Below are 110,133 nucleotides of genomic sequence, written 5' to 3'. Positions count from 1 at the left end.
CAGATTAATCAAAAAAATTAGAATTATTATTTTTTACTTATTTTTTTATAATAAAATGTTTTCCAACGCAAAAACACATGATACATTAAAAAAAAAAAGACTATAAGAACGTATTCCAAAAGAAAAGTGTAAAGTATTCCAAACTGAAAGAATAATTCAAATAAATTTTTTTTAAAAAAAGCTAAGAAGAATTTTTGTTTTCTTTTTTTAAATAAGATAATAATTCAATAGAATTTCGATTTGAATCTTCATAAATGTTTACTATATTCCTTTACATCCGTGCACATACTGATAATAGTAGATGAGATGCCTGGAGCTGAAATTTCAGATATTGGCATTGTACCTAATTCAGGCAAGAATTTCTGAAACGATTCAGATAAATTAATTTGCAAGAAAAGAAGCAAATTTAAACAATTGGTGTTAAGTATAATTATTTGTTCCATGAGAATATTAAAATAAAATAATTTTAAAAAAATTTCTCCAAAATGGAAAAACAAAAACAAAAAACAATAATGAAATGGAAAAGAAAGAGAAGAATTAATTGCCGAATAACAATTTGTGCTCCTAGCATTTTGAAAAGAAAAGAAAAATGTTTTAGAAATAGTTGGAAGGCAAACAGTAAAACGTCTGCTCTAATAGATTATGCACGATTTATCAAATTCTGTAAAATTTGCTTTTCAACAAGGACATTTTAATAGTAAGAAAGCAATATGAATAGGAGCAGTAACTGGAGAAGCAATCATGACTAAGACTGAGAAGGAAGTAATAAACCATTCAAACTAAAAATCAATTGAATATGTTAAAATCAGTTAAGTACTTTCTGACAAATGTAGCCGATTTCGTTTATTTATTATTCATCGTCATCGAGTTAGGTTGCATTCATTGGCGAATTTCCGGCTACGCAATCTAGTAGCACAGGGCCGCTAGAGGTGACGAGGGATAGTATACAGATCGCTTAAAACTTGTAATTAGCTTAATTTCTAAGAAAATAATTTTTATAATCAAAATTCCTTGAATTATAAAATATTAGGATAATACTATCACTTCGTCAAGTGTAATTAGTGAGGCTCCTAGGATGCAAGAAGAATATAATATACAGGATGCAAGAAGAAAAAATATTAATAATCGGATAAATCAACAATTCGATCAAAAAAAGAAAGAACAGCAAGATTAACATAAACACAAAACATAAAGGAAAAAAGAAAAATTAATTGTACAGAATGCTGTAGTTATATAATAAAAATAATCTACGCCTGTCGTTTTATGAATCAGATGCATGGAAACTGTTTTTTTTATCTTTTTTCCCATTCAAATGATGTAACTTGTTATTCAATAAGATGAATTTTTTTTCGCCTTATCTCACCAGACTAAACGTTTCATAAAATAGTAAGATACATAGATAATCATATTTATAATGCGCAATACATTGATAAGAATATCAAATAAAACTGGTATACTTGTAACAAATATTCTTTATCGATTGGTAGTTATTTTAAAAAAAAAACTTTTATTTGTTTAATATTTTTCGAATTCTTCTGTTTCAATTTTTAATTCTTTCTGATACTTATTTACATTTCAAAATGAAAGAAGTTACATTTATTGTGTCATTAGGCTTTTACTTGCTCGAAATAATATCTACAAGATATTTTTTTGTTTGTTTGTTTCATTTCAACTATTACAAATTGGGAGTAAATTTTAAAGTAAGGTCATTCGTTTTTTTTTTTTTTTTTTTTTTTTCAGTTTCGTATTTTTTTCCTTATGACTCTATTTCTTTTAATTTCAAATTTTTCACTGACTAAACCTTACAAATATGTGCAAAGGTACACGTTGCGTTTCCTGGGAAGTTGAATAAGTCATCTTTTCACACTGGAAATTAGGAGGAAAAAAAATTAATCGTTTTAACTTTCTCGTTTCCGGAATATGCAGAAAAAGGTTTGTAATCCTTAAAAAAATGTGACCTCCAATTTTTGATGAATATTCACGTGTTAGATTTCCTAGATTTCTGGTGAAAAGAACCTTTTGGTATGTTCATGTGTTTGTGTAAACAATAAGTTAAAAACACAACAGAAGAGACAGACGATTTTAAAGATAAAATTGAAGAACTCTATAAAATTCTAAGTAAAATCCGCTTATAAGACGTCCGCCAGTCTAGTTTTTCGAGAGTATTCAGTGTCAGTCTGATCTTTTATTAAAACGTAACAAACTATTTAAGGGGTACGTACACACTAGAAGATTTTTTTTTAAATTTTAACTTTAAAAATCCAGTTTTTTTACAGTATGTTTAAATTTATTTCAGCAAGAAAAAACCATATTATACTAATTATTAATTAATTAAATAATATTTAATGAGCTAATTAGCCTATTCTCTGAAACATGATATCTTAAATTCTAATTTGTACAGACGCATAATTCTAGTTGGAAATGATGCCTAATATTAGTCTTCATGTTGTTTGCTACAATCAAATTATAAAAATATATAATTTTTTTTAATAATTTTTTCATCAACGATGAGTAGAAAAAGCGAGATTTTTTCTGTCATTTTAACATTTAAATAGCTATTAAAAATTTATTTCTATAAATATAACTTTAATCGAGGCACAAAACATCTACTGTTTCATACAGATTATTTTGATATATAAATAATGGTATTTGGTTCATTTCTTGTTGATTTATGATTGTTTGAATGAAGCATCATAGTGCAAAAATATCATTCTTCAGAAAATGAGTTTAAAAAAAACCGTAACTATAGTTTTTAATGAAAACACCTCAAGAAAAATAATTATAACTCGAGAAATATTTCGAATATTGACAACATCTTGGTATCGTTTGAAAGCTAAAGGATCAGAGAACTTTATTGAGCAATAAAAAAAATATTCAATATTTTGAGTAATTTCCGAAGTTTCAAGTGTGTACGTACACCTTAAATAAAATTAAGCAGCAATTTTATCATCCGAGTTGCAGATTTTTATTATTTCGAGTTATTTTTAGAAAAGTCAATCTCAACCTGCAGGTATGGTCTTTCCAAAACTCTCGCATATTCTCTAATTTAAGTTATCTCAGAGAGTCCCTTACATGGCATTGCCGTATAATAGTTACGAAATATTAACATTTATAAATATAACGATTTTAGCATTACATTAGCATTATCGTACCATTCTTGGCGACTTTTTTGGCGATAAATCCCTGGCATGCGGTTAATAGTACTCGACAATCGAACTTGTGTTTTAGACGCATTCTTCTCAAACGATCGAAACAAAAATTTGACACAGAGTTATTGTAGTCACAAAAACACGTACTAAACAATATATGTTTAAGTCATTGCGTTTTTGATTTATCGCGTTTATATGTTTCTGAAAGTATAAATGGATAGACGGTTAGCCCGTCATTAGATTTGGCTCAAAAATTTGAGTTTTCAGCTAAATATGTGTACTGAATTTTATCTATTTACCTGTCTTTGTTTTCAAGTTATCGTGTTAACTTATATTGGAACAGTCGGACAGACTCACTTTGTCCGAGCGGATTTCGCTGAAAATTTGATAGAAATCGCCAGAAATGATGTAAAGACCATATACGAAATTTCATCTGTCTAGCTCTAAACGTTTTTGAGTTATCTTTATAACAGATAGACGGACAATTTTTAAACTGTTGATTTCGAGCTCAGGGAGATTTAAAACATAGAAATTAGAGATTGCAATACCGGTATACCGGGATACCGAATACCGGTATTTTGAGCCATTTGTACAATTTTGTAATACCGGTATTCAAAAGTTTAAATACCGGTTTTTCGGTATTTACTAGAAAATTTTAAAATTGTCTCCACTATATGTTCAGGGATCGCGAACATAGCAAAATAGTATACGTTTTTGTTTTTATGTCTCCCTAACGGGTGAAATTAATTAACTAATTAATGGCTTAAATCTAAATTAGCGAAAAAAGGATTATCCTTGAAAGAAGAAATTATATCCATAATGACTGATGGAGCAATAGTTTTGAAAAAAGTTGGAAAGTTGAGTGATGCAAATCAGCAATTGTGCTATGCTCATGGAATTCAGTTAAGAGTAACAGATGCATTATACCAAAAAAATAAAGAACAGAAGAATCCAAATACTGTGGATATAGAAACTTCGGATTCCAACTTTGAAGAGAGTAAGAGTGAGAGTGATATTGACAATGAAGATAATGACAATTTAATTGTTGAAGAAGATATTGCTAATGAGGATGAAATATTAACCCATCAAGAATTGCTTCCTATAATTTATAAAGTTCGAAAAATTGTTAAGATATTTAAACGTTCCCCTATAAAAGATGACATATTACTAAAATACATACTAACTGAAAATAAAACAGAATATATGTTAATATTAGATTTTAAAACGCGTTGGAACCGTTTACTCCTAACAGCACACACCACTATCTGAAGATTATATATTACATTGAAAAAATCGCACAGAAGAAAGGCATAACGAAATAGAAAATGTCTTATGGCATTTATATAGTTATAATGATTTTAAAAATGAAAAAGAAGAAAAGAAAATAACCAATTCAAATCTTATTAAGTTTATAGTAAATTTTCTTAAACTTTTTTACCCGCAAACCTATCCACATTCAAAAGAATTCGGTTCAGTTATCGAAGATTATGATGACACTAATGTCGATAGTGAAAAGGAATTGTCTCTTGAACAAAAATTAGAATTAGCGATAAATAAGAAAATTTCAACGAACCAAAATACAATACAGAAATCAACTATATCCAAAACCATCCAATAAGAAATCGATTTATTTGAAAATGAGGGATTTAGAGGTAAATACTCGGAAAAAGTATATCGCGCATTGCTAACAGTGCCACTAACTATCGTAGATGCCGAAAGAGCGCTTTCGACAGCTAGTAATTTTGGCTCAAAATTACTTTTCAGGCTTAATGACAGTACAATTGATGCATTATGTTTTTTAGGATCACATTTCAAAAATTTGTATTAGTATTTACAATTTTTTGTGATTTAAATAAATAAGTTGCTCCTTTACTTTTTTGTGATTCTTTATATACTGTTATAATTTATAAGTTACAAATTATTTTTTGTGATATTTACCCTTTCTAACAAAACTAGCAAATAAAAGAAAGAAACGCCTGTGTTTTCTTTCTTTTTCTAAAATTTCTAATACCGGTATTAAAACCGGTATCCCGGTATTAAGATCTAAAAAATACCGAATACCGGTATTGAAATTTTGGTCCGGTATTGCAATCCCTAATAGAAATTGATCAAAATGTGAAGTTCGGATTATTTTGACGTTACAATGTACTTTCTTTATACTTCGCATACAAGAAAGTAAAAAAATGAATAACTATTTGAATATATATATATATATATATATATATATATATATATATATATATATATATATATATATATATATATATATATAACTATATAACTATTTGAATGTGTGCAAATGGGATATAACTTCAGCATTCAACAAACTAGACTTACTAACATTAATATATTTTATTCAACCAATATTATAAATCTATTTCCACAGCGCGCTAGAAAATTGAAATTTGTTAGACAGTGAATATTGCACATTTCTGCAATCTTTTGGCGAAATCCATTAACGTTTAATTTATCTTTCTGTAGGCTCGTTAGCATGTGAATACCTATAACACAAAAAACGTAATAAGCTAGATAGATGAGATTTAATTAGAAAAATCATTAATAAATATTATATAAATATATATATATATATATATATATATATATATGCGTGCGTGCGTGCGTTTGTGTGTGTGTGAAGCGGAGTCTAATCTAGAGAAGTAATCGAGTGAATTTTCTGTTTGGAGTGTTGATCTCCAGTGAGTTCTTTCTGCACTTTTCGTGCTGTTATAATTATTTGATAAGTATTTACCTCTTATTAATTTCTCAAATGTTTTTTACTTCGCATTTCATCTGTATTTTGTTACTTGTATTTCGCGCTTTCTTATAAGAAAAACCTTTTCATACGTTACTTAGCCATTTGAACTTTTCACCACACATCCCCGAATGGATTTTCCGTAATATAATTCTGCCATCTCATTTATAAGCAAACAGTTAAAAGAATAAATGTTTACCTTTTGTCGCAATTTAGTAAATAGTAGAAATATTCGCTTTTCCCTTTTCTTGTATATTTCCAAAATACAATGCATCTTGTGTTTAGCTTCGTCCTTCGATTAAGAAAGTCGAGTAAGCATTGTAGACTTCTTAAGGTCCTCACCTGTTTTTGAATCTGAATTCTCTATGTTCTGGTCAGAATGAGGCAATCCGATAATATGACTAAATAAGCCCAAATAGGCTGGGAATTAATATGAAAAATAAAATGCAAATGGAGCCAGTTATTTTCGTTCCATATTTGTGTCATTAATATGGAAACATTCAACCAGTTTTGATAAACTATATTTTATACGATATTAAACTAAAATAAACTATATTTTATACGATATTAAACTAAAATAAACTATATTTTATACGATATTAAACTAACTTAAACTATATTTTATACCACACCATACGATAATACTAACTTAAATTACGCTTGCAAAAGAAACAAAATCATGATTATTGGCTAGAAATTTATGTAAAATGGTGAAAATAATTAGCGAAATTTGTTTGTCGAGCTGCTGAGACTGGAATTTTTATCACGGTTGTATTTTGCTATATTTCTCGAAAATGTTTGTTGGAGAAAATTAGGCCATTATTGGAACCACTAGGTGTCATAAGATTTTATATGAAATAAAAATTGCGAAATCAGTTCAACGGTTGTGGCTGGGTAATTCTTTCTTGGGTTTTCACCCATAGAGAATAAGCAGTGATGTAAAGTTTTTAAGACTTCTCTCGACAATGGAAAATGTTGAAGCACAGGTGACCACTGATGACATATGATCATGATCTTTCATAATAAAAAAAATGCAGAAATTTGACCAATGGTTGGGGCTGGAGTATTGGTTCTTTGGTTTTCCTAACTATTTTAAATATAATAATCTAAGTTTATTTATTTATGCAACAAATTAGCTTATAAAATCTAGAGTTCTTAAATTTTATAGAAACTTACATATATTGTAGAAGTTGGTGAAGTGCATTTTTCAATGCAAGTTTTAAGTTTCTAAATTGAAGTGTGTGTTTTTTTAATGAGCTACAACGAAATTTTTTTCAGCATTGCACGGATCAGTCGTTTTTAATCAACCAATAATTTTTTGCCTTCTCAGAAATTATGCAATTAGCGAGAAAAAGTTAAATCTTAACTTCCTTCATTTCAAACCTTTTTTTAAAAAAAGCAGAAAACTTTCAGGTTATTCCAACAAGGTTATCATTTTTATTTGCAAAAGCTATATTAGAATGCAGGCATTCTGGTTTTTGTTTTAGAATCACTTCAAGTTTAAATATAAATTATTTCAATGCATTCATTTTTCAATATAACATCAAATTTTTTTGCATAATATAATTATATAAAATATCCTCATATAATAAAATATAAGTGATCCTATTTTTTTCACTTCATAGATCTAAAGAATTATTGAATATTCTCTGCAAATTCAACAGCATTGATAACTTTTTTTATTTTTATAAATCTTTGGAAAGTAAAAATACTAAAGTTTGCATTTAAAAAATGGCATTACAATTAATTGTAAAATATTCCATTCACCAAAATGACAGTTATTCTTAAACTAACCACTTTTGGCGACAAACCTGCTTGCCAGGAAAGTTGGTTGTATTTAATTTCAATTAAATTTTATATGCATTATTGATCATGATTCTTTCAACAAAGTAATTTTAAGCATCAAATTGTAACAGGCATAATAATCATGTTATTTTAATAGCCTTACACCTGTTCTGTTTATTGTGTAGATGAACCTTCTTAAAGGAATCATATTCCATGGCAACATAGCGCCATAAAAAGTTAAATGTCTAATTAATCGATTTTCGATTGCATGCTGTTTCTTGAAGTAACAAAATGTCATTTCCCAACTCCACAATCAAATTGTGCAGGAAATAAGCAGAATCTTTTTTGCTTTAGCTTTCAACCATGCAAAAAAATCACGCGATTAAATATTTGGTGAAAAAATAAAAACGAGTGACTTTTTTGAAACAATGAAATAAATTGTTAAAAATTATGAAAAAAAAATTAATTCCAAAATTCAGGAAAAATATTGCGCAACTAAATTTTATTATTAATTCCTTAATTGTCGTACCTGTGTGTAAGGTGGACATAAAATATTCACTTCTCAGACTTAAAATTGAAATTAAATTATTAATGGATGATATAAATTGATACTAAAACCAAGTATTATCCACAAACATTTCAAATACTTCATAGATTTTTAACTGATTCAATAAGACAGCAATTTTCTAAAACGAAAAGGTTCATCTGATTCAATTCTGAAAAAAGCAAAACTGGTAAGTCATAATTTCATATCTCATGAAATAAAAGGATGTAATAATTAGATTTATTTACTTATAAAAATTTTAAAAGTACAATATTTTTAATAATTTTTATTTATCATTAATTACTTATAATTAATAATTTTTTATTAATCATTATTATTATTATTTATCTTTAAATCTCATGATTTCGAAAAAATTTCTCCAATGATATTTAAAAAAAATCACTTCTGTCGTCTCTAAACGGATTTTCGAAAAAGCATAATCTTTTGCTTCGTTACAGCACAAAGAACATGCTTTATTAGTGCGCATGCGTAGCAGGAGTATTCGGTATTGCTCGGAATTATAACATTTTCTTCACTCTTCCAACAGAAATTTATTCTGAAGGTTTAAATCTCTAAAAGGAATGATATAAGATTGCTGTTGCACGTAGATATCACTTGAAACGAGTGGGAGTGATCTTGCAGAAAAAGTGATAATGTTCATATATTCACCCCCTCCCCTCTCAGCATAAAAACTATGGACCTTGAGCAAGTCTGTTAACGTCACGAGTGCTCAGACTTTTGATTTCTGAGTTCCATGTATGAGTGTTGTGCTTTGCAATATACTGAAAAACAAACAAACGATTTTGTATTTTTGGGTGCATTTTGTCGGCCGATTCAAATTAAAATTTGGCAAATAAATATAAATCACAAGAACAATTAGTAACAAGATTATTCACAAAATTTCGTTTATCTAAATAATTGCACTGTTGTCACATTTACATGTATGCGATTGCACAAGCCGGTAAATGGTCAACTCATACATGAGTTTGATTCCAAATTTGATAAGGTGCTACACTAGATGTTATACCAAATATTATTCATCTAGCTCTTTACGTTTTATAGTTATCCAAATTGCTTTCATTCGAACAGAGAGACAGACAAACTTCTCTATAGTGGATTTCGCTCAAAATTTCATAGAAATCTACAAACTTGGTACAAAAATCGTATGCAAAATTCCATCAATTTAGCTCCATTCTTATTGGAATTATCGGGTCCTAATACAGACATAATTCCAAAAATGTATTTCCCGGATTCAAATACGTCTGAAACGTAAAGATTCATAACAAAATCTCGAGATCGAATTTTTTGAAGATTACACAAATTGCACATAAAATCAATGATTTGAATATAAAATCAATGATAAATTTTTATCTTTACAAAGAATTTTTATCTTTACAAGAAACAAGTCAAGTTAAACAAAAGTGAACAAAAATAGAAATATTTGTACTTTTGGTTAGAAGTGTATAAAAATTGAAGTATTTTGCTCGAGCTCTGCTTACAGCAAATTTTAAAATTCTTTCATCAGGTATTGAATATAAAATAAATGATAAATTTTTATCTTAAAAAACAAGAAACAAGTCAAATTAAGTAAAAGTGCATAAGAATTGAAACATTTTGCTCGAGTTCCGTTGCATATAAGATTTTAAAATTCTTTCATAGAGGAATTTAATATAAAACCAATATTAAATTTTTATCTTTAAAACCAAGAAATAAGTCAATTAAAGTAAAGGTGTATAAAAATTGAAGCACTTTTCATATATATATGAAAGTTTCATATATATATATACTACTTTTAGTTGTATGCCCAAAGAAAAAGGATTTGAATTGCGAAACAAGTGCAGTATTAGATAGAAATCCCGAAATAAATAAATCAACAAATAAAAAAACTGGTTGGCATAAATTACAGTCTATTATGAATTTTGATAGCCATATATTTTGGTTATGAACTTGCTTTCATGTTTTATAGATCCGAGAATTTTTTAAAATCCATCTCAAAAAGAAATGTCTTATGCTGTAGTAACTATCAAATGCATCGAATGAAAATTATCAATTCATTGACCCATGTCAAAAATATCATCACGACGTCTCCGTTTGCCCAATTCTATTGTATTTCGGATTCAAAAAAGATTATTTAATCATAATCCAACTCAATTGATATAAGAAAGCAAATTTTTAAATCCGTTCAGAACCTTTCTCAGATGGGTAATACGATATTTTTCATATCCTCAATTTGAAGCAAATTTCTTATAACCGTTGCAGCGATATTTTTTTTTTTTTTTTTTTTTTTTGAAGAAAACAGTCGTTGTACAACTTTTCTCTAATGTTTTTTTTTTTTTTTTTTTTTACAATGATTTCATAATTTTGATTTCATAAGATAAAAGAAAACTATAAATTTATATTTTTTGCTATTTTGGTTGGTAATATTAAAATCTTTCAAATGCAGTAGATATTTTCAAAGTAAAAGCGGTTTCTAATACATTTCATTTCAATTGACATAGACATGACGAATTTTAAGGAATTTAAGTAAATTTAATGAAAATTCGAATCTCTAGTCTGAAACATATAGCGTGATAACGGTTAAGGCTGAAATCAACAAACTTTATATTGCTTTTTAAAAATTATTCTTAATTATACAACAGCAATAATGTGGAAAAATACACTTAATATAGTTACGAGTTTGTAATAGTACTTTCCTGCGTAGTTAGTTTCATGGTAAGTTTAAACGGATGTCAAGTTGCTCACCCCCCCCCAGTGACGAATTCAGAGATTTTGGCGGTAAAAATAAAAATTCCAGATATTACTGGAATTTTGACAATATATCCATTAGAAACGAAGATACGATATCCATCTTGAAGCTTCTCCACTCAGGGAAACTATAAAAAACCTAAACAGCAGCAGTGAGTCGTTGAGTTGAGTTCAAGTAAATAGTCAAGTGGATTTGGAATTTTGGACAGTCGATCTCTTTGTAGGTTTATGGTTGTTATTATCGATTTGTTTCTGATTACTGCAAATGCTGATTTGGGTATACTTCGTCTACGTTTTCTCTAGTGTATAATCATGTAGAATAAAACAACATTATCCTTTTTTAAGCCTACTGGACTTTTTCACCCTATATCTTTCGGGTGCAATTTTCCGTAACAGTACCGTCAATGTTACACGTGCATAAATGTAGTAGCTTAAACACTAAATAGCACTTTTGTAAATTATATAAAAACATTTGATAAAAAGCTTTTTAGAAATGAGATTTTTAAAATAAGTTTTTTTGGACATAAAATTGGCAACACTGAAAATATAGTTCTTTTAAATTCCAAATTGGTTTAAAAATGCTCCGATTTTATTGAAGGAAAATTTTAAAATTTTTGTTAATTTTAAATTAATTAAAAAGTTTGAAAATTCCTTTTCTAGCGAACATCTACTATCCAAGAAATAGCAGAATTTAATAGCATTAAATTCAATGGTCTATCCTGTACAGAATGTGTAACTATTTTTGCATCGTAATATTCACAGATATCCAGTCTATAAACATTAAATTAATACTGAGCTCTAAGCTTATTTTTCAGATTCCCAATTGAGAAGTATTCTTCAATTAATTTCATTCTTCAATAAAGTCGTTCAATAATTAAAAATTCTTCTTGACTAAAACGATTCCAGTTACTTTCAGATTTTCGAATTCATAAAATTCGATCATTGTTCAGAAAATATTAAATAAATTTGTCTTTCTCCCTCTCTTTATTTAAATTCTTTTTTAGAAAAATATGCTTACATTCTTGAAAAGAAAAATTAGTTTAAAAGATTGAGAAATATATCGTTTGGTGTAAGAGAATTCTTTTCTCACGTAAATAGTGAACGAATTATTGTTTGGAACTTAATTATGACGACAAGCCGTAACGCCGTAATTTAATTACAGAGGAAAATTTAGTGGCGAAATAAATGCAGCCAATTGAGTCAACGGAAAAATGTCATGGAAAAAAATTATGGCATTCAGTCACATCGTTGAACAGGAGCGGTTACAGTTCGTAAAATTTCGAAGGTGAATGACTCGTAGAAATTTTAATAGCGGTTTCGGGGTTTGAATTTAATCTTTTTTGTTTCTGTAGAAAATTGTTGGCAGTAGAAAGTATTGATAGAAATGTTGGTTCTAATTTTTTTTATAGTGAAATCATGCATGATGCAAGAACTATTTGTAAATATTTTTTTTTATGGAATAGTTTAAGCTCAAAAGGAATAGGTTAAAAATCGACTTTTATAATTACATATTTTTTTTAAAGTTTTAAATTTCTCAATCGTGTTCTTTATGGTCTTATTTAATTTTAATTTTTTTGCAATTCAAAACGTGAGGCGAAAGGAAAAGTTTATACTCTTTACAATTTTGAAAGCAGTCTAATGAAATATACTTAGTCAAAAAAAAAAAAAAATGGATATCTATAATACTACCAAGAAAGAAATTTAATTATAAAAAATTGGATATATTTCAGTATATGTTATAAAACCCGTATAAAAATTTCTATCAAAAAATAAAGATATAATGAATTATTTACAGTAAAATTAAAATATAACGAAAATAATGCGAAAAAAATTGATAAAATCTCTCATTTGCTGGATACACATGTGCATTGATTGCAATTATGTACAAGAAGTGGATTTAGGCACTATACTTTTGAAATATTAAAAGGGAATTCGAATTTATAGTCTGAAACATTATAAAATGCTTGTAGCATAGCAACAATGTTTCAGGTTTGAACTTTAGAAGTTTAATCTGATTTAACTAGTTAACTGCGTCTGATGTGTATATACGTCAATCAAAATTTTTATTCTGATGCGGTCGATGTGTTATTTTTTTATCTAATAAAAATAAAATCTCATTCGCTTTATTTTTATTTTATTGATTTATTTTGCAAAATTTACTTTGTAACCATTTGTATTTCGTTCAACATGTATATTTTTCATCGCTTGCCTTAAAAAAAAAAAGAATTTGAAGGGTTTTGAAAATAAATTCCTTAATTAATTGTACACATAAACGCAATTACTAAAACAATAAAATGTATTCAATAAAATTGGATAAATAATTGCACAGAAATAAAAATTAACATCATTAAAAACTTTTTAGTTAACTTTAAGTAACTAATAAGTAATTTTTATGCAATAATACTCTCTTATATATTGAAATGAATTTATTTACATTTTTAATCAAAAATTAATCGAAAGTTCTAAAAACCATTTCTTATTGTGCATCTATGTCTCAAGATATAACGATGTGCTACATTTAGTAGCCATATATCCACCTGTAAGGCATTTTTAATTATTTTTATATCATGTTCATCGCTATTTAAAGAGAATATGCAGCCTATTAGCAGTACGTTAAAATACTGCACCTGTTTCGAAGTGTTATTAGGACCACCAGTGTTACAAGTATGAAATCGAAGTGTTACCTGTTTTGTTTTTTTTATCATTAAAACTTTATTTCAAGCGATAAAAGGAATGAATTATTGAAAATTGCGCCAAGAATATTTTTAAAGTAGCGTCTTTAACTTGCTGATTCGACGAAAAATTACTTAATTATAAATTTTAATAGTTATGTAGAAGGTAAAAAAACAATTTAAAATATAATTTCTTTCTGAAAAATAATACTTCTTTTACACTTTCAAATGGAGTCAATTCACATCGTAGTTCAACTATATGAAAGATGAAAATGCATATGTCATCCGAATGCTAATTATTTTATTCTCCGCTTTGGATACCTGTTTTCCTTGCAATTGCAAAGGATTCCGAAATTAATGCGGCGCTTTTCATCTGATGCATATCACATGGAATGATTCGATTCATATTAATTTCGAAATAAACAAAAACTATTTATGTTTGAAAAATATTTTATTATTTTTCTTTACAAGCATTATGTACAAATAGACAATTTACATAAAATAAATGCACAATATCAACACGATTTGGTCTAAGAAGATCAATATAAATCTTATTTATATACTTCAAACTTATATACATGAACACACACACACATAGGAACTCTCATTTGTCAAATAGCAGTTCACAAAATCTGATACAAAACACTGCACTTAAAAGTTTCATTTTAGCTAAAAAAAATACAAAGATATTTTAAATCGAAGCTAAAACTACTAAAACAATTCGAAATATTCCAAAAAAATCTAGAACATTTGTGGCAGAAATCACAATGCATAAAGGTAGAAAAATAACTTATGGTCATAGCTACCGAAATGACAAAGTAAAAAAAAAGACTTCCAAAACAATACAAACACCAAAAAATAGCAAACAAGGAAATAATGCTCCACATAATTCTTATTTTCAAGTTGATGTTTTGATTATCAGAAGGTGAAATATAAAACTTGAAAATTTTTGATTCACGGATTAATAAATAGTTCAATGATATGACTGATAAATTAAAAATATTTTCAGCAGATTGCATTATTTTCTTAAGTATTAAGCCGCATATAAAAATTTCGATTATAAAATGGCAATAACAAAAAATGATTTATTCGTGCTGTTCTAATTCTTCACTCGCATTACAAACAGCCGTGTTATAGTAAAAGCAAAATATAAAGAACTTAAATATCTGTGTCAGTTTCAATTATCATCTGAACTCCTGCAATCCAAAATTACATTTCAGAGACAACAAAACATAATTTTCTTTAATAGTAATGTTTTCATCAATAAAAATATATATAAATAACCGTTTTTTTTGTTATTAAATTGGATCAAAATGATTGATGAGTTTTTTTTATAAAGTATGCATGTCTTCATCAAAAAAAATTAGTGTTATAGTGGTTACATAACTCTACCTTCTCTTTTGATACAACAGATGGCGTTACTTTATTAACTTTAAAGTATATTTCCCATGATCCTTCTTGGCGGTCATTATTAGATTGTATTCTAAGTGAGTGTCCCGTTTGTTTTGCCTTGTGAAATGTGAAACTTAGAAAATAATTAAATAACTGTTCCTGAAACTCGTCTATTCTTTTCATCTACCTTATAATGAAGTTATAAAAAGTCTTGTCCCTTTATTATTAGGAGAAGAAAGTAAATCGAATTTTTACAATTTATCATTGATCCAATTATTGAAAAATCAATGTCTGCATATAGAATTATTAATAATTAATACATTATTGAAATAATTAAGACACTTGTTCTTAAGACACTTGAAATAACTGACTTGACTGTTTATAATATCAACATATATTAATATTTCTTAGCATGCATATTTTTTTGTAAAATGCAGATATAGATTTAAATGCATCTAAAAAAACGTTCTTTTGATCGCTCACTATAACAAAGCTATAATGTAATCATTATCAATACATTTGTTAATAAATAATTATAATTTATGATCAATTAGAACCATTATGTTAAATTATTATAATTGAGTCAGATGAAATTCAATTTTCTTTCTAAATGTTTTTTAAAAAAATTTCAACAATTTAGAATCTGACGATTTCAATTTGAATTTCTTTAATTTCCAAGAGTAAACATTTGAACTCTAAACGAACAGCATACTCGTAATAAGGAACACAAATTATTTTAAATATATAAAAGAAAGTACTTTAGCATTTTCCTTCTAAAAGATCTTTCAAGTTGGAAAGTAGTGATGCAAACAAGAAAGTACCTTAAGAGATTCGATCCACTAAGAGCAAAAGACTCCATAAATAATCATACACATTCTAGAATTAATATGATATAATTCGTTCATTTAATCAGCTGCACAAAGCAGTATCGTGAGCAAAACTAATTCTTTAAAACTGAAATATCAGTTGACATCAAAATACGGTTGCTAGGTAACCAGTTTGAATAGAAGAGCTAGTTAAGTAGGATAAAAAATTTCAAAAAATCAACAATTACAAATAAATTTGTAGCTCAAAGTCATAAATACTATTTTGAAATATAATAAATTATATTTTCTTTAAAAGGTAAATAATTTTTTAAATTAACAATATATTAAACATAAAAAAATTGTAATTGAATATTTTACAAAAAAAAATCAAATATTAAAATTCAGACATTAAAAATGGGCATCTAAAATGATATACATAATACTATATGTAATAATTAAAACAATTTTTTTAAAAAGAATCTATGTATTGTTTCATCCAATGATAACAAATAAGTTTTATAATTTAAGTTTTTGACTGTATTTTATCACACATGATAAATAACACCAAATACATATGTTTTCATGCTTATAATTAAAATTGGAGCAGAATTTTTTTACAGCTTTTTAAAAGAAACCTAGCAACCTTTAAAAAGTCTTACATTCACAATTCCAAACACAGCAGGCTTGCATTACAATGGCTTTTACCAAAGGTTACAGGGACTGATAGATTAAAATTGTGATTATGAAATGACCTACATGTTAATAATGTACATTCATATAATACAAATGTACATTCAGTTAAAATCCAATGTAAAAATGTGTCCCACCTCCTTACATTTTTAGATCAAAATAAATTTCTGGCAGAAATTTCGTTTTCTTGACCATAATTACAGGTTTGCACAAATAAAAAAAAAGTAAAATTTGCTATATATAATTATAAATTAACATTCTTTTTAATATAATATTAAATTATAGATAAATCTTGCTTCTAAAAGTGGCAATTTTAATCAAATAGTTTATATGAAGATGATTTTATTATCATTATTTTCTAGAATAGGACTATCTGGTAGCAGCATATGATGTCAAAGTTTCTGTGATCCCAGTTTTAATGTTTAAGAACAGTTTATGCTGATTAATGCACTTATTGATCGTTATACTGAGTGACTGCTATATCGAGGTCCAAAGTAAAACAAGCCTACTGATATGGAAACAACAATGATCGATGACATTGAAATTCAGTCCGGAAGATATGTAACAGCACCATTCAAGTTGTTCGAAGCTTCGAACGGAATCTCCCTGATAAAAGATTGCAAACCCCTTTCGGATAAAAAGGGGGTTGGAAAGGGGTTGTCACATGACTCGTCGATCTAATCGGAGTAGATCGCACGGCTGCGCCTCACAGGTAACGGAATTTTCCAGAAAGTTCCATTGAATCATTGTCCTTATCACATGATGATACATGATTTGTGCTGATGATGCGTCCGCAGGTGTTTTTTAAGATGGGGCGCGTGACGTCGGACGAGGCTGGCGAATCGGGATTTCCCTAGGGCGGCCAGGGCGCACAATTCGAAAGCATCCGTCACGCCCTCTTCAGTTTTGGCGGAAGTCTCCACGTAGCCAGTGGCGTTCATCTGCCTAGAAATGGACGTCGCCTGCAACAGAACAATCAATAAGATTACGCAGCTGCAAAATACCAGCACGCCAATTTCATGCAATAAAAATAGCTTTCTGGGAAAAGCCGTTGAGTAAATGGTATACATAAAGTTGATATTAAACAATTATGTTGCACACTGAGTAAACAATTTGCATCGGGAAACACAAAGGTAACAAGCATATAATGCGTTTTTACATATCCGAAAAATGAATAGTTTTATATCCTAGGTATAATGCTTTCATTTGAGATTTTGTTCTTTTCAACAAAACATGATTCATTTCAGCAGATGTTCCTTCTAGTTCGTACACAACACGAGCTGTTAGTAGAAGCAAAACAACAGCTCACTGAAAATCTGCTTTCACCAGTCTCATTTGTTAGGATTTATTATTATAGTTATTTTTAAAAACAAACGATTTTTTTTTCATTAATGATACGTTGACAGTAGCCGTATGCAGATCGCATTATGAGTTTTCCCTTCTAATAATAAATTGGTTAATTTAGTTTTACATCTTTAAAATAATATGTTATTTATTTTGGATTAATTTTTAATTTTAGAAATTTTATGAGAATACCCAAACATGTTTCAATTTATTTTCTATATTAATAATTATTATGTAAATAATATCCACGTTATCCATATGTACACTATTATTTAAGCGTTTATAAATCGTTTATTGTTATTAATCGTTATATATTAAGCGTTTATAAATATATTATTAAGCGTTATTAACACTTAATTATAAATTAAGTGTTAAAAAATACCATAACAATTAAGTGAATGTAACGAAATAGATACAAAATTGATCATTTATATTTGACAAAGTTTATATTACCCTAATATTTAACAATTCAAATAACTGATATCTTTTACAAATATTTTTATTTTACAATTAGACTAATAACGCCTTTTTGATATACCTTCTTGCGGCATCCCTTCAGGCCAGAAGGCAGGCCAAACCAACTGCTAAGTCAGAAATTCAGCACTGGCGTATGACGTAACAGTGTAGTATGTAATTTATTACATTTTCATAATCCCCCCATATATTGTGGGCCTAACATTCTTACGTAAGTATTAAAAATAATGCGGGTTCAGACATTACTATCCTCATCCAGTGGCGTAGTTAAGTGGCGTACATAATATTGTTTGTTTTTTCCCAAACCATTCTATTCGGTGTTATAAATTAAAATTAATGCACTGCATTTATGTTTTCAGGAAACAATCTAAGGATATCGTAGGACATTTAGATCTTCTTGTCCCCTTAAGCCATTCTAATGCCCTTATCGCCATCTGATCTAAGAATAATAGAAATTCATTTTCATTAATTTTGTGCTTGTTTCCATTGGTACATTAGTACAATATATCAATCAAATGACAACTGTATTTGATGAAAGGTCTTCATCTAGCATTAATTTATCAAGAAGTTGTTTTTTGTTATCACTCGCTGACAAATTGCGGCACGCACAAATACATCGATTTCAACAATCACCTTGGCATTACTCCCCATCAAACCCAGTTCGTTTAATGGACAGATTTAACTGCGACTGCAAACTTTTCCAATTTAACCACTCAAAAGAATACACGCGATTAGAATTTGTAATGAAACATCAAATAGAAGATATACTAGCTAAGCTTTAACATCAATCATATAAATCTACATTACAGCCATCAATTAATCTCACTTAGAAATTTGAAGTAGATAGGAAGGCTTCAAGCTTTAATACATTTAGGTCAATTGCACAAAGTCAGCCCTCCCTTCTACCGCCAACAGACGATAAATTAGAGAATAAGAAGGGAGGTGCTAACATTCCGCCTCTACTAAAAGCCGAGAGGGGCTTAACCAGGAAACCCATTAAAATTCATCAGCTCTAACCTGTTACTAGATTACCCTTGTGCGTGGCTGAGAGTCATTCCCGTGACGGGCCCGTTTCCTGCAGTTTCGGCCACCAGCCAGCTGACCCCCCCTTTTCCCCCAAGTTGAAACAAAAATATGGCATTGGGCTCTTCCGGCTAAAATTTCCCACGAGACACCACATGCAGGGAATGGGAGAGATGTCGCAAGTCTGGTGGTGACGTTTAGGTCAGTGGTTTCTGAGATTCTGGCAACCCCCCGTAGAACCACAAGTAATTGAGAGACGGTAAATGGAGGTAAATTTTGAAGTAGAGCAAGCTCAATAAACTTTGTGAGATGAATGGATTGGTCGGTAATAACAATCAACAAAAACTCATGTAATAAAAAGCATATAAAAATTATTTTTAAAAAGTATTTTGGCAATATTGTTGATAAATGACATAATATCGATTTAATATTTCCAAAAAAAACTTTATGTAGCGATGAAAACTATGATTATAAATCATATGATGTCAATCTTAATCAGTTGACTCTGTGATATTTTTTATTTATTTAGATATTCTTGTTTTTTTTTTAAATTTATTTTTTACAGAATACCCAATAATCAATAAAAGATCTAGCGCTACTCCTACTTGCGTAGGCACATCGAAAAACAGTGTCTTAAAACGCAGTTTTATTTCAAAACAGAATATTTTACTGTTGCCACAACCGATCTGATAAAATATTACAGCCAAAAAATAAAACAAATGTAACTCAAATCGTCTGCAAGGAAAAAGCTACTCGCTTCAATAAAATTGTCTGTAATTAATTATCCACTACATATTCATAATTTTCAACAAATATAAGATACAGACGAACTTCTATATCGAACTAACACATTCAAAGAAACATTCGACACGCATATTTCGATATTGCATAGATATATACACAATTTTTTTTTTTTTTTTCATTATTTCGCAACTAAAAACAATTATTCATGATTAATTTATTAGAACTGAAAAAGATATAAAAATTTAAGCTATCAAAGTATTTTTTCAAAATATAAATGTGTATATAATCAGAAAAGTTGTTTAAAGAAAACACATGTTCGTAAGCAAAAACAAAATTAAAATTTTATGTATTTTTAGCCATATTTGTTTACATTTATTAAACTAAACATCTTTTTTTATATTTAAAAGATTTGGATTATTTTTTCATTATTTCGTAATTAAAAACATTTATGTATGATTAATTTAGATTAAAGTTGAAAAAAATTAAGAGTTAAAAAAATTAAGTTATCAAAGCATTTTTAAAAACAAAACATTGATGTGTATATAACCAGCAAATTTGTTTACAAAATAATGAAAATGCATGTTCGTATACAAAAAATACATAAATTATTTTTGATTATATTTTTTACATTTATTAGGCTAAGCTTCTTTTCTACACTGAAAGATTTCCATTTAAGGGCCATGTTCACTATAAGAAATCTAAATCTAAACTGAATTTAAAGCAAAAATGTCACTTCACGTTTGGAAAGGGATTCATAGATAGAAGCTAAGAATAACAAATGTTTCACCCATAACTATTTATAATTATTTTGTAAACAATTTTCCAATCTCTTTCATTTTTTATTCTAAGAATCAATGAAACATTTTTTCCCCCCTTATTTAGCTTATATTTTTTCCTTATGAACAGAATTCATAAGCCTCTTTCTGACAATGATATATATTATGTGAATATCTTTATATGATTAAAATGATCAATTACACGAAAACCTTTGTGAGATATAGAATTTTTTTCTCGATATATCGCAACAATATGCTGATAAACAGTTGAGATTTTCAGTAGTGTAGATTTTCGATATATGGAGTTCATTATATGTAGGTTTGAATTCACATATAAAAATTCTGCACTATTTGAAAGTAGGTAAATTTAAAAATTCTCATTTTAATTTTCATCTTTAGAAAGAAAGTGATCCATATTCTTTAAAAATATCAGATAACAAAATATTAATGGGATTCGATCTGCTTTCAACAATCGCATTGTCAATATATGTTTAAGAAATGTCCACTGTTAAAAAATTGAAGGTCTTCATAGGATTAGTATTACTTTTATTAAAAGTAATACTAATCCTATGAAGACTTCAATATAAAGATTATTTTTAGAATCAAAATTTTATTTTATGCTTTAAATAAAATATCAATAAATATAATATTTAATCTTAAGATATCAATAATATAATCTCTTTGATTTAAAATTTTTTTGAATGGGTACTGTACGTCAATACAAAGAGAGAAAAATAAAATTAAAAAAAAATGCATTAAAATTATGACGTTGAAACAATGTTTTCGAACGAACGTACGAATATGTTCACAAGTCTATAGCAAACAAAATAGAGCGATAACAAAAATAAATTCAAAATGTCAGAACGAAGAAAAGTGTTTGAACCATTTTATTGTCAAGATTCAATTCCGATCTGACGAGCGAAATTGCTTTCCATAAAGTTCAAAACATAGAATAGGCAACAAAATAAGAGGATTATGACATCGAACAATCTGCAATAATATTTACACCGCTTTTCGCTCTACTAAGCAGTTTTTGTGGATGAAAGGGGAAAGATCAAGTGATATTTTCAAAACAGACATAACGTCATTTCTCTTCTCTTATATAATAATGGCAGTATACATTTTAAAAACACTGGATAATAAAAAAGAAACCATTCAAGCAACATTTGTTAATCATTTACACAATATGGTCACATTTTTTTCCTTCATTGATTAGAATAATTTTGCTTAAATTTAGATAATTCCAGTGTGTTTTTAAAATTTTCTTACTTCTTGCTTGAGTTTTAATTATTCAATGATTATAATGATTAGCAATTCTTTGTTTTACGGTTCTGAACTAATAAATAAATAACACAATTTAATTCAACAGTCGTTTCGTCCAATTTTCTTGTTTTCATGGTAGATTAAACGAAAATAGAGATATTGTTTACTTCACACGTGAACGGTTTTTCATTGGGAAGTAAAATTATGTAATAGCGACAAATTTTCAGTTTATTTATTTATTTAGTGAAACTGATAACGCTACAAGTAAAAGACTAAACAAATTAATCCTTCACGAAAAGAAAATTGATGAAATTTGTGTTTACTATCCTATTCAGCCATAACTGAAAATGATGCGAAAAACTCAATCATAAAATAGAAATGATTTCTAAAATAGAGCTAATACTATTAAAGTTTTTCTAAAAACAATAAAACAAAACGACTTTCAAGATTGTATCATTTGAATAAAATACAAATATAATCCTTACTTTCAAATAAAGTAAAAGAAATAAATTTATTTCCATACTTCAAGATATAAAACTTATTTCACATTTGTTGACAAGCACTAAAAAATCAAAACAGATTTTATTTCAGTATAAAAATTTTATTTGATATTCATGATAACAGTATTTAAAAATATCACACTAACTTATCTTTTGCATTCTGAGAAATGCATTTTTATAAGCAGATTATAATCGATTTTTTTTACCGTTTTCTTTCTAATACATCAAACAGCTTTTCTGTTGAGTTTATGTTCATCTAAAATAGTTTAAATTGATGTAAGAGTTCCTAATGTTATTCGTAACAGTCTTGGGCAGTTAAGTAAATGTGTTACGCACATATTAAGCAATATAAAGGGCCGGGATAGCCTGATTGGTAGGGTGTTGGATTCGTGTCCCTTGAGTTGCGCGTTCGAACTCCGCCGGCTGAAGACTCCCCGCGTGTGTGGTGGCTGGCGCACGTATAAATCTATCGTGACACAAAGTCCTCGATTTCGAGAGTAATACCACTGGGGGTACTGGATCAGGGTTGAACGTTCTCTGATTCAATTATAAATTACGATCTGTGGATGAGTGAATGAAATGCATGAATGAAGTCCGCCCCCTAAAAAGGGTTGTGACGCGTGTGTAGCTAAGTCGTACTCTTGACCCTAGATGGCGCAATTGAAAAAACAAGATACGCCCCTTGGCTTAAAATCATTGACTTCTAAAGTCAGTGGGCTTGTCTATGTATGACAATTGTCATTAGAAACAACAACAACAAGCAATATAAATTCACCAATGATAAAATGACAATTACTATAAGAAAAAAAAAATATGGGCAGAGAGCATTGTTTAATTTACTACAATTAACGACTTCTTTTAAAGTTACACGAACAGTAACTGTTTTTTCCAAAGATGCTACAGGCGCTCACTTCGTGCCTCAAAATCCAGCACGAAGAGGAAGGAAGTGTCGGATTGTAACTGATGCATACTGAAGTGCTAAATTGACTTATAATTTATGATAATGGATAGAGGATGGTGATTAAATCAATTAGTGTCCATGGCTTCATATTATCCAAATCCGCCACAAAGGTTATTTTGGAAATGACAGAATTAATTTGAACCAGAGTCAGACGAAATGGATAACATTTTAGCTAACACAACATCTACGGACTATGACGAGATCAGGGCATTTGAATCCCGAAAGATTTAGTGTACAATAGGTCAATTTACAAGGCAGATCTTCAGTAAAATCGAGTCTCGAACCCGTGACCTTTTAATACCGAAATCACAGACATGTGACCATGATATAGTGGAATCCTTTGATTACAAGAAGAATTGAATTACTATACATGAAAGGATAATTCCGCGACCTTCTATTGGAACAATCAAGAATATTCTAGAAATTCATTATCTGGCTTTAGAAGAAGGCGGCTTGGAAGTTAAAAATCAAGGGGATAATAGACGATATTTAATAAGCTAAGATACGTCAAAAGAGTATTTTATTATAATGCTGCTCTTTCTCCGCAACTTGCTGTTTCCTGCTTTCCCACCATTTCGACAAATGCACTCGTTCCGTCTGTGACTGGAAGTCAATTGCTAACTCATGAAAACCAGGGAATATAATGCAACAAAAATAAATACAATTTTTTTGTTTGTAATTTTATACAAAAGATTTTGTATAATAGCCAGCAGCTTTGAACTTTAGCTATGTAACAGAATGGAACACTATTCAGATTTCTTGAAATTTTCTTTTCAAATATTGTACATATAATCTTAAAATATGTGACTTTTTCAATAAATCTCTCTCTTTTTTTTAAAAAAAAAAATTAATTAAATATTACTAATTTTGAATATCCGGTTTAATTCCTTGCATCACATTTCATCATGCTGCGAGCTTAACTTTGCTACGAATTATAAATTAGACTAGTTTTTTATTTTATTTTAAATTGTTCGTATGAAAATTTAAAATACTTATATCTTTTTTATTGAAACCAAACCACATTTACAGAACAGAAAAAGTTTAAAATCTGCAAGTTCGCATAAGCTATTCTAATCACAGAATTACAATTTAAGTACAATTTAATATATAAATGAAGTGTTTAATAATGTTTTAGGACAATATTCTGTCTTTAAAATATTCCTGTCTACTTTATTCGAAGACAAAAGCGCAGTTAAAATTTTTATTTAAATTCTGCATTAATTTATAATTAACGTAAATAAGAATCATTTCGAATAATTTCCATCTACAAAATACGTGATTCAAACACTAAACCTATGAAAAACTGCGATTCCTTTACATAAGGCAGACCATTCTATTTTAAGTAATCGACGGAATTTACTCAGTGTATTTAAATATATCATTTTTTATATAATACAAAGCTATGAATAAAATCTTTATCCCAGCTGATAAAACAAGGTTCAAAACAGAGCTACAGCTTAAATGTATCACTGAAAGATACCAAGGATTTGCATATATTTAACATATGACATTGAAAATCAATTTTTCTTCGGTTTGGTAATAAAAGTTTGTGCAATAGATAAACGTATTGTGCAATGTTGCAAACGATAACACTTTTATTAGAGAAGCATAACAAAAAATTCGAAGATTCCGGCAGCTGATTTCGAAGGGCAAATATAAAATATTCAGCCATGTAGTATCTAAAACAACAGAATAAAAGAGGCTTTGATTCGCTTCGTAAAGACAAGACCGTAATCCCGATCTATAGTAGTTGTTTTTTAAATTTTTTTCTAATATTTTGGAATCTAGGCAAAAGTTAAGTAAGCATATTTACTTGACAGATTAAAGCACAAATTAAGGCTAAGAGATTATTTTTTTTACTCATGAAAGAATATGAATTAATGCGCCGTGAAAGTCGTAATATGTTTAATTCTGATTTTTAAAAGATTTTTTGAGAACTAACATGCTACTTACATTATTCTTTTTGAATGAACTTTTAAAAAGTAAATTTTATTAAAAATGCGTATAAGTATGTATATGAAACATAAATAATAAATAATAGGAAAGCAACGGTATGGAATATTTTTTAAATGTGAATATTAAAGCTGTTTATTGCTACAAAGAAATACACGAAAGATCCATCAAAAATTCAAGTAACATTTCATACGGTAAAAAACAAAAATGTGTCAAATCATTTTAGAATACTAAACATGACTTTCTGCCTTCTAAAATAGTGTGGAAATTGTTTTTGTCTGATAATTTCTTCCATATATTAATGAAGAATGAAGTACAATTGCGTAAAAAAGTAAAAAAAAATTTAGTTAAGTTTTAATTAATTTTTTTAAAAATATTTATAAAACGGCCTTAAGTTTCATAGGAAATATGCGACAAATTTATCACTTTAAATCTCTTGTCTTGTAGAATAGCAACAAAGTCATTTCATATTTTCTTCACAACAGATTTACATAAATTAAGCATTATCAAAACACTGAAAAATGAAAATAATTAAACAAAAATGAATTCTGATGTCAAAGAATAAAAAGAAATTCTTTCATATTAAAGTGAAAGGAAATCTCTTGAAATTTGCCATTTTTGCGAGAACAATAAAAACAAATATTATATATTTTCTTGTGAAACAATCATTAAAAATGTCATGTTTTTCTTTTCTCTTTGTTCGGATTGTATTTTCTCGGAGACCAAAATTCAAATAATTATCCAGAAGATCACAAATAACGAAAATTGAAATGTTATGAAACAAGGTGAGCGAATTTAGCCTTGATTTAGCTGTTAATAATCGTTTGGTATCTTTCGGCAATCGATTTTAGCGTGATTAGTCATCACGTTAGCTGGCCAGAAGGTCGGAGCAATTTGCGACACTAAATAATAAAAGTCTATTTTGTAGGAAAAGAAATCAGAGCTTAGGATAGTTTACGCAAAGCTCAAATTCCAACTCCCAGATGTTCTGTGAACCGTTTAGACAACTGATTTAGAAAATGCAAGGAAAATTACAGAAGCGTTAAAAAACATGGCAAATCTAAATGACCATTTGGTATCTCACCTGTTCATATGTAACAGGATGTTTAACTTCATCACGAGTGTCGCTTTGACAACCACATAAAATGATTGGTGCTTCGCTGTGGCCTCGGATTTCTTGCAACCACTGAAAAAAAAAATAGATTTATATATTTATCCGTGCATTACATATAAAGAAGGAAAGTTATGCAATGATATATGTAGATAGTAATTAAGTAAATAGAAATCATTTAGAATTTTAAAAAATCGTGATGCAACATTATAAAATACAATCTAGAAAAGCATAGCATAATTTATAAAAAGAAATTATTTCTGATAAAAAAAAAACAGAATATATTCACAAAGTATTTAGCATTTTCATTATTTTGAAGTATATTTAATATTAATATTAAACTGACAAAGAATAATTCTTGATCTAAAATGATAAGATTCTATTTTACTGATAAGATCCTATAAAACTGGGTTAAATTCGATATATTTCCACGAACATTACGTCACCAAACGATTTCACAATTTTAAATTGCTTATTTCTTCAAAACAATTTTTCAACGTTAAAATTCATCCAGGGAAATCAATCATGTGATGTCATTACAAGCTAGTCTTTAACATTTAAATGTATATTTGTCACGTTTTGATTTTTTTTTTTTTTTTTTTTTCCTTCTGTTAAAAATCACATTGGATTTCGTCTGATGTGTATCTCGCGGACCAGAAGAAACTTCACCCATTTATTGAATTTTAGCTAAAAATTGTTAAGATTCAAAAAATTAAATAAAATTTTGGAGTTCCGAAATTGAGTTTTATTTTATTTTTTCATTAAAATGCAACTCAGCGTATTTTAAAGAAAACATCACCATGAAAATGTCAGTTACGGATATAATTGAACTTATATGATTTAATTCTTTGTTATTAATCCTGAATAAATTTAATCTTTTAATAAAAGCTATTGATTTCAACATAAAAGAAATAGCATTTCATTCAAATTGCAAAAGAACTTTATATAAAATCAGTGAAAACTAGAATCAGTTGAAAGAAAAGCAAAAACATTTAAATTTATCCAATTAAAGAACACGTAAAAGAATTTTTTTTTTTTTTTTTTAATATTGAAACCTTGTTCTATGAAAATTTTAAGAACAACACAATAATTAATACAATCTATGAAGTCCACTACAGTTATATTTGTCTCAAGATCCTTAATATCATTTCAATCATAAAGAAGTTCCATTAATATAAACCACTTATTATGCTTGAAAGTAGCATTCTTTTTTTAAAAAAATCAGTTATCCTAAAATAGAAGAGGACACTATGTTATATTCTGATCCAAAAATAGGAACCATTTTTTTACCAAAAGAGACATGGGAAAAATTGTTCCATTTGACGTTAATTATTTATATTTTCTAAAGCAATATTTAATTTCAGAAAAATGATACGCCAAACGATATTCTATAGTGGTAAAAGTGAAATGGTAAGTGTGCCTAATTTTATAAATATTCAAAATTATTTTAAACTTCCAGAGACAGACAGCTCTAACTATGAAACAGTAGTATTCGATTTTTCTCATTTTGACAAACGCTAACAAAATGGAAAACTAGTTCACTATTGTTTGAAGCAGTTTTGAATGGTTGAAAAATATAGAAAAGTTGACAGGAAGTAGTAGTATCAAGCATATCAAATGAAACTATTTTTCATTTCAATATATTCTGTTTTTTCAGAGAGACATTGTAATTCGAGTAGTTGCCAGAACAATGCCCAGAGATAAAAAGAGTTTTGAATAACCTATATAATTCGTTATGTTCAGGAAATAGAATATGTTAACATTTTGAAAGAAGAATGAGATAATTGCTTTTCACCTGTCATACGTAACTTAATTATTGTTTTTTTTAATTAATTTTTAATATTGTACTTGTTTTTTGATGCAAACTGTTAAAAGTTTTCCTTTCATTATGCCTTCAACACTTTAGAAAGCATTTCCGTCATTTCTTCATTTTTTTTTCTTCATTTTATTGAATACAATATCACAGCTGTCTAAAGCTTTAGATTTATCATATTCTTCTTTTCCCAAGCTAGAAAGTAAGACAGAATTATTTATTAATTTTTGAAGTTGATGAATTGTAACAGAATCCGTCCAATCACACGCGCCAATTTAAGCATTGAATCATTCCATATATTACAAGAAGAAAAAGGACTTGACTTCACATCTTCCGTAAGATGACGTGTTAAAATATTACAGGCTGTTATGTTTATCATATGAATTAACTCCCATTTTTCAGAATGGGCACAGCCCGGACAATGGCGTAACAAGGGAAAATAAATCTAAGGACAGAACTTCTTTCCACTCCTCTTTATATTTGACTAATATAAACGGAAATAAATGTAGAACTATTTTATTTTTAAGAATATTAATGTAAAAATGGTTTGTACCTGTCAAAACTAGATCCCATAACATCAACACTCCACTAAATCCAAAAAAAAAAAGAATTTAGATAATTTTTATTATTTAAGGTTTCTTGCAGATTTCTAAGGTAAGAATTAATAAGATTGGTGAGTAAACAGATTTTATTAGAGAATATTAGTTTTCAAATTTAAATGTAAAATTACAGTAATTTTAATATTTTAATAGAATAAGGTTTAACTGGCAAAAGTCTTATTAAGATTAATTTATTTCAATTTCGCCAGGGTAACTTTCAGTATTTCGACTCAAAAAGGAATCTACAAAAATTTGGACAATCAAAAGGTTATTATCGTATATCTTAGCTTATTAAGCTTATGGTAAACTTAAAATACCTTTTAAATAATCCTTCAGTTCTAGTTAAAGTAAACAAACAAACAAAAAAAACCCAGTAATTAATGAAATCAAATTACAGGATGTCTACACTAAGGGAATAGTCAATAACACAACTCAGCTGGTAGCTGACATAAACAGTTACGGTTAACATGCGACTCTGAAATCACGTGAGTTGATTCTATTGCACGATAAATGCACTAAATTTGTTTAAAAAAATATTTTTAGTTAAAATGACTCACTCCATGCTTGTAAAGATAGATATTTTAGTTTACACGATGATAAAATAGTATTTGACTGTTCAATATTTTCTGGATAATTATTAGTTAATTAAATAATTAACTAATAATTAAATGTTATGTAATGAAATTAAATTATGAGTTAATACAAGTAGCACTACTTGAAGTGAAACGTATTTTTTGAACACGGGGTGACCTGAAACGTGGAAATTTCTCAAAATCTCAAATTCGAAGTTTTTTTAACAATTACAGTATTTTCTTTTAACACAATTTGTTTACAAGAAGAAAAAAAAAAGACATTAACAAAAATTATTCTTAAAGAATTTTTTTTTCCCAATCTGACTCATTATGTTAAATCATTAAAAAAAAAAAAAACTGTTTACGTATCCAGGGAGAATACTGTTGATCCTTTAGAGCTAGTTAATGAAGGTAGACGCTAAATTAACCAGTTTTTATCTTTTTAGAATGTAAATATAGATTGGAGTGAGTAATACCAGGAGCCCACACTTCGAGTTCACTGTCCTGCGCAGTCATTTAAGGAGGAGTGGTCACGTTTCTCTATTCAAATTAGACGCATATTTTTAAAAACTGACAGGCAACCTACGTTTTTCGGACATTCACATTTAATCAACGATTCAATAATTACGGCGATAAGATTCTTGGTTTATCTTTAGGAATGCTCTGTTTATTGATCTTGTGAATGAATGAATACGCCACAGATATGTAAAAAGATATTTTATGAATAACAGTTCAGTAATTCAATAACACCTCAACCGAAATGAACTTGCAATAAATAAAATTTACTGGAACTGTTTATATTAGTTTTGTTTCAACAACTAATCGTCTTATTGTAAACTAACTGATAAAACACAGAGCAGTTGCACTTTATACAAAATTGATTCTGACGAATGGAATCTATATTGTTGCCTGCCGTTTCTGGTTCAAACAATATGGAAGAATTATTGTTCGATATTGTCCGCAGATAATGCTATAATTCCTTTTGCAATTACCATAGATTTTATTCCCTGATGAACAATTAATATGTTGATCGCCTTTTTTACCATCTGTTTTATATCTTACTTCTATCTATTACTGATTTATGATTTATTTCTGCGACGTTCTTTAATTGCAGTTTGTTTGTTTTTTAGTATTCGTATTGCATGTGTTTTATATTTACTCCGGTTTTTATTTGTATTTTAGGCAACTTTTTTTTTAAAAAGTTATTATCGATTCTCGCTTTGTTTTATTCTTGTTATATACTTACCTAGATTTTTTCTTCTTTTATTTGCATATCAACTTCTATAATAATAATTATTATTACTATTTCAAATTAACTATGCTCTAAATAATCGCTCGAACTCTGACTTCATTGTAACTTTTTACTTCGAAGACGCGGATTTTTAATTTTCTCACTGAATCAGAATGCTGCGGTTTATTCATTCTTTCTAAAATCATGCAAGATTGAAATTTTTTCTCGCATTCTCTCATTCTTTCCTTCTGATTATTTTAGATATTCGACCTTTAACGCCCAGACAAAAGCTAAAATTTGGACTAAATCCATGAAATTCGAAAGAATAAAAAGCGTTAAAACCTCACTGACTGCTTCTTCAATCCAAGTTATCTAGAAAAAAATATCTTGGAAAATATAAAATAACGAAATTAAAATCAGAAAATCTGTTTACATCAGAACTTTCACCTAACACATAAAAAGGTATGATTCTTCGTATTATCGTCTTTTTTTGTCTTTCAGTGATGTAACTCTTATTTCTTCATATAGTATTTCTATGACAATTTGATTCGCAATGATCTTGTGGTGGATTGACGATGAGCAAGGATAGAACCTGGGACCTTGTGGTTCGCAGTCCAGTAACATGGCCATGATACAAAAGCAATTACTCGTTTCCGGGTCACCAATGTGGTGGATTGGCGATGAGCGAGGATAGAACCTGTGACCTTGTTGCTCGCAGTCCAGTAACATGACCATGATACAAAAGCAATTGCTCGGGTAGCGTAGCTGTTAACTGGCTTATAAGTTATTCACTATAATCTATCCATTATACTCCTTTCCTTTTCCTTTCTTTATACAGTGTTCTCTGTTTTGTATATCCGTTTCATTCTCATGCGCATGCATCTATTATAAAGTTTCCAGTAAGACATCTTTATTTTTTTATACAGTTTGCACAATTTTTTTTTTTTTTTTTTTTTTTTTTTTTTTTTTTGCGGTCCACATGGATTTTACTCCTGATAAGCAACTGATCCGTTGACTGCCTTGTTTGATTTTTATTATACTAATAGTATTGTAAGATGGATTTCACACATATTTAAGACTTCATTAAAAAAGCAAAAGTTATTGGATTTTATTTGAAAAAATTTAACAAAGATATACATACTGGAAAAATATTCATCATTAACAATTACGATTTCTTTTCTTCAATTAGAAATACAATAAAGCAACGTTTTATACGTTACCAAAGAGACTGACTAAAAACGAATATACATATGACGTGTAATCAAAGACGTATAATCAAAATTTTAATAAGCAACTTTGATTATTACAAATTTAATGTTGCTAATGCCAATTTATGCAAAAGTAACTATATTTAAGTTGTTTTTAAGATATATATGATAACAGTAATTAAATCTTAAAACTAAACATCTATCATAAAAATGATAAAAAAAAAAAACCCGATGGAATTATTGTATTTTTATCCAATTATTCACTTCATTACTGCATAGAATGTTATTTCATTATCTGCTTGTAGGTAGGTTTTAATTTTTTTTTAAAATCTTTAATCGTCGTCTGGCGTTCTGATTCACATGGAGCATTAAGCGTAGCATTATAAATCACATTAAATTTTTAGAATGTTATTTCACTAATGCTTAGGCAAATACAATAAGTCTGAAGCTTTTCAAGCATTCATTGCGTCTTTAAAGGATAAAGGAATAACTTTTTTATTTTTTCCCATCTTCGCGTAATTTATTAAACAGTTTATCAACTAATAATTCAATTCGTAATCTCCCCCTAATTTAAAGCTTGCTTGTAAAGTCTTCTAATAAGAGAACAGCGCTGGCGGTGAAAAGGGTCAGAAATTCGATACAATGACAAGATAATACTTGTTCTTTGATTCTCAATCGTGTATCTTTATACGAATATTTAACAGCATGAATTAAGCATTTCACGATGCCTATAATTCTGCTGTTGATATTGATATAAATAAATCTTCCTTCGCTTACCTTTTTTAATGTATTGTGAAGGGACATTTGAGAGGAGAGGTCGAAACACACAAGGAAAGCTCGGGCATCTTTGTAACATAAAGGCCTAACTGTGTCATATGCTGCAGCACCTGAAGATTAAGAAAAATAAGATATAATCATTTGTAATTTAATTATTATTCATAACACCTGCAAAAAAAATTTATAAATAGAAATGATTCTTATCACTATAAGCAAACCAAAATTACAATTCATTCAAGATTTTTAAATATTTTAAATACAGGATGTTTATAAATGAAACATCCAACTTTGAAAGTCACTTAAAAGAAAACAAAACAAAGTATAGTCTTGTTGTTCACTGAAAATAATAGTTGGAAATTTTAATTTAACATAATTACTAAGATCTGCATATCTGTACGCTTTTTAAAGCGGCACATCAGAGATGCTGACAAAACATATGATGAGCTATCGTTCGTATTTTTTAGAGGGGCCTACAATGAAATCTATAACTGTGTTGGATTTAAATTTTCAACCGTTATTTGTAATTTTCGACGAACAACAAAGTTGTACTTTGTCTTGTTTTTCTTTTAACTGACTTGCAAAGTTGGGATATTCATTTTATAAACACCCTGCAGAATATATGAGTTGTTCCTTCATAAATATAAAAGAAAGGAGTTACATTTGAATCACATTTTTCTTGAAGATTCACTAGAGTGTTCATTTTTAGCAGCTTTTAAAATTTTTTCGTCCGATCCATGAACAAGAACATTAGTGATAGACTCATTAAGGATAAACGAAAGATATTTAAAAAAAAAAAAAAGAAAAAAAAAGGAGGATTTTGTGAAAGATTCAGAGCATGCATATACCGTGCAAAAGGGGATTTTACATAAGTTTAGATGAGCAAGTATTTATTTTAACCGCGTGGTTTTTGTTTGATACTATAGCTTCACATTGAATAACTGAAGTTGCAGAAATTAGACCCAGAGAAACGTAGAACCCCACGCAATTCACATTAAATAGAAATAATTAATTTTTAAATAATTTATTTAAATTAAATATTAAATGTATTTTATTTGTATTTATTTTAAATTATATATTAATTATATATTAAAATTAAATATTAAAATAATTACTTTTTAGATTACGGATAAAATTAGCTTATTACAAGCACATAGAAACTAATTTTTAATGAAAAAGCCAGCGCTCTATCCGATGAACAAAATGGAGTGATAGTGATTCTTTTTCTGTTGTTTTCAAGAATGCATGTGCTAAATTTCAATAAAATAAGTTTAATATAAGTTTTTGTTTTATTTTAAAATTTACATTAGAAACATATACATTGCTTTAGATATATATAGATTAAGAAATAAGCACAAAATACTAATAAACACCTACATTAAATGTAAATTCTGCAATTCAAATCGGTATTCTTTAAAAAATAACGGCTTCGAATTAAAAAAAAAAACTGTACAAAACAACGAAATGTGACAAATATAAACACCGAAATGTAAAATAAATATGATTAATTGAACAATAATAGGAATAATTTCATACAAAAAGATTAAGGATATTAAAAATATTGTTAAATTATCGCATAAAAGAAAATTAATCGATCTCAAAAATGATAAAATCCAATTCTCTGAAAACAATGAAAACCATACTTCCGCGGAAAAGTGCCATTTTTAAACAGCAGCTGCACAAGATAAATCCATGTATATTAAAAATGAAATCAAAATAAAACGTTTCTTTTTTCGGTGAAACTAAATCCTCGAACCCACACAACCACCATTACCGTATAAATAATTTTCATTACGAGCAGGAGGAATCAAATGTCAAATAACCACTGACTGACTGCGTGGGATTTATCAAACCTGCAGACATTTCACCCCATTTTCGAGATTTGAGAACAACGTGGTGGAACCGAAATCTCCCACGGTGGGCCCCAGTGAGCCCAGAAGAGCCCCAGCCCAACCCAGCCCATAACAAATTATGAGCCCCACTCATTGTTTCGGAAGAGGTATGGAAACTATTTCATTTCTTGCGCAAGGAACGCTATCTCGGCACATGCAGAGGCAACGATGGTCACCATATAATGATATTTTGAAAGATTTATCGCGTGAATTACATTAACTCATGGATAATGAAAAGATGCTTATCTCTGATGAGTTATTAAAACCAGCGGGAGTAGTCTTCCCAAAACTTTCTCGCATACTCTCTAACAAACCTGCCATGCCAGAGAACCCCTTACATGGCACTGGAGTACAATAGCTACGAAATATAAACTTCTGGTGCGAATTTAGCATTTTTACTTAATCTATCGTGTGATACTTGGCGAGTTATTTGGCGATTAATCCCTTTTTAACCTATTAAATAAATGAAAAAGAGAATAAATACTTCTATCAATAAAAAAAATCTTTTGGCTTTTAACTGATTATATATTTCATATGTGCATTTCAATCTATTTAATGCAAAAATTTTTTAAAAAATTAAACACTTAGCAAAAAATAAATAAATAATCCTGAAGGTAGTCGTATACCATAATTTAGTAGGATCTTGATTATTTTCGAGAGTGAAAAAAAAAAAAAAAAAAAAAAAAAAACGAAACATATTTTGAAATCAGATTACCGTTTTCAAAAACTATTGTAAATAACCGGTTAGATTTAGTTGATAACAACCACGTTGCTTTCGAAGACCTCAAAACTCTAATTAAAAATAATTAACACTAATAATTAAAAACAGTTACTTTTCCAAAATTTTTCGGTTTAATAATATGTTTTCAAAGCTCAAAAAGCTGAAATTATTTGGTTTTGATATAATAATAACGATTTATTAGTCAAATTTGCAATAAAAAATGTTACAATGAAAGGCAATTGCATAGGTTAAGCTCAGAAAATGTATGTGATCTGCAAACAAAACTCAAATTACAGAACAAAAAACAAAATGCCATATGCCACTCAATGGTTTTAATCTGTTATATCAAAACGCAGCAGTACTTTTCCCTCTCTTTAACATATATTTTAATATAACAGCGAAGAAATAGTTGGAAAGCCTAATTTACTCGTTCTTTTTTTGCCGTTTCAATTGCCTCTTTTAAATCATCTCAACAGAGACATTAGAAAAAGGCCCCATTCTATTAGGAATAATAGTTACAAATAAAATATTAAAACTTTATCGAATAAAGAGTCATTCCCTGTCCTCCCTCGCGATCGAATGACAGAAATCCGTGAAGACTTAATATATATAATATTAAATTATACTATTCAGAAGATTTATGTGCTTTTTCGCAAAAGAAGTTCTTAATTGATTATCTTTCCAAGAGAAAAGGGGAAAAAAAAAAACCCAGCATTTTCTGAGGAATTGTAATTTTTAACAGTTGTTATTTTACCCATCATTATTATTATGGACACAGCATGTATAATGAAAAATGTACTGTGTCATACTAATTCTAAGAAGGATTCCACTTTTTTTCTCCCTTCTTTTATATGTGACCTCATTTCGGATTGGAAACTAAAATCATAACTTTACACAAGGTATAAAAAAAGTTAATGAGGTATTAATTAGTGATAAATGAAAGATACGAAATCTAATATACGCACAGCAATCTGGCATATTCGTGACTCTCAAACCTATTACCGTAAATTAAGCGTAAATAAATTTACGAAGTAACGAGAGATTCATATCTTTATTTCTAAATAAAGAACCTTGTTTCAGTTGAATATTTCTGACTGGACATCTTCTGTCTCTGGCAATAGTTCATAATTTTTTTTTTTTTTTTTTGATATAGTAACAATAATTAATAGTAACAGTACATTTAATATTTGTACATTTTAAAGAGGAAATATAGATGTATAAATAAAAACGAGAATTTCACTGATTCTGACTTAAATAAAATGTTATAGGAGTAGAATGAATTTTGCTTTTATAGATAAGTAATCGATTTTGAAATTTTCCGTTCTTCAAATATGCAACGGATTATTATAGAGTTTATTATAAAATAAATCTTCTGCAGTAAGTATTTAAAAAGCGAATGAAAATATTTTCCAGTAAAGCAAAAAAATATAATTTTAAATTATGCTATTAATATTTATTACTTTCAAAATTTATTTATTTGCAAACGATTTTTCCCCTTTTTCAGAATTTTTTTATAGCGTTACAATTCGAATTTATATTAGTTTTTCATTATTGTTAAAATCAAACACAAGAAGTGGAAATTACTTTAAATATTTAGAAACTTATTTTCTGTCATATTTTAGAGACATTATAGATAGATTATCCACTGTAACAATAATATTTTATTGATTATAAACGCATCCAGTTCCAATAAGTAATGAATTTAAGCTAAATTAAAAGCAAATTAATATTTTTAACATTATGTAATATGCTCATGTAAATAATGCAGGAAAGCTAAAAATCATATTACCCCTTTTAGAATATGTTTTTAAAAACAGATTTTAAACAGAACAAAACAGATTTTAAACAGATAACAGATTTTTTTTTTGTAGTTTTTTATAGAAAGTTTTTACTTAAAAGCTGATCCGAATTCTTTACGAACATTTATTTCGAAATGAATGCTAATGAAAGCAATCTCTCTCGCGCATGTTCACTGTTAGATTTTGTAGCCAAATATGTGCAGTATCATGCAAAATGGAATCCATTTCAATCCGTCGCATAACAATGAAATAATTTTTGAAATAAAGCAGTATTTAATTTTTTTTTTCCTGTAATGATTCACAATAATAATTCTATCTTAAAAGGCGAGTTTGAAGATATAAATTTGAAGAGCGAAGCTTTGCAGTTGGTTTTAACTCGCATAAAAAAATGGCGCCAAAAATAATCGCCAAAGAATTAATAAAATAAATCCGTTCACCATTTAACAGAATATACTTCACCGAAAATGTAAATGTTCGCAAAATAAACCGTTTTACCGGAATCAAAGGATGTTATTCAACCAATACTGAAAAGTTAAAGATGAACAACACTTTTAAAAAGAAGTGAAAATAGACGCTTCGGTCCTGCGCTCTGTAGAAACTATTAATATCGCATAGCAGCCGATGGTATTGAACTTGCTATCTCAAGTGGATAAATGTGTTAGATAAAAAACTTCAGAACGGGTCTCTTAAGAACACGCATCATCCAAGATTCGCACAATGAAGTTCACCAACGTTAACCGAATGAGCAAAAATAGATAAAGGCTTGGTCTATGTGCTTTATTTTATTATCGGGGAATTCCTCTCAAAACGCGGCGACGCAATCTACAGCACGTCATCGAAAAGAAATCACGCTTTTAGCGACTGAATCTCCTATTTCGAAATTAAGAAAAATTCCAACAGAATTTTGGCGAAAAAAGCAAAATGAATGCTTTTATGACGGATTCAGCCTATTGAAATAATTAAACGTCTGCACATGACGCTATGGCACTTTTTTACATATAAATAATTTAATTATTATTTTATATTAACAAATTTTAATTATTAGTTTATATATTATATATATATTAGTATATTATATTTAAATTCCATAAAATCTTTAAATCATTGAATTTTTAATTCATAATCTAATTAATTGAGTTTTAAAAGGTTAGTGTAAATGTTCGATTCAATACATATCAAATGGCATCAGGGTCCGACTTAGTCTAATTGGGGCCGGGGGCAAAAACTTCTTTGAGAGCACCTCCCTCTGCTTCACTACTTCAGTAATGAATAACCGTGCATAGAACTTGTCTACGGTATTTTTCGTTAATTAATTCAAATAATATTTAAACATAAAACTGACGGACTTAACACTATACTGATATTTTGTTTAAAAAAATGTTCATTAAAGAAGGAAACGTAATATAACATTTCTATTCGAGTTGAGGGCCCCCTCTGATGTGCAGGTCCGGGGCAACTGCCCTCGCATGCCCTGCCTTAGCCAGGCTCTGAACGGCATCATATGCAAAGCAGATCTAAGTGCATTATATATTTATTAGATAATGGTTAAAAGGAAAAAAACTAGTAGTCTTATAAACTCATTTCTATAAAAAAAAAAGTATTAATACAGTATTTCATACTCTATTTTAGGGTTAAATAATGTTTCTCCAATTATTTTTCTTGAAACTTGATTTCCACACTTAACGAATAACCATATTGGCCATAGAGATCACCACACTAGTCAATAATAATGCATTATAATCAAATTGTGATAAAATTCGAATTTTTAAGGCTCATTTAAAGTTCAGATATGAACCAAGAATTATCACATGAATTTAATTATATTTATGTTCCAATTCATAGGAACACTAGGGATATTTTAAAACAGTCATCATAATTTTGAGCCGAGTACAGATGATGGGAATAACACCTGAGCCAGCAATCTTCTTTACCAATTTCTGCGCTATACTAGTGGGAATTGGTTTGGTTTGGTTATATTAACGTCTAGTTGGAAGCAACACTTGGGCTATTTTGGGACGGACCTCGTCATTTTGAACCACGGTCAGATGACGAGGACGACACCTGAGCTGGCACCCCCCTCTCCACACCACACCAGCGGGAGGACGTTTGGTCAGGACGGATTTAACGTGCAACAGACCCCCTTACACGACGGTTCTTCGGTGGAATCGGGTCTCGAACCTGAAACCCTCCGGTTCCGAAGCCAAGACCTTACCACCAGGCCACCGCGGCCCATACTAGTGGGGAAACATTTGATCCCGACAAAATTAACATGAAACAAATCAGCATACATTGCTTTTCTTCGTGATGGGAATTGTTGAAATCGGGTTTCCAACATAGAATGTTTCAGTTCAAAAGTCGACTTTAACTATCAGGCGTCAAAATCGCTTCCAAACGAAAATAAAGTAAGATGAAATTCTATTATATTAAAAAAATATTTAAACACAATACGACTTTTGCAAAAAAAAACTTTTTTAATAAGTAAAAAGGCGTTGGAAAGCAACATTAATCGAGAACTGAGCAATATCGTCATAATTAGTGTGGATGAAAAACACATATTTTCAAAAAATACGTCACAGATTTTCTTGCTACATGCAAAAGGGCAATTCAAGTCTATGAAAACCAAACATCAGATTATTTAAAAGTAATTTTGAAACTGAAAATCCATCAGAAAAAAGTAACTGAGCACCCAAGCATTGCAATGCATTCTATGATTTAAAAAAAAAAAAAAAAAAAAAAAGGGTACAGATAAAATTGAGGGTAATTTAACTGAACAGAAACTAAACATGAAAGACATAATTTATCTCAAACACACAGATAAATAATAAAAAGTTACAAAAATAGAAAATAAGGAAAATATAGCAATCCTTATTTTGGCATGCAGTAGTTCTCTCAAAATCGTGTTACAAGCACGCCATTTCAAGTCACAAGCTAAAATACAACTGCATCAGTATAAACAACAGTCACGAGTAGTAAAATATAAAAGCTGACTCCCCCCTTAACCCCTAAACTAGCCTCAGACATAACATCGTACACTTCTCATCATATGCTCAGGCGTAAATCGAAACTTTGAGAAGGGGGTGCAAGATATTCTGGGGCGAACGTAAAACAGGGTCGCGCAGTCTGGTTGGTGCTTGTGACAACGTCTAACATCTCATCCAGTCACTATTTTAAAACATACATTGTGCCCTCAAAATAGATCAATCTGAATTTTCTTGTTGGGCCATACGTGCAGTTAGTACCTGCTCCAAGTGCCATCTGTCTCAATATTGTGTTCCCGAAGCCCCGAAACAAAATGGATGCTCTTTGCACGTGGCGTTAAAAATAAAAAGTATCTGCAGATAAAGTAATCAATGACAAGCTGGCAAGTCAAGCCTAATTGCGCCCCCTCCCCTTGAGTTCTCCCTCTAACTTTTCCGCGTGCTACGTATATAGAAAGAAAAAGTAATCATCAAAAAATTTAACCTCAAAAGTTTGACGAATTTTCCCGTTTTGGGCCTCATGCTTTCCTCCAGTTTTAGGGTTGACCAATTTTTCTTACTGTGCCAGTATTCAGCACCCGTATGCTGTAAGAGCTATTCCAAACTTTTCAATTTTTTTTCTTTAAATTTCAAACATTTCTTCTTTCTAGTTATATATATTATAAAAAACACGTCAGAATTTAAAGATATCCACTAATATTCACTTTAAAAAGATTACGAGCTAACTGCCAAACGGAAATAGGATTGTGACACGCTGTAGTAATAATAGTTCTCCGGGCTGTGAACATAGAAATGAACTAAAACCTATTACTAAAAACTCGTAAATTCGGGCCAGTTTGGACGAGGGGAATTTAGTTCAAACCAAGTCGGTATGCCCATCCCAATGTTTGTCACCACAATAATTCAAAAATAGAACTTGCTGGAAAATATATAAAATCTGGCTTATGATTTTACTGCTAGAATTGTAGATTTGCGAAAAATTTTAAACGAAATCCATACACTAAATTTTAAAAATTTCCCTCAATATCTGTTCTCAACTAGACAAAAGACAAAGATCTAAATTCCATACTCAATTTTCGGCACAATGCTACGATGCTAAATACAAAGTGAGCCATATTGTATAATTATACCAGAAAATTGAGGAGAAAATATTTACCACGTTTAGACATGATGAAAATTCCATGTTTATTTATAAATATCGCACTAATTCAACAGCTTTTTTATATACAAAAATTAATTTAAGAAATTGTCATTCAAAAAATGGCAAAACTATTACTGCCAACAAGGGCTTATTTGTTCCAGCGATTTACGCCTATTTAGTATTGGAATCCATACCACAATTTACATTAACTGCTAGTACTAAAATATTCCTGCAGAGGTGGTAAAATAGACAATTTTATTAACTATAGCTATGTCACGTAAACTAACATCATTAGGTTGAAGCCTCTTAATAAAACTTTATTGGCGCGTATGCAAAAAAGCTAACATTTACTTGTTGTATAACATTAGATCAAAATATTTCAAATATTAAAAATTTTTTAATAATTATTTGTACATAAAAATTTAAGAAATTCCTGAAAAATAACTTATTTTTAAAGGAAAAAAAAACCACCCCAAAATGCCAGGTATGTATCAAATTTTTTTTTTCACAAATATCTTAAAACATTAGTTAAAATGATGCTATATTGTAAAAGATTTTTTTTCAGAATGTATGAATACTTCCACATCAATTTTATCCAAGAAAGAAAATGAAAGCAGCTTTAAAAAAATAAATTTAAAAAAATCACTAAAGATACAGCAACGAAATAACAGGGAGAAATATTCAATTCTTTCAAAAAAAAATATTAACAGATCATGGTAAACTGTGATATTTAAAAGTCCATTTAAGAATATTGAAAAATAATAATTACCCGAAATTCAACAAACGATTTCTATTGATATCTGCTGATATTTTGATTTTGTTTAAAAAAAAAAAAAACTTTTGAATCGATTTTAGTACGATGCATTTATTTTTGTGTTAAAAAAAAAAGAAATTTTATTTCAATATCTTTGCGGTTTCTTTAATTTAAGAATCTGAAAAAAAATATATCATTAAAATCATCTGGTTATATGTTTCTATTTTACAAGATTTCTCCGTGCTATTTCGTTGTAATATCTTTTTCAACAACTGCAACTCATAAAAGAAATAACAATTTCAAATAATATTATTCTGCAAAGCCTAAATATGTGAAATAACCATGTTTACATTTTTGTTTCTGATGGACAAAAGCATAAATAAATTTTTACATTAATGAATCACCGAAGTAAGCAACCATTTACATAAATGTAACATTTTAAGCAAATACATAAAATAGAATCTCACTAGATTATATATAACACGGTACAAAAATCGCTCGTATTACTTACCGAATGGCAACAGTGAAACTGCAAACAAATCACCATACGAACATTTCAGACTGCTTCAGCAAATTTTTTTACAGCTGCGCGTGATTACACTAAATAATGCAGTTACAAAATGTTATAAGAAATGCTTTGTAGAGGGTTATAATCTGTTAAATCCATATACTCCAAATAAGTTGTAAAAGAAATAGACGCCAAACAGGAAATTTAGCAAACATTAAAATAGGCCTAACAGTCGCTAATTGAATAATCACTATGACTTAATTATTACATAGTGATAATAATTTAAAAAGGCAAAAACCTGGTAGTACAAGTTGGTCGCCAAAGGCGGCTACTATTAGAGAGAAAGGCTAATAATATGAAGCGGATAAAAAATAAAGTAAATATATAAAACACGTAAAATAAAACATAACATGAAAGAATCGATATCCGGAAATATTAGAAATTAATTAATGTTTACATGATTTACATCAAATACGTCGCGCTAGTTTAATTTTTAATACAATGTAAAATTTGCAGGGGGAAAGAATGTTGTCAAAACGCAGCATGCGCCTACAAGTTAAATGGTATATCATTTAACTGTGATATTATGCTAGTTAACTTCACAGCATGGGATATAATCTAATACAGAAAAGAAAAAAGAAAAAAAAAACCATTTCTAGCTTTAGTAAACAAGTTAAAAATATCACGGCTTTCAGTATCTCTCTCTTTAAATTCTGAATCATTCGAAGCCATCAGCAAGCATTCCAAATGCGAAACTAATGATAACAATCGGGTCTCAGATGACTTCACAGAATCCGCCTTAGAACTTAACACAGAGACCTTTGGCTGCAAATCAGTTCACAGCTCTAAATTAGAAATAGTAAAGCCTTTGTCGCTGGAGGACTCAAAGAATGCGGTACAGATCACTTATCTGGTAAGATCTAGTTGCAGTGAAGCCATAATATTGACGTGAGCGCTAAAACTCGAAATCCTTAATCAAAAGAAGGACATGATTAAATTTTGAGATGTAGACAACGATAACAAAGAAAAACAAAGTGATTTCAAATGCGTTTTCAATGGAATTGAAGATAAATTAAAGCGTGTTATCAGAAATATAAAAGTAAATGTTTATCATCAAAATTTATGATTAGAGACTTCCGCTTGATTGATGATTTTGATAAAATCTTTTTTAAAAAGCTTTCTTTTATCCCATTTTTCAGATATTAAATTTTGTATGATTAGAATTTAAATATTTTCTCACAATAAAATTCACAAACTTTTTTAAAAAATCTCATTTTTAAAAAAATAAAGTAAAAAAAATATGAAATAAAATAACAGGTATACTTATACATTTTGTTTATTCCAATAATGTCACATTGTTATGGATTTTATTATAATGTTGGGATAATCAAAAGTTTTATATTCGATAAATGAATAAGCTATTTTTCAAATATATTGCAATATTATCAATTGGTGCTTAAAGTTCGTTTATCACTAAAAAAGATAATAAAAGTAATAAGTCTTGAAACCTGGGAAAAATTTCTGAATCACTTCAATGCTCTTCAAAATGATGAAATAATTTATCCTTTGCTACTTTAAATATTTCTATTGTCTCAAAAAAGACGATGAAGTGACAGACAAAATAAAGAATACCAGGTGATTAAATGTTTTACAGAAGCATTTTATAAATATTTTTTAAGGGAAATATTCTGATACACATGATTATTCCTATAGAAATTTTATTATTTACTATAAATATATTTGACGAAAACAATCTGTCACTAATGACGGATTCTTACATAATTTAACTATTTAAAAGGCCATTTTTTTCTAATCATATTAAATTTAAATATTTTTAGGCTTGAAATTAGAATAAGAAAAGGGATTCATTTAGCTTATTAGATAAATTTACTTTGATTAATTAATTAATTTGGTTAATTAATAATTAAGAAACAAATCAAGACACATCATTTTGTCTGAGATAAAGAACTGAAGCATCTAAGTTCCTGACTTACTAAAATAATTTGTCAGAACTTATGCCAGCCTACATAATTTCATACAAAGATTGATAAATTTGGTGGGAAGCATACTTCCCACAGCCCTAGAAAGGGTGAAGGATTTAATTTAAACAACACTAATTCTCAGTATCTGATGACTAAATAATAAAATTACAACAATGCTAACAGCTAAAATGCATCACTAAGCCTAAAAATTCACTGAAGCTTTTCTAAAATTCTCTAGAACATATTCTGCTGATTAATTTTCAACTGAATACACGAATAAAGAATTAATTTTTAAATGTAGAGCAGATTTATCTCACACAGAAGCGATTGCGTCTATAAATAAAATTCACAAGAGAAGAACACAACACAATAAAAAGACAAACAGGAGATAATATCAAAAAATGAATCTCTATCAGTTTCCATGAAGAAATAGGAACAATCGTGAATGGAATATCAAATAACATAAGGAAAAGATAAATTTAATTAGAGAATTCGCTGAAAATGAGGATGAAACGAAGAATGAAACACTAATTCCTAGAAGTTTGAAATTATTCCGAGTTAATAATCTAAGAATAATAATTATTAGAAGAATAACACGTTAGAAACAGCCAATGATATATTACATTTCATAAAAGATACGTCAGCATATTAAGAAGTGTAATCGATTAAATGTATAATCTATAATGTATCTATTTTTGGTGTTTACTTTATTTAAAGATAAGCTGATATTTTTTACCATAAGAAGTACAGTTATGATTAATTATGTAGCCACTTTCAAATAAAATTTACATTTTAAGTTACATTTTTAATAAAGTAAAAAAAAAGTGTAAAAGCACAACTCTTATTCAAGTTATATTAAAAGAATAATTTTTTTTTTTTTAAATCCAGAAAGTATTTGCAGATTTCGTATATAATCTCACCTGAAACAGCTGTTCATGTTTAAAAATTAAGAAAAATGAATTATTATTATTGCATATATCTTTTTCAAAAGAGACAAAATTCTCCGTTTCTGAACCGCCACATTCAAAATCGAAAACATAATATAAAACCACATAATAAGAAAAAATATATACAAACAAAAATAGAACTATGTATACATAGACTACGATCATTTTATCTTAATTACAAATTTATTTTTGTCAATTATTTTAAATTACAAATTTCTTTAAATTATTAATTTTTTTGTTATTAAAAAGACTGCGATTAGATTCTCAGTAAACAAAAATTTTATTTTACCTTTTCATTTCCACAATATTAAATAATTTCTGAAATCTTTTCATAATTTTCAAAAAAATATATCTGTAGCCCTTTACGGTTCACATTTGTGCCTGATAAAAACTCATTCTTTTTGGCTAAGTACAATAATTAATATTAGCGAAAAATAACATTATAACAAATACAAATTGTTTAGCTTATCCGCGACGGTAAAAATTTTTAATGCTTACGAATTAAATGCTACAGAGAAACGTTATAAGTGTTTGCTCTAACGCGACAGCTATTAAAAAAAAAAAGAAGGTCCCCAGAGTTCAAACTTTTGATTGAAAAGTTTTTCAAGTATTACTAAATACTGTACTAATCAATATTGCAATTAATCAATTTTCCATGTTTTTTAAATTCATGCTTTCTGTAATGAAGAACTTGAGTAAATTCAGTAATCAAAAACCAAGCTGCTATTACAAATTGGATGCATGTATACAATTTTAGTCAGAAAACAAAAAGTCAAAATTTCATCCATTAAGTTCATTTAAAATTATCGTGGTTATATATAACCGGAAAAATAGTCATTATTCCATCTATAACTCCGGAATGTCTAAAACACTGCAATTTATCCCAACTCAAAAGTCAAATATTTGAATATTTTAAGTACCAAAACATTAACAATAAATTTGACTTAAGATTACACAAATTCTGGATACTGCCAAAGATACAAATGACACACAGTGCATTGCCCTCTGCGGCAATTTCTTGTCAACAAAGGGGTGGATAACAGACATGAAAATATTCCTTTGGACCTCCCACTGACTACAGTGGGGTCGGTGGACCGTACCAAAAGCCACCGCGGGATACCTTCCGCATTGTAGCTACTGTTTTTCGGATGGCATCAAGTCCTTTGTCCCCCCTGGATAGAACTAAGTGGGTTCTGGGTGTCGATTTACTGCTACAGATTATTTAAACAGTCTTCCATTCACAGGAATTTACAGGGCAGATTACGCGGGGGCATAAATCTGACTTCAACAAAGAATGCGGCTCCTTGCTCGGAGCTGACCCCCTTCGGAAGTTTTTACCGCCTCTTCTGACACCCACCCCCAAGAGGGGTGAGGGAATGCCCTGAGAATAAGCAGCCTCTCTCCCTTCCCGGCATTCTTAACATTCTCGTCATGTCTGCTCATGGAGTGTCTGACAGGCGTAAATAAGATGCATGGAGGGTTGCTCCAAGATACGGGGGAATACTTTCGCTTTCGGCCGGTCTGGCAGAGGGAGATAAAAATTCTTCTAGACGCAGTGGCTTGTAAATTTTTTTATTTATGTTAAATTCGTCTGCATCGCAATTTTTGTTTTATTGATGGCAATTCATTAATAATCGTCACAAATGTTATGGTCATTAAGCTATAACGTTTGAAACTTAATAAATTGCTGTTTTTTTAAAAAAAATTAATAGAGCAATTTGATGCAAAATAATTATACACTTATAAAACTCATTAATAACAGTTTTACCCATTTTATTTATGACTACTCTTAATTTTCATAATAATAATATAATTTATATATATTTCTATTTTTAATAAGTAGTCAATATGGGTTTAAAAAAAAGAAGGGAAAGCTTTTTTTAATTTACGTTTCAACTGAGAAACAATTTAAAAACAACATATTCTTACTAAGCCTTTATTATAAAGTTTACCGCCTTTGATGCAACGCATTCAAAATTAGCATCTAAGATGACAGGCTGAATAGACATCTACTCTGCCTCCTCACATTCATGTTTAATTTTAACATGATAACGCTTGAATGTTGCCATGCATTCTGCAAATTGAATCATACGGCATGCAGGAAGGAAAAAAAGATCACAACGCTTTACTGGGCACTTTTGGATGCCTAACTACCAAACTGGCAAGCAATTACTTCTTAGGTAATTGATGCTCACTAAAAACAAAGAAGGGGTGGTGGAAATTTTAACACTTTCTTCAATAATTTTTAATACATTACTGCACAAAAACCAATTTTTTAAACAGTTGTAAAATTTGAAAAATAAAATTTTGAATAATATTAATTATGCAATTGTTTTCTTTAATTTCATTAAATCTTTCACTATTAGTTTTAAACACAATTTTGATACAATTCTTCTCTTACATATAAAGTGCAAAAAAATAAACGATTGTGAAATAATCGATGTGGATAATTTTAATAGTTCTTATACGACTAAGCAAAAATAAAATAGGGTTTTTCAATTTATGATCTAACGTATGCTTCAATATATTTCAAAACATGGGATAAAAAAATTTTTTTTAAAAAAAAAGCGCTTTTAGGTTGGCATTATTTCCGCAAATCCAATTGGGCGATAGAATAGACGATTAAGTCTAAAATTATATCAAGCTATGACGTTGCGAACTAAACATTTGAATCTTCACTATATATGTAATGATATCTCTTAATCTAAGTCTTAATTTCTTAAATTAACCCATATTAATTTTATTCTAAAATGTTCTCTTATTTCCTGATCCAATTTCCACTCATTTAATTAATTCTGCACGCGTCTTGTAAAACTACTGAATTCAGCAGGTTCCCACCCTCTGAGCGGAGAGATAAAAATTCTTCCTTAAATCTACATGTGTCAAAGAAATCCCTATCAAAATCTCATAGTAAAACCACTGAAGGGGAAAATTTTGGTTCTTCTGCTCTTGTGTCGCCATGTAGACTGGCGTATTTCTTATTATTTATTCTTTGTATACGTAAATTTTGCCTCTCATGGTGAAATAAATTAAAGTTTTGAAATTTCAAAAATTTCTTCTATTTGGCCACGCAACTGCTAAAATATGCTAATATATATAATAGAAAATTTAAATTTATTTCAGAAATTGCAAAATTACGCATAATGTAAAGATAATTAACTAGCAACTGCTAGTAATTTCATATATATGATAAATAAAAACAATTCCTAATTAAATAACCTAGTAAAATAATTAATATATTTTAGTCCTTTTGTCTCTACCATTTTTTATAATTCAAAATCAAAAATTATAGTATATCAACGCAAAGCAACTCTGAGATGTTTATAATCATATTCCTAGCATCGCTCTCTTATTTACTTTGGTGAAGATTGACCCTGACTGTATCTATTTAAAAATTACATAAAGAACGAAATATAAATAAAAAAAAACAAGAACCTGAAATTACGGCAATCGGGAAAACACGCTTAGCATTTCGAACGGTTTTCCCAACCTCCTTTGAAGTCTAATTTACATACATGACAGCAAATTACTTAGTATTTTACTCAAACCGACAATAATCAGTTGTCACAAAATTTCATATCACGTTGTTTTGCATCAAACGATTTTTTTTTTTTTCAGTAACGTTTCAACAGTACGAAACTAAAAATTCAACAGCAAAAAAATGATACTTTAAAAGCAAATTAATCAGTATTAAGTGTGTACCATTTTGCATTTTTGTCAACTTTTGACCTTGAAAAACATCGTAGATTACTGTATTTTCATTTACATTCGCTACTACTCTAAAATCGGGACTACGACAACATCTGTACAAATACTTTTCCTTCTGTGTGCTTATAAACGGCGCCAAGACGGAACCGCTGTTGCCAGTCTTCGGAATTAATTGCTTTCCACACTATGACGCACATACGAGGAACTTACGATACCAAAAAAAAAAAAAAAAAAAATTCTTTTATGGAAAATATTTAGCAGCAGTGAGTTTTCGACGGTTGGAACTTCTGATTCGTTTGAATATTGGTCAAGGGCATAGAGGGATTCAAGAGATCACAAGGACATAGAAAACGGGAAAATATGTATTATATCTATCATATGCAAGAATATTAGACATCTTCAAGAAAAATATTTTTAATTAGTATTATTAGTATTAAAATCCAAGTTTTATCGAAATGGAAATTCTTAATTTTACACAAATTAATATCAATGGAAAATTAGTTCCGAATTAAATAATTTTTAGGAATGTTAAAAAGATTTCTATATAATCATAATAATACTTATATTATTCTTATTTAACTTTTGTAAATAATGTATATCTTTTCTGTGACTAGAATATAATAAAACTCCAATTTTTAATTTTACAAAAAAGTGGAAGTTATTAAAAAATAAAAATAAAATCGTATTAATATTTTTTTAAAGAATTCTGGACATAAAAAAAGACTGTTTTATATAAATCAAAATATAATTTCGGAATAATTTTCCTTCCATTCCGGTAAATATAAAATAATGGAATTCCAAGAAGTTTTGGCAGAATTTCGTAGCAGACGATAAATGGAAAATGTATTTATCATTTGATGTAAAAAGAATATTTGCAGTTTGGCATAATAGTTTTGGCAAAATTTGGAGGCAAACGATAAATGAAAAATGTATTTATAATTTGCTGCAAAGAGAATTTTTTGGAAAATACAGGCGTATAAGCTAGAATCCAATGCAGAGAAGAAAAAAAAAAAAAAAAAAAAATGAAATATATATTTAATACACATAAACAGGAATTCAGTTCATCAACGAAAACGTCATTTCGGTTTGTTTGTTACTTTAGAAATTTTTTTCCAGTGAATAAAGCTAACTAAATATTAAAAATAAAAATAAAAATAATGTACGCATTTTTAGATCATATAACAACTCAAGTTCCTTATCAAAAGCTGTCGAGTGAGAATATGCACTTTTTTTCTTCCTTTCATCTCTTTGACAACAGTAAAAAGTTTATGGTAAAGGGGCAAAGAAAAAAAAAAAGTCAGTCCCTTTTTTTCATCTTTTTCTCCATCGACAACAGAATCTTTTCAAGCCGGATGAAAGACGCAATACATAACATTCGCTTCTTCACCCAGATTTTCTTACAGCACAGACGATTTTCTTACACAAAAACTAATTTACGATCCTATTTAGCTTCCCCTGTGTGACAGAACGATGCCCCATCGACTTGAAAGTTATAGCAGAGGTCAGGCTCTACACCATGCTGACAATAAACAGCGGACCTCTTGTTAAACATACAGAAAATAATATTTCCTCATTCTTGCAAGAGATTTGGTAAAGAAGTCAGATAAATTGAAAACAAATATTCTAATAAAATAGTTATTTTTCTCCCAACTTCAAAGTCGATAAGTTATCTGCAAATTAGAGAAGTGACATATTGAGGCTAACTAATCCTTAATTTATAAAGAATACATTGTATCAAAAAAAAATTATTGCATAGAAGAAAGCAATTCACCATAACCTAACCTAATTCTTTATCAGAGGAAGAAAAAATACACAAACATTCTAAACAAAACCATTTCACCCATTTTTTCATTAATTAATTTATTTTCGAAATTTCCTAAATATGCATAAAATATTATAACAGAATTCGAGATATTTAACTGAAAAAATTGAGAAACGAAAATAAGGAACAAAAGGTGCGAGATATGGCTATAGTCTAGAATTATTTATAAATGAAAGAAATAAAATGAAAATTATTGAAAAAAAAATGACAAACGTTTTAATGTTATTTTTATATTCCAAGACTTTTTCGCCATTTAATTATAAATAGTATTGATTCAATAAATTAAATCTACCAATTTTTTTCTCAATAACGTCAGTTTTAATACAGCATGAATTATAAATTAAATTGCGACAGAAGGAAAAACATGAAATAGGACAATGGAATGAAAACGTTCAGTAAAAGGCAAAAACCAATGCTTGTCAACCAGGCATTCCAATCCGTGACTTGTTTTAATGTTGTCATCAAAGTACGGTAAGTAAAAATTCCAAGACGACAGGAATACTAAAAACAAATGGGTGGTTTTATTTATTTATTTTTAATTCCAGAGAAAACCTAGATGACTAAGATAATAATACTCTGGCCTTATTCCTAAATAAAACAAATTGGGAAAAACAACTGGTGAAAGCAGATTTTTATAATTAAGCGATTTTTAGGCTGAGATGAAAAAAAAAAAAAAAAAAAGAGGATTCTGCTGTTATTTAAGCCGTTTATCTCGTCTAGAGAATGTTTTTTCATCTCTGTCTATACAATAGAGAGAAATTAAAAATATTTCAGTAATCTTTCGACAAAATCTTTGCTTGAACTTCATTAAACTTTAATAGCTGTTTCATTTGATTATGGTTCTTTACATTATTACCCAGAATTCTAAATATCCTTTGTTTAATTCAATATCTAGCAATACTGAATATTGCTAGATCCAATTACATAGGTTGGGTTCATTTTGAAAGGACAGTACTTTCCCTATAACATTCGCTGAATAATTCTAGTAGCTAAAAAAATAGTATAAATTGTTAAAAATTTATCATTGAGAAAATCAACCTGTTTAATCAATAATTATAAGATTAATAGATATTATAATTTAGGTCAATGATATCAATTCAGTATTTCAATGAATGAAAGAATGAACACGGAATTCAAAAGATATTTTCTTATTCTTTTTGTTTCCATAGAACAAGAAACGTCACCAAATAATCACTTTAGCAACGACAGTTATTCAGAATAATTATAAATAATTTTTTTTACAAGCTTTATGAGATACAATACTACACAAATAGAAATTCAATTTTAAAAAAAGAATAAAATCTATATGAAAAGAAAAGTCACAGACTCCAAAATAATACCCTAAACGCAGACAAAAGAATTAAAAAATATTTTCAAATTACATTAAAAAAAACACCTCATAATTAAACTGAATCCAGAATATGAGCAGTTTTATTTTTTCTCAGGTTTTTAGAGCAATAAAAAAAAAAATGTAAGAATTCTATAAAAAATAATAAAAACATTTGTCTTGGAATTACTCACTCTAAAATATCCATTAACATTGCTTTTTACAGAATATAATCAAACACTGCAACTGATTAAAGATATAAGATAATTTGAAATTTGAAGAAATAAGTATTTAAAATACAGCAATACCACTTTACAGTTCAAACAAACAAATATTCAATGTAAATGCACGAACATCCTAGAGAATGAGTTGTGTATAAACCAATTATTTAAATCATTATTATTATATTCTTTAGATGCAACTAATAATACTTCTACTCTTTACTCTTCATAGAGCAAAACAGAATCCTAATAAATAAATTTAAAAAAAAAATCAGGAATACCACTTACCAGAAGTGTCCCATATCGTGAGGCGTACACTGTAATCACCAACTAAATGGTCCACTGAACATCTTTCGAAGTCTGTTGGTACATACATCTGAAAGAAAAAATAGGGTTGTAAAAACGAGAAATGCAATTTTATCTTCTGAATAGAAAAAGTATTTAGATGCACTTCATAGAGCACAATTTACAATCTTCGTTATTACAGTTATTACATCTGGAAGGACAATTTAAGGATATGATAGAGATTCATATCAGTTCGTTGATATGAGCGAGGGACTAAAAAAAATCTAATATTTTAACTATTCTATCGGGAATATAACTGGAATGGAATGGAATGGCCAATCTTTAATACTAATAAAAATGACTATATCAGTTGACGATTTATGGAGTCTAGAGTTATCAAATTTTGCACAAATGTACTTTGGTACTGAAGTTGTGCAGTTTTTAGTCCTTTTTTTTTACTTCTAAATTTAATTATTTAAAAATTAAGCCCAAATTTCGACGTATTTGGCTAATAACTTCCAAAAGAATTATCAAAGAATAAATTTTACACCATTTCAATCTGATTTTTATCTTCCTAATGATGCGATGTCTAGAACTAAATAAAATTATTATTTATATGTCTTAAATGCTAATATACATCGCAATTGAAAAAAAAACCCCCAGCTTTATCTCATAAACGAAGAACTCGTAAAGTCTTCATTTCAAGCAGACTATATTCTTAGAAATTCGAAGTAGGCTTAACAATATTCTAAAGGCATAAACTTCTAAGTATACACTATAAATACATTTCATCTTAGTACATATAACCGGATTTTAATTTAAAAAATCTGTTAAGATATTCATATTTAAGGGTTAAATTTTCTCCGAATTTCAAAAAGTATTTAAAATGAATTCACATTCTCGATATTTATATATTATTTATTTGAAAGAAGAAAAAAACGAATTTGGTTGTATTCTTGTTTTTTTTTTTTTTTTAAAGCATGAGAGCTATTGAATAAAAACGTGCAGAAATATATCCCCCCCCCTTTTGTCCATTTATAGTGAATTCTAAACAATCTGTACTGCTTTCAAAAAAACCCCATACATTTAAAAATGAATAATAATTGTACTGTCTTGAAAGAAAGAAATTAGAAACAAGTATAGGACTGATTTCATTAATTCTTAATATTAAATAAATAATTTACAATACTCTTCCAGATATATAAAAGAATAAAATACACAACATCAAATATATTTGTTGCAATAATCTTATGCAAGTTTATGATAAGCATTCTATTCTCGAAAAAGTGGGCCAATACAGACGATTTTCCTTCAGACTTTTAAAAATTCCACTCATAAATCGATATGATTTTGGCTTTTATCGCATTCACTGTGCTACTGGAAGAAGGAATTGTGTTGATCTGATGCAAAATTTCTTCAAGGACAAGTGGTTTTTATTATTTTATAAGAACGGCATAATTGACAGGTTAACCTTGAAAAGATGGACGTTCCGCTCGATTTCATTTCGTCATTTACATAATGACAACTTATGACTTCCTAACACGTAATCAGTTAGGTTTTTAAAATGTGAGCAAAGAAAAATAGGTGGCAATCAACTTGAAGTAAAAAATATACAAGGAATTCAGTTGGAACAACTCTATGTCTCATCAACACATAAAATTAGTCCAATTGCTTTGAAAATCCGGATTTCATGCACTTGCACTGCCATAAAGGCTTTTTTTTCCATTATAAGAAAGAAACGATTCCATTATTGATATTTCAAATATTTACTTAAATTTTTCACTCCAGTTAATAATATCAGTTCATTTCTTAAAAATCTTTTTAAAAAATCAATCGTTAATGATGCAATAAAAATGGCGTTGAATTTAGCTATACATCCACAAAACAATGCAATTTTTTCACAAAATTTTTTTAAAAGCCTTTATAATTTGTATAAAAAAAGATAATTTAAGCCCTTTGCTAAACAAAACAATTTCTATTTTAGTATTCTTTTTTAATATTATTGTTTATCCACATTTAACAGAGCTCAATATATCAAATTTTTTTACCTCGAAATTTTTCGTGCAGTAAGCAAATTCTTTGCGAACATAATTCGGATAGTTTATTATTTCATTTATTGAAATTACTTACATATTTACCAGTATGTTTGATTGAAAATATCAAGTATAAATTCAATAGATGATTGGCTTCAATAGATCTTTTACCTTTTTTTCAATCAAATCATCCTTCCCTTACTTTTATTAATATTACAAGTCTTCAGTTTACACGCATGCATAAAATTTATATAAATTAGTTCTATTTTTACAAGAATTTTAAGATAAACTGAGGGGAAAAAACGAATAGCAAAAGTTCTAAATGAAATAATTTTAATAAATTCGAATAAGAAATTATCTTTTGATATGAATTAAATTACTTTATAATCAAATACTTCCTCATACAATTAATTTACAAAGTCAATATTTTCCTAATACGCTTCGGTGAACTGACAGCCGAATTACAGTCACAGTGTATGATGACAACTTACAGAGATAAATAAAACATTATCGAAAAAAATTGATGGTTTCAACAAATACCGAGATATTTTAAGCTGTTTGAACTGACAATTTTATCAATAACAGCTTATTGCAAATTTTGAACAGAATAGAAAAAATAAACATTTCCCGAGGAGACAGTATTCTGTATTTTGTTAATCTTTTCCGCATCACTAAGTAATGCTGATCTCTATTTCCTTTTAAGCTGTTTTCCTCACTGCTAAGTGCCTATTTTATCGGAACGTATTTACGGTGCGATTGAATGCTTTCATTTCATAACATTTATCAGGTATACTTTTACATTCACTAACCTAGGAAAGAAGATAGCAATTCGTACTATGTGGAAATGTTCTTTAAAATAAAATAGCCTCGATGAAAAGAAAACAGTGAAGTAAAAAAAGTAATGTAGCAGTTACATAACTCTACTATCTACTCTTTTGATTCGGCAGATAGCATTACCTCATTAACATCAAAGTATATTTCCCATGATCCGTCTTGGAGGTCATTATTAGATTGTATTCTAGTGAGCGTCGTGTAATTTTTGTGTTCGTTTTAGTTTTAACCTATGAAATCCAGAAAATAATTAATAACTGGCCCTGAAAGTCTGCTTTTTTCAACTACCTAAAGAGTCTCGCCCTTCTACTTTAATTAATTAAAATTCTTACACATAAATTCATAAAACTAATGATAAATTTGTTATATTATACATTTTGCTTTATGCGTTAGATAATTCATGTATTAATTTTATGCAGAGATAGCTATGAAATAACTTTTCCTGTTTAGAGGCATCTATAGCTAAAACTAATGAAAGGACTGAGGCCAAATTTCGAATACAAACTGTGAAAAATTTGTATTCGAACCCCTAAAAAAGTACCAAAAGTTACCAACAGACGATATTTTAACACGAAAATGGGTTAATAATTACAATGAATCGTGGAAAATGTATTATACAAAATTCTATTGCAGTTCTGAGTAATATTTTTTCTTATTTCAAACCGATTGCCACCTATTTTTGTCTGTTCATATTTTTAAAACCCAACTGATTACGCACTAGGAAGTCATAAGTTGTCATTATGTAAATCAGGAAATGAAATCGAGCAGAACGTCCATCTATTCAAGCTTAACCTGTCAATTATAAAAATATTCTTTTCTTAATTAATATTAAGGTTATATTTTTAATATGTTGATTTTAACTTTGTGTGAAAAACATTATAAGAGCATTTTTATTTATTTAATTAGGAACTTTAGCCTCTTGTGCCTTCCACGGTAAGCATATGAAATTAGGTTTCATACCATTCACTAATTTTAACCTCCTGTACCTCCAAAGCAGGAAAGTTACTTAATAGTCATTATTTATTTACTCTGATCAGTATGATGCTTTAATTACGTTTGTCTAAATTAAAATTCCAATGCGAACTGTAGTTGATTGATGAGGAAGACACCTCATACGCTCACCCATCTTGAAACTTCTACGCGATATTTGCGGGGCATTTGTGCAAAATAGATTTAATATTAGTTATAAGCATACAACAAATTTTTGGAAAATCCCAGATCATCATAGGTCTACACTTTTCTAAGATTTAATTTTATAGAATTTTATAATGTTAAGCGAATGGATAGAAATTTTGAAAAAAAAATCATGAACTCCATTTAACTGATTTTCATGGAAACACTCATAAATATTTTATTATATCTATTTGTTTATAAAATCATAAGTATCTGGTATTCTTTATACGTTACTATGGAAACTGTATGATGCTTTCGAATATCGATATAAGGATTTCGTTTTCAACCTTTCAGTACATTAAAAAAAATTTTTTTTTTGAGCTTGCAACATGGTGGCAATTAATAGCAATCAAAAGGGAGGATCTGTAGATGCGAGAATAAAGTGGTGATGTCACAATCGCATCACAAAAATAACTAAATATCTAATTACATGTGTTAACATCACATGCCCTTCAAAGGGATGCAAAAGGAATCCCAAAATTGCGATGGAACATTGGATGTATTATGTAAGCCTGAATTGGCATTACATGTAGCATTTAAAATTTGAATTGTATGCATGCAACGTTTTTTTTTATCCATCATTTAAACATATTGCAAACACTGGAATTAATTTTTCAATTATTATTAAATATTTCCATTTATTCTACGGCAGTTATGTTTATAAATGAAGGACAATAAAAAAATTTAACATTTGGAAATATTTCCTCAATCATAAAACTAGAGGCGGCTTTTTGATTAGGCAGTTGTCTCTGATCTTTAGGCTAAAAGTTGAGGAAATGGGTATTTCAATTAAAAAATTTTATTAGCCTAATTGCTAAATAAATAATAAAAAGTATGATTTTTTTTAATTATGAAAAATTAGAATAACAAGTGTAAGTTCACATTAAATGGTTAAATAAATTCGAATATTCAAATGCTTTTATTTACAAGTAAGGAAATTATTAATAATTCGGAAAATTTTTACAATTTTATCATCTTAACCATTTTTTAACATGTTTTTAGTAACATGCTTCTTTTTTTAGGCGGTTGGATACAAATTTTGCAATCGATTTTAAACTAATTTCCACACGAGTTAAAGCCTTAAAACTTTAAACATAGTTTAGGAATGGATGACAATATAACATTAACTCTCTTTCTTGCCTGATCAGTACAAATTTTGTCATCGGTTGTGTCGTTAGTTTAAAATCAATCACAAAGTTTTATAGAAGACTAAAATGCAGAAAATAATTATTTGAATTAAATTTTTTTTATATATATGCATGCTTTTAAAATGAATTAAAAAGTATAAAATAATTTATTTTAATCCCAGACAAATTTATAACTCTGTACAGATGTATACTCTGATAAATTTGTAGTTGTGAATTTTTAAAATTCGAAATGACTAATGAGGTTATAAAACTGTAAGGGCCTAGGAGAAATAAATATTAATTATTTTGCTTTAAAAACATGCTATATTGAAAAAAAAAATTATTATTCAATGATACACATACCAAGATAAAAAGATATTTATTTTTACAAAGTTACTAAAATAAAAAAATAAAAAACTATTTCTTTCACATAATGATTAAGTTGAAAACGAGTTGAAATATTAAAGCTATTAAAAGCGGAGCCCAATAAATACACATAGTCTAGGGAAGCAAAATTCTAAACCTGCCATGCGCAGTACACCATTTTCAACATGTTTATAAATATCGAGTACAGTCTGTTTTTCGATACTTGTACTTCGCCAAGTCACGCAAGTCAACTTTTAATAGAACAGAATAGGACAATAACTTCCAGCAGAATGATGACTAAGGCACATCTCAGTTTTAATTGGTGTCATAACTGCTGGCACAGCAAAGTAAAATGAATTGTTCAGCAATGAAAAGGTGAGCAATATCTTTTCTTTTGTGGCTGACAGTAGCGCGGGAAAATGTGCTGGAAGAGCCAGAACAAGAATTAAAAATAATCTTGCATCAACTGTTGCACTTCAAAAGCAGAAAGGCACAGAAGTGCTAATTACAGCAGGGAATAACAGTTGACCGGCCGACCAGCCAATTAAAAACCGGATTTGTAGGTTCTGTTATTCACCATTTTTAATGGATCACAGCAATTCTAATTAAAAAAAAAAAAAAAAACTTCTATTTTGTGCTCGAAATGGAGGCAAACAATAACAATGCGTTTAAATAACGAAGAAAAAGAGTCGGAAAATTTTGTTCTATAATTATATCAAATATTTCACGGAGAAAATTCGAGGTTACTCTTCTTTAGTGAGATTTAACGTTGGCAAGATATAATTGCTGAAAGAAATTATAGATATTACATGAAATTACATCACAATAAATGCAGTGATAACTTAACCGCAAAAGGTGAAAATACTCAAGAAAGTATGATCTTTTATATATCCATTTAACCTTAAGAAATAACCAAGACAATAATCTTTATACATTATCCAGTAAAATATGGAGGACGAATTTACATATTTATAAAAAAATAAATATGTAATATTGAAACCAAAAGTTCTCGCTCACTCTAAAAATCTCTCGAAATAACCGAAATACACATAAATAACAGTAATGTTAAATAAACATTTTGTTTATTTAACAACAAACAAATATTTTTGTAAAAAAAATAATCTATAATGTTTTCGTTTTCTTTTAACCTGATAAGAAATTTTTTTATTTCTGCAAACGCCACAGTAAATATCAAACGATTATATAAATTATATTTTCCATTCGAGAACTTTTAGGGTTAAGAAATTTCATCTAAGTTTATTAAGTAATAATTATGCAATTATTAAAAGATTTATTGATACATAAATAGTTTTATATTCCATTATAATTTAGAGCAACTGCTCAATTTCCATAAACAAAATTATTCGCATAAAATTCGTTTCTAATATTTTAATTCGATAGTTGATTTACATTCTTTGGAAGTAACAAATCAAAACAGACTAATAAAATTTCTGCATTTAAAGCTTTCTCTACTCTTTTTTCACCAAGACAAATCGTAAACATGAGGAAATCGGAATTCCATTTATTTGTGTTCGAATAACAGATAACAGACCGACGACTAATGCTGTTTTTCCTCAAACCAAAGAAGATCACGCGGCCATTCTACATTTTTCAGAGACGCTAAATAAAAACAAGCGATAACTTTCTAAACGCCACTCTTGTTTTGTTATATATCATCACAAATATGATGGGGAAGAGAAAGGGGGAAAGGCAGAACTAAAACGAACGCAGTGAAGCTTTCATGTTCGAATAGATCAGCTTCCGTTAACCTACTAGAACTCGTTCAAAGCATCTGCCATTTCCATGTCGAAGGAAAAGTCTGTCCGAGAAAGTTCTGTAATCATTTTTAGAAACATGATGATCATAAACTGGTAAAAAAAATATAATCTTATCAACCCACCGCTGTCCTTAATCCTAGGGGTAAAAGAAAGTATAAATAAAATCTGCCAACTCCATTTGCGTTTCAAAAGGTTAGATAGTCCCTTCAGGGGTTATATTGTTTCTAGAGAAGAATTAAGTTAATTAAGGCATCTTTTTTATTTCCTTTAAATGGAATGTACACGTATATATTTATTTCAGTTCCATTTACATCATTAACTGCAAAAATGCCTTCAGCCATTTTTGTCATTCTCTATGCGATTAGAATAAAATAATGAAACATAGATCAGTTGACGAAACAAGGTGGAAAAAATTATAGCAAGCATTTCAAGTCATGAAGTGAACAGCAATTTAAGTAGGTTAGATAAATTAATTAAAACTAAACATTAATTAATTAAAAGAGTATAAAATATATACATATTTTTTCTTTCCATAAGAAATCGTTTATTTTGTATAATCGTGCAGTTTATAAATCGTCTGACGAATAATTATCAAATGTTAAAAAGAAAAAAAAATGAATAAAAAGAAATGTAACGATTAGTTAGATTTTTAGTTATTTAATTAAAACTACAATGATCGACATTTTTTAAAATTTTCTTTTTGCCTGTACAGGAATCTTTATTAAACCCTTAATCACTTTAAATATATCACTGTTATATTATAACATTTCATTCATTTAATACATATTTAAACACATTTCTTAAAATAAATGATAAGATTAGAATCAACAGAACATTAAACAGAAAATTAAAAAAAATTATTTAAAAAAATCCAAAAAAGAATTACCGGTATTTAGAATGGATAAAGAAATTGTTATTCTATTCTTTTTTTTTTAAATATATCGTATTTTTGAATAAGTTTTATGTCAACAAAAAAAGCAATCAATTCAGACGTAAAAGCAATAATTATAAATTCATTAATGAGTCAGTAAAATAAAGGGCAGGAAAATATCTAACTAATATTTAAATATAAATAAAACTAAATAAATAATTGTTTTTAATATTTTGGACAATAGAAACAGAAAAGTCGACAACGTAAGAAATAAACTAATTCATTTTATGATGTGTTCAGTTTTAAGTGAATCTTCCTTGAAGCATACGAATGAGTAATCATCTTTTGTTGCACTCAAGCTTTAACAATTTCTTCTAACATTATATTTGACCGTGTACTAGTTACATTAATAACTAAGAGAAGAACAATATTGCCATTGTTGCGCGGTCAAGGAACTCGCCATTTGCATTCGAATTTTGATTCCTAAGTTTTTCAACCAGGCGTAATAAACTGCATATAAAAAAAACAACTTTTATTTATATTTTGACACTCAAAATGAAAGGTATACTTATTTGATTGTTTTCGATAGATACTTTTGAAACTTAAAAAATATACATATATGTTTAAATGATATTACCGAGAAGCCATTTTTAAAAATAACAAATTATATATTTTTATTCTATAATTTATATTAAAATTAATAATTCTATAATTATATTAAAAATACATTGTTTTTCATTCATTTTGTGTTTTTTCATTTGTCAAATTATTAACATTGTTCCTAACCAAATTCGATGTTGATAATTTAATTGTTGAAAGACAAAGTATAATATTAAGAAAATATAAAACCTTTAAACAGAAGAATCCATAGTTTTTTTCAAAATAAAAAAATAAAATATTATAAATTTCAAATTTAATTAGTCCTATAGTGTTTTGGCAGCATTGCTTTGTTATAAGTAAGTCCATGTTCCATCATGCATTCATATATGCTTTTAATTGGTTGACCCACATCTCAAATATATTTTGTATTGAAATAAAAGTGCCAATTAGAAATAATGTTTAGCCCAACGTTACTCAACTTATTCATTACTGTTCACAAAAAATTAATTTCTTAGTCAATATAAAATCTTCATGATTCTTCACAATGAAAAAATTAATAAGAATAACATATTTATAAATATTTTATAGAAAAGTCAGTGCATCAATCACTTTCAAAATTCTAAATATTCCTTATAATTTTTCATCAGTCATCATATTGGTGATTTTCCACGTCCTGTTTTGTAGTTTTTACCATGCATTGTGTCCGGTTTAAACGGTTAGTTTTAAAATCACTTAACCCATCAATAAAATAAACTCTACATTAATACTTCATTGCCATTCTTCTGCCTTTTGTCAATTCTTTTTCTGAATGTCGAATAAATATGGAATGTGAATCGTTAGCAATTATTGATTAACCCTGCGAAGATTATGGGTCGATAGCCACTCAAGCACATTGTTTCTGAAACATCTTTCTCAGAAAATGGGGCCAAATCATGATCGCATTCTGAAACAATGGATCATTTTGAAAAGCAATAATCTAGATTTCCGAGAGCTATCACAGCGATCTGATGATGAAAAAGAGAAAAAAACAAAATGGCTCAGACGAACAAAAGTAATTGGTAAAATAATCAGACGATAATCTTTAGATGTGTTTACCCTACATATTTTTCCACAGTAGCGGATTTGCATTCTTAAGATATTTTTGATGAATACGATATTAGTGAATTTATATAAACAGTGAAAGTGTTAAAGAAAATTCATATCGCAAAATGTTTGCGACGAATCATTTGTTGTAATCATACATTAAATTTGCATTGAAAGATGGAATAATTTATTTTTTTTTAAATCTATTCTTCACATCGTTCAGAATACATATCTACGAGAAGGAAATAAACCTAACAGTGAAAATAATTTGATTAGTTAGGAAGGAGATAGTAATAATCTAAATTTCCGAGAGTTATCACAGCGATCTGATGATGAAAAAAAAAATGGCTCAGACGAATAAAAGTAATTGGTAAAAGAAAATCAGACGATAATCTTTGGATGTGCTTACCCTACATATTTTTCTACAGTAGCGGATTTGCATTCTTAAGATATTTTTGATGAATACGATATTAGTGAATTTATATAAACAGTGAAAGTGTTAAAGAAAATTCATATCGCAAAATGTTTGCGACGAATCATTTGTTGTAATCATACATTAAATTTGCATTGAAAGATGGCATAAATTTTTTTTTTAAATCTATTCTTCACATCGTTCAGAATACACATCTACGAGAAGGAAATAAACCTAACAGTGAGAATAATTTGATTAGTTAGGAATGAGATAGTAATAATCTAGATTTCCGAGAGTTATCACAGCGATCTGATGATGAAAAAAAAAATGGCTCAGACGAATAAAAGTAATTGGTAAAAGAAAATCAGACGATAATCTTTGGATGTGTTTACCCTACATATTTTTTTTACAGTAGCAGATTTGCATTCTTAAGATATTTTTGATGAATATGAAATTAGTGAATTTATAAATACAGTAAAAGTGTCAAAAGAATATTCATATCATAGAATGTTTGCGAGAATCATTTGTTGTAATCATACATTCAATTTGCATTAAAAGATAGAATTTTTTTTTAATTTGTTCTTTAAATCGTTCAGATTGCACTTCTGAAAGAAGGAAATAAATCTAACAATGATAATAATTCGATTAATTAAAAATGAGAAAGCTCTCGGAAATCTACCGAAGAAAAAAAGGGGGGGGGGGAAATGGCACAGACGGACAAAAGTGATATGATAATCTTTGGATGTGTTTACCCTATAAATATTTTTTTACAGTAGCAGATTTGCATTCTTAAAATATTTTTGATGAATATGAAATTAGTGAATTTATACAAACAGTGAGTGTCAAAAGAATATTCATATCATAGAATGTTTGTTGCAATCATATATTAAAGATGATTTGAAAAATGGCATAATTTTTAATCCGTTCTTCAAATTGTTCAGAATGCACTTCTGCAAGAAGGAAGTAAACCAAACAGTGATAATAATTCGATTAGTTACAAAAGCGATAGAAGAAAAACAATAAAAGCATTAAGATCCCAACTAAGTTGTTCCATTTGAGAAACTATTATCTTACTTTGCCATCATTCTTAAGGGAAAGAATTTCTTTTATTTTTATTGTTAACATCCTTTCTTCCTTTATAATTTCATGGAACACTAGGTTTCCTTAATAGAATTTTCTTGAAATAGGAAACACACAATTCTAATGGAAAGGCCCTACACAGTAAATAAACAATTCGAAACGCCTACTTGTGCTTATATATTTTCGAATATACAATATATTGAATAGTTTTAGATTACCTCCCTATAAAATACTTTTATTTATTTTCTATACGATAACTTATTTAACTCACTTTTTCATTGAAAATGTTTTAATAGAATTCTGATAAAAACATTTTCCTTTTTGAAAAATTAATTTGCTCCTCAATGCATATAATATTTAAACGCTTGGGGGGAAAAAAGAAGATAAACAGAAAATGTAGAAGGGAAATTCTCTAAGCAAAAACAACCAATTCCAACATAAGCATTCATTGTATGTTCAGATTACAAGGAAAAGCGCCAGACGATCAAAGAGCTAAAATGGCATTTTGGGTATACCTATTATAGTCTGGAATAACAAATTAAAAAAAATGGACGTAAGATCTAACTTTTTTTTTAGACCAGATTATTCTTATTTTCTTTCTGAGCAACAAAACATAAAGCATGAGTGCGCTTTATTGCTTTCAAATTGCTTTGAATGGTACCTCGGCAATAAAAGAAACAGCACTAGGATAGTTTTTTTAATTACTTTTTTTTCTGTCTAAGCTAATACTATTAACTCTCACAAACGCTTCAAGAAATTAAAATATAAAAAAGTATTTTTCAGACAAATGGTTGTTTTTTTTTTTAAGTAATTTTAAATCTATTACAAGAAAAACCTGAGAGAGTTCCTTTACTGGATACGAGGTGTACGGAAAAAAAGCATTGCAACTGTCGTAAATTCGATCGAGATTTTTTTAGAATAACTACGATTCAGACAACACCAAATCAGACAACACCAAATCAGACAACACCGATTCAGACAACACCGATTCAGACAACACCGATTCAGACAACACCACCTTTCTCATACACGAAATATAAGAGAAAATATTATAATCGTCAAAAAACTCAAATTCGAAACTCTTCCAAGTTCGAAAAAATACATTTTTGGCATTAGGCATATCTGTGAATATGATAGCTCAAAAATGCTCTGAGCTATATGCATGAAATTTAGTATGTGGACTTACGACCAAGTTTGTAGATTTCCATAAAATATTAAATGAAATCCATTTAGATGAAATTTGTCTACCTAACTCTTCAAATGCAAATGTATTCGAACACTACAAAGAACTAAGCAGATAAAATTTGGTAATATATGAAAATATACATCTCGAGGAGATTTTTTTTTTTTTTAATTTTAATTGAACATTATGCTGAATTCAGGCGTTTTTCCATGATAATTTCCAAAATACAATACCACCGTAGATTTTGCACCGTTTTAGGGCATGAAAAATTATCTTTTCAATGATATCAATTCAAAAATCGTAGAAATTTTTATTGAATTTTGGCATCTTTTTAAAAAAAAATTTTTTAACCTAATTTCCAACAATAGATTATTATATTGTCACTCAGAAATTCAAACCATATTCACTGTTTCATCAAATATTTAATAGAATGATTTTTTTTATTGCTAAAAGTTAAAGAAATAGGATTATTTATCTGTGTATTTGCAAGACAATTAAAAGAGTAAAATTATAATATCTCTAAATTAAGAAAATAAATTAACTAGATAATTATATTTTTAATCAGTTATTTGTTTTGACGTGTATACTCGTCAGAATAAAGTACAACATTTTGCGTCATGACGAGTTTATTCAACGACAATTATTATATTTTTTATGATAATTGTTTAACTATTATATTTATAATTACTAATTATATTTATATAATATATGTTTACGACAATTTATATACGCATTTTCCGAAGAGATCGAAACAATTAACTGGTTAATAGCGTTTTGATGCTATGAAACTGTCTACATTAGAAAAAAGTAATTGATTTGTACACAATAAACAAAACTTAAGTAAAACAATTAAAAGAACAAGGCTTCGGATTAATTTGGCGGACATGAAGTTATATCTAAACAATTTATCTGTAAACAGATATAACCAGTTTTCGGCTAATCATCTGGCCGTCTTTGACGACTAGTTATTAATATTGGAGCACACTATAAGACAATTTGCGTTATAATTTTTTTTATTATAATCATTCGCAGAAATATTTCGTATTAAATGTGGGGAATCACTTATTCTGGAATTTTTTACCACATTTTTCGTCAGATGAATCTTGACAGAAAAATAAGATAAATCTCGGGATTCACTCAATTTGAGAAGGTTTATGCCAGGAAGAACGTCCTTGTAAGCATAACTGAGTGCTTCCAAATGAAAGAGGAATTTTAACACCATAAAACTGAGACAATGGGAACGAGCATAAACAACGGTAAACCAAAATCACTCATGCGAGCCTCAAATTCACACGGTTTGAGTGCTTAAATTTAACGCTCGCGTAATAAGCTGCATATCATCCCTAAAAATGGCCCATTTCACAGAAGACTAGGGTATTCCTACAGTGAGAGTTCATTTTTTTATTATTATTGTCAGAACAATAACTGGCCCACTTCCCTTCCAAATCCGAATCTGTTCTATCATCACACGGTAACGGAACCGATTCCATATTTAGACCGCTGATGGCCGAATGTAGGTGGACACAGCAGCTTGATTCTATTCATCAAGAGGTCGAATTCAGGCTTGACCCAGGGGATGGTTGAATACTAATAGCTACTGCTGAAGCCTCCTTTGAGGCAAGATCATAAAACCCAAGGCACGTGATGACATGTGAACACCCAAGAGAAAAAGGAAAGCTTTTCACTTACTGTGAGGAAATTATCGTTGGCGAACCTGTGGACAAGTGCACTTTTACCACACTTGCTGTCGCCCACCACAACAACCTTGCATTCCATTGGATACCTGAGGGGAATAGAAAAGCACTGTTAAAAAGCATGCAAAAAAATCGGAGATAAAGATATAGACAATGTAATATATTTCAGTTGTTAAAACTTTACATTTATAAATTCGCAATTTTTTTTAAAAATTATTTCTACATTAATTTTAATTACAAAATCGGTTAGATTTTAGAGGCACTTTCAAAATGAAATACGATTTCAAAGTTTTAATACAGTACATTTCGAAGTATCCGGTTCGCGACTATCCGGCCTGGTTTTTCAAAAGCTAAAAACTGTAAGTTTTGACTTACTGTCAAAACTAACGATGTTACAAAACTTACGACGTCTGTTTGGGAAAAAAAAAAAAAAAAAAACGCGAAGAATGGAGTTTTAGAGGATAATCAGACATGGAATGCTCATCAGAGAAATCGTTTCTTTTTTTCATACTTATAACCTTCAGATATTTTTTGTATTTGAATGATTTTTTTTGATTAAACAGACAAGTGAATGAAATTTAAATGTAAACATGATTGTTCATGTTTCATCACTAACTTCCCATCCCCCCCCCTCGCCTGCAAGCTATATGCACACGTGATCGATGCAGTTTAGTTTTTCACAGCAAGATGCTGCTGATAAATACTTCTACTTCGATAAATCTGGAATCACGCGACGATCTCGATCCGATAAGTTCAGAATAATGATATTTTTGAGTAAGCATATAAAAACTAATTTACTGCTCGAGGGAATTTAAAAAAAGATCATATAGTAAATCTGGTAAAAAAAAAATTTAAATCATCATTCCGGAAAGAATTGAAATAATTTTTTGATCTAAAGAAGAAAAAAAAGTACACAAATTATTTTTCTTTTCATTTATATAAATAAAATTTAATGTTCATTTGATTGAACCTTATACAATTCCAGACTCCTTGACAGGATAGAACAAAATTTGGTACATATGTTCCACAGCACATAGAAGGATTACATGTGACATTAAAAAATTTCTAGGGTCCCCTATGCGAGCGAAATGAAGGTAGAATTATTTTAGGCTTTGCCTAACTTTGGAATATATCATTGCACAAAAATTATTTTTTCGACATTTAAAATTTTAAAAAACGATGTTTTTAATAATATAAATTTCCTCTCTGGATATTATTTCTCTAATTTTAATAAATTTTTCAATATTTTTGCGCAATGTTATAAGGAAAAGGATTCGAAAACATCTGAGAGAGGAATTCGGAAATTATACATCGTAAAATTATAAGTATATATATCACTAATAAACGCAAGCAAATCCGCCAAAACAGCGGCTCGTAATATTGTATTTTTCAACTTTTTTTCTCATTTGGGAGGCAAAGGTAGATGATTCCTTTACATTTGAATTACTATCTGGCAACATAAATTATTGATGTTAGAAACAATCAAAATTAGGGCGTGAAAATTCTTTTTCAGTCCCTAGCTTCTAAGATATTGTAGTAATATTAAAACTTTAAATGCAAAAGTTGTTCGTCTTAATGAGGCGCTAATTTGTCTAATTGGATTTTTTTTCTATAGATAATATTAAAAATTAATAGATGAATGAAAATTTCAACTCCTCGCCATTTCCACCTCTTTTGAGCCAGATGGACCATTTATGAACTCGTCCGAAATTTTTTTCATATCTAACAACATATTCCAAGCCAGTTAAAATCCAAACAAAGTTATTCTGTTCACAAGATAACATGGACAAAGCGTTATACGCATATAACTGTTAAACGAAGAGTGATTTTGGGTTCTAGGGTCCATGATCGGTGAAGAACTGAAGAAATTTTTTCCCTTTGTGATGATAACATTGCATAGGTAGTCTTCCTATAGGAATCTAACAAATTTCGATTGGTTTTAGGTCGATGTAGATATATAAAGGCAACGAATTGGGATGGGACTTCAAAATTCGGTCCAGACAAGATTCTACAAGGAGGAAAATAAACAAATTATCCTTGGAAAGATGATAAGACTGGCTTGTCATTCTGATGGCAAAAGTGAATTAATTACGAGATAAAGTAGGCGCCCACTTAATGAAGCAGACACCAGGGGACATTATTAAAGATCATAAAATTCCAGCAGGAGGTACGGCGGAGAGCTCAATTTAGCCCATTGGTTTGTAACTTCTGTAAATGCTTAACGAATCTATAGGATGAATCATAGAAATGAAAGAAGACGAAAAAAAAAAAAAGTTTCGAAATTTGAGGGGAAAATTAATAAGCATATTCCTCCAGTTTAAATGAATATATTAAATACTTTTTGATATAACATATATTCTTTTTTACGAAAAGGTTTTAATAACAGAAGCGCATGATAACCTTGTTCTTTCTTTTACAAGTATTTCAAAAATAAATGAATTTTAGAAATCGTTTTATTTTATAAATTATAATGATACAACAAGGCAAATCTAATTAATAGGATTGATACAGTTCATTACTTTACAAATATTCCAAAGATAAACTAATTTCGCAAAGAAATAATATTATTTTACAAACTCGAATGATATAACAAGGCATATCTAATTAACAGGACTAGAGAAAATAGGGAAGAAAATTTATTTATCAGATTGAACAAAAAAAATTTAAAGAAGCTTTGAAACTATAGTCCGAAACATCATTGCACAATAACGTTTGACGTTTATCTTTATTTTCAAAGTTTACTCTTAAGTCCATAATGAACAAATACACACACGCGAATGCGCGCGCACACAAATGTATTTTTTGCACTCGGGAAAGTAATTCGGTGCATATTTATTCACTTAAGACAAGGACTTATTCATTGCTCTGAAAAAAATATATATATATAATTCTTTTAATTTATAATTTACTGAATTATTTTCCACTTCTTATCATTTTATAGGTATTTTTAATAATTAAAATAAAAATAATAAAACGTCAAAATGAGGCACTGTCTTGAATGATGAATGAGAGTCACCATCCGAGTGAAAAGGGTTAATATCATCGTAAACTGCGTAAATAAGAATCCATTAACTAATACTATGAAAATTACTGTTGTAAAATGTATTCAAAAAAAAATTTTTTTTTAATCTTACAGAAATAAAACTGGTATCACTGAAAAACTTTTTTTTTAATTTCAAAGTAATACGACCCGAAGTTATTTAGGAGAAACGTTTAAATTCGATTATTTTTAAATTAAGAATCTAATAAAAATTCTGGGGTATTCTTTCTTAGTAAGCCTCTATCACCCAAGAAATAACTACATGCCAAATTTAGTAGCTCTAGTTACATACAAACTGACTGTCCCCATACAAACTTTTGATTTTTTTTAACTATGCGCATCTTAATTTGAAAATAGTATACCAGCTTAAAAATCATTAAAATGGCAAAAAGAAAAAAAAAAAGTTCACTCGCTGAATTTCTTCTAAATTATAGCAACGTCAACAATTCAACATATTTCACTATTCATATGTTTACAGGTTATAACCATGGCTTTAAAAATTCACTTATTAAAACCCTACCAATCTTGGCGATAAAATTACAAAAATATTGGTAATAGATCCCATTTTTTTTTACATACCTTTTCAGTTATAATAGATTTTTGATAATACTTTTCTTATTATTTTACTTATACTTTTACTTTTCTTATTAAAGATATTATTTTGATAATTATTTTCGTAAAATATAAAAAAATTAAAGGCAAATACGTTATTTTTGTCTATTCCAATATACAAGTTACTAATTGCTAATAAAATTAAATATTACTTATAACGATTTAAATAATTTAATAATTATATTCATATTACTAAAGTTGAGTAGTCTATTTTCCAGAACATTTCATAACAAAATCAAAAAGAAATAACTTTTCAATTCAAAACCGTAAAAAAAAAAAAAAAAAAGTATGTTTTCAAAATATTCAAGAATTTTTGGTATTCTACTCGGATGGCGGACTTTCGAATAAAATATTTCATCTTCCAGATGTTTCCAACAGTGATTGAAAAATATGACTTACAAAAACCGATACTCTGTGATGCGTAAAACTAAATGTCTATGGAAAAAAGAAAAAAAATCACGCGAAAGCTATCATCAACCACGATTCGCATACAAAAATATTTTTTTATCTCAAAATTTCAGCCATAAAAATTGGAAGATAAAACAAAATGTGAAAAAAAAACAAAGACATTAGAATACAATTTCTTTTACGATGAGATATTAATAAAAATTGTAGATGTTCATTGCTGTCTGAAACTTATATAAAAAAAATCAAATGGAATTTATATTATATTATATTATATATATATATATATAATGATAATTTAAAATCTAATTTAAACTTAGCTAATTTCCTAATTTTTAGTTCAATTTAGCCCATATTAACTTCATTCTAGAATATTTTCTTATTTCCTGATCCCATTCCACTTTTCCTATCTAATTAATTCAACGGAAACTTTGTAAAATTGCTGAATCGGCTAAAAGCCGACACTTTCCCACATTCCGAGTGAAGGGATAAAATATTGCTGATATAAACAAATGCCATTAAAAGTTCCCTGTGTTTCCCTTACTTGTGATTGACATGTGATGGAAATACCTATTAAAATCTCATAGTATGTATGTTGTTGTTTCTTATGGCACTTGTCACGGACAAGCCCGCTGTTCGAAGACAGCCGATTTAAGCCTAAGGGGGAGCCTCTTGTTTTTATCGAAGAGCCAACTTGGGTCAACAGTACGACTTGACTACTCACGCGTCACTCATTCGCTTGCACAACCCCTTTTTACAGGAGGGCACATTCACACTCTCACAGATAGAACAGGAAGAACAACCATGCTCGAACCGGGACTCGAACCCGGGACGCCCAGATCACGAGGAAGATGCGCTACCCCTTTGCCAGGACGCTGGCACAGTATATATTCACAGGGATAAAATTTTCACCAGCTTTTCCTCATTTCGTGTTCTGTGTGTGCTCGTCGCTTCTGCTTGTGCATAATGCGTGTCTCACCAGGATGAAATAAAACGACATCAAAAAAATAAAAGTTTCTTCATTATCTTCGAAACTACCTTCTGATTCAAAAATTATTTATTACCAAATAAATTTTTGAAACGATCAAAATCAAGCAAGTGAATATGGTAAATTAAAGAACAATTCTGAAAATTAATATACACAATCTAATCTTTTATATAACGAATTAAAAGAATCAAGTGAAATATTCGTTATTTATGAATTTTCAATTTTAAAAGAATAATTTTTAATTCCAAAAATCATTTATGAAAAAACAAAAGTTGTAACGGTTACATAACTCTACTACCGCCTCTTTTGATACAACAGATGGCATTGCCTTATAAACATCCGAGATATATTTCCCATGATCCTTCTTGAGGGTCATTATTGTATTTCAAGTGAGTGTCGTGTTTTTTTGTGTTCGTGTTTGTTTTGCGAAATGTAGAACTTGGAAAATAATTAAATAATGGTTCTTGAAACTCGTCCATTGTTTTTACCTATCTCATAATGAAGTTATAATGAGTCTCGTCCCTCTACAAAGTCATAAAAGCAAGCTCACCATAATTTTATGCTAATTCTCTATAAAAAGAATTATTTTAAGAAATTAAATTAATTTTTACAGTTTTTTTAATGAATTCTTTTGGCCAATTGATATGAAAGGTCATCTCAAGTTAAGCTTCCCAATCAGACTTGAATTAATTGTTACGACGTCAGTTATTTGGAATTTCATCTTAAAGCTTTTCATTATCTCTAGATTTTGCTTCAAAAAATTATATTCTAAAAACTAACTATTCTACAATCTGTTCCATATCTACTAATCGTATATTTTCTACAAACCAACTTTGGCAACCAGTGGATTACCCGTGACCATTGACTGAGTTTATTTCCAACTAGCCGCCTTTGGCGACCAGCCGGTTCGCCAATCTTAATGTTCGTTAAAATTTTAATAATTAAATATTTTATGCAATTTCTACTTTAATAGCTTCTTCATCAAAATATTTTAAAACTTCAAATTTTGATTATCATATAATTCATCCATAATATTATAAAGGCCTTCAGTCATAACGTAATATGTATCTCTCTCATTTTCTGTTAGCACCCGTAGAATTTATGCTTTAAATTAAAGTGGAAAGAATTTATTTTCAATTAATATAATAATATTTTTTACTGAAACAAAGCATTTTTTTATAATCTGTTTACTGAAAATAGAGTCACTCAGCGTTTAAACTTTATGGGCACTAAAGAATATCTTTTTTAATTTATGTAATATCTCAAGAGTTGGTCAACAAAATTTTCTTAGATTCATTATGAGCAGATCGATTCATTAACAATGTTTAAATTTAAATGCATCAAACACTAAGAAAATAAAACGAATCGTTTAAAATAAACGGTTGAAAACAAGTTTTCAAAAAACTACTTAAAAAACGATGTACTTAAAACTATAAGCATATACAAAAAATATATAACTAACATAAATACAATTTACTTACAAAAGCATGCAACTAACCCAAAAATAATTTAAATCATCCATTGATAACGTTGTCATGACAACAATCAGAACAGAATGCGCATGCGTGAATTTTCTTCGCCGGTTACGTAACGCAAATACGTGATTTTTTCTACGCCAGTTGGGGTAACGCTATGCGGATTAGAAATTTTTAATTTCCTTTATTCTGTTTTATTTTAATTCAAAAGTACTTCAGAATGAATCTGAAAGATTGATTCATTAACAATGTTTAATTTTAAATGCATCAAACATTAAGAAAATAAACAGAACATATTGAAATAATCCGCCGAAAAATTTTACCCCTAGCCTCATTACTGTTGGGAGAAAAAAAAAAACTGAAGCCTTTCTCGTTTGGCGCTGGGGATAATGGAAGATTTTTTTGGCGGAAAAGTTGGCGGTGGGGAAAATGGAAGATTTTTTTGGCGGAAAAGTTGGCGGTGGGGAAAATGGAAGATTTTTTTGGCGGGAAAGTTAGTTTTTAATTAATAATTAAAATTCTAATTAAAAATTCGAAAAAAGAAACCCCAGGTGCACATTCCCAACCTCCAAGGTATACATGTACCAAATTTGGTAGCTGTATGTCAAACGGTCTGGCCTGTAGAGCGCCAACACACACACACACACACACACACACACACACACACACACACACACACACACACACATTGAGCTTTATTATAAGTATAGATTAAATCTCTTATACCTAATCTGATAATCATAATTTCCTCAATAAATTTTAAACAACAAAATGTGATATAGAAAAAAAGAAGTGTTATTTTACTGACCTTACACTTGTTTGATTCATTGTGAATATAAACCATCCTAATGGAATGAAATCGCATGATATTAGAGCATCATTAAAAATGCATAATCCATCTTCTAACTTTTACAATACTGTAATTTTCTTAGTCCTCAAATAACCGACCTTTCAAATTTCGCTCAATCCTGCTATAACGCATAAGAAAGATTTTATAACAATAATTAAATAATTATTTTTGATAATTATAAACTAAGTTTCTTATGAGTAAGGAAACACTTCAGCGAATTAGATTTTTTTAAATAAATTGAATACTAAATATCCGAAATATGAGAAAGAAATAAAGTTTTTTTTTTTTTTAATTTTTAAAAATGTTTGTTTCTTGTTATTTAAAACCCAATTCTAAGGTACTTGTATTAAATGGTAATGAAAATTAAAATTCGATGTTGAAAATGGTGGCTTTCTATTCCTTGACTTGAATACATATTTAAAATATAATATATACATATTTTATATGCATAATTTATAATATACGTATTTACATATTTTATATTTTGCCATTCAAACTGTTTACGGAAATTTAAAATCATTTTAAGAATTTTTAATAGAATAATTTAATTATGAAAGCACTTAATTATACATTTCATTATGAAAAAATTAATTCCATATTTCTTTTAAAAATCATTCGGGACGGTTTATAATTTTGCGAGAAATTACAAGATATCAAAATCCTTTGCTCAACAAACATTCGCATTTTAATTTTAAAAAATACGCGTTACAAAAAATTTTTAATCATAAGAATTTAAATAAAAGAATCGTAAAGAAATATTTGATCGCTCTCAGCAGCTCATTTAATATAAAAAGAATTTACAGTAAAGGGAAGGTATTTTAAATTTTGTTTTTTATTAAATTTAAAAAAATGTTCCAAAAGCTATTTATAACAATAAATGTTACTATTTAATTTTTCATTAGTAAAAAGCAAGAAAATATTTTCATCCCGATCACTATAGTCACTGATCATCCTTTTAATATTAACAACATCGATGTTTAAAAAAAAATTACAAATTTCAATTAAGACTGAATAGTTTTTAGCCTTTTCCAATTACGCATTAAAAGGTAATGATATAGCAAACGATTTTTATGCACAACCAACAACCTGCTAGCAAGAATCCAGATCTTCTAAAGTAAGAAGCGCTTTCATTTTTCGAAAGGGTTGTATCTGATGCAGCTGGTAAGTATAGATACCCACACGAAGGGCCACAACACTGTTTCTTGACAGATGAGGTTGTTTAAGAAATCTGATGCAAACAAAATACAGCCCAAGCAAACGATATCGTCCTTTGAGTGGGGCAAGCCCTTAGTGGTTTCCGGATCCAAAGGCTGGGAAGGAGGGGGCGTAAAAAAGGTGGTTTCCGGCCTCAGCACACCAGCTCAAGTGTTCTCACGCATTTTTTGGTTTATCTCTTTTTTTTTCTTCTTCTTGGCGATTTCGACCGACACATTCCGCAAGCATTAATAATGTCTTCCTCATCTGCTATATATTCCCTTAACTGGGGTTAAAGCTTTGTGACTGGGGTTAAAGCGATGATTTCACAACATTTGACTCTTTTTTACAAAGTTTACTCTTTGCGAGTCAGATAATTAAATATTTTAATTATTATTTTCGTATTTTGTTACTATATTTAAGCGACACCTAAGAAATATGCTTTTAAGATCTAATCAAATTTGAGAAAAAAAAAATGGAAACCAATGTTAGCTTTTAATATAAAAATGAAAAAGAAATACTTGCATTTCATTAAGCATGAAAATTTTCACTCTGATTTCCAAAGCTATGTATTCATTATGTAATATATAATAACATAATGAATATTATATTGTATTATAAAACACAATTAAAAAATAATAACCCCAAATAAGAGTAAATAAAAACTATCGGGTTTTATCTGTGCATTATTTTAGTCAATGACGGAATTAACAAATAAATTTTATTTTCATTCCAAATTTTCAAAAAGCAATAAAAATTCATAAGGTTCGAACAGGAAGAATATCATTAAAAAGACACTGTTCCATCAAATGCCAAGTAAGTTGAAATTTTAAACATTATTTCTGAATGCAAATAAAAAAAAAAAATACTAAGGCAGTAGCCATGATTCTCGTATTTCAATCCCTCCCCTCCCTTTTCACTTTTTTTTTTTTTTTTTGTTATCTGTTTTGAAAAAGCAAAATTATGAAACCAGAATATATTCTTATAATATTTTATTATTCAGCAAATCAAATTTGACACATCTAAACACAGTAGAACGTTTTTATTAAATACCATAACATAAACAACTAAATCAAAACATAATTTAAAATGAAATATGTTGACTTTCTCCGAACTAAACAACGGCCATTACTTCCCAGTGAGTTAAATGACACGGAGTTTTATCTTTACTTTTGTCTTTATCTAGAGGGAACTTTTAAACTACGGAAATTAATCAAATACAAACTCCTAATAATAGCACCTGATGCTTATTCATTTGCAGAAGCACCCAACTGACTCGTCCTTTGATTTGTGACTTATAAAGCTGTCTCGGTTCAAAGAAATGGCGGGCTAATTTTAGTGACATTTCCTCTTCGCTTAGACACACTCTGTCTGACGAATTCGAAGAAATGGTAAAAGGATAGGTTTCTCGGATCGTCAGTTTTTTTGTTGTTGCCATTTTCGAGTTTGTTTATTTAAATTTATTTGTGTGAGTAGATTAATCCGATTTCGTAATGCAATTATATTATTTTTAGATTTATTTTGTATCAGAATGTAAAAATAAGAGAAAAGAAAAGGTACTGAATAAATAAATTTAGATTCTGTAAAGAAAATTTTAAAAAATACTTCATAAAGCTTCAAGTAATTAAACATATACTTAGTAAAAAGATAAAAGTTCGAATTTGTCATTTCAGGTTCGTCTAGTCTGACGAATTCGAAGAAATGGTAAAAGAATTGGTTTCTCTGGTCGTCATTTTTTTTTTATTATTATTATTTTCGAGTTAGATTATTTTAATTTATCTGTCGTTGCATCTTTTTGATTACTGCTTTTATTTCGAACGCAGATGTGAGTAGATTAATCCGACTTTGAAATGCAATTACATTATTTTTAGATTTATTTTGTATCAGAATTACAAAAGAAAAAAAAGAAAATGAATAAAACTGAATAAATAAAATTTTTAAATCTGGAATGTAAAAATAAAAAAAAGGAACTGAATAAATAAATTAAATTTAGATTCTGTAAAGAAAAATTAAAAAAAAAAATATTTCATAACGCTTTAAGTAATTAAAATTATACTTATTAAAACGATAAAAGTTCGTATTTATTATTTCAGGTTCATCTCGTCTGACGAATTCGAAGACATGGTAGGAAGGTAGGTTTCACTCATCGTCATTTTTTTTGTTGCCATTTTCGAGTTTGTTTATTTCAATTTCTTTGTCTTTACATCTTCCTGATGATTGTTTTTACTTCGAATGCAAGTGTGAGTAGATTAATCCGATTTCGTAATGTAATTATATTATTTTTAGATTTATTTTGTATCAGAATTGCAAAAGAAAATGAATAATGCTAAATAAATAGAATTTTTAAATCTGGAATGTAAAAATAAAAAAAATAAAAGGAAATGGAACTGAATAAATAAACTAAATTTAGATTCTGGAAAGAAAATTAAAAAAAAAAAATTAAAAAAAAAAACAGCTTAATAAACAAAATGAATTTTGAGCTTTGAATAAAAAAAAAAAAAAAAGAATAGGAAAGCCAGCAAAAATAAATTCTCTCCGACTTACACAGTTGCTAAATTCGTGATAAGGTTTTTAGTTACATTTATGAACAAAAAACATTCCACTATGAACAAACACATTCCACTTTTTCCTTCAATTTTATAAAGTGTTGAAATTGTTAAAATTAATCTGAATTTTATGAAGCATAAACAGCTTTATAAAATTAATGGAATAAATGTCATTATCAGAGCTAAATGGAAGCTATTTATATTCGACTTAAATAATTACTGAATGATTAAAAATAGGTTAAATTTGTAAAGAGGATTATTCTTATTAAAGCGCAGTCAATTATTTTTTGCCCCATTTAAATAAATAGAAGTGGGGGTGGAGTAATAAGGAAGTCAATGTATGTTCATAAAATTTAAATAGAATAATTTACTAACAAGCAATAAAATGAAAAGAATGCGGATTCCATGAAAATATTTGCATTACGCATTCAAAACACAATTAAGCGATAAAACTCTGTTTCCTTAAACATCCGTTGACATCTCGCATTGTCAGCATATACGCAATAGCAATAGAAAATACTTTGTCTTTTAAAAGCTTCGAGAAAGAAAAAATATTACCGCAGGCGTCAAAAGCACTTTCATGCGCGTTTAAACTTTATAGGGCACACCTGCGTTAGTTTTTGACCCATAAGTTGAAAACACTGCTTTAGGCCTGCTGTTACTGATGATACGTCACAAAAATAATTCTCTTTTCATTTTCTGAAGGAGAATGCATAGGCATTTCATGTTTTATTTCAAAATTCTGAGAGTTTTTAAAATATTACATATGACCAAGTTGGTTTCTGAAAAATGTTTTGATACTTTATAATTTAGAATAATTTATAAATAAGTGTGATGGATAGATGCTTAAAAATTCAACCATTCATCGAATAAAAGGAAGAGCAAAGTACCCCGATTTTTTTGAATTTCAACTCAAGATACTTTAAATATAAGAAATGATGGCCGGCCGAGACTAAGTAGGTAATTGGGACAAATCAGATTAATCCAAACTGTCTGGTTACTTAACCTTTTGTATTTATGATAGCACTAACGTATACAAATATTTAATAATATTCAAAAGCACATTATGGATATTGGTCTGTACTTTCAGTAACATGTAAGTCAACCATCTAACTCCCCGACCCTCCACGAAGGCACACGGATTTAAACCATAAAACTGAATGACCGGACCGCCGCAACAGCAACATTGGCGGGAACTGTGGTTGAGTCCTAAGGGTCGTCACCGGCCAAGGTACAACCATCCCCGAAGGAAGTACGTCCCGTCATCGATGGGAGAAGTCAGATCCCCCCACCAATTAGTGTACCCTCCAGGGTGGCGAGATCCAACCACCATGCCGGAAGCATCTCATCCTCATTTCGAGGTACCCCACCCCCGGGGGTTTCAGTAACATGTAAATGAAATTATTCAAAAACGCAGTGATTCTAATATATTAAATTTCGTATCTGACTACAATTGTAGTTCTGTGTCAAATTTTTGTTTCAATCGACTGAGAAAAAACGCATTTCAAACAGAAATTCGATTTTCGATTACTATTTATCAGGAATTAATTGCCAAAAATTCGCAAAAGTTCTTACGATAGATAGAAAGAATTAAATTCACACCAAAGGTTAACATTTCATAACTATTCTACGCCAATGCCATGCAAACTGCTCTCTGAGATAAAACTTTTATTAATGAGTATGCGAGAAAGTTTGAGGAGACCACTCACGTGGGTTTCATTCTAATTATTTTCTAATTTTTAAATTTATGATTCATTATCATAAATATAATAAAACCTAAAAATTGAGTTTTCTTTAATAATTTACAATCAGGTGGCACCACCAGCATCGAATCAAAATTTAATTCGATTAATTATTTCATAATTAAATTATGCAAAAATAAAATAGATTTTTTTTTATTAACAATACATTTGTGCGCGCAGTTTCAAATCCCTCACATATCAGGAAATGCGTAAAAAATCAATCACAAATTTCCATTTTCACAAACATAACATCAGTCAAGTTATATAAAAGTGCGTAATAATAAACACGGAAATGACAGAAATACTTTTTTTTAGTCTTAAAAGCCATATAATCCACTACAAATAACTGCAAACGATAAATGTTCACACTATGCATACGAGAATAAAATTTCTGGAAAAACAATTGCGTGCGTATTAGGAATCTGCGTAACCATCCTGTATGTTGATAACCACTTCCTTTCATCAGAAGGGCTGACGACAGTTTCAATATTTACTCTTTATAGAATGCGGATCGCATATCAGATTTCCTTGGATGATATAAAAACATGTGAACTTACAAGGATCCAATTAAAATAATTAATAAGAACTCAGAACTGATTAATGGAGTCAAATGTGTACCTATTTTCTAAATACGTAATTTTCCAATTAAAATTTTTAATTGAATTTTTACTTTTACGTATACAAAGAGAAAGTATTGTAATCGCCAAAGAATTTCGACCTTGCGTTAAACACATCTTTACGTTTTAGACTTCCCTAAGTCACTAAAACATACTTTTGATATCATGTCTATCTATATGCCTAATGAACATAATAAATCAAGAAAACTTTGAACTAAACAGATGAGATTTGGTACATGCGACTTTAAAAAATTTTTTAGATATTTATCAAATTTTGAGCAAAATCTATTCATAGGAAATCCATGCACCTATTTAGTTCTTGGAACCCGAATTAAAATTCATCAACAGTAAGAAAATAAATTTTTCGCAACAATAACGAATGTTATTATTTTTTTGCTTTTTTCCCCCCCACATCAGTCTTATGTTTATAAAAGACGGGGGGGGGGGAGTAAGAATTATTCGTTATTAATTATAAACAAATTTTTTTTTTGTTGTTATTGTAAAATTTGGAATATTGGGATAAGTGGTGTTGTTTGTTAATTGACAAAATATAACAATATAATGTACATATTTTTTTCTGTTCCTTCTGTCTGTTATTCTGGTTCTTTTTTTTTTTTTGGAAAATTTTTAATATATTAAATTATTTTTGTCGAATTTTTATGTTTCATTTATTTATTTTTATCTTATTCTAATTTTCTATCCTATATAATCTCTGTCCCAAAGTGTTCCATATAGCGTCCATGTCCTGGAGTATCCTGAATTAAAATTAGAAAAAACTGGTCACCTTAATACATTACAGTGACCTGCAAAGTTTGCTTAGAAAAGAAAAAGAAAATGCCTATCGCTCAATCGCTTAAAAACAAAGTATACCAAAGAAGGAAAAAATATTTACAAAACGAAATACAAAACCTTTTCTGTTGTGTAACTCTTCCCATTTGATAGGATAATTTAGGCATTATCTTATTTGTTTCCGAGTTGAACACAGTAAGATGTTAAATAAATAGTTCTTAGAACAGCGTAAAGTAAGCCTTTTTTATAATAAAAAGTACAAAACAAGGACAATACTATTCACAGGATGATTTGTCCTATTTCCTAAAACGTTTCTGAAAGCTTTTAAGCGCGTAATTTTGTCAGACTTACAAAAATCTGTCAAAAAGTTGCGTTTAACACAAACTGCAGCAATCATTCTGCTTTGCGGTTAATAATAGGAAAAAAAAAAAGTTCTACCTACAGAGACAGTGCGTCTGCTACTTACGAAAAGTTAAGTAACGATTTGACAAGAACTGAAACTCCGAGGTGGAGACGTTGCGCATTGGAACGAAACAGCTGAGAACAAAACAGCAAATCTTTTTCGAGTTCGAAAAACGTTCTTTTTTAGTTAAAAATAGGACGAATGGATAATGTCAGTTCCGCTTCGTCTCAGTTCGCAGTTTTATATCTTCCTCATTAGAACTCTAAGCAGGCGAGAAATGAAAGGAAGCGAAGACAAGGAGAAAAAAAATAGCAAACGATTTTACAAAAAATGATAATAATAAAAGAAAATTCTTCGATGAAACTTTTTTTTATTCTTGTTCGCGAACCAATGCGGAAGGAAGACATGCTGTGTTAAATCAGTTATTGAGCGCAAGAGGCGCGCGGGATGTCGTTCTTCCGCGAAAAGTAACTGAAGAAAAAAAAGCGCTTTTGTAATGCTCTCAACAAAATGACAAAGTTTTCGAATTCACAAGCTAGTAAAAATGACAACACCCAGATACAAGATTTTTTATATATAATTTACATACATGTAATTATAATGACATCATGATTCTAAATAAACACCTAGTTATTAATTAAATTAATCTTGAGACATTATATTGTTATTTGCAAAGATTTGGTAAAAATATAAAATATTAGCACTATATAGGAATGGTAGATGGACAATTGACGAAAAACATTTTGCACATGCTAAACCATAAAATAAATTCATTCCATCATAAAACGATAGCGAAACAAGGAATTTAATCAAGCAATTCATATTACATTAAAATTACAAGGACATACAAAACTGTCATGTTATTTATCCATATGTTATTTACACAACATGGATTCTCAATATTAAACTGGCGTGGGATAAATGACATGGGAGCAGGATTTTATTTTATCAATCATTTATGCGATGATAAGAAATTCATTGCTTATTAACTCTTAGAACTCGGATGTCTTTTCTCAGGCAACGTTTAAGACGATGCAGCATTCTGAAGTTTTATTTACTAATTTTGATTGTTAAAAACGCCTACAGAATTGTTAGAAGATGCAGATTAATTTTTCGGAAAAATTCAACTTAAAATTTTATATATATGTAATGCTTTTGGTTTAAGTAGAAAGTAGATTCGAAGACGTTGAAGAGACATGTTATATTTTTAAATTAATTTTAAAATCCATTTCGTGAAGGCACTATTTACAAGCAGGCGCAGCTCGGCACAAAAGCAGAAGACAAGAGGGCAAAAAGGGACGAAACAAATGCTCACTAATCTTATATAACATAGGATTTCCGGTCACACGCCGATGGAATACATGTTTTGTCCTCTGATAAGGACAAAGAAAGTATCACTTTCATTTAATACGTAGTAGTGATGGCGCATTAGTTTTACAGAGGAATTAATTAAACCGAAAGTGGAATTGGATCACGAAATAAGAGAAAATTTTTAGAATGAAGTTACTATGGGCTAAATTAAGATAAAATCTTGGAAATTAATTAAATTGAAATTAGAATTAAAATATCATTATATTATATATATATATATATATATAATGGCTCAAACATTTGAGAGTACACCTTACTTTTATTTGATAAATCTGACTTTCAATATTACACAAAATAATATTGAAAGTCACATTTCAATATGTCACAAAAAATTGAGAATACACCAATGATATTTTGTAATATCTCGCACAGAAAGAAAGTGTCAGTATTTAGTTGCATGTCTTTTGGCTTTTACAATGGCCTCTAAACGTCGTTGTGTCGATTCGACCCATTTTTGGTGGTATCTGAAGATATTTTACCCCATTCTTCTTGCAACATTTGCTTTAAACGGGTCCTATTTCTAATGTTGTGTTTTTGGACCACTGTTCCGACTGTGGCACACTGATATTCAATGACATTATTGTCGATGGACTGTGGTAATGTCTGTAATTGCTGTTTACAATAAAAATGTGACCACATTTTGACGCTACGTGCGTTCTGTTTGGGGTCGTTGTCCTTATGGAAAATGAAATTTCCATCTAAACCCAAATGTCTAGCACTTTTCTTTAGACTGCTGTAACCATACGGTTCATCCAACTTTCTGCAAAAATTTCTCAAATTATTGATAGAAGTGTAAATGTCGAAACTGTGCGAAATGTAATTCAAAAAGCTGGGTATAAAAGTTGAATTGTGAGAGAGAAACCGTTCATCAGCTTGCAAATTCAGAAAAAGCGTTTGAAATTTGCAAAAACTGATCAATTGAAGATCAATAACTTTTGGAAGAAAGTTATATTTAATGATGAAAGAAAACAACATTTTGGGCAGTGACAGCTGCCGCGCTGTATAGAGAAAGCGTAATATTGCTTTGGATCCAAAAAAATTACGTCCTACAACTAAACAAAGTGGCGACTCTGTCATGATTTTGAATTGTATGACTTCAACCGAGGTAGGAAATTGAATTCTTATAGATAGCATTATAAATTATATGGTTTAATTGGATATACTTCGCAGCAATCTAAAGGAAAGTGCTAAAAATTTGGTTTAGATAGAAACTTCATTTTCCTGCAGGACAACGATTTCAAACAGAATGCACGTAACGTCAAAATGTGGTGTCTTTTTCATAGTAAACAGCAATTACAGACACCATTATAGTACTCCGACATCAATACCATTGAATAATCATGGGCCATACTCGAAACAGTGGTCCAAAAACACAAAATTAGAAACAAACCCCGTTTAAAGCAAGTGTTGCAAGAAGAATGGGGTAAAATATCTTCAGATGCCACCAAAAATTGGTCGAATCGGCACCACGACGTTTAGAGGTCATTATAAAAGCCAAAAGACATGCAACTAAATACTGACACTTTCTTTGCATGGGAGATATTACGAACATTTCATTGGTGTATTCTCAATTTTTTGAGACAAAATTTGGATATGTTTATTTTAAATGCTACTGAAACTTTTCAATTTAGAAATTTTTCTTTGATCGTTCTTTGATTTTACTTTAAATTAAATCATTTGTTATATGTAAAAGTAAAAACATGTTTGCGCTTCTCGGTACTATGTTATTTATATTGAAAGTCGGAATTTTTCACGTAAAAGTAAGGTGTGCTCTCAATTGTTTGAGCCACTGTATTTATTTTTCGAAGTTATAAACAAGTATTTTATCAGGTGAATAAGTATGCATCGAATTATTTGTTAATATGCATCGAGTGCTAAAAATTAAGATTGCTAAATATAACCGAATTCATTAAAACAGTGTACCCGGCAATTTCGAAAGAAAAAAAATAATAAATAATTCTCCATTGAAATACATGAAAATAAATTATAAATAATTAATCCATTGAAATAGATGAAAAAAAAGGAAATGGCCTTTTAAAGTTTTAAAATTAAAAAAAATAATAAATAAAAGCTAAAGTCTTACCCTCGAATAATTTGTACTTTCTTAGTGATGCTAACATAAAGCGTTAAAACGATTTTATAAACATAACAATATACAGTAAAGAGATAATTCTAAAACTACTTCGAGAAGGTCTATAACACTGAAATTCCATATCGAAAACAACATGTCGAATTTTTTATTATTACAATATTTTCTATTTCTAAACTTTATATACAAGAAGATGGAAGGAAAAAAAAACTGTTTTTCCATATCTGTCAATAAAATGTATTTTGATACTACATTTTTTTGAGATAACAGATTTCAGTTTTACTATACAAGTCTGTTTACAAACAATCCATCAATCAGATTTATTAAGCACTTCGGCATTTTTTTTTATTTGTTTACATTTGTTCCGTTATTTACAGTTTAAACAGCAATTTGCCGCTTAAATAACAGTTATGGTTGCTTTAAAAATAAGGATTACAGTTCTTAAGGATGCGAGTTTGTTGTAAATTTACAAAAATACACTAGATTTAATTCATCTTTAACCTTATAAATGCACCAGATTATATCTTTAACCTGAGTAATCCTAAGCAATTAATTAAAATAAAAGAACAAATTAGAAACAATTCAATTTTGCAATAGAAGTGTTAAAAACAGAATAATAAGTAATTTGTTGAATAATAACGCAATTGAGAGAGAAAAAATAAAAATGAGCCAATTTTATAACTTTAACCGCAATGGAAAAATTAACCTTGAATGCAAGATAAATAGTAACAAAAAAAAAGTCGTCTGGCAATTATTTCCTAGAATTCGTTTCAGCTCTTTAAATCCTGTTTTTAAACGGAAAATTAAAAAAGAGGAGGATTGGAATTATTTTAAACTAGATATGTTGTTTGGAAAATTTATAAGCATTATTTTTAGATTTTTTCTGAATTTTAATCCTAGGTATTCTAAATGCTGTAAATATGGGTGACAGAAAAATCTACAACAGGAACTGTTCTATTTAATTCTGAACCTCGGTCCACAGTTGACGCTAACGAATCGCACGAACATACAAATAAAAATTTTATTCAAAGGTATTATGATGCTATTATCCAAAAAAATGCAGTGAACATAAACTCTGTATTATGAAGATAGACTTCTAAAGAATTCTTCTCCTCAAAGTTTATAAATTTAACTTTAATAATACTTCATGATGATTAATTGTTATTCAGGACAATTCAATTATTTTTTTAAGTGCAGACAATTCTAAACAATTCAAAAATTTCTCAAACATTTTTTTTTTTCAAATCGGGACAATAAACAATCAACAAACGAGACTGTTTCAGCAAATCCAAGATTATGAGGTTACTTTAAAAAAAAGCATTAATATAAAAAATTAAAAATAAGAGATATACATTCAATTCATTGTTATGCTTGAAAATTTAAAGTTTATATCTGATTTTTTTTAATTAAAATTCTTTCGCACCATTCTGAAAATAACAAAAACTGAGTGATTCATCCAAAATATTTCTAAATGATCTTTCCTACCTTAGAAATAAATTGCAATTTAGTACCAAAAAAATTCAAAAAAATTTATTTGACAAATTATATTTTAAATACAGCATGTTGTATTTGTTGACATATTATTCTATCTCTAACACTGATTAAATGACATCGCCTTAAAAAAAATCGAATCATAGCGGCAACAGAAAAGAATGCGGTAGAAGCATTCCTTTGATTTAAAAAAGCAAACAATTTATCATTTGTCAAACGATAATATGATCTTTAAGATTAAAATTCACCATTTTTTTTCCATCTAAAGATGAAACGCATGCTATGGTAAGAAAGCCGCGTGAAAACGTTGCTCAACTGTCACTGATACTGATGACGTTCTAGACTTCCTCCACAGCAGCAATAATTAAACTTAACCGTAGATGAAATATCGTCTGCAGAAACGCTTCGAGTTACAAGAACATTAATAGAGCCTACAATGCCTATTTTGTAAGAACACATTTTACTCTATTTACATCATTGTCCTTGAATTACGAACGAGACCGTTAATTAAGGACAAGAAGCTAAAAAGATGTCTCTTTCGCTTTGCCTTATTTATGCTCATGTGAAAGACATGGAACAGAAAAATACGAAGATAACTAACTGCGTAATATTTTAAGTTTTGGAATTCAGAAAAACCTCCAAATAGTTTTGGTTTTGCTACTTGTTTTGCATAAGGAATTCCTATAGCTTATCCAATTACTTCATGTAAAATAACAAATAAATAGAAAAAAAAATATGCACATATATGAACGACGCTAATTTTGGGAACATTTGTAATTACACATTTTTCATGATTTCGTAAAGATGACTTGGATGTATGTATTCGAAACAGAAAAATTCCAGGAACTAGAAGTTTCGCGACTTCATACCTACACCAATGCAGCGAGTTATTTGTGAAAGAATTTGGTGTTCGAAACGCAGAAAAAAAAGTGTGAGTCATGTTCGTGCGAATAAGTTCCCGATTTCTCCAGTTTTTCCCACATGAAAATATTTGTTCTAACTATCGAAGATTACAATCAGTTAAGCAATATCAATTCTGCCTCTAATTCACAACAGATAAAAACTGATTACAATATGAAAATCACTTTTTGAAACAGAAATAACGTTCTTTACAGTTCAAGGTAATTACAAAATAATCATTGGGTTTTAACTCTCTATATTTTAAATATAAAACAGCAATGAAAATAACCAATATCTCACAAAAGTGGAAACGTTTTAATTTTTTATTAATAATTACAAAAATTTTATGTCTTCCTTCGTTAACCCTGAAATGTATATTGTCTACATCCAATTCCACTTAATTTTATTCAAAAACCTGAGTGTGTTCGTTTCCGAACACACGTTGGTAAACATAGACAATAAATCATGTATGAAAGAAAAAAGTTGACATTACTTGTGGCAGGTAAGTGATACCGTTTTTTTACATTTGAATGTGCTGGATGTTAAAATTCAATGAGTGACCTGAAGAGAGAGAGTTTGTCTTGTCGAGTTCCCTATAAAGAAGTGATCTACCTAAATGCTAAAAAATTACTTCAGATCTCTTGTCAGGTAAGCTATCAATGTTTGATGTTGTATTCGAAAATTATATTAGGTATAAGCTAGATTTTTGGGAAATACTGCATGTTGCCAAAAGTCTACAAACAACGTTTTTACAAAATAAATAAACCATATTATTACCTGGATTTATTTATTTTTTTACGTAACCTATGACTAATTTCCTATAATAAACGATTTTTTAAAATTCAAAACAAATAATTATGCATTTAAGGGTTAAGCAAGCCACATCTCTCCGTTAGTCCAAAGGTTTTGAAGTATGCTATTGTCTATAAAAGAATTGGGAAATGATTTTTAAAGTTTATTCAAAGTAATTGGCAATGATGGCATAAACATCAATCTAAAGGAAGAAATCATTCGGAGGAATCTAAAAACACCACATCGTAAGTTATCAACAGCATATTGACCAATAACATTTCTAAACACAATTTCCAGGTTCCTTCAATTATTTAACACAGGAATAAATTTATGCTGCAAGTGAAAAAGTATAGAACTAAAAATTTTAAAAGTTTTTCTTTTTCTTTCCTTTAATTAAAAATGAAGAACTTAATATTTTTTAAACCATGCCGCTTAAAAATTCGATGGCTATCTTGTTATTACCTTGTATATTGACCATGATGTTTATTTCTAATGTCCCTTTAACGACAATGATAATTTTTCGTGTAAAAGTAAATTAGAATAAGCTATTTAAAAAAATCATGAAATAAAATTCGAATCTTAACGTGTGACCAGTAAATAACACTAAACATTAAAGAATTACTGTGCAAAAAAAGTTTACATTACAACATCTTATACTTATGAAACATAATATTAATTGGGATTTCGTATTATAATACCACGAAAATTTCAATAACCACTATTTAGATTCATCAACCCTTTCGAGATGGATTCGAAATAATTTTTATAACTTACTAATACTTATTTCGAAAAGATATTTATCTGTAGTTTCGAACACTCAAAATCTTCCAAAATGATTCTTCTTTCGGCCTTAGATAGCTACACGCGCGAAATGTCTGGATTTTTTTCAAAAATAACTAATCAAAACAGTTAATTCACTCCCCATAATAAAATGCATGTGCAACGTAATTTAAAATTCCCCGTTCCTCCATAAATAATCAAAATATTTTATATTAATAAATATATAATAAAAATATCAATTTAATAATTATACTAAATTTCACGACATTAGAGCTTTATGCGCTCGTCTAAACCAGTTTCAATTAATTTTAATCTTTTCCTAAACTTATAAATTATAATTATTATTCCAAATTATGATGAGTAGCTAGCTGCTCGTGATCACTTTGTCACACCGCAAAACTCCGAAACGACACGACATTGCCATTGTTTACTTTTCTCATAAGCTTATTACATAACACTTTCCGTCGAGAGAATAAGTCGTCTTACTGATTTAAATAATAAATTACACAATATTTGATATTTTATATATTATGTGTAATATTTTATTCGAATTAAAATGTCTTTGGGGGGATTTAAATTTAAATTCACCTTATAGTTTTGTGAAATGAAAATTCGATGCCCTACAAAGTATGGCACGATAAAAGAAAAAAAAAAAAAAAAAAAAAACGTTAAATAATGTGACACTTTGAAGCCATACAACAGATATCTTATGAAAGGACCTCAATGTTTTTGTACCTATGTCAAATGCTAGAAATGATACCCCAACCATCTTTCTACAGCACAAACTTCCACGCTATACCAACGTAAGGAAGACTGGGCAATGACGCCTGTGTACTAGATCATAGTAAAAGCGGATCTCGAGTCTTCAACCTAGAGGCCAAAATTCTACCATCCAACCACCAAGATTCTATTATTTATTTTTCAATAATGCTGTTAATGACGTGCATAACACAGTTTCCTCTTATGGAAATTCGAATTACTCAAATTTAAAGAAACAAAATTCGAATTTTGCGTCATTGACAGTGATTTAAACTAGGGCACCTTAAACTCCAGGGGTGCCACTTTAATTGAGATTCCGTAGAACAATATTGAGGTCGCGAAAATGTTCATAGCTTCATCATCGAGATCCTTAGATGTTCATAAAAATTAAAACATTACACTGAAAAAATTTTCTACATAAATATTTCAAATAGAAATTTTTCATATATTACTACTCAATGCTTAAGTATCTTATTCATTTTCTAATTTTGGAATCGTTAAATTTTGTCTCCTAACCGGCAATAGTCTTCCACCTGTTAGGATATCACTTCCCAGCATTCTCTCCAATAAAGGTCTCATATCCCTTCCACCGCATAAAATCGTGAACCTTGAGTGAAACCACGAATTCCTTGCTTAGCAATTGGTAAACGATAGTTACAAAATACAGATATTTGAAGTGAATTTAGCATTTTTACAGAATCTTTTGCGAGAATATGTACTAATTTTTTTACGACCGTTTGACATCCAAATTTGAAAGAAACTATAGTTTAAGAAGCAAGATAGCATACTGAATTTCACTGATTCAAGATACTGCGTTTATGAGTTAATGCGTTTACATGCATAAGAATGTACAGACTGACAGGCGGTCAATTGCTTGACGGATTTGGTTCACCATCTGAAGTATCTATACTTCAGTAGATACTAAACCGGTGTACTAAATTTTATTTACCTAGCTCTTTGCATTTTGTAATTATCGAGTTAACATACTCAAACAGCCACACAGACTGACTTATTGTGAATGGATTCACAAATTTCTTCAAAGATCGCAATTCCATATACCAAATTCCAGCCGTCTAGCTCAAAACGCTTTCAAGTGATCGAGTTCAAACAGGGAACAGCTAGAAATAACGCCAAAAATATTTTTCGGACAGAAAGATCTGAAACATGCAGATCCGTTAGAGACTGCTGATAAACTTCCTCAGAATGGAATTGGCTCACATTACTAATTTAGTATACTGACAGTAAACCAAATTTCATCCATCTAGATCAAAGCGTTTTTGAGCTGTCTTTGTCACAGACAGATACACATTTTCTAAAAATGTGTTTTTCGAACCCAGAGAGGCCTGCAAAGTAAAAATTCGGCCAAAATCTCGAGTTCAAATTTTTTGAACGATTACAATGCTTCTTATATTTTGTATACGAAAAAGTACTACTAATAAAAAGGAATAATAGAGGAAAAACTTAAATTCCCTGTTTAAACATCCTTATAGACTTAAAAACTGTCGTAACTTTAATCGAAAAGTCTAGAAACAGAAAAATTAAGAAGTGAATTTAACACACTTACATACAAAAAAAAAAAAAAAAGGAAAAGAAAACATAAATGAAAGCGGATTAAATGAAACAGACAGCGAACAAGAAAATCTTCAATAAATAGCCGCATTAAAAAGAGAAAAAGAGTTAAGGAACCATACCGCAGTAGAACAGAACGGAAATCCTTAACATTGCTCATTAAAACATAATCCGATTGACTCATTTGACTACTCCGCTTTCGTGGGTCAATATCCAGTCGTCTACTAATCCATACCGCGACAGTGTAATCCGAAAAAAAGAATTCCTTTCATCCCACTGACCTCTCTCTCCTCCCCCCTCTCCCAAACCCATCAAAGAAAACTTATGAATTCTCTTTCCCCCCACACACACATGTTGGAGCAAGTTTCAGAAGGGCGTTTTGGTGGAAGCTAGCTACCTTTTAACTTTCGCAAGTTCGGACATGTTTACAAAATCGGATATCTAGACAAATTGCTTATTCAAGGTCATATATTATATTTCTCACTGTTGCCAAAAAATATTTCATAATGAAATATGTATAGAATTTTATATAAATATTTTTTTAAATAATGTTTTTGTCTTTCAACAGTAAAAAAAAAATTCGAATTTGCTTCAAATTTTCGAAAATTTAATGATTACGAAATGGATATGGATTAATTACGAAATAGATATGAAATAAATTCATTGATACAAATGTGTTCCATTAAAGAGTTAATGTATTCAAGTATATTGAGAATATTTAGATATAGAATTTAATTAGACACAAATTATAATTAGCAGATGTTTTTTTTTTACGATTTATTGCATAATAAAGCAAAAGAATAAAATAAGAAAGTGAACATGTTTATATAACATATAAGCAACAAAATACTTTTTTTTTAGTTACTTGAAGGGATATCCTTTTCAGCATCCGCAAGAAATAAGCTATAATGTATATAAAAAAAAATAATGATGGAAACAAATTTAAAGATAGGCTGCTATTTTACCCTTATTGGTGATATATAAAGGGGTAATCAAAAAGTAAATAAATGCTAAAAATGTTTGTATCAGCATTTTTAAAAGTTTAGAAAATATCTTAAATCGGAACGAAAATTCTAATATATTAGTGACAAATGTTCGTTCTATTTTCTCCACTATCATGATTAAAAAAAAAAAAAACTCATTAAATCAATTTTCAAGCTTGTATGATAAATATAAATAATTCTTTAATTGGTGAAATATGATGGGGTAATTGAAAAGTAAATAAATGCTGGATATCTTACTATCAATATTTTTGAAAGCTTAGAAAATATTTTATAAAGGGGAACGAAAATTCTAATCCATTCGTGACAAATGTACGATCAATTTCCCCCTCGTATCATGATTAAAAAAAATAATCACTAAATCATTTTTAGGCTTGCATAATAAATAAGTATATAATAAACAAAATAATTCTTTAATTTTGCATAATAAAACAAAAATCATTCTTCAAAACGTGCTTGAAATGAGTTATATATAGCTAATGCTCGTTAAGTTACACACTAAATAAGACGAACTACATTATCAAACGATATTACTATCATCACATTCATTTCAATGCTGCAGAAAGGGTAATATTTGTGTATATATATATATATATATATATATATATATATATATATGCAGAACATATGATCAGAGAATAAAATATCGCAAGTAGTTGACTGACTAGATCATGTTCTTAAAACTGATCAAGGCGTCGCAAAGCTTCCTTACTTTTGTTTATTTTCGACCGATAACAGACAGGACGGAATTCGGCCTCAGGGTAATGTTATCTCTCAAGACGTTATTGAAATGAATAACATTCACTATCTCAGAAGATAAGCATTAATTTTGGAGGAAAATAGCCGTATAATGTCCCTGGCCTTAATAGAAAATCCTCATCATTCGCTGAGTATCAATTCATAGGCGTTTTCAGATTTCTTCATATTAAACCTCGAAAAAAGAATTCATGCCATTTTGATTTGATTTACCTGATAAAATCGATACCTAATTTTAATCAACTATGTCAAAGACCGGTTCACAAACCTTATCACACAGAATATCAGAAAACTAATGACGTTAAACACATAAAAAAATTGTAATTAAAATAATCAAAAGACAGACAAATGTTAGTTATACATGTTAATGAATACAAATTACACTAAAGAAATGAAAAAGCATTTGTAGAAACACTGAAAAACTCGATATAACTATTCAAATTATAATTTATACTCCATCAAAGCTCATTAAAAATAAACCAGTTATATTTTATATTTTTTAGTTATCTCCACAGAATGATAACCAGCAAAAAAAGCAAATTATTTAAATAAGTAATTAATTTATAAAATACCATGGGGTATACGTTGACTGCATTAATAAACTAGAGAAATGATTATAATTATGAATAAAAAGCATGAATACTTGAAACAATAAAAGAAAAATAGGAAAATGAACGATGATTAAATAAATTATGCCATAAATATAAAACATCAGATGATTCGCCAGTTTCAATTAAAATAAATTCACAGAATTAGTTACTAAATTTTCATAAAATATTTAACAAAAAAATATTAATTCGTAAATGTTATCAGAAGTCACATTTCGTTAACAGAAATTTAGATAAATGTTGAACCAATATCAACAAAAGATGCATAAATTTTCATTTTGTGTTCATATTAAAATATATTATACAAAATAAACTTCAAATATTCTTATAAACAATAAAACCATTCAGAATCCAAATTAATCATGAAAAAGGAACACAGAATAAAAGATTAAATTAACGATTTAATTTTAATTCGTTAATGTCGATTTGAAGTTAAATCCTTACCAATTACAAAATGTTCTATTTTAATTAGAGAAAACTTAAAAAAATTTTAGGATTTTTGACAAAGAATAAGAAATTATTAATTCGTGCATTTATGAAAAATACGCCATAATATGTACCGACCGATGTCAATAATCTAATATTAAAACGACAATTACTCTCGTAAACAATAAGAGTAATAAAGTTGGTAAATTTAACGAATTAATCCCAATTACTCGAGAAACATATTGTATGGAATAAAGGAAAGTTATTGCACGGCAAAATTCTTCACGAACATGTTAATTACCGCAAGATATAGAGACTAACAACCTTTAGCACCTGTCGAGTTGAATAGCTCAAGGCCGTACAAGCATCATGCATTGAAGAAAATAAGACAAAGTAAACTATAAATCAAAAAAAACTTCAAGAAAATATTTGAAGCAAATATTCAGAAAAACATGTTTGAAAGTTCAGATATACAGCAAGGCTTTTAGAATTTTGTTCACGAGCGATGTTAGTTGTTTTGGTAGAACCCAAATTTCGCTGATGTAAATTGTAAAATAATAAATACATTAATATAAAAACGGAAAATTTAGTTTATTATATTTTCAATGAAAATTTTAGTGGAATCTTTAAAACCAAAACGACTCATTGAATCATATTTTCTTATTTAAAAAATGTGATATAAGCATTTGATATGAACGTTTTTATCATTTCAAAATCCATGTATAGGGCCATTTTGGGGTCAGAATCTATAGTTTAGGAAATTCTGCGATTCGTAATTTAGGTCCAATAATTTAAATTGTATGATGCAATAATTATCTAAAACTTACAATGAAGATTTTGTACCAATTTCACATAAAAAGCAAACCACCTTTATTATTTTTAGGGACAGAAGCTTCTGAAAATTAGAACAAGAAATCTATGCGAAAATAATTCTTTATGGCCACAGTTCCAGCAAAACATTTTTTTTTTTCACAAGTTCGTCAAATGTGTTAAATCCGCTTTTATTATAACTAAATCATTAAGAAATGAAATCTTTCAAAAAAAAATTACATTGTGAATCTAAGAAAAAAAAAAGCATGAAATACAGAAGCGAAACTAGAAACCAGCAGGAGATATATAAACACACGTGATCAGGCACCCCCACGAAGACCCTCATGTGACACATTTAACAAAGCTACATAGATGGACCGTAAATTTATAACACCTCATTTTCAAAACAAATAATAATAAGTCAAATTATATATATAATTAAAGCTTAATTAATTCTAAATTTTTATAAATAAAATTACAACATACTTCAATTTTAAATCCACAAGAAATAATTCGAACTACGGAAGGCAACACAGAACTTTCTACTTCGCTTCCTCACGTGCGAATAAACAAGTTTCGGCAAAAGCACGCCGTTCGCCATTCATGAAAACATTGGCGCTATTTTAATTCGCCAAAATACTCTAACTCTTGCCAATAGAACAGCTGAGCGTGTTCTTGCAGAAAGTAACGAAAAGGTGACTAATCGAGTAGAATATCGGAACTTTTGGCTTGTTCACCTGTGTTTAGAGATAACAGTAGTTCAAAGATTCAAAAGTTCAGCGCGGAAAGATCAAATTGACTTTTTTTTTTTTGCAAATATTTATTGAATTTTTGAAAAGACGTTTCCCAATAATATTTCAATAAAAAAATTAGATTTCTGTGTTGCAGTTGTTATTAAAAATATATTATTTCTTGAATTTGATATTTTTATTTGAAAATTAATATTTCATAAGGAACATTTCCTTTCTTTTGCGCTTCACTAAATAAGCTAAAATAGATGCAGTTGTTGTAGCCAAATAATTAAACTGTTTTTGTGCTCTCAGTATTTGTGGTTGTAGTATTTTCAAGACTTAACATTTATGTGCAGTTTGAGATTGTTGTAGCATTTTTGTAAAAATAAATGTTAGAAGAATTTGTATTCAGGATTTAAAAGTTTAATGAATTTAATTTTTCGAATCGTTGGTAATTTGACTTTTAGAAATCTGTACATTATATAAAGAATTATTTTTTATTTTTAGAAAAAAGTTCATTTTTCAGAATCATTTTTAAAAGATGGTTTCATCTAAAAAATAAAGGAAATATAAAGCAGCATAAATAAAGCACACATTTATATAGCACTTACTGCAGGAAAAAAGTACAAAAATTTCAGATCTTTTTTGGAGGAAAAAAATGTAAAGAAGTCAAACAAAAAGCACAATTTAACTAATTGTCTTAAATGAATATAATCGTTATGGAAAAAATACATCAATTTGCGTTATGACAAGTTTATTCAATAACAATTATTATATTTATATAATAATTGTTTAATTTTTGCATTTATAATTCACTATTTACTATATTTATATAATATATGTATGCTTATGACAATTTAGATACACATGAAACAGTTTGCTGGTTAATTAATTGGTTAATGTTAATAATAACTGATTTATCACATTAGCCTATGTGTGTGTTTGTGTATGTGTGTGTCTGTGCGTGTGTGCGTGCGTGTGCGTGTGCGCGTGCTGTATACGGAATATAGAAAGCTGTATACGGAACTTTAACCACAATATTTTATTAAACATTTTCTTGAAATTTTTTGTTTTTATGACTGGTGTCACAATTTTAAGATCATCGTCCTATTTTAAACTCATTTTACCTTGTTTTTACAAGTGTAAAACATTTTTTTATTCATTAACTTTGAGGAAATGTTTTCTTTAGTAGATCATGTGGGAATATACACTCACTGCTTATCTTGGCGCAGCATGGTCAATTTTGGCTCTTGCGCTATAAAAATCTAATTCTATTTCAATTCCAATTGATAATAAAACTTCAAAATAAACGATACAATTCACATTTAGAGCATTTAAAGTACTTAGATGAAGACTGAGAAAAATTTGTATTGCTTCCATGATTGAAACACTGTACAGCAATGAAGTCCTTGAGCGAATTAACGGCCTTAAAAAAATCTTTACTGAAGATCACCGGGGGCAATAGTTTTGGATGTGGTATTTTATTAAGAAAAATAATAAAAATTGTCAACTGCATTTTAGCATTATATTAATGTAAAATTTTAGATTCTATAGAAAAAATTGGTATTACTAACGAATTCGAATAAAAGAGAATCAAATTAGGTACTGTTCGTTTCAGTATCCTTCAGTGTCCACTTTTCGACGATTATATCTCACTAAGGGGTGAGACCTGGAATGATAAGCGCATTTCGGGAATTCTTCGTCATTCTTTGATCTTGATTTCCACCCTATTAGATACTTTTTCGTTTATTATTTTTTTAATGTACATGGGAGTGTCGTGTCGCTCTTGACCGAATTATTTTATTTCAACTCAAAATTTATTTATTTCCGCATATAATTCGAGTTAACTTTATTGTTCAATGTAAACATCTCCTCCTTTCATCTATCCTCTCACCCCTATTTTGACGAATTAAACCCATCCTAAATAACTTTCTATATACCAGCATCTTGCATTCCAGATTTCAGAAACAAATGCTATGGAATAAAATATTATCATATCCAGGTGGCTTTACATCGATTCATTTCTTTTAAATTTGCAGACTTATATTGCAGGCAAACACATGTAAATGACTTTAACGACTTCAATGACCTAGTTCACTGAAAATAACTAATTAACGATACCTTTCTATGCAGCTTAATCAGCAGCTGCGATATCGATGAGATGTTATAAGGAACTGGTGAGCATTGTGAGATTTCTTTCACAGACACATGTTTGTAATTGGATCATTGTAATTACAATTTGCTCACCTGATCACAAAATGTAGAATTCGTTCTCCAAAAGCTTTATGTTTTATTCTTTAACAATGCCGGATTTTGATATTTTGAGACCTTGGATCTCATGTTTTATACTCTTTGAATATGAAGAATACATTTTAGGTAGATTATACTTTACACCAAATTTGTAGATTTCTCTCAAATTTTGAGCAAAATCCGTTGAGAGAAAGTCTGTCTCTCCGTCTGATCGAATATAAATTAGCACGATAACTGCAAAGCGAAAAGAGCTAGATAGATAAAATTCCGTACACAGATTTAAAATCTTTAGTATAGACACCTACCAAATTTTGAACGAAATCAACAACAGGTTGACCGTCTGTCGATCCTTCAGAAACATAAAAACGTCATAAAAATGTTAAATCAAAAACTCATTGACTTAATTATATCAAATTTCGTACGTGATTTTGCAACTTTAAGTGCAGTTTTGTGTCAAATTTTTGTTTTGGAAGAACGCGTTGGAAAACCAAATTCGATATTTGGATACTTTTGATCGCCTGTCAGGGATTAAACGCCCTAAAACCTGCCAAGAATAGCACGATCGATTCAGTAAAAATGCTAAATTCCTGCCAAAATTTAATATTTCGTAGCTGTTGTACGCTATTGTCAAGCAAGACGTTCACTGGCATGGCACCTTTATTAGAGAATATGCGAGAAAGTTTTGGGGAGACCATTTCGTCTGGTTATTTAATCAATAGTTGCAATGTAGCAGTTTTTTGTTTATTTTATTTATATTTATTTTTTGTTTTTACTTATTTGTTTATTATGACTCATAATTGAGCCGCATTCATATTCGTAGATAATATTATTTAAGTAGATATTCGTTGTTTAAGAATACTCTTATGAATAACGAATATGAAGTGACAATAACGAAAAAAATAGTAACCTGACCAATGACATTTAACAATGTACTAATATTATACTAACACAATGACCACTGCTTGGAGAGATCACTTTGGGTCCCAGCCGAAAAAATCATCAAATCCGAATGGTCTATAATCAAAAAGGCTTTAGAAATAAAACCATTCTTTATGTATATCAGCGGGAGTGATCCGCTCAAAACTTATTCATATAACCTCAGTTTTTTTTTTTTTTTTTTTTTTTTTTTTTGTAAAATTGTGTGTTTTTTTCGGAGATAATATTTAGATACGAATCACATACTGATTACACATGAATATTTTTCAATCTTACCTAATTCACATCCATCAGCGCCATTTCACAAAATTGTGCTGTACCAGTAAATTATCATGCTATGGCAACAATGCAAGTAGCACAAATATTTATGAAATGGCGCTATTTAACAATGTCAGCATGAGAGCAGATAGAAAAAGGTTTTAATAGTTCATCATAAAAAAGGGGGGTTGTTGTTTTGTTTTTTTAAGTGTGTGTATGTGTGTAAAATCTCGTTTCTTCAGGAAAGATGCCTATAGAGATAAATTTAAAAAGCAAAACCTTATCTAAATATAAAATGTGATCCAAATCGTTAGCGCCGCTTCCGAGATACACGACATAAATTTTTATGTATACAAAAGCTGCTCGTTTAAAGTTATAAGATGAGCGAAATGGAATTGAATTGCAAACACGTGACAGAACACGAGAAAAGCGCCTGGGAGTCCGAAGTCCTAACCATCATTTAATCTTTGATACACTTATGCTGGCCGTTTATAGTCACAAGTCAATATTAAGCTGTATAAAATTTTTCTGCATGTGTAAAATCGTTTTTTTTTCTTTGTTTTTTTTTTTGTTAGAAAAGACTTCTATATAAAGAAACTTAAAAGCAAACTGTTATCTAAAGTTTGATCCAAATCGCTGGAACCGTTTCAGAAATACACGAAATAAATTTATACATGTACAAGAATTGTTCGTTAAAAGTTATAAAATTAGGCTCTTATACTTGGGAAAGGCCTCAAATCCGAACAATAAATAAATAAATTAGCGAACAATAAATTAATAACATTAGCGAACAATAAATTAATAACATTAGCGAACAATAAATAAATAAATAATTGCAAAAAATTATGTGTAATTTTCATCATAATCATCCATAATTTCTATAAAACGATTCGTCTAAAATTTCTATATCATCTATAAAACGAGACGGCTGAAAATTATAAGCTAATCCATTTGAATATCTATCTGAATATTATTCCTTATTATTCGAAGAAATGATTTTATAAAAGCTAATCCTTTTTGGAAAACGATTTTCGGAAGTTCGATGTTTCTTTACCTAACCAATTCAGTTCAGATTAATCAGTTTAAACTAAAAAGTAAATAAATGCGATCTTCCTCTTTGGAAACTTATGCTAACACATCCTTTCTATTTTAAACTTCAGAAGAAACCAGTTTTAACGGACTGAGGTTCCTTATAAAGGTGATTGAATTGTTGATCTCCATTTGTTCTCTTCTTCGCGTGAAAGGAAATTCGTTTACCTACTTTACATTTATTTATCAATGAGAACAAAACGTTTCTAGGATTGTTATTCGTGCAAATAACTGATAAAAATAAGCAATCACATGTTGGCATCGATCCCAATTGTTTCGTTTTTATTACGCTAAGAATAAACAAAACAGGTTAAAATCACTATAACATTTGAGTTAAAAATTGTCTGCTTGTTCGTGATGGATATGGCAATGTGATAGAAAAACAATGTATGATTTATGTGTTTGTTCTTAGAATTGAATTTGATTGAAAACGATGTCTAATAATATGTCATAACAATATTAAAGACTCATTTGTTTCTCGTGAATATGTCTTCTTTCTAACAGATGAAACAAAATAATACTTTATTTCTTTGTGTTTTTATTTATTCGAGATCCGGTTGTTCTCTGAGTATAAATTCGTAGCACTCGCGCAGGCGAATGCTTAAATCTTTCAAAATTATTTTAAATCGCCTGGTTATAAAATGAATTTTACTGTTTTGAAATATTTGATACTGTCTAAATATAGACTACAAATTTCTAAGGCTGTTCGTTTGAATATATTATCTTTTTTTTTTTTTTTTCAATTAGATTTCAGGTTTTTAATCAACATATAATCCATGTTTGCTTGGAATGCTTTTTATAATCCATTTTTTTTCCCCTCTATTTGTTGAGATAAAGCAAACGATAATCAATTAATGGTTGCATTCTTGGAAACTCCGTTATTGATAGAAATTCAACCTCTTTGAAAAACTTCATTAAAAAATCAGCGATAGTGTACCCCCAAAAACTTTCTCCGCATTCTTTAATAAATGTGTCATGCCAGGGAACGCTTTACATGGTAATGGCGTACAATACTTACGGAATATTAACTTTTGGTGTGAATTTAACCTTTTTACTGAATCCCTTGGAGAGTTATATGGTGATTAATTCCAGGTATGGAGTTAAAAGTATTCGAAAATCGAATTTGTGCATTTTCCACAACCGATTAGAACAAAAATTTCACTTAAAACTGCACTTGTAATCACAAATTCGCATATCAAATTTGATATATTTAAGACTATATTTGGGATTTTTGAATTATTGTGCTTACTTATTTCTGAAAGCACAGACCGACAGACAGTGAACCAGTAGTTAGATCTGGCTCAAAATTTGACAGGTTTCCACACTATAAATGTTAAATGTAGGTACCGAATTTTTCCCATCTACCTCTTGTAGCAAACTTGTTGACTTATATTCGGACAAAAGGACTTCTTCTGAACAGATTTTACTCAAAATTTGTTAGAAATATGCAAATTTAGTGTAAAAACCGAATACAAAATTCGTCCCAAAATGTCTCAAATTCTATATAATAAAGCTGTCAGCCCTCCTTTAACCCTTTAAAGGGCCATTTTTTTCTAGTCATATTATGTTAAAATATTTTTAGGCTTGAAATTAGAATAAGAAAAGGAATTCATTTAGCTTATTAGATAAATTTAATTTGATTCATTAATTAATTTGGTTAATTAATAATTAAGTAACAAATCAAGACACATCATTTTGCCTGAGATAAAGAACTGAAGCATCTAAGTTTCTGACTTATTAAAAATTTTTGTCAGAACTTATGCCAACCTACATAATTTCATACAAGGATTGATAAATTTGGTGGGAAGCGTACTTCCCACGGCCCTAGAAAGGGTTAATCCGCATAAAAGTATAGATTTGGGTGAAGTTCGCGAATGCCTTGCAATGCAGTGGCGAACGATAGTCACGAATTATTGATCTTTGACATGAATTTAGCATTTTTAAAAAATCTTTGACGATTCTTTCCTGGCACACAGTTAATAGACCCAAAAATCAAATTTGTATTTCAGACGGGTTTTTTTTCAACCAACGGAAGAAATTTGACACAGTACTACACTTGTGGACACATACAAAAATTCATATATTTAAGTAATTGGTTTTAAATGCATGTAAAAATACTGACGGACAGAAAAGTCAATTTCATGGCAGATTTAGTACCAAATTCGATATGTATCTGTACTTCTGTTGCTAAATCTGTTTGCCAAATTTTACGCATCTAACTTTCCTTGTTTTGTAGTTACAATATTAACTTGCATTTGGACAGCTGGGCAGACTGACTTTTTCTAAATGGATTTCGCTCCAAATTTGACAGCAATCTTCAAATTTGGTGTAAAGAGAATATGAGAAAATATTCTTGTGTATTACTTGAAAAAAGTGAGAAAATACGCTATGAGTATATTTGGTGTAAAAATATATGAGAAAGTAAGAATTCTGGGGGTCCTTAGGAATTTGCCTATTTTACCTATCTGATTATCACCCCCACCCCCTCCTTTTTGTATGGTTATATCTAAGTTGGGGTTACTTTTATTTTATCAATTTTTCGCTTGTTTATTATTATTCTTCTCAGACTAAACAGAATTTTTTTATTAAAAAAATTTTTTTTTTTAAAGAAATTAATAAAATTACGGTCCTAAAAAAAGTTTCAGAATGAGAAGTGGTTCACGTGATCTTTTTTCCTTCGAAAAGAAACCGCTCGCCAAAAAATGTTCACAAACTCTCCTTCAAATGGTAGAGAAAGTACTGCAAAATCCACCTAGGTGGTCACTTGTCATCCTTTGTGTAGAATTTGTAACTCGCGAAAGTAGCGAGAATCCCCCTTTTGTATTCTTGATAAATGTTCCAGCTTGTCCAGGACTTTCAAAGATTCCGCACGGATCGGTAACCGATGGGATAGTTCAACCCCTGGGGCGAAACAATGCTACAAGTGTTATCGCCTGGCCCTTCGGTTCTCTCTGGGGATTTATGATTCTGAGTAAGAGTGAAAGAACGTGTTTCTGAGCGCTTTCTTGGCTACAGCAGGGGTACTTCGTGCATGGATTGAGCCCCTCAGCTGTTTACTTTCCCGTACATAAGAAGAATAAAGAAAGCACTGTAATCTTCAAACACTTAAAACTATAGATTTTGACGAATTTCCACGTTTTAGACTCCCTGAATTCGGAAACACAATTTTCATATTGCATCTGCCTGTCTGTTCGTTCGTTTGTCCATCTGTCTGTGACAAAGATAACTCCAAGACGTTTTTAGCTATACTGATAAAATTTAGCGACAGATCTTTACACTATTTTGCTTGATAGATTTGAATATTTCAGTCAAATTTTGAGGAAATCCATTCAGATGTAATCTATTTGTCCGTTTGTCCGAATATAAGTTATCACGATAAATACAAAATGAAGAGAATTAGATAAAATTTAGTATACATATTTAACTCCAAAGTGTCAATGCGTATCAAATTTGGAACTAAATCCGTCAAGGGGTTGATTTTCTGTAGAATTGGACTTTCACAAGTATTTAACCCTTTAAAAGGCCATTTTTTTCTAATCATATTATGTTAAAATATTTTTAGGCTTGAAATTAGAATAAGAAAAGGGATTCATTTAACTTATTAGATAAATTTAACTTGATTAATTAATTAATTTGGTTAATTAATAATTAAGTGACAAACCAATTCACATCATTTTGTGTGAGATAAAGAGCTGAAGCATCTAAGTTTCTGTCTTTCTAAAAAAATTTGTCAGAACTGATGCCAATTTACATAATTTCATACAAAGATTGATAAATTTGGTGGGAAGCATACTTCCCACGACCTCAGAAAGGGCTAACGTGATAGCTCAAAAATACAATGACTTAAATAAATAAAATTTGGTACATAATTGTGTGATTATAATTGTAGTTTTGTGTGAGATTTTGGTTTTATTCGGTTTGAAACAACATGTCAAAATATAAATTCGATTTTCCGGTACTTATAGATAAACGCCAGGAATTAATCGCCAATGATAATGTTTGATTCACGCCAAATATCAATATTTCGTAACTATTGTTCGCCAATGCCATTCAAGACATTCATGATCGAAGGTCCAGAATTTTTTTATATTTGTGGGGGGGGGGCGGGAGGATAATATTCCATTTACTAGAAAGTATATGAAGAAATTTTGGGGCGACCACTTCTGTTGGTTACTTTCTTAATTATTTATAAAGAATTTTAAAAAAATAGACTCCAAGGTTTTAACGAATCTTTGCATTTTATACTTTTTCTGGTCAGAAAAATACATTGTGGAATTAATTATGTCTAGCTGTTACTCTGCGCACACTAAAATTAAAAAATTCCTTGAGCGAGAGTAATGAAAATTAGCATGGAGGTTTTAATATTAAAACTGCAGATATCTATCAAATTTTGAACGAAATATCTTTACAGGATTATCTGTCTGTCTTCATTTTTTGAGTACGTGCAAGTGATCATGATAATAACAGTACGTGAAAAACGGTTGTGTGTCCGATGCGATCAGTCGCATTTGTGCTAACTCATTAAATAGTGTCATTTGCGAGTGTTGCACAAGAAATGTGCATTCTCTATAGCCCCTCTAGATGCAAGCCAAGTTTTCCTGCCAAAGGTGATTAAATCTCAATAAACCTAAAATACGAGCGCAAATGACACTATTTTAACGAGTGAGCGCTTATGCGACTGAGCGCAAGTTCCACAATCCTTGAAAAACAAGAGGGATAAACAAAAGATAACGAACCGTTTCGAAATTAATGCGTACGTAAATTGAATTGGACGTTCATACAGAAAAGGAATTTCTCCTTACATGGGCAGTGTCTGCATGGAAACATAGCCTTAAACGAAGCAGTGAACTTAAGCAAAAGGCAATGCAACAAATGTTTTGTGAGCAAAAAGCCCGTTTTTTAAACGTAACACCCGAATATTGAAAAATGTGCAGTTTCTTCATTTCTTGTCACTCGACATGAGTCGCTTGTTTGCGTATTTCGATGTCTTTTTTTCATGTTATGGCTTAATGAAGGTTTTCATTCACGCTACATTTTTTGCAAATTGTGAAATGATACATATGAATTGAAAATCTTGTCGCAATCGACGAAAAATTGACTGCGTTTCGCAGTTTTTGAATCCCTGATGTATGCCATACAGGGTGGCAGAATCTGTCGTGCATTCTGGATGGGCAACTGCGACTCGACCTTACGAGTAAGGCTGGATTATCAAAAAGGCAACTGCGTAGAACTGTGAAGTATCCCTAATTTCATTTTTTTTTTTTTTTTTTTTTTTTTTTTTTGCGATATTTTGAAGGTAATCTAATTCTACTCTTTCAGTTGACGCACAGATGCCATTTTTTCGGATATATCCAGATTAAAATCTAAAGTTGTTTAAATTTCGGAGCATTATTCTTTTGCATTTGGTTGTCTGATGCACAAGTCAGTACTCCTGGGAAACTTTGTTGTTTTGCAATTTTTGTACTATTTTTATTCAAATTACTTTCAAATTCAATTTACAAACACACACATACACACACACACGCACACACATATATATATGTTAAACATATTTTGGCAAATTCGTAGCCGAGAAGAGACTTTTGAATTTTTAATTTCGATTTATTCCATCCCGGGAGATATATGTACAGATAAAAAGCTATAAGCAATACGCCAGTCTGCATCGCGACGCAACAGTAGAAGAGCAAAAGAGACCGAAATTTTTTCCTTAAGTGGTTTTTATAATAAGATTTTGATAGGGATTTCTTTTACACTTGTCAAAGGATAGGATAGGGAAATATAGGTATTTTTAAAAGAATGTTGCAACCATTAGAAAATTTATCCCTTCCCTTGGAGCATGAGAACCGGCTGAGACAGCAGAAGAATGTGTGTAGCATTAATTAAATAAGAAAGTAAGGATTGGGTCAGGAAATAAGAGAACATTTTAGCATGAAGTTAATATGGGCTAAATTTAGGAAATTAATTAGGATTTAATTTAGATAAAGAGATATTACACACACACATATATATACCAGAGATCCTGAAACAAACTCTTTTGAAATTAAATATTTTGTTATTACAAATTGTTGTAATATTTATTGCTTAAAACATTTTTATTTATATATTATTTTTAAATGGGAAAAAAAAGTGAGTGTTTGCATTGTCCAAGAACTACAGAGCTTAAATAAGCTCTTCCTGAGTGTCATTTATTACATACCGCTATGACTCAACCATACCAAGGTTGGGATCTTTATGTTAAGAAGTTCTGGCTTGCCGAATAGATTCAAAACAAAATATAACTGCGCCAAGCGATTTGTGAAAAGAGCGTTAATTCTAGAACGCAAGATTTTAAAGGGTTCGTTTTGGAAAAGGTCCAGACGCATTGCACAATCTACTAATAAAATGAAGTGATGATTTAGCAACCGTTCTGGAAGTTTCTGCAATTTGTGTTCATCTTCTATTTTGATTTAATTTAGTAATTGCTCCAGACTTTTCTGAACTGACAGGCCTACGTTTCCTTTCCGACAGGCAAAGGAAAATAGCAATTGCTACTGTATGAAATCATTAAAAAATATTAACATTTCTCAGTTCCATAGTCATAAAAAATAACAGAAAATTTGACACAACTATGCGTACGGAAACCAATTGCCATGTTTATAAATTTTTGTTTTACTATTAAAAACTTTCTAAGCGCATGCATTTTACTATACCAAATTGGAACTAATCAATTCTACTGCCAATAGAATTGTTGTAATTTAATAATTAATGCTACAAAAAATGCAGCATTAGAATTTTTATTTTCTCATGTATGAAGCAAATAACGAAAAAGCATTGTAATAGGCAAAAAAAAAAAAAAAAAAAAAAAATCGATTTCGTGGTTTTTCGCCATGTTTGGATTTTCTTGAATCAGAAAAACACATGTCTTTAAGTCTGTCTGGCTATGAGTATGATAGCTGAAAAACGCATTGATCTAAAAAAATGAAAATCAAATCGTTTGAAAGAAACCGATGATGCTGGAATCCCACTCTGCGAGCTGCTCGATCAGCAATTTGAATGACTTTGGAACTTTAGTGAATGTTTAAACATTTTTGCTCCGAATTTTTTCATTAAAGGTAAACTCAAAGAACTTTCCGATTAAGGTGGAGTTTCAAAGAAAAGTTTAAAGTTTATCTCACATCACTGACGGAAATGTTCTTTGAAGAGAGGATTGAAAATCTGATCAACCAATATGACAAATGCTTAAATTTCACGGCGATTATGTTGAAAAGTAACCATGGTTATACATAACTTTATGTAATATTCATTTTGTCCTTTGTGCTGTTTTTTTAATGGTTCATTGGTCTGGAAAAAAACAAATAACCAAAAAAGCCTTTTGCAATTACATATTAAATGGATTTTGTCAATAGATAGGGTCGGCCAAAGGAGGTTAAGAATACAGAGCCCTGGTACAATCGATAGATTTCGCAAAAAGAAAAAATGTCTTCGTATTTTTTTTTTTAATTGGAAAAAACAAACAAACATACATTTGTATATTATAACAGCTTTTTTTTTTGTATAGTTTATAACTCTACGAAAAATTGGGTGCTCACAAAACTGAAATTAATGAAATATTACTTGAAACCCAATTGAGAACGATTTATTTCCCAAGAAATTTGTAAACCTAATTCAAATTAGGCAAAAAATTATATTAGGATAATATAATTATAATTTCTATATAATATGTAAGAATGCCAAAGGAAAAACCACATAATCTATTAATTACCGTATCAAGTTATAGATTACAACTTTATGAATCAATAATTTTTGTTTTTTGATTTATTAGCGATTATTTTTGTGATTGAAATGTTAACTGTAGAAAAATAATTAATTATTTGCCATTTTTATGTACTCCTCAAGTCTTTATTTCACCAATTTGTACAATGTAATATACAGCCATATGCAATCAATTTTGTTGCACGTTGTTTTGTTTGTTTTAAGACACCCATTTCGAGCGGGTTGGCCTTGCTTATTAGGGAGGGGCCCTTACACAATGTAAGATTTCTCTTTCCCTTTACAAAAGAAAATAATGTTATTGACTTTCATTTAATTTATACTAGCCGCCTTTGGCGACCAGCCGGTTCACCAATCTTAATGCTCGTTAAAATTTTAATAATTAAATATTTTATGTAATTCCTACTTTAATAGCTTCTTCATCAAATATTTTAAAGCTTCAAATTTTGATAGTCATGTAATTCACTCATAATAATATAAAGTCCTTCAGCCATAAAATAATATGTATCTCTCTCATTTTCTGTTAGTTCCGGTAGAATTTATGCTTAAAATTAAAATGGAAATGACTAAACTGCAATTAATATAATAATATTTTTTACTGAAACAAAGCATTTTTTTTTAATAATATGATTACTGATAATAGAGTCACTGAGCGTTTAAACTTTATGGGCACTAAAGAATATCTTTCTTAAGTTATGTAATATCTCAAGAATTTGTCAACAAAATTTTCTCAGATTCATCATGAACAGATCGATTCATTAACAATGTTTAATTTTAAATGCACCAAACTTTAAGAAAATAAAATGAATCGTTTAAAATAATCGGTCGAAAACAGGTTTAAAAAACTACTTAAAAAACGATGTACTTAAAACTATAAGCATATACAAAAAATATATAACTAACATAAATACAATTTAATTACAAAAGCATGCAACTAACCTAAAAATAATTTAAATAAGTGAAAACAGGTTAAAAAAATCTACTTAAAAAACGGTGTACTTAAAACTATAAGCATATACAAAAAATATATAACTAACATAAATAAAATTTACTTACAAAAGCATGCAACTAACCGAAAAATAATTTAAATCGTCCGTTGAGAATGGTTGTCATGACAACAATCAGAATACACTACGCATGCGTGAATTTTCTTCGCCAGTTATGCTAACTCAAATGCGTGAATTTTCCTACGCCAGTTGGGGTAATGCTATGCAGATTATACATTTTTAATTTCCTTTATTCTGTGTTATTTTAATTCAAAAGTCCTTCAGAATGAATCTGAAACATGGATTAATTAACAATGTTTAATTTTAAATGCATAAAATATTAAGAAAATAAACAGAATCGTTTGAAATAATCCGCCGAAAAATATTAACCCTAGCCTCATTACTGTTGGGAGAAAAAAAAACGGAAGCCTTACTCATTTGGCGGTGGGGGAAATGGCAGATTTTTTTGGCGAAAAAGTTGGCGGTGGGGAAAATGGAAGATTTTTTTGGCGGGAAAGTTAGTTTTTAATTAATAATTAAAATTCTAATTAAAATTTCAAAAAAAGGGACCCCAGGTGCACATTCCCGACCTCTAAGGTATACATGTACCAAATTTGATAGTTGTATGTCAAATGACCTGGCCTGTAGAGCGCCAACACACACACACACACACACACACACACACACACACACACACACACACACACACACACACACACACACACACACACACACACACACACACATTGAGCTTTATTATAAGTATAGATATAGATAAACAGTTTTTATGTGACAGATATTGAAACAAACTATAACAAAACCTCTCCAGCGAGTCAAGTTTCAATATTCTGCACTTAAAAGTTCTTAAGTAAGTTTATAAACAAAATGAAAAATCTTCATTAAAGCTTTCTAAATAATGAAGGT

At 29.1% G+C, this 110,133-nt stretch overlaps 1 protein-coding gene across 1 annotated transcript; it reads right to left on the bottom strand.

Annotated features, from left to right (window-relative positions):
* Positions 1 to 14,079: 14,079 nt before the first annotated feature.
* LOC129988700 (rho-related GTP-binding protein RhoE-like) lies at positions 14,080 to 95,772 on the bottom strand. Its single transcript, XM_056096973.1, has 6 exons — positions 95,697 to 95,772; positions 67,193 to 67,286; positions 52,970 to 53,057; positions 32,885 to 32,994; positions 26,658 to 26,759; positions 14,080 to 17,497 (listed from the first exon to the last, which is right to left on the bottom strand). The coding sequence occupies exons 2-6, from the start codon at positions 67,277 to 67,279 to the stop codon at positions 17,291 to 17,293; spliced, it is 594 nt and encodes a 197-aa protein (XP_055952948.1). The 5' UTR covers positions 67,280 to 67,286; positions 95,697 to 95,772; the 3' UTR covers positions 14,080 to 17,290.
* Between the last annotated feature and the right edge of the window lie 14,361 nt (positions 95,773 to 110,133).

Source organism: Argiope bruennichi, chromosome 10 (assembly GCF_947563725.1).
Source record: "Argiope bruennichi chromosome 10, qqArgBrue1.1, whole genome shotgun sequence".
Taxonomy (NCBI): Eukaryota; Metazoa; Arthropoda; class Arachnida; order Araneae; family Araneidae; genus Argiope; species Argiope bruennichi.
The sequence above is the reverse complement of the archived record's forward strand: the minus strand, read 5'-3'. Positions and strand labels throughout refer to the sequence as shown.

Excerpts from the sequence above, each read along its gene's own strand:
- LOC129988700 (XM_056096973.1), bottom strand. The coding sequence starts at position 67,279 with ATGGAATGCAAGGTTGTTGTGGTGGGCGACAGCAAGTGTGGTAAAAGT. Across the intron at positions 32,995-52,969 it reads CACGATATGGGACACTTCTG|GTGCTGCAGCATATGACACA; the intron begins GTAAGTGGTATT and ends CTTAATCTTCAG. Across the intron at positions 26,760-32,884 it reads TTCACAATACATTAAAAAAG|TGGTTGCAAGAAATCCGAGG; the intron begins GTAAGCGAAGGA and ends TTTTTTTTTCAG.